Raw genomic sequence first — 130,442 nt, forward strand, 5'->3', positions numbered from 1 at the left:
TGGCGCAGCACGCACTGGCATTCAAATAGTAGCCACTTTTTCCATCATCCCTTGAACTATGTCACGTCATTTATCTTATGCCACATGATGCGTTTCCATTTTCCTCATGGCGAGCTCCCAGCGATTCCCCCCCGGACGTCTTTTCCCATCAGAATGTTCCGCCTCTTGACATACGCTGCTTTATCCCACTGGACATGTTTCCTTTTTTACACTTTGATAACCAAATGTGATTTCCACATGGAACAGTGTACGCACAGAATGTTTTATTCTCCTAGATTTCTTGTTTCTTTACATCTACGTGACACCCCACAATGGCAGGAGCCTCTAGCTTGGGCCACTGCCTTCTGTTAGTCTCTTTCATTGGAAGAGGCACTGACAGAATAAAGAAGAGCTCCTTGAGAGCGGAGTCTCTTATCAGTCTCCAACATCTGGCCAAGACTGATGGGCTCTCGGAATAGCTCTCCAAATATCATTGAGTTTGAGCTGCATAATGCTTGTTTAACTGCATATTTTCTACAATACTAATTCACCCCCTCTCATTATGTGCATCTTGCCAAAGGAACCCATTCCTATGATTGCTGAATTCAGTTTCCCAGCAGGGTAGTGATGTGCCTGTGCACTGAGTTGTAGGAAAAAGAGAGACTTGAAAGTTGTGTCATATGTGAGCAAAGGCACCAACAATATGATGGGACCAGTCCTGCTCAAACAGATACATATTACATTCACAGGCTGTTTTGTAAGGCTTTCACATAAAAAACGAATTTCTCCTGATTGCACTCTTTTTGAAAATGATTCTTGCTAAATTAAAGTAATCAGATTGGAAATGTAAAGCCTTGATGCACGGCAGCCCATTATATTAAAGCTCTGAGGTAATCTGCAGCTGATTTAAGAATGTATTCAAACACCTGGATCTGAATCTGCAAGTCACTGGATGCCAAGCCTGTGATCTTACATAAAAAGGGTCTGAGATGAGAGGTTTGTTCTTGTCTCACTCCATTATGAGTGGTGGGATGAACCAATCAGTTTTGTTAATGTTTCTCTTGATCACAATAGGTATTTTCTTATCTCTGCAACTGTCTTTGTCTTTCTTGTGATCATGGATGAATCATTACATAAACTAATATTATCGTAGATAAAATAGTGAATTAGAATGTGGTTTTGTCGCCTCTATGTCAGGGGTGTCCACATTTTTTTCAGCGAGGGCCACATACAGAAAAAAATATACGAAGGGCTGGACCACTGACGTTTATTACTTCATAAGTTCTGTTATAAGGAAAAGTCAATCCAATGTAGGTAAATTATTCTTACTTGAAAATGCTTTAAGAAAAAAACAGCTCACAGCTCTCCAGATGGGTTCATTTATTGTGTTAGCAGCTCATTCCTTAAAACAGAAGCTTCAGATTGCTTATAATAAGGGGCAATATGAAGGGTGTATTTCAAGGTTGCTATGTAAATGTGTTATTGGGCTTTTTTCTTATCAATTTAGATTTGTGAGAACATATTTTCCACTTGAATTGACTGAATGTCTTTGAAAATTGGGCCTATTAACACATGAATACTGTGTAATATATTTGAACATAATATATTTAAGAAGTAGTTTATTATACTTAAGTAATCCGCGGGCCGCATTTGGCCCCTGGGCCGTAGTTTGAACACACCTGCTCTATGTTTATCTACGTTCGACTTATTATGATTGCGACATCAACTTTTGGCTCAGTTGCACCTGCAGTCCTATTCATCTGCTGATGTTTTTATTTTTATTTATAAGGCCGAATCCCCATGCGCTGCAGAACCTGCTGCGGTAATGCCGACTGCTCTCCTAGGGAGTATAGGAGGGAGGGTTTGGAAGACATCTGTAAAGCAGCTAAAATAAATGTAGTGGAGTAAAAATACCAGGTTAACCTTAAATAAAGACCTCAGGATTATAAAAGACCCCAGCCACAAACTGTTCTGTCTGCTGCAGTCTGGCAGGCGGTACCGCAGCATCCGGACTAAAACCACCAGACACAGAGACAGCTTCATCCCACAGGCTATACGATTATTAAACACCTGAACTTAGAAACAACATCCATAACATTCCTCTGGCTGCTACTTAAAAATTATTTATCTAATATATCATATTCCAATCACTTGTAGACTCTTATTTCACTATTTCACTTTTTTTTCTGTGTAGGCCTATCTGTTTTATTGCGTAGCACTGTTGGAGGAGCCTGTGACCTAAGGGGGGGAGGGGGGAGGACACGTTCGATTCCTGTTTTGAATAGTGTGCCGTCGATGGGTTTCATTCGGTTTCATTCCATTTCAAAGTCCTTTTTGACGCTCTGTGTAAACTTCGCACACTGCCACTCCGACATCCAATCACAGAGGTTGAGGACTGATCACGGGTTTGTCAAGCTAAGCACATGGTGTAGTCCCAAACGATAGCTGAGGATTCTGGGTAGTGTAGTGTCTTCGGCCATCCTAAAACTCCGAAAAAACATTTGTTTCTCCGAATCGAAGGGGGAAAATACAAAAGCATTGTACACAATTCAAACCAATCAATGTTGTGTAATTAACAAGGATAATCTGGTGTTTTTTAGTCGATGAGTAGTGCAGATAGCACTGTAAAATCAATCGACAGTAAGGAGAATACTTACTTCCGGGTGTACAATTCTCCGTTATCCAATGGGAATGGACGCTCGTAATACAATACAGGGGACATGATCATTATCTTTTAAATAACGTTAACTAAAGGGAACAATCTATTTGACACAGCTGAAGCTCTGGCCTTCCTTAAAAACTAAATAATTTAATAAAAATCACCAACCTGATCTCACCAGAATGCACACTATTCAAAACAGGAATCGAACGTGTGTGTGTGTGTGTGTGTGTGTGTGTGTGTGTGTGTGTGTGTGTGTGTGTGTGTGTGTGTGTGTGTGTGTGTGTGTGTGTGTGTGTGTGTGTGTGTGTGTGTGTGTGTGTGTGTGTGTGTGTGTGTGTGTGTGTGTAAGGGTTTAGCCAGCATGCTGATGTTTTTGTTATTGTTCCTGTTCTCATTGTGTTTCTCTCATTTCAGTCTCAGCTTTCCTGCCCTTGATTGAACTCCACCTACTTCCCTTCCCTAATTAGCCTCACCTGTGCCCCATTATCATCTCTCCCTCTGTCTATTTAGTCTGCATCCACAGTCCCTTCAGTGCCAGTTCGTCTTTGTTATTCCTAGCGTTCCAGCAGTGTTTTTCTAGTATCTGATTCCCGTGTACCGAACCTTGGATATAAAGACCTTTTTGCATCCTAATCCTCTGTCTCCGAGTCGTGCTATTGAGTCCTCCACTTGTGTTCATTCAGTCGTTACAGTACGAACTGGCCAGAACCATGGACTCAGCCGACTCTGAGAATTTGCGGTCTGCTATTCGATCCCAGGGGGCTCGTCTTAACCTACAAGATGAACAACTTACCGCTGTCTGCCAGGGAGTACGAGAATTGTCGGATCGGCAGGAGGGTTTCCAGTCATCCATCGGCAGCAAGGTTTGCCAGCTGGCAGATCAGATCCAGCAGCTGGTGGCACATCTCAATCCACAACGCTCTGCTACTCCGCTTCCAGCGTCGGATCCGGCTACAGCTCCCGGTCCTGTTCCTGCCACCATGCCGACACCGCTGCCTTCGGTTCCTCACCTCTCCAGACCAGAGCGTTTTTCCGGAGACTCGGATAACTGTCGTGCGTTCCTGGTCCAGTGTGGGTTGCACTTCGAGCTGCAAGCCGCTTCCTTCCAGTCTGAACGGGCTAAGGTAGCCTACATCGTTTCCCACCTCACCGGCAGAGCGGAGGCGTGGGCTACGGCGGAGTGGGCTCGAGATTCCCCAGTCTGTAATTCCCTGAGAGGTTTTACAGAGACTTTAAGCAAAGTATTTGATCACACAACTCCAGGCAGGGAAGCAGCGAGAGCTCTAATGGATTTACACCAGAGAGGGAGACGTGTCTCCGACTACGCCGTGGAGTTCCGCACTTTGTCTGCAGACAGCGGCTGGAATGATTCATCCCTCTTCGACGCTTTTCGCCATGGACTGTCTGGCCCCATCAAGGACCAGTTGGCTCCTCTAGAGCTTCCCTCTGACCTGGATAGTTTCATTGCTATGGCAATAAGAATTGACACTCGCCTCGTAGAGAGAGAAAGGGAGAAGTCGAGAGCTGTGTTTTCTCCGCCAGGCCAGAGAGGACAGTCTCAGGCCAGTCCTTTTTTCTCCAAGCAGCGTTTCCAGACGACCGACTCTCCAGCGCCGCCTACTGCCCAGGAGGAACCCATGCAGTTGGGAAGAGCAAAGCTGACTCCTGAGGAGCGCCAGCGCCGCCTACGGGAGGGGAGGTGCATTTACTGCTCACAGAGGGGTCACTTTGTAGCCAGATGCCCAGTAAAAGATCAGGCTCATCAGTAAGTAGGAGGGTCCTGGTGAGTCGAACTGTTTCTTTTAGTCCCTCTCGTACTCTCACCTCTGCTCAGCTAATTACTCCTACTCAGACTTTGTCGCATGCTGCTCTAATTGACTCCGGAGCAGATGAGAGTTTCATTGATTGGAGATTAGCCAAGAGACTTGGACTTAATTTTGTTCCCCTGTTGAGGCCTCTTGTAGCAAAGGCTCTGGATGGACGTTTATTGTGCCGAGTCACTCACCGTACTCGGCCCCTTAAACTAATCATCGCTAACGGCCACACTGAATCCCTGAGTTTTCATCTTTTTAACTCTCCTTCACACCCTCTTATTTTGGGCTACCCATGGCTGGTAAAACACAATCCCCACATGGACTGGTCCACCGGGAGAGTTTTGGGTTGGCATAAGGATTGTTTGGCCACATGTTTCCCTTCTGCTCCTGCTCCAGAGAGAGCTCTGCCCTCCACCCATGTGACTGTTGCCCTAACTACTGCTGTCTCTCCCCCTCTCCAAGCTGCAGCAGACTCTGATTTTCCGGATCTTAGCAGGGTGCCCACCTGTTACCGGGACCTGAAGGAGGTTTTCAATAAGACTCGTGCTTCCACCCTGCCTCCCCATCGACCCTATGACTGCTCCATTGACTTGTTCCCTGGGACCTCTCCCTCTAAGGGACATCTCTACTCCTTGTCTGGCCCCGAAAGGGAAACAATGAAGAAATACATTGACTCCTCCCTTGCTGCCGGGATAATTCGGCCTTCCTCCTCTCCGGCTGGAGCAGGCTTCTTCTTCGTCGACAAGAAGGATAAGACTCTTCGTCCATGTGTCGACTACAGAGGGCTAAATGACATTACCATAAAGAACAGGTACCCCCTTCCTCTTATCTCTTCAGCATTTGAACTATTACAGGATGCAAAGATTTTTACTAAACTTGATCTTCGAAATGCTTATCATTTGGTAAGGATAAGGGAGGGGGATGAATGGAAGACTGCTTTCAACACCCCTTGTGGCCATTACGAATACCTCGTAATGCCATTTGGATTAACCAATGCTCCAGCTGTTTTCCAGGCTCTGGTTAATGATGTTCTCCGTGACATGCTCAACCAGTTTGTTTTTGTCTACCTCGACGACATTCTCATCTTTTCTCCGGTTGAGACGACCCACATCCAACATGTCCGCCAGGTGTTGCAGCGTCTCTTGGATAATCTACTCTTTGTGAAGGCAGAGAAGTGCGAGTTCCACGTCTCCACCGTCTCTTTCCTGGGATTTGTCATTTCGGAGAACAGCATTCAGATGGACCCAGCAAAGGTTAGTGCAGTCACTGAGTGGCCTACACCTTCCAATCAGAAACTCATGCAACGATTTTTGGGCTTTGCAAATTTCTACAGACGTTTCATCAGAAACTATAGTTCTGTGGCTGCCCCACTGCATGCTTTAACCTCCCCCAAGGTGAAGTTCCAATGGTCCCCCCTAGCAGAACAGGCTTTTCAGAGGCTTAAGAAGAGCTTCACTTCAGCCCCTATTCTCACACTTCCTGATCCACTTCAGCAGTTTGTGGTCGAAGTGGACGCTTCAGATGTGGGCATTGGGGCAGTCATCTCTCAAAGGTCAAAGAAGGACAACAAGCTCCACCCCTGTGCTTTCCTGTCTCGGAAACTCTCCCCAGCCGAGAGAAACTATGATGTGGGTAACAGGGAGCTGTTGGCAATTAAGGTGGCTTTGGAGGAGTGGCGCCACTGGCTGGAGGGAACTGAGCACCCTTTCCTAGTCTGGACCGATCATAAGAACCTTCAGTACATCAGATCTGCAAGACGCCTCAACTCCAGACAAGCCAGGTGGGCCCTATTCTTTACCCGATTCAACTTCACCCTGTCATACCGTCCCGGTTCTAAGAACGCTAAAGCTGATGCTCTATCCCGCCTGTTTGATTCCGATCCAGCTCCTCGCACTCCCTCACTAATCATTCCCCCCTCTTGTGTAGTGGGGGCAGTCACATGGGACATTGAGGAGAGGGTCAGGCAGGCGAGTGCTAATGTTTTGGTTCCCGACGGTTGCCCACAGAACCGGTTGTTTGTTCCTGACCCTCTTCTCTCACAGGTCATCCACTGGGCACATACTTCCCTCCTCTCCTGCCATCCTGGTGTTCGCCGCACCATGTTCTTCATTAAGCAGCGGTTCTGGTGGCCCTCCATGGAGAGGTCGGTCAAGGAGTACGTGGCAGCCTGTTCAGTTTGTGCCCGGAACAAGACTTCCCGTCAGCCCCCTTCTGGTCTTCTGCGCCCGCTCCCAGTGCCACATCGCCCCTGGTCTGACATCTCGTTGGATTTCGTCACAGGGTTGCCGTCGTCTCAAGGTAACACCACTATTTTGACAATTGTGGATAGATTTTCGAAGATGGTCCACTTTGTCCCGCTGCCTAAATTGCCATCTGCCAGAGAGACAGCAGAGGCAGTGTTGTTCCATATTTTCCGTCTCCATGGTTTCCCTAGGGATGTTGTGTCAGACCGGGGCCCACAGTTTACCTCACAGTTTTGGAAGGCTTTCTGCTCACTCATCGGTGCCACAGTCAGCCTCTCTTCTGGACATCATCCGCAGTCTAACGGCCAGACGGAGCGGCTGAATCAGGAGCTTGAGACCTGTCTACGCTGCCTGGTGTCTCAGAACCCTGCCACGTGGAGCACGCATCTGATTTGGGTGGAGTACGCACACAACACTTTGCCTAGTTCTGCTACTGGTCTCTCACCTTTTCAGTGTGTCAATGGATACCAACCACCATTGTTCCCCGACCTGGAGAAGGAGGTCAGTGTTCCATCTGCACAAGCCCTCATCCGCCGATGTCATCGCACTTGGAGCCGGGCCCGCCAGGTGCTACTACGGAGTTCAGCCCGTTATAAAAGGATGGCCGATCGCCGACGTATCTCTGCTCCTGCCTACCAACCTGGACAAAGTGTGTGGCTCTCTACTCGAGACCTGCCCCTTCGAGTGGAGTCTCGCAAACTGGCTCCTCGTTTTGTGGGTCCCTTCCCGGTATCCAAGGTCATAAATCCTGTGGCAGTACGGCTTCGACTACCTCGATCCTTGAGGGCCTATCCTACATTCCATGTGTCACGCATCAAACCAGTTAAAGTGAGTCCACTGGTCCCCACCTCCAGACCCCCTCCACCCCCCCGGTTTATTGATGGTGGACCTGTATATACTGTGAAACGCCTCTTGGCAGTTCGACCTAGAGGCCGGGGACGTCAGTACCTGGTTGACTGGGAGGGCTACGGTCCTGAGGAGAGGTCATGGGTCTCCACCAGTAATGTCAGTAAGGACCTCATCCAAGACTTTCAACGTCAACATCCTGAACAACCTGGGACGTCAGGTGCCGTCCCTAGAGGGGGGGGTACTGTAAGGGTTTAGCCAGCATGCTGATGTTTTTGTTATTGTTCCTGTTCTCATTGTGTTTCTCTCATTTCAGTCTCAGCTTTCCTGCCCTTGATTGAACTCCACCTGCTTCCCTTCCCTAATTAGCCTCACCTGTGCCCCATTATCATCTCTCCCTCTGTCTATTTAGTCTGCATCCACAGTCCCTTCAGTGCCAGTTCGTCTTTGTTATTCCTAGCGTTCCAGCAGTGTTTTTCTAGTATCTGATTCCCGTGTACCGAACCTTGGATATAAAGACCTTTTTGCATCCTAATCCTCTGTCTCCGAGTCGTGCTATTGAGTCCTCCACTTGTGTTCATTCAGTCGTTACATGTGTGTGTGTGTGTGTGTGTGTGTGTGTGTGTGTGTGTGTGTGTGTGTGTGTGTGTGTGTGTGTGTGTGTGTGTGTGTGTGTGTGTGTGTGTGTGTGTGTGTGTGTGTGTGTGTGTGTGTGTGTGTGTGTGTGTGTGTGTGTGTGTGTGTGGAAAATAATCGTTTCTACGATGCATTGCGATGCGGACGTGGACGATTCGGTCTCGATGCAGTGACGGAAGATAATCGGTTATAGAGTAGCAACGTTGCTTCCTGATTTTCCGGTCGCGGCTTTACTATAACGTTTTTTCTGTCACTTTAATATCAAATCGGTCGGTGACGCAGAGATCAGGGAACAGACGTGACAGCGGCACAGCAACACGGAGCAGTCTGCTTTATCCACCAACACAAGAACACCAGTCCAGAACCCACAGCAGAAGGACCCGCTCCGAATCACTCCGTGTCGCTGCGGCTCAGAGACACAGGGTGTGTCTCTGAGCACGGAGTGTGACAGGGATTTATGTTTTTCAAATATAATCACGTTACAATCATGTCAGGTGTTTGGTGGATTTAATTAAGTCTTGGATTGCAAAGTATGAATGTCCTCTAGCAATTTTCAGACGATATATACGTGTGTAAAGTTTGTGAAGGCAGGAGGAAAAAAGCTTCCGCGATCACCGTCTCCTCTCCGTTCCTCCAAGCCCCGCCCCCTCCCTGAAAATAATGAGTGACAGGCTGATAGTGACCCGCAAGAAACGTTGTTATTCACTTAATCACTGAGATATAATGAAGCTAATTTAATCTCATACATTCATGGGATTTATGTAACAGTAAGACAGAGAATGTAAGTGTGCACCCACATGCACTATTTTTGTTTGTATATGCTGTTGTAAATACTCCTGTTGTCTGCTGTGTTCAGACTCAAATCCTGTGTGTGAGGCCTCATTCAGGACCTTCAGTGTCCTTTCTTTAACAGAAGGCTGTGGCTAGAAGCTGCAGCTAGACTGCAGAAGCATTAGCTTTTTGTTTTTGAGGATGGAACATCTTCACACACGGAGGCTAGACCTATACAATTCATTTATTTTGGTTTATAAATTAATGTCAAGACATTTATGTTATTGATTTCTGAAGCACTTTCTAAATAATAAAAAGAGAGTTCATATGTATTTACTGCATGTATGCATTGATGAAAAATAAGCCATGTGCAGTAATATAGAAAATTGAGGATGCAACGCATTGGTATGAATCGTGATGCACCGTGATGCACCGGGATATCGAACCGAATCGAATCGTTGACAGGACAGTGAAGATGCACAGCCCTAGTGTGTGTGTGTGTGTGTGTGTGTGTGTGTGTGTGTGTGTGTGTGTGTGTGTGTGTGTGTGTCCCCTTAGGTCACAGGCTCCTCCAACAGTGCTACGCAATAAAACAGATAGGCCTACACAGAAAAAAAAGTGAAATAGTGCAATAAGAGTCTACAAGTGATTGGAATATGATATATTAGATACATATTTTTTAAGTAGCAGCCAGATGAATGTTATGGATGTTGTTTCTAAGTTCAGGTGTTTAATAATCGTATAGCCTGTGGGATGAAGCTGTCTCTGTGTCTGGTGGTTTTAGTCCGGATGCTGCGGTGCCGCCTGCCAGACGGCAGCAGACAGAACAGTTTGTGGCTGGGGTGATGGGGTCTTTTATAATCCTGAGGTCTTTCTTTAAGGTTAACCTGGTATTTTTACTCCACTACATTTATTTTAGCTGCTTTACAGATTTGGATTAATGATGTGAAATATAAACAACCCTTAAATCAGACTTTAGTTACACCTGAGTGAAATTCAGTGAAGGTGATTGTCAAGTGAATCAGGCGAGATATTTGATAGTTGGTGCTTGAGAAGACTAAATATTTATCTGCAGATCCGTTTAAAGCATATTCATTACTCGTTATTCTCTAATAGTTCATTAAAGACTGTATATAATTGATATTTTGCACATCCCTTTCAAGATTTCAAGATTTTCTCAGGTTTATTGACATATCATATACACAACAGTGTAGTTATGCAATGAATGAAAAACTTGGGTCACAGGTTCCTCAACAGTGCATTACAAGACATCTATCAATATGTGTATACTTCCACCATTACACTGTCGTATTCTGCACATTTCTTATTCTATCTACATACATAAGATTATAATTAATGTGTATAATATCAGTTGAAATAAGTGCTTCAACATAGTTAACATTGCAGGAAAGTTGATTGTCAAGTTCCAAAACAAACCATGCAATTTAGACTTTGTCAGGCTTAATATTTATCTGTAGATATATAGATACCCCCAAAGCTTTTTTCCTATTTAAAAGAAGACCTTAACCTAAAGTATTATTTAATGTTTAAATAAAGCCTTATTAGTTAGCACATCCTCCTATCAGGCACTAAACTGTTTTATTCTAGATATCATTTGAGTATCTTCTTGATATTTTCTATTCTATATTTATATAATTGACCTTCTACTTTCCCACTATTTTGTATGTACTCTTAATATTTAAATGTTTTCATAAAATATAACACATTCAAAAGTGCTTTACAAAAATAAAAGACATTAAGAAAAAGGCATTTTAAACAGTCGTTAAAAAGCAACACAATCTTCCTGCATTGCAATTACTCTAAACGTGTAATAACGTGCTTTAACCAGTAGGTGGTTTGGGTTAAAAATCTGTAAAGTTTACAGTGTTAATAAAATAAAATATACTGCTGTTTCTGGTTTAGTTTACGACGAATATTATTTTGTTATTGTTTTGATATTTGTAACACAAAAGCGATGGAAAAACCCCACAGCAACACAGAAAAGATGGTCTTAACATGACCCAGCGGTCTAGTAGTTAATAAAAAACAATAATATCAAAACAAAATATGACTACTAACTTTATTGTGAAATTAAAACAGAATGGTAAAATAATAATTTCCAGTCTATTCTGAGCCCGATCTATGTAGATAAATAAAGAACTACGACAGATGTGTAATATTTAATGCAGCCAAACCATTTATTACAATGCATTCATGTGATGACTTTCAAAGAGTAAAGCAAGCACTGCTGAATAAAGTATGATTTATCTTTTACGAAACCTTTTTTATATGGAATGCAGTTGGAGGTCATCCAATCACAGAGCTTGAGGACTGATCACGGGGTTTGTCAAGCAAAGCACATGGTGTAGTCCCAAACGATAGCTGAGGATTCTGGGTAGTGTAGTGTCTTCTGCCATCCAAAAACTCCGAAAAAATCTTTGTTTCTCCGAATTGAAGGGGGAAAATACAAAAGCATTGTACACAATTCAAACTAATCAATGTTGTGTAATTAACAAGGACAATCTGGTGTTTTTTAGTCGATGAGTAGTGCAGATATCACTGTAAAATCAATCGACAGTAAGGGGAATACTTACTTCCGGGTGTAAAATTCTCCGTTATCCAATGAGAATGGACGCTCGTAATACAATACAGGGGACATGATCATTATCTTTTAAATAACGTTAACTAAAGGGAACAATCTATTTGACACAGCTGAAGCTCTGGCCTTCCTTAAAAACTAACTAATTTAATAAAAATCACAGTTGTATATTACACATAATGCACTGTTTTTTGAGAACACAAATTCGTAACTAATGTAATTTTTACATTCTGACGAAAAATTTAAATTATTATGAATACAAATAAAATAAAAGAAGCCTCCCGTGAGTTACTACAAGCTATAAAGTAGATTTAAAAAAACGTTTTATAGAATAAAAGCTCACTGCGGGACGTTGTAGAAATGCGTGTGTGCACCACGACAAAGGAGCGTCATTAACTTTACATTGGGGTTGTTTGCGTGGTGCCGACACGTAAATGTAACAAAGTTCGTGACTCCACCACGCATTGTGGTGTTAAGAAGTCGTGGTGGAGTCACGCGTTCTGGTGAGATCAGGTTGGTTACATCTTAGCAGTAATATGGCCTATATATTCCTTTAGATTCACAACACTGTAATGTTCAATTTCAATTGATGCCTCTGTACATAATGATGGTCCAATTCAGGCTTAAGATGTACTTTTATGACATTTTAAGGAAGTGAAGGACTTTCAACGATTCATTCTCCAGTATTGTTAAACAAAAACATAATTGTATGGCTTTTGCATTTGTTATGCACAATGATTTCTTCAAGAACACAAGCTCCCAAGATAAATCTGAAGTCAAAATACATTTCAAGGAATGAGTAAAAAAGATAAAACCTTTTTTTCTTGAATAATATTGGATACTTTCCCCTCCTTAAGCCGCTAAGGATAATTATTATTATTACCTCCGCCAAGAAGTTATGTTTCGCCTAGTTTGTCTTTGTGTTTGTCAGTCAGCAAGAATTCAAAAAAAGACATCTGGCTCAATTTGAATGAAATTCTGGGGGAAACCATTTTAAAGTTGATCCAAATCACAGGCAGAGAGCAAAACTCAAAACTCATGGTTGTTGTTTTTTTTCATATGACCAAGACATCCTGTAACCATGAGCAGTCAAACCTAAAAATAGTAACACCCTGTAGCCAATAGACCCAAAGAGACAGAGAACGTAATTTTCTTTAAAATAAATGTTATACTTTCTAACCGGTTTGCTCATGTAACCTCAACGAGGCAAATGGGAAGGTTTTATCCTGTTGTGTTAGGAAGAGAAGGCAGGGAGCAAATGAATAATTCTTGCTGGTGACTCTTTCGGTGCTCAAAGCTATAGCCTGTGAATCATCATCATCATCATCATGAGATAAAAGGCAACATCTTTTCATCTATTTTTCAGTCCTTTTCGCTATGCCTGCTCGAGTGCGAGTGTGGCATGTTTTCTCCTGTGAGTGTTTTCTAAACCCTGGAAGGCATATCATATAATTATTTGTTTTCATATAGATCCTATCTGTGATTTTCTACACTTGTAACAAAATTGAATTCCTGCAACGGAAGAGCTTTGAGGATTACGCAGCATGGCCAAAATGTCCTAATTGCAAATAATGCAGCGCACTCATCACCATTTAATATCAATTATATCGAGGCCTTATCTGAAACACTCTGGCTCCCCTTGCAGCGAATAATGTTTTTTTCTTTACCGGTTTAGTTTGAAATAAAGCATGATTAGCTCTATTCACACTGAGTAGCAGCATGCACTGTAAAGGACCAATTAAATAGCTCTTTTGGTATGCTGCCAGTTAATTGTCCTATACAATTTAGCAAAAACAATATCACAGATGGCCTCTGATTATCCACTAAAACAACCATTCTTTGTATGTGATGCAGGTGTGATGTGATTATGAGTTTGTGGATATAGCAGTGCTTCACAGTTTAGCATTGGTCATTATGACTTCAGGCATTAAGGTCAGGCAACAAACGTCCTCCTACACTGACAGGACGGCAGGGAGAGCAGAGAATCAATGTGATGTCATCCAAGATTCATCCCTAGAGAGCCAGGCAGCCGTGGGAACAGAGCTACATTTGACCCTGTATGGATGGGGGGGTCAAGCCATATAATTACTTGATTGGCATCCATTATTAACAGCACACTTTCACAGTTCCCACTTGTGTTATTGATGTAAATGTCAAAATTGATGCAACTCATCATCAGATCTGAAACATATTTTTGGTTCTCTTAAACATATCACAGTTTTTCTTTAGGACCAGGTTTCACACCGTTTTGCTATACATACACAGTTTAAACAGGACACACATAAGTCATGTGTTAAAGCGAACTAAGTGCGTGGCAGTATCAATAGCTGAAGCCTAGCCATTTGCAGTGCAATTAAAAACTCAATTTTCAAAGCTCTTTGCTGAGGGTGATAAACCTCAGCAGTAATCCTTTAATTGTTCTCTCTTTGGCAGAATCACAGGAATGATAGATGTTTCATTCGAGACAGGGTGAAACTGAAAGTAAATAAAATAAGACTGAGAGATATCAGTTGGTTAATGATGGTCAATCATTAGAAGGTTTAATGTATTTCCAATGAGGTATAATCGAAATAAGACAGCAGGTTTATTTTGTCTAGTCACTTTCAGCTTTTCATTATTATTTTCAGGACCACATCTCTGTTGGCTATGCCTATGTCTCTTCAGGCATTGAGTTTATCTCTTAGAATCATTTATTGTTATACCTCTCTCTAACCTAAAACATGTAGATAAACACGGATAGGGTACATTTGCAAAATTAATTGAGAAGCCAGCACATACACTTTCCCACTGTGGCAATAACCGCTGCTCTGCATACTCCTTCGCAGATCGTGGAGATATGCAGCAGCTATCTCAGAGTCATTGGCCACCTGAGATTGCAGTGTTTCTATTGATTCGGCCGAGAGAAGGCTAATATTGACAAGTGCAGCGCTTATTCCAAGCCGTCGTAATCTAGCGGGCTGAGGCTTTTTAATTTAACGTCAGATCAAGTTTGACCAACATTGGCCCGCCGCGAAGGGTCCAATCGGAGTTCAGATCAGCTCCTTCTCCCCCACTAGCCCACCCCTCCTCTCTCTGTCTCCCTCTCGCTCTCTCTGCCTCTCTTAGTTGCAAAAAAATGCTCTGCAGCTGGGCTGCACCTCAATGAACCTAATTGGTGCACTGTGAGCGACCATCATCTATCCACTGGATTTCCATCGCGCCCGGCTTCCATCCAGAACATATGAATTTGCTCAGACAGACCCTTTTAAGGAGTTGAACAGATAGGTCGGAGAAAATGGCACAACGCGCGGTTTTGTTGCTACTGTGGCTCTTTGACCGATCATACGCAGGCTTTCCCAATCAGATTAGTATCGGTAAGTGTCTTTGCTTTGTTGAAACAGCTGCAGTGTGCTTTGTCTTGATAAAGATTACAATGTTACACAGTATAGATGTGCGCGGAGCTCTGCGCAATGTTATGAGAGACTAACTTGATTTTACGTATGCTGCGATGTTAGAGCGTCTGATTCTGTGAAGCTGTGGGTTAAATGTGCATCTTTTGTTGTCTGTGTGTAATCGCTGGCTAAAATAAATAAGTGTATATAAAGAGGAAGACGGGAGACAGTTGCCCCGCTCAATCTGAAGAGTTACAGACAGGCGCACTGGTAAAAAATGCGTGATAGTTATTCTTTCAAATATCCAAGCAGTCTGCTTTCTTTTACAGCGGGACGTATAGAGTTCTTGCTCGCTGACTAAAATGTGGCCCGACACTGACATTACACTGTAAAGACACAGGTCCGTTGTCTGATCTTGGTTTCCATCTCTTTAAAGGGGGACTGTTCATGCGTTCCACGGTGCAGGAGCACAGCGCGTTCAGGTTTGCTGCCCAACTCTACAACACCAACCAAAACACCACTGAAAAGCCTTTCCACCTCCTCTACAATGTCGACAACCTCGAGTCGTCCAACAGCTTTGCAGTCACCCATGCGTGTAAGTGTGCTTCTATTTCAGTCATGTCCAGATTCTTCCCCCACTTATGTCCACAGCAGAGCGTGCAGAATTATTTATGTCAAAGTCATACATGGACTTTATAGAGCCTACATCTCAATCCAGTCAAGTTCATCTCACTTCCCTCTGGGTGGTTACGCCTGACAGGAATGTACAAATAGCCTACAGATTTATATACAGTTGGTTCTTTTCTTATTAATCCTATATTATTTTCCTGGTTTTTACCTCGAAGTGAATACATACTTTTTTTAATATAAATGTACATTTGATTTGACAGAGAATGCAGCTTTGACTGAAATCACACATTAACTCCATTTGTGTCTGTTGAGTCTTACAGAGGTGATGTAATACAAATCCATGATTTCCACACCGTAAAATAAGTTCCTTTGGCATCCTGCTGTACACATGCTGGCCTTGAGAATTCAGCCAATTAAACAATCCCTGTGTGAAGACTCAGCACCAGAGGAGTTCATGAGTTATGGAGCAAAATTGGATGTGGATTGTATAACTGTGATTTATAAATATTTTTATTTTCACCATAAACTTTGGACTATTCAAGAAGAGAGGATTTCCATTGTAGTAGCTATAATATATATAATATAGCTATAATATATGACACGTTTCCCTCTTCATGTGTGCCATTATTTATATTCTATCCCATGGTGCGACTGGTGCAGTGTCTGATCCAACAAACAACCCTTTTGGTTACGTCCCCCATTGGCTGCAGTTTCCTAAAATGGGCCAAAGGGGAAGAAATAGTCGGGCATTCCATTTTGTGATGTCATTTAAAAAGATGAGTTGGGCTGTGTTGAATGGCCGGCTTTAGAGACACACTGACTGGTGCGATTGAGTCTCTCTAACCCCTGTGAGGCACGGTCATAATGGCCCCTCTGACTCTCCATGTGCCCGAGCATCTCCCCCTGCCCGTCCTCTGACTCCCCCTGTGTTACAGAGCATCTCCCCAGCATTGCAGACTCAGCTCATTAGCACCCAGCCCTCATAGCATCTCACAGTGCTGTCATTGGGTGGAAGGGGAAAAAAATCCATAGCTCCCCAACCATCGGCAGCAAATGAGTTGCGCTCAGACCTGCAGAGGAGGTGGGTCTGCGCAGCGAGAGAGATAAAGCACAGCGTCATATCACAGGCAGCAGAGCTGCAAGTGCCCTAACGAAGGCATCCATAAGAAACAATAAGCAAATGAGAGTGAATAAATAATAGATAGTGCAGTGCAATTTCACGCATGTTGAAGAGGAAGGGAAGCATAGTACAAAAAGGCTTGATATCAGAATCTAATTAAATTCAGGGGCAGACAGAGCTTCAGTGTGAGGAAGTAGCTCCTGTGGGAGCCGTGGCCCCGTTTCTTTTTCTCAACTGCCACGTCTTACCATCTCCATCAAGAGCACTGTCTCAGGCCTGCCTTGGACTTCTTATACTAGAACACTGTGAGCTGTGACCAATGCTTAAAAGAAATGCATTGCTCAATGATGCAAAAATAGGAGAGCGATTGTCAAATGGTATTATAATGTTAGGATAGAGCCTCTCTCTTGCTTTGATGTGCATATTAATAATCTGCTCTGCGTGAAATTTCTCCTTAGTTTAACCTTCTACATTATAAAGGAAGAAGTTCTATACTAAAAAAATCCAATTATTCATTGTGAAACAATCAACAAACTCTGAGAGGGACGGTTTCAAAACAGATTTTTGTAATGTATGATCTAAGACTTTTTTTTAAAATAGTGCCAGGAGACTCTCGTCAAGCTGAGCTCCACACCACTGACAGCTCATGCTGCGCTCACAACAGTCCATAAGCACCTCAGATTGTCTCTACCAATGTAGCGAACAAAATAGAGATGACGCTTATTAGATATCACTTATCTGCTGACTTCCAGGCCTTTGAGTCTTTGACTCTGGTGACTGAGGACCTCTTGTGTTCTAAAATGTTTGTTTGTCAGCGTTGTTGTTTGTTCTGCAAACTGTCACAATTATTTAGTGGACATTCAAATCTCCTCTGTCATCAATAGCCCCATGTGTGTGAGTCAGACCTTAGTCAGCAGTAGCGCACGTCTATTTTATGACAGGGCGATCTGAACTTGTGTTTTTTTCAAGAGTGGTGAGTACATCTATTTTGAGGCAAGCCTCATAGTTCAAATTAAGATGAATTCTGGCTGCCTAAGGCCATGCATAGAAGTTGAAATGACGGCATTTGTTTCTCTTCCTGAAGGGGACGTTCTGCTTTAGTGTGCACTCTCCCTTTACTCTGGGATGAACACTGCCAAAGTTCTGCTCTGACTCATCATCTAGATCATTCCCCCTCAATTGCTTTACACCCTCTAAAAGTAATATAATAAGAGGCGGAGAAACAAGAGGATGTGCATACAGTAATTCTAATTAAACTCGCTGCCGTTTATTTCCTTTTTAGAAACAAAACATGGAAATCCTTATGTGTGATGAAGGGACAGTCCCGTGTGAGAAGAATTTCTTTCAAGTCAGCTTAAAAACCATATGCCATTAATTGAATTAGTGGCCGGCAGCAAAACAATGTGTGGCTTCAGTAATCCTTAAGGCTGGGCTTTGTACTGCAGAGGCATGGTGTGTGCTTTGGTGGCATGGCTGTTGTTGCTTTGAAGTGACATCAGAAATTGTGAAATGTGTAATTACCAATGCATAATAGCTGTGGAAACTCGGAGTCAGGTGCACTCACAAAGAAGACAGAAGGAGTTCAAAGCAAAGAGTTCCGGTTTGAAGAAAGCAAAGTAGACAGCATTAATGTTCCTGATGGTCACGGCTAGCCAACTTAATGACACTGCCATCCTTTTCTCTTCTGTTTACCCTTCTTCTTCTTACTTTACCTGAGGCGAAGAAAACATCAAGCCCCCCCTCCGCCTTTCTTAGCCACGCTATGTATTAGATTACTCGCCTTGATTCCTGTTAAAGGCACATTTTGCAATGCTTGGCTTTTGAATCTCATCTCCCTATTCCTCATTGCTCATTCTGTCATTAGGCTAATGGTGTGTGTCCCCTCTGCCAGCCCTATTACATGTGCCTTCCCCTCCTTCATCGAATCCTTCAGGTCTTTAAACCCTGGCAGTTGCAGATGCTTTTTTTGGCCGCACATTTTAGCCACTGTCTCCCACCTTTCTTACAAGGTCCCCTCAAAAAGCATTTTAGTTTGGGGTATTCAAGGTCTAAACATATTTGCAATTGTTGGAAAGTAGGCGTTAAATATAATCTGGTCCAGTATGAATGAACGCGTCTTCAATTTTTCACAGCAATTTACTATTTGTATGCACGTTAAATAGTTAACGTTCACTACGTATTGCTCCTTTTGTCTGTATGAACCACATTTAACTTAGAAAGAAGGCGTTATAACTTGTTAATCTTTAAGCTTTAGAGACGCTTATACAGTAGATATTTTTTGTTACCTCTGGACAGAAAAAGGCTTGCTGTTTCTGCCCGTTTCAAGTCTTTATGCTAAGCTAAGCTAACCTTTTGCTAGCTGAGGCTTCATATTTAAAGGTGGGGTAGGTAATTTTGGAGAAACCAGCTCGAGTGCGCTAGAATTTGAAAATACACAGCCGGAAGAAATCTGCCACTTCCTTACAGAGCCCCTCCTCCAACACACACGAACGCGCACATGACCAATGAGGGCACGAGATAAGTTTGTGCACAGATGGAAGGCTGACAGGCAGGTAGGCCATCCAGTTATTTTAGCTGGGCCGGCTCAGATGATTGGTCGTGCTTTCTACAGTATTACGGCTTCCACAGGTGACATTTTTGTATGGATTTGTTGTCAAAGCACTTAAGATATTCATTGCTATCGGGATTTTAAGAGCATTCCATGGAATATAACAAAAAGTGTATCTCGAGCCGGTTTCTCAAACTTACCTACCCCACCTTTAATGTACAGTTATAAGAATGGCATTAATCTTCCATTCTAACTTTTGTCAACAAAGGGGAATAGTATATTTTCGAAAATTGCATATGTGTCCTTTAACAACTGATGATCTGATGCTAGACATTTCCGCTGCTGTTTTGTCAGTGTGAAACATCGGCCTGAAAAAAAAATCATTATCTCACATACTTTGTGTGCTTAAGAAAAAGTAAACCGTGACAATCTGTGAGCAATGTCAGGACAGAAAAGGTTTGGAGTCCAGGGCGTTTCATTCAACAGTCAGGAAGAATACTCGCTTGTATGTAGACTTGGGAAATCAACTTAATTGACTGGCATTACCATAAGCCCTCAATATTATAGTGCACTCCTTTTTGTCTGGACATAAAACATTCTTGGAGACGTCTTGTTCAATGACCTTTACGCCCACCCTGAGAGTGCTAGCTTTGCACATGTTGCCCAGAAACACCAACAGTCTCTTTGCACCGGCGGCCCACGCTATGACTGGCAAATGGCATATGTTGTGAAGCACAGAGGAAAAGGGCCCTTACCAAATCTTCGGGTGTATTGTTGTGTATAGTTTTGGGGCTGTTGTTGGTGTGTTGGATGGTAAACAAAGCGACAGGCGGGAGTTTTTTGCAGCGCATGGACCTGACAAATAAAGGCTATGGTCGAGAGAAGCTCCTCAGGTGATTGTACTAGTGCCACACTTCTTTCGTCCTTGCAGGCTGTAACTGTGAATGGTGTGATCGGGGTAACAAGTAGTCGGAGGATAGAGAGGAAGAGTGCAGTAAGAGAAAGCAAGAGGTAAAATAATTGGACTAAAGGATGTTTGAGTTTATATATGGAGAGTGTGTGTGTGTACTTAAGTGTGCGAGTGAATGACAGAGAGCCACTTCTCCGGGCTATGGGGGTTGTGCTGGGACATGCCATCTCAGTCCAGCTGTGTTGTGAGACACAGCTGGAGGTTTATTTATCGATGCATAGCCATGTGCACACAAGAGCCACACTCAAACACACTGTAGGCATATGCAGTCACACATGGTATATAGACAGATCCCATCTCCCTCCTTAAAAACAGTTCCGCTTTATATCTGTGTTTTTGTACCAAAGTTCCCATGATACACTTCATCGTTCATCCAAAGTAAAGGTCATGGTAAACAAATGTTGTTCGCTCACCCTGTGTCTTTGTGCAAACGTGATTTGCCATCTTTGAGGCTAGGATTTCTCTGGAATGCCATGAATAAATGAGCGTATTTTGATGAGCACCATGACTGTGCAAAAGCCTCTGAGAGAAACACGAGCTACTGTGGAGTAACGTAATGGTGTGAACTGGAGGCCAGGCGGTCTCGGAGGTCTGTCGAGGTGGGTGTGTGTGGGGCCTCAGATGAGCGCTACAGTAACGGCCCCTGATGAGGTTACATGCTCTGGGACCAGGAAACCCTCTGAGAGAAGCAGGACGTCAGCAGAAGCCAGTGATTGACAGCGTTGCTCAGATTAAAAAAAAAAACAGTACGAGGCAGAGAAAGTCACATGTTCAAATCTGACTCAGGCGGAAAACTGTCTGGCTGAGTTTATATCATATGTTTTTTATAAACACTATTACTTGCTTTTACCAGTGCTAATTGCTACAACATAAGAGCAAAACAGTGCATGTCTTAAAATGAAGTACAGATGAATTCAATTTGTATAATTTTCTTGAAGTCTTGCTGGCATCCCTGCTAGGGCTTGAATTGTTTGTTGTCGTCACATAAGGCAAACACATAAAAGGCTGAACATATTCCGAAAGCCAAACCTTAAAATGGAATATAATGTTGACATCATTTCCTGGCCCTGAGATGCCCTCTGCTGTGTTTTCATTTATTTATTTATTTATAAGTAGGCACACCACTGAAGCAGTAATGAGATTCAGACTAGGAAACATAGAACACTCGGAGGCAGATTCAACACAATGCATTTTTAATCGGAATATCAAAAGATCCTCTTAAACCTTACTTGAGGAGAAGTGTTGCCGTCGGGGTGTTATTTGTCTTGGAATCAATGACGCTGGCAGTCGTTATTTGATAAAACAACAGCTATCCTCCCGCGCTGCTGTGGTGGCTTCAAATCTCCATATATCTTTCACAAACCCTGGGCATTTGGCCACTGCAGCAGCTCCAGAATACCAACAAGGAATCCAGCATAGGGACACATTTTTTTATTTAAAAGATGAGTAAATCACACATATAACCCTGTATTTTTTAAAGATTTCGCCAGCCCTGATAGTTATCAATCGTTTGTGGTGTGTTCAGCCCTATTGTGGGGATGTTGGGGTCTTTGGATTTCCTATTGATTTCCTTTATCTATCTGCTCAATGTGTACAGGCAAGTGTGATGAATTGCATGTAAGAATAGGGATTAAGGTGAAATGATTTTGAATGGACTGCCATGGCACCCTGAAGATATCATCTCCCGGCCTACAACATGCAGTTATTTCAAACAAACAGCCAACATACAATATTGAACAGAGTGTTGTCTTGGCATGATAACTAAGGCTTTCTATGTAATGCACACTTGTTCTGGTACTGCTGGAAATGCTTTACATGTATAAGGGACATCCATGATGGCTCTGAAACCTTCCACACTTAAACAGATTTTGTTGACAATACAATTACCATATCTATAAAAAAAAACAATTCACGCCATAGCTGAGCAATAAAACCCCTGATGTAACCATTAGGCAACCTACCAAGAATAGGTTGAAGAATAATTTGTGCACCACTGACCCACATGTGAGCTTTATGACAAACCCATGAATGCAAAGCGTAGATCAAGCCGTGTTTTTTGTGAGCAGACGGGATGCAACATGACAGCCCATCTATGCTGCGCACATCTGTTCAGCACTGTTCAAATAATAGGGTGGGTTCTGGACTATAAGTCAACAATGACAGGCGAAGTCTGTGTTCCCTTATTGAAGATGATATCAGCGCTGCGTTGTGATGAACAAGAGTAGCTGGCTGGCCATATAAAAAGCAAACGATAAACACTACGAGGGACCGCACAGGAGGAGACACAAAATCTTGGTGGCGCATTAGACACATTTGCTGCCTCGCTCTGTGCGAGGAAAAACTGTTTATGATAAGAAAAAGCCTGCACATGGGGTGCATCTTAAGTAAAAGGAACAGGGGGCAAACTGCCATTGTGATCTATTCATCTCAGGTGCATCAGGCCAGGTCTGCCAGCAGCTCGGCTCCATGTGATGGCTGCTTCCCATTTAGTTTTCTCAATGAACAAAACCTCTCAAGGAGAGTGCAATTTGTTTGTGACAGAGATTTCTTTTTATTTGAAAATGTCATTTACTCTTACGCACCGGTTGTGAATAGGCAGGGATGGAGCAGGTATAGATGAAGAAAAGCTTTTTTATCTCCTGCAGAGATCTCTCACATTGCAGTCAGTGTTTTTTGTACTTTAACTCCCCCTCTCTCTCCTTCTCATTTCTATATTTCTCCCTTTATATATATTTAATCTCTCCCTCAAAGCCCATTACAGCCATGTTCCCGCAGCCGCTGCAGTCACAGTCAGCCAGCTATTGGCCGTTCTCTAGACTCCCCTGCAATACCCGTAATCACTTAATCAGTAATCCCCTACTTGAGCTGGAATAGCACTTCCGCATCGTGCCTCATCGGAAGTTACGGCATTGGCCTGGCTTCACTGGGTGCAAAAGAAAAAGAGGGAATTCTAAGTTCTCCTCAAAAGGAGCTGCTGACTGCATTGTCCTATCCAAGGTCAAACAGCGTATGAAATAAAACACTTTTGAGCCTTTTATCATTGCTGAAGAGCGCAGAGAAAAGCATTAATTGGCACCTATGCTGTCTAATCTTGTCACTTGGACGGCGTTATCAGCTGTTTATTGTCTGGGTTCCCCTCTGTGTGTGTGTGTGGCGGAGAGTGATTTCTGCGCTAAAGACAGGCAAAAATGAAGAGGACATCAGGGCGGCGTTGTGATGAATACAAAACATCAACAGGAAGTGTCACGATGTATTCTCCCAACTAGTAAATATTGGATCACAGTGCGACGGGGCTTCCATCTTCGAGCTCTCCGTCTGCCGACTGAGCAGATTGATCCACACGTTTCTGGCCTGTTTTAAAAGAGGCGGTCGCTAGCAGAGCCCTGCCAAAGCTGCATGTCTGTGCAGAAACAAGGGCTCCATCATGACTGATTGCCTGTGACAGTTCACAGTCGCCGGGCCACTGGAGCATCATAACCTTGTGAAACTAGTGTACGGGCACTCTAGCATACAGGCTGAAGGAGAGAAGCAAGAGAGGAAGTTATTAGCATATTCCTTGGAGTGATAAATTGATGCAAATACGACATGAGGTGCAATGAATAGCCTCTGTGGTTCAAATTAAACACATCTTATGCGATGAGAGACATAATGCAGACCTCCACATCTGAAACTGGGGGGGTTATGGACAATTACGGCATCTGTGATTGCAGTTGCATATTGAAGACCCACGCAATGCCAGAGCCCGATCTGTTGATGTGTCGGAACAAATCATCTGGCAGGCCTGAGGAGCAAACCAAGGCCACTCGAATCACTTATATCTGGGTTGTCACCATAACAAGCGGCCAATATATTCCTTTGATTTACATTGAATGCACAAGATTAACGTAATCTGAATGAGTGTTGTAAAGGGAAGAATCAGAATCACATGTGCGTGGGACTTTTCGGTTGTTGTCTACTTCCAACTTGTTTTTCTTATGTTGCTGTTTGGTCATAAATGAGGTGGTAGCCATTGCTGTCTGTCGGTTTGTCCAACTCGGATTAAGAAGATGTTTGAGTAGGTGTGAGCGAGGAAAATACTTGATTGTGACGCAGTGGTGATATCTTACTTGACTCGCGTCTCACTGCGGGTTCTCCTGTCTTTAGTGCTCACTATCCCCACGAGTGAGAATTAAGTGAACATGATGTGCTCGCTCATCCATGGCCCTCCGCTGTTTCTCCCTCCAATGGTTAATTCGGAGAGTGCTGTTGTGAGGCTCTTGCCATTTCACACATGGCTTCATAAAACCTGTGGGCGTTTGCTCCCAGGCCGATGTCCGCGTTTGTGTGTCCATGCATGACTGTGTGATGAAATATTGAAGTTCTCTATCATCGACCATTGGGTTGCCGCCGGCGCGATTTCTGTCCCTTCATTTCGTTTTTTCCTGTTTCTTTATCTCTGTGCCGTGGTTTTATTTTCCCCGGCGTGGTGTGCAGATCAGGAAGGCAAACCTCATCTGGACCCATGACAGAGCTAATCCATCGCAGCTGCAGAATGAAAAGGCTGTTTGGAGTGAATCCATTCTAAAGGCCTCAATGGAAAGCTTCTCTCAGATGCCGGTGCCCTTTGCAGCCCTGACAGTGCTAGAATATGATGAAAAAGGATTGCGGGAGTTCAGTGGCTTGGCTATGTTTATGAGAGGAGGGAATAGTGGCGGATAGAGGCACAGTGCTGGAGATCGGGGAATGACGTGACCTACCGCTGTGTTTGTGTATGCCTGTGTGTGATGTGCACTGGATTGTAAGTACATACCACCGCAGAAAACCCTTTATCTTTTCTTCTGAGGAGGATTGTTAAGAATATGCTAGTCAAGGGTTTGTGAGTTTCTATGTATACTCCTATGTCGATGAGCTGTATTGAAAAGAAGACCAGCAATGGACAGTGGCCAGAAGTAGCATGATTTCCAGTTCCAAATTAACCGACCATAAAGGAACAGACAATCGGTGTGAATGGTTGAAGCCACATAGCACCCTGCTCTGTCTACTGTTAATGGACTGTTTGAATGACTAGCATACCTTTCCTAAACCAAGGGCACAGAGGCGTCAGTTCTCTTGCTTTCTTCTTCTTTTTTTCTTCTTTGTCCCATGTGTTTTCCTCTTGCCCATTATATTGCCGCTGCTGCTGTACCAAGTGCTATCCCTGAGCTGTAAGGGGATAGACTTTGGGTATTTTATGTACAAAGAAGCTTAAGTTTGGAAATTGCTCTCAAGTGGCCGAAGTTTGTGAAAAATCTGTGAACATTTCACTCCCAATTTCAGGGGTTTGACTCAGAGTTAAGCGTTGTAGCCCTAGGATGCCCTGTACTGTAACTGAATATCATATTTAGGGACAATGAAAGGTTTCTTAATGCACAAGATTTTTTTAGCACAAAATGAATACGAAATAAATGACAGGCTAGTCAGATTTATTTGAAAGAAAGAATGAGGTTCCATCACAGCTCCATCACAGCTCACAGCCCAACTTCCTGCTTGAAGTTTGTCCTAGTGTTCTTGCCATATATGAACTCATAGCTTAACTGTGTGATAGAAGATTATCATCCCCATTACGCTCACTTTTGGTTTTACCTCCAAATAAATGTGTTGGTTGCGCTTTAACAAGTAGATTCTTGTAATAAATCACCTTTTCCTCTGGCTGAAATTAATTTAAATGAAATCTGTTTAAAGTGAGTTTTGAGGCTATCTTGTTTTTTGGTTACCATTTCATTAAAAATATATAAATATTTTTGTGTTGATCTCTTAGAAATTAAATGACTTTGCAGTACGTATTCTTTTCATCAGTAAGCCATTGTGATCCACTTTATGAGTTTTTCTTTTGATCTCATGACACTGTTAAACCTGGAACTTGGTCTGACTGCATTGCAGCACAGTGAACACAGCAGACAAGATATCAGACAGGCCCCAAATTAAACCTAATTTCTTCTTATTGTCGTAAGTGCCCAGCACTTATCCAGACAATGGAAGGTCTACGGAGAATCCATCGTTTCATCAAATGCGAGAAAACTTTTGCTCTTCTCTCCACAAAACTCTATAAAATGTCTCTGAAGTGAAGCCCCTTGCTGAGAATCGTGATTGAGGGGAAATGTACTTTATAAAAGCAAGGTGAGTAAGGGCATATTCAAGGGTTCATATGCCAAGGCCCTGGCGTATATAGGATTACAGCTCAGTCACTGTCAGAGCTCTCTGTTTTCCATCTCTGTCCCTCTCTACTACCTCCGACATTATCATTCAGGGACGGAGCGCCATCTCAGCAAGGGCACTAATAAGATGAAAAGTGGCACTGGACTATACATACTTAACCAAGCGTGGATCAGTCTGAGAAGGAGACGGAATTATTTAAGTGATGTCTTCAAGGTTAACCAACTGGTTCCATCTCCCTTCCTCTTTGACGTATTCTTTTATTCTTCTGGCAAAGAGCTGGGAGAGTCTTGTCCTACCTAGAGAGGCGCTGTTTTAAAATGCAGCTCTATAATCAAGCTATACAATGCAAATCCCTCAATGGCTTGGCTAGATTTGTTTCATCGGTATAGGATATGAAATGTGACTTGTAATTTGATTAGCGACACCGGGGGCAGAGGCTTAGTTTACACGTGCAGTAAGTGGACCATCGTGAGAGTGGCAGATTGTCATCCCCTCTCGGTGGCCCTGTGTGGCACACTCTTGGCTTTGCATGTAAACATACACGAGACATGCAGATCAGAGGTCTCCCCAAAGGACAGAAACAACCAGTCAGGAAGAATTAAACTCAGATGTTTAGCACTCTAACTAGAAAAAATGTTTTCAAGACTCCTCGCTGCTCTGTCTTGCAGATTAGTAAAAGAGAAAACAGAAACTAGTAAGACTGAAGTAGGGCAGGAAAAACAATCCAGTGTTTTGACGGTGATGGAGGAATAAATGTACCCGCCAGACATCCAAAACGGTTGCTTGTTTTTTTCTCAATCATCCGAATAAGAACAGCAAGCACCGAGGTTCTCAATGCCAGGTATTTACCCTGCTGCGTACAATTGGAAACAAAACAAGCCAGTTTGGAGCAGCAGTCTCTATCTGAAATATCACCAAAAACCTCTACCCAAGGGGAATTATTTATATGCATCTTCTGAAAGTATTTCTCCGTGAGATTGCTGACATTTCCTTCTCATGTCGCCTTTCTTTAACGGCATCCCTTCATTGAGTCCTAAAGTGAACTGTTTCCTGTGATCCAGCAGAGCTAATCGTCCTTGTTTGTTGTGAAGGCAGACCCTGACTGCTTCTGACAGCAACAGTTTGAATGTTTGTTCTGGTGGTCCGACATGTTAAACTCTCTCCTTCCCTGGCGTTTCAACTCTCACTTCCAAGACTGATTAAACCTTAAAGGGGACCTATCAGGGGAATGAGAGGTTGGGCCACGGCCGGCCATTGCTGCTCGAAAGCGCTGGAGACGCTGTAGTACATATGCCAGGCCTGTAAGTGGCGCTGTAGTCTGCCACAAAAGCAGCAAGAAGACTTCCCTTGCATGGTTGCCATGGTTGCCCTTCTGTTTATTCTCCGCTGTGGCTCCGTTTCTCCCTCCCCGAGGCAAGCGTTTGCTCCTCCTGCTTTAAAACAAATGAATAATGACTCTATATAATCATCTGTAAGGGATAATGTGCAGTGACGCGGTCATTATGGGGAAAAAAACACCGACAGGCCGATCAGGAGCTCGACGCTAAGCGGAGGGGTCTAGATCGGCATGAAGGCACATTATGCAATGTGCACATTATCCCGCTTATTACATGGCCACATTCTCGACAAAGTAACGACATGACTCCCAATATTAATTTAAAGGCTTTTATGGATTTAGAAAATTATTTTATTGATTTAAAAAATAGTTGTATTGATTTAAATTGACATGCATCCGCTAAGAAAAGTAGTCCGTTGTTACTGTTTGAGCTAACGTAGCAACGGCAGGAACTGCTTTGATAGTGTTTTTGAGGAGCTTTTTGATTACAGATTTGAAAACATCGTTGCTTGCTTTAAAAGTAGCACAATTCATTATGTCAAACCCTGGAAAGTATCTAGATATCCCTGCCCTAATGCCAAAGTAACTGGCAACTGAATATGTGTCGCCGTTTGATGTCTATGTCTGGACCGCTGCGTAAAAAGGAGGGTTTCTGCCCCATTACTTCTCTTCTGACTTCTATAAGAATAAAACACGGAGGACGAAGATCTCTTTTTCTCCCCCTTTTCTCCCCGCTGCAGCCCAGCAGCTGATCTCAGAGCACGCTCCCCTCTCCTGCAGGGTGGCGTGCTCAGCTGCAGCTCACAGAATCAGCCCCCTGCAAAAACAGCGCTGGAAAGAGCAAATCGAGCGAAATGAGGCATGGCTAAAATGCAGGATCTTTTTGGTATTTTGAAAAAATATATATATTTATATACTTTGTATAGGTATTGCCCTACAATATATTGTTCACATATAGCATGATAGGTGTCCTTTTAAGTTAGAGCGCATCGGCCTTCATTGGCTGTCCGTCCTCATGCAGACGTGGCGCAATCCCCACCCCTCTCCATCCACGACCCCCACTTTCCTCCTTGCTTCATGCTCTTTCTCTCTTCCCTTCCTTCATATTCATCTGCGAAAAAGGGCACGCTTTAGGCCCGCAGTGCTGATTGGGAGGATTAGTGGTGTGTGAGGTTTTGTCACCAGCTTTCTTGGAAATCCAATTACGGAATATCATAAGCCTTACATGTTTCATACTCCGCTGAATCCTTCTTAAAATGCGCACAGACACACTCGAACGGTCAGTAACTGTCCTCGCTGTGTACTGTGGTGACATCTTCTCGAAGGTGAGAGGAGTGATCATCTTTGAAAGGATAAGACAAGTCCTGTGGCACTCCTCCAGCCTCTGCATTGCAGCAAATGGTGGACTGCAAGAGCCTGTCGAAGAAGGGATTGTTATTTGTTCAGCGTGATGGGCTGGGGGATCTCTGAGCGCGGCTCTCGAGGTGGAGCGAGGGCCAAGGGTTTGGGTCTGTTATCTGCTCGCATAGATAGCCCTTAATTACATGTGTCAAGGAAATGACATGCGGATGAGGGGAAAGGGAGATTTCTGCATGTATCCGTTGAGTCCTCTCGAACATAGATATTAAGTAAACCCTGCAAGATAACGTTATCTGAACTTTTGAAATGGCCAACGTATTGGACAGACCTACACAGTGAGTGTCAGGTTTGACCCACAGAATGCTTTCAGCCATGTGTGCTGCCATGTGTTCAAACAAAAGAATGATGGTCAGACCTTGAAGGTGAAAATATCTGTCAGAAGGAGCTGGAGTCGAGAGTCATTGACTCCCTGGGGGATTACTCACCAGCCACTCTCACACAAGTACAGGACTATATCATCAAGAATGCAGGTGGAGAGGAGAAGGAGCTGCGGGTTGAAGGGCTGCAGAGAAAAACAAGAGAGCAAAGAGAATATTTGATCACCTGCAGTGAAGGGGAAGGACGTGCTGGTGGACCACATCTGACCTCGGTGACTCTGGTCTGAGGATCAGTTTCTAATCTTCAGTGCACAAAATGCATAGTCATTTGCAGAAGTCAAAGCTTATCCTTATTATGTGCATTATTAGTATTTGGTAAAACGTCATTGCTTTCCTGGGTGACAAACGTCTAAATATGCTTAAAGAAAATATCCCAAAAGCCCGAAAAAAGAAAGTAAGTAAATAAAGAATATAAGTAATAATACAAAATAAATGAAAATACAGCCAGCAAGGACAAAATGCAGCAAACTCAAATTTATATTGCACGTTTACATACCAAGTTTGGTTATACTGGTGACATTTTGCGTATGATAAATACCGCTGGTATAATGGCATTTGGGTTGTATTTCAAATGGAGACGATACGATAAGATAAGAGATTACATTCAAGAGAGACCATCCTAATTGGGAGGACCTATCTACGCCTGATGTTAAACCAATACCATTATACTCTAATCATATTTGCACAGGGTACTCATGTTAGTCAAGCTTTATTAATGACAACACAAAGGTTTTAGAATGCAGAACATGTAATACTGTGAATATTTAACTGTGTATATAGAAGGAAGAACAATTCAATCAGAAAGATTAGTAACATCACGTAAAACTGTTTTGGGACATGGAGACATAATTCAAACACGATATGTATAATGACAAAACACAGTTTTGTTTAACATTACCATTAAATAATCTTCAATAACAGTGTTGAAATCAGATAATAGATACCAGTAGATCAGAGATATTTATGTTATGTTCTTGAGCCATTTTTCTACAGTCTTTTTTTATTTTAATCATCCTATTAAATCTTATCTCAACATTGTTCAAACTATTCTGTTGAATTGTAATACTTTTATGGAAAAAGCTGCACATTCTAGTTTGAATAAGTTATCCTTGTTTTACTTTGGCAAAGATGTGACAGCTCACATAATAATGATGGTATTTCTCTGTCATCCTGCTCACAGACCTGAGGTCCACTCATCTCATTGACTGCGGTTGTAGGTTATATATGAAACCTTCAGGCACAGCAAGCTATGGGATTAGGTTTTTTCTCCTATGGATGCCTTTTAGGCCCAATTCACGAGGCTTCAAAGAGAATGTAAATCATTCTAACCAGAGTCTGAATGTTATGCCTTCACACAGATTTCCATAATGTCCTTCTCAATTGGATATACCACTCTCCATTATGCTCGGAGAGAAAAAAAACCCCAAATGCCTAATGGGTATTTTGTAAAGTTATACTTTCGCAAAAATGTCCATGTATTCCTTCTCACAATATTCAAATATTTACCCGGTAGCTATACGACTCTACAATATATATCAATAGAAATCATGTTCGCAATCAGTTGAACACTAAATAACATTCTAACTTGGTCTAATTTAAACTTGCACCATGCTAATACATGATTAAAACCATGCAGTTATTTTAAACTGGATGACATGTCCATTTGCTTGTTCTCAGAAGTGACGGCTGTCATATTTTCGGTGTCAAGTTCTCTGCTCAGCAGTGGGCTTCATGTGTTAGACTAAAAAAAAATCAGCAGCAGGTGTCAAAAAACAGCTCACACTTACGTTGATGATAAAACATGTCTATATATATTTAGAAAAATATGCTTGTTTTTTTCTCACGTTACATTTGGATCCAAATTGTTTCCAGGATCTTGACAGAAATCTCCGACAAGCGTTTGATCAGATTTCTTCTTATAGTTGACCTGTCCTCCATGTATCCGGGCAGCATTTATATGCTTCTCCTTTGTGCAGAGCCAGCGTTAAAGGAAGCCCTTCAGTCCCCTCTTTGATAGAGACACATTAATTTGAGCCATTAAAGTTACTGGCCACTGTGGCCAGTAACCCTTTTTTGTGACTTTCACTAATGTATCTAGCAGAGAGGGAAATGTCAAACCCCAGTTCTTTATAGATACAATAAAACGTACACATCTATTTTCTGTTATTAAACCTTTGCATGCTGTATTACGGCTTTACGTGGCTACAACGTTATATCTGAATCTTTAATAGGAGTTAATTCAGTTAACCGAAAAAAATCAAAGTTGAAATAATAGAAACAAAACACGATGGGAGGAAAATTGACCCCAGGAGTAGAGGGATTTAGAAACCTGTGTGTGGAGATGCTTATCTCTGGTGGGTAAGCTCCAGGCTCAACAGCGACAAGTGACAGAGCATCCTCAGGCCAGGCTCTTTACCCCCTATCATCCATCATACACTCAGGCAAACATACAAGTACATGCATCAAGTGACACACTCGTCTGAACCCACCGGTGGATTGCTTGTACTTTTTTCAAACCCTAACAGCAGATGAGGTTGTGAGCACAGGGGACTGTGGAGAGAAATGGTCAGAGGTCTCTAAAACAGAGCAGACGTTTTGATATGTTATGGCCTGTAAAACAGATTCAGACCAACTGTAAAAAGGGAACATAGTTTGGTCCTTTGCTCCAGACACGAGGACACCAAACATTTTAAATTGAAAACAAAATAAATATCCAGTGTCACCAATAACTAATTGGGTGAATCCTTGAGGTGTCCCAAACTTTCCTGCTCAAAGTAGGATTTTTCAACATTTTCCTCTCATCTTGTTTACTTATCAGCAGTCTTCTTCTTCCCTGCATTGTGCCCGAGCTTTGCTGTGCTTCTCGGCCCACTTCTGCCACCAGCAATCAGTGTGGAAACAGTGACAGGACTGAGTATGAATGTGCACATGTGCGTGCAAGTGCTATGGTGCAAACTGCTCCATAGCGTACTAAAGCTTAACAGTCCACACAGCCTCTTTAAATCTGCATTTAGTACATTTCCATTTTGTGAAAGTGTGATGTCAACATCGAAAATATGTTGTGTCTATGACAGTTAGGGCTGTTGCAATCAGAGGAAAGGTGGTTTACTACCATTTACAGTTATGGTGGCTGCTTCTGTGGCTTAAGGTTAAGAGGATGATCATGAAACCATACCGGTTGGATTCCTTCAGCAGTCTAATAAAAATGGAATGCCCAGCAAAGGAATTACAGTAACACTGCAATATTAATGTATTAAAGACAATATTTTAACAATATGGAGATAATGTATGACGTATGTAGGCAAAATCACAAAAATATAAAATTGGTATATTGCAATGTTCCATTGTTATGCATTACATCTTAAATAAACATTATATACAGTTTTTTGTCAGTTTTCCAGAAGCATTTTTTATTCACAATAAAATTATTATAAATCGATTTTGTTGCACATCGTAAAAAATAATGTTCAAATATACAGAAGCACTGCTCTAATGTCAAAACACTGAATACATTTACTGTATGTAGTAAATGTGTGTTTTCATTTCACCACAGTGTGTGTACAGTGTTACCCGGCAGGTCATTCAAAGTGTAAACAGACGCTGGATGTTGATGGAGCACGATCACTAACAGCTTCCTTTTAACGTTTCACGGCACCATTGCAGTCGAGTCGTTCTTGAATCTAGGTCTGCCATTTGAGTTAACAGTTTGAAGCACTTCACATCTCCATATGACAAGAGCTGATGCAATCCCCCCGGGCACTTACGAGCTACCTCCCAGTGACAGCATCCCTCCTTCAGAGCAGGACGGGCTGGTCCTGATGTAGGCTGCTGAACACTGGGTAGGGGGAGGGAGCGAGGCAGCGAGCGAGGGGGAGACCAGCAAGAGGATCTCCGGGTACCAGGGGGAGAGCCGGAGCGAGACACAGGCAGGAAATGGAGGGCAAGTGACTGAGAGGAGAAACAACAGAGCCAAGAAGAGAAAGAATGTTGGTTTTGTGAAAGGGACGGGAAAAACGGCTAAAGAGATGCAATCATGGTTGACATTTACTGTTCCCAGCCGCCTTCCCAAGGCAGTGCAAAGCTCTGGCTCATGGGCCACAGAAGAGCATGTCAGTGCAGTGCAAATACTTTGAGTGCATGAAAAGGTTTTCTCGTATGTATTAGCTCGGCACGCCTGCAGGATACCACGCATCCCTCTAAACTAGCATTCCAGGCCAGCCATCCCAGTGATGCGTCAGAAATGTAACATCCCCGTAGCACTGCAGAGTGTCCTGGTTATAGAAGGGAACGAGGGCGGCACACTGTGTGTGTTTGACCAGTGAACTGGAGATGGGATGCATGGTTCCCTGCAGCAGGAGGGGGGAGGAGGAAGAGGAGGAGGAGGCACGGTTAGCTGCAGAGGAAGAAAAAAAAAAAGGGAGAATGGAGAAGAGAAGGAGCAGATAAGACAGAATTATCGTTGTGTTGTTTACCACTCAGCCCTCATGCAAGTCTCTTTTAATGACTTCAAATGCACATGGTTTTCTGAGGACTCATGAGCATTAATTAAATTTGAGATGACACAAGCAGAATCATTGAATTAAATTAACTCATTTGTTTTTTCATCAGTTGTAGAAAGTTCGGCCATCTTATTTCCAGCTACAGAACAATGATTATTTCATTCTTATTTAATCGCCAAGAGTGATGAGGCCAGGGCATTTCTCCACAGCAGCTGTCTCTCGTGACTGTTCCTTGCACTTCATTTTTTTCTTAACCAAAGTCCAACCCGAATCTCTGCACTGCTGATGGAGCGAGGCGATATTACGGGGAAAACAATGTGAGAGGGGAAGGAGGGAGGCACTCAGGTGGAGAGAGATACCGCCACGCTTGAGGAGGGTGTATGCTTTGGGGGATGAGCAGATGGCTGAGGCAAAAGACAGGATACAAAAAGAGAGGTCAAATCGAGTGGTGAGGTTAGAGGAGAGTGGAGAGGGACAGTGAGGCGTTTAAAGAAGGGGAGGGGGGTAATGCATGAAGAGACCTCTCTGGGAGCGTGAGTGAGGGAGAGGAATATGTCCATATACAGAGTATGGCTCTTTCAGGCTGCAAGAGGTTAATCCAGAACTTTTTATACAGCCTGGGGTAACTTTCAGAAACGGTTTGAGTTCTGAGTTCTTCAGAATAAAAACAAATAGGAAACCCAGTATGTAAAGGTTCAGGGATGAAGGTATGAGTTCTTTGTGTCTAAACTTTAAGCTTTTTAACTATTGAGCTGAAATCTCAATGCAATTGACTTTCATTTCCACCGCAAATAAACGTTCAATTCCTTAGTTCGACTTGGTCAATATGTTTCTACTGATTGCTTTTTTTGTTTGCTATTTCATGTTTATAAATGTTTATTTATGTGGTCTGCTCATTTGTTCTGCGGTCTTGTTATTCGCCCTTCACAAAGAAAAATAATTAGAGTTTATTAAAATATAAAAGGGTGAGAAATGTACATGCAGGACACATTAGCGCGGTAGCAAATTGGTGCAGCTTGAAACTAAAATATAGATTAATTAGAAAGTTACAGTACAATGTGAATGATACAAAAAAAATGGATTTTTCTCTCTCCTCACAGGTGATCCAGGCTGTTGTTGATAAGAGCCAACACTTATTTTGGTTTTCTCCCCCAGCACTCGGCAAATTGTTTTCCTATTTATTTTCTCAGAGCAGTTTGTAAAAAAGATGGTTGCAGGCTACCAAGGGAAGGGTCATTTTTACTTGACACATTTGCGTGATCAATCATGATCAACAGCGCCGCTAGCTCCACATGAAGGTTCCTGGAGTTCAGATTTACTATCCCCTACATGCTACAGTATTTAAACCTTATGAACCCAAGAAACCTCAACATGTGGCGCGGCCTCTGACCGCTGAAAGCTGCCAGAAGTGATTAAGTGTGAGAAAACAAGAGGTTCCTGCACAGTGCAGCTCGTGGCTCTCCATTGGAAATAAATGACGCTGCTGCCATTGATTGGAGGTTGGCTCTATTTATGGCAATGCAAGCATGTGGCTGGGAATACCAAGCCTGTTGTTGAGCCACACATGTGAGGGAAGACTCTGAAGAGGGATTTATTGTGGAAGAGAGGAACGTGCATTTCTTGTGACAGGATGCCTCGTGTCTTAGGGGCAGAGCTGCATGATGCTGGCAGATCTGGTGCAGTGAGACTGGATTCTTTGCCCCAGAAACAGAAGAGGTCATTCTCTGTCTAGAACATCCTTGTAAGCCTTTCACCAAGGGGGGAACATACCTGGAGCTCAGATCACTATAGATGCCATGGCTCATGGGATCACCCAACACAACCTTTCCACTTCAATGAGGTGGCAACCCTTGCTAAGGTTGCATCACAAAGACAATGTATGTCTAATGGGAGCAGGAGTGGGGTTACAGGGAGGGTGTGGACATATCTGTTGTTGAAGCTTGGGTTTGCTCAAAGCTCAACCTAATAAGCAGAGGACAGCTGAGCAGAAAGAAAGAGGCAGCCCGATCTGGTCCCCTAGGATAGGTTCTGTGTCAGGACTGGTCCAAATTAAGAGCGAGTGCAGAGAAAACTGGGCTTCGACGAAGGCTGCAGCTCCGACTGGCTCCCATTCAGTCCGGGAGATTGCAGCACTCACCCTGCAGCACTTACCCACAATACTGCTGTCCATCTGTTGATTCACTTAACTGGAGGGTGTGTGTGTGTGTGTGTGTGTGTGTGTGTGTGTGTGTGTGTGTGTGTGTGTGTGTGTGTGTGTGTGTGTGTGTGTGTGTGTGTGTGTGTGTGTGTGTGTGTGTGTGTGTGTGTGTGTGTGTGTGTGTGTGTGTGTGTGTGTGTGTGTGTGTGTGTGTGTGTGTGTGTGTGTGTGTGTGTATTGAGAATGGATGCTTGTACCTTGGGAGAGGTGTCTGTACCAGGACAGATAGGGAGGGAATAGAATTAAAAAGGATGAGGCAAATCCCACCAGCGACTAGATCTCATTCGCACAGCAATTGTGCTTCGGAGCTGAACACATGAGCACTGTCATGTTGTCCTCTTTAGTATGTGTAATGGGTTTGCACGTACTCAAACATGGTTCCTCACAAAGATGGACAGATTTTCTCGGACAGGGGGGAAATGGATTATAACCCCCTCCAAGGAGGTAATGTTTATGCTTCTCTTGGTTTATCTGTTTGTCAGAAGGATTATAGAAAAAATACTGCCTCAATTTTTATGAATCTTGGTGAAGCTCGGGCCAACGAAGAACTACAGTACATACATTTGTCAGTGCATCTGAATCATTGAGCAGATATTAATTGACTTTTTCGCATTTTATATGTAAATATATATATTTTTATACTTTAGTAATACTGTAAAATATGTGAATTTAGCGTAATTGGAGGTCATGGCTCTCGTTCTTGCGATCTCCTCTTTGGTTTCTAAGGTCAAACACACAAAATACAACATTTAATGTAGGTCAGTTTACCATCAATGACCCTAAGAATGCCAAAACAGCTTATTTATTGCATTATTCAAACAAGATCATAAGCTTTGTCTGATGTCTCCAATCATACCTTTTGAATTAATGCCCGTCAGCTATTGATAAGCAAATATTTAACACAGCCATTTAATAAGTTTGAATAGTGCCCTCCATCCCGTCACCCAACCATTGTAGTGGAATATTGAGAGTGTTTACGGATGTTAAGAATGCTTGATTACACAGTGGGAGCACTTGAGAGTCCATCAGAATAAGTGAGCAGCCATTCATGATAGGGTGGGGAAGCAAAACACCTGTAGCTCTGAATGTTAGTTTACACATAAATGGCTTCTGACTGAATGGAAGTCGCTCTTGCCTGACAATTTACGGTGTCCCACTAGAGCGCATGATGAATACACAAACAAATGGAAATGTTTTTTCGCCTTTCAAGAAATGTCATCAGATGCACGCTCTGATAGGAGAAATAAAATGCTTGTATTATTAGGATGTACATTCCCCGAAGTGGTTGTCATAGATTTGTTGAAGTGAAAAGCATTCAAATGTTGGGGTAACTGTTTATATTCTTTTACCTTTTGCTTGCGTCAGATTGTTATTTTACTAAACACAGTCTGGTTTTTGTGCAGCATGTAAATAGGGTTGTTTTGTCCTCAAAGAAGGGGTCAATCCAGTCGTAAAAAAGTGATATTTATAGGTAGGTTTATCTCCTATATTTGCACAGACACCAAGTATGTATCTGTTCCTGACATCTTGGCACCAGCAAACACAAACGCCCCAGGCCATTGAACGGAAAACTGAATTCACTTTTCACTCGAGTCAGAAAGAGTTGTGTTTTTCAGCTCTTTCCGTAGGAGGCACCAGAAGCGGTGACAGGCTGCGGTGGCGCTCACATCTGCTGTGAATGCTGCAGTGAGTCGTTCTCGGTGGGTGAGGGAACAGAGATAACTGGTGGGAGCTGGAGACCCTCAGTTAATGGCGTGACGTTTCAATACATTGGCTGCCACTTTCCAACTTAACCAGAAACACATTCTACCAATGTACAGCCGCAGGATGATTGCTGACCTCCTGTCGCAATGCTGTCACTGACACCAGATCTGTTCACTTTCTGAGTGTGTTTATTGTGTATTAACATGCATTTCTTTATTCAAATTGTTGGTACCAAATGAAAATGGGATTATATGTTGTGATCACTGTGATCAATAATCGTATAGAAGTGTAACAAAAAATGTTTCACAAGCATCTTGGATTATTTGAATGAACTGGCCAGTGATAGTATTGCACTTCCACGGAGTAATGTGACTCAAAATAGACCGACGACTTGGATGTAACTCTAAATACAGTGGATTTTACATCTCTAATAATGCAACTCAATATGGTCTTTCATTTGATTGTTCTTGCCTCCACATCTTTTTAACTTCATCCCCCTTCTTGGTGTCACAGGACTTCTGTTATCATTTATTGTAAAACCGAGATATCATCATTAGGGTTATTTTTTCAGACACGCCAAGGAATTTCCCAATCATCCCAGTTTTCAAATGAAATAAGGAACCATCTGTTTAAGAATAACAAAGAGCAATGATATTGATGAAATAGTCAGACGGTTGTTAGAAAGCTGGTTCATTTCCCCCTTTCAACAAAAAAGAATGACGTAATATGGACTTGATCGTCAAATAAAACAAACAATTTGAATACATCACCCCTTAGGCTTTTAGTAATTATTATAATCATATTATAATTTTTGTTTGCATTTAACAAACAGAATAATGAATGTTCTGACCAAGGAAATCATTCCAAGGTTACCCTACCTCACTGAATCACTGAGAGAAGTGCTGAGGTGAGTGAGCCAGTCTTTTGAGCAAACTCACATGTTGCCGAGTAATGTCTTAACCACCCTGTCCTCTTGTCCTCTGCTGTCCCTGCAGTTTGCTCCCAGTTCTCCCGCGGAGTGTACGCCATCTTCGGATTCTACGACAAGAAGTCCATGAACACCCTGACCTCCTTCTGCGGCGCCCTGCACACCTCCTTCGTCACACCCAGTTACCCCACCGATAATGAGGTGCAGTTTGTCATCCAGATGCGCCCTCCCCTCCGCGGCGCCGTCCTCAGCCTGCTCTCTCACTACAAGTGGCAGAAGTTCGTCTACCTCTACGACACCGACCGAGGTAGGTGACAGCAGGCGCCTGGAGTCAGGCCTTGAAGCTTGAATTACAGTGTGGAACCACAGGAAGTGTTACAGCGGCTCAGAATAGCAGCGGGGTTAGCAGAGGCTAGATGTCCCATGTAATACTTTATGAAAGCCCTGTAAATACTTGAACTGTTAACACTGCACTTACTGTTTTATATAATAGTTTGGTGTTATGTAAATGTGAAATATATTCACCAGCAGCTCGTAACACTTGTAATAACACTCTAAGAAACGCCGTATCTTATGAGCTATAGCCTTTGGATTGGGCTTTTTTTTTTAGAAGTTGTCTGGTTGGCGTCAGTTAATCTTCTGTTTAATCATGTTGTTGATATTGGCTTATCTTTCATCTGAAATGAGGTATGTCACAGCTGCAACTAAAACGTTTCCTGCCGGATTCAGAGTCTCTGTCTGCCTGTGGGGGCTGCTTATTGTGTTCCGTCAATGAGGGTTTTGTGTAGTCCCCAGATTGCATTGCCTTGTTGATAATAGACGTTGGTTTTATGCACCAGCGTGCCGCGCTCGTGTGGTGATGACCTGTCCACATGTCCAAGTGTTCATTTCTGGGTGTTCTAATGTCAAACGAGAACATAAGCTCATTATGTCTCATTAGAGGAAGGCTCCCCTCCTCCTACGGTAACTTCAATTCTGTTCACAGCAACTGGGCAGGGGGGGATGGATGTGTTCAGGATATGACAGACAAAGACACAATATGTCCGCCTTTTTGTGGGGGTGCAAAAAAAAAAAAGGCTGTCTGCATATTTCTTTATTCCTTCATAGCAGTAGAGCTGCAGACACAATCGATTAGTCGGTCGATCATTATTTTGATAATCCACCATTTTATTAAAGCAGAAATGTCCTCAAATTTGGTTTTATATCATATTAAACCGAATATATCTGGGATTTGGGTTGACAACTTGAGAAATGTAAAGACATTGTCTTGGAATGGATGGAAGTTTTTTATTATTATCCATCATTTTATAGACTAAACGATGAACTGATTGATTTAGAAACTAATAAGCAGATTAATCAATATAGCGAACATAATAGTTACTTGCAGCCCTGCTTAACTGTTTGGGATTGCTATGTTTATCTGCTCATTAAAGAAAGATTCTGATCTGCTTCAAGCAAGCAGTCTTTTGCATTGTGTTATCTTCTCTGAGTGGTTATTTTTTCCTAGCCCAGCCTCACGCCCCCACCTCTCCCTGTCTTGCTCCGAGGCAGAATATGAAGTGTGCTTTATCGCAGAGTCCTCTGTCTCTGGGTCTCCAGGCCTGTAGGGTCCACAGCTGAGGGCCTTAATCTTCCACTCTGCCTGCAGATAATATGTGGTTAATTAGGGTCACTCTGACTAGAACACTCATTGGATCTTCCCTGCGGATGCTAGCAACCCACACGTCCTTCAGCGCTACCCATACTGCCCAGATATCCGTCCCCGTCCCTCTGCTGCTCCTCTTCTGTCTGGCAGACTGTCTGGGGCAAAGTTGGATCCATAGCGGAGGTGGGGAAAGGAGTAATACAAAACGCTGTAGAGGATGACACATAGAAGTATACTTTAAAGAGAATACAAAGGGCAACAGAGGGAGGGAAAGTTTCTAAAGGAGGAGGAAACAAAACACCTATCCAATGCAGCAATTAAGCCAACAGGAGGCGCATGTGATTTACAGGCTGTTACCTGTGTACCGTCAATTCCCTGCGTACTGTGTATCCCCGTGCTGAAGCCCATGCCAAACCACTTTTCCCTCTCTTCACTGCCAGTGGTGTAAGGCGATCCCTTATTAGCTGGAGGACATTGGCCCCAGGAGGGGATTAAAGTCGTTTATTGATGCACTCCATCCAGCACTTTGGGGGGCTTTGACACGTGGCTCATCAAGCAGACAGATGTGTCAGAGAGCCTCTACCTCCGCTTATCAGGTAGTGCAGCTACCCAGGCAATATAGACACTGACTGCTGGCTAAACCTGGAGCAGTGACAAGGGAAAATAGCCTTCAAGGGTGTTTGTTTTTCACACTCTGGCTCTAAGGAAAACAGAAACATTTTGAGATAACTTCTACAGTCTGTATTAGTTTATGTTTTCATTTGTTTTGGAGGTTCCCAACATTCTTTTATGACTTACCCCCAAAGTCAGAAGAGGCCAAGTTCCACTCCACTGACCCAGGATGCAGTGTTGGGTGTAACGCGTTACAAAAGTAACGGAGTTACAGTAATGTATTAATTTTTGCTGTAACGAAGTAATGTAACGCATTACTAATGAAATGTGGGTAATATACTACCCGTTACAATTCTCAGTAACGCACAACACATTTCAACCCGAAATGAAATGGTGTTTTGTTTTTTAAGAATTCACTAACATCTCGAGACATTCCGACACCAGAGAAAAATTGTGCGGGTAGATTAGTAAGCCTGGTGTTTACCCTTCGGGCTCATCAAGATCCCCGCGCTTCACGTCGGGTTCCCTGATCAGCAGGCACGTGCACGCATACATTACATGTCACTTGTTAGACGCTTTTATCCAAAGCGACTTACATACTCAATACTGTGGGCAATCCCCACAGGAGCAATTTGGGGTGAAGTGTCTCAGGGACACAACGACATGCTGACTGCAGTGGGGTTTGAACCTGTGACCCCCTGATCCGAACACCAACGCTCAACCCACTGCACCACATAGACATCAAAGTGGGCTTGAGCCCCTGCCCTTTTTCTTCCTCCAGAGAAAGTGCCCTTTTTTGTTTTAAATAAATGAATATATATCTACTGCTGTTTGCGCACAGTTTCCCTTTCGAAAAATATATTGATTGAATACAAAATAAAAATATCAGGTAGGAAGATTACAATGTGAAGTTCCGATGCGCTCTCTCTCTCTCTCTCAAAGACGCACACTTATCACAAATAAAGGGCAAGATAGAAACCACTTTTGAAACATTGTGTGCGTGGCAGCACACACACTGGTAAATCACGAGCAAGGCACACTGGTTAAGGATGGCAGCTTCCTCATCGTTGCACTCGGAGAGAAATAGTAGAGACGGAGACGATGAACTGCTGTTAGTTCTATTATGGCGTTGTGCATGTCGTGAGAGGTGTACGTTGCTGTGTGGGGAATGCTGTCCATTATTTTGGCCAACTCTTTGAGGTAATCTACTATCTTTCCATGAGTAAATACCCTGGGGTATAAGTACCTGGTTGGGTGTCTCTGAGTCTATAAAAGACCATTGTCTTGCAGTCCTTTGTGGTATTGCTCTGCGGTGATTTTATTTTTTATTTTATTTTGTTAGCATTGTATAAAAAAGAGGCCTGGTGTGTTAAAGAAGCCACTAATCTGTAGAGTTAAAGGTTAATCATATTTTCAAAGCAAGTCACAATACAATATGCTTGTTCCTACATACTTCTATTTTTGCTGTAAAAGCAGTGAATAAACAGATGTATCCACATGAAAAATGACCCTCTGCTCATGATACGAACACCAAGCACCTTTTGCGATATGTTATATTTGTTGTATCTTTTGTGTTTGATAAAAGCTAAAACTTGAATCGCAATTATTAACAAAACTCTGCTTTTTGGGAGAGAAATAAAGCGTATTCTTGAGCTGAGGTCTGCCAAGAGGCTTCATTTAGTCAATAGAAAAAATAATTATAGCCCCACTATTCATTTGGCTCCTATATTGGGCTGGCTACAAAGGCTTTTAGACTGTAATGTAGTGCTTTCAGTCGGAGAGTGATGGGCCAGATGTATTGGAGGGAAATTAAGGTAAATGTGCCGATATGAGACATCCGCATGAAAGCAGACGTCATAATAAAGGAAGTGCAGTGGAAGTGAATGTAGCTTCCGTAGGCAGTGTCATACCAGCTTAATGATTGGCTACTCTTCCTTTATCTGATGTAATATATTGAGAGGTTACCTTGGGCGTGTGTGTTAATAGTGTGGGTAGAGAGACACAAATGGTCCAAACAGATATCAGCACTAGTTATTTTGAAAAAGCTCCTAAACATCACATATGGAAGGAAAAGCTGACGATCCCACGGCACTCCTTTTACCAAATCCTCTGTTTTCCCCAATCCACTCTCCATGAGGGAATATTGCATTCTCCGTCCTTTCAGTTTGCATCAGCAGACACAGTTCCCCTTAAAAACCTGGAGCTGTATAGGGTAAGGGGAGGGTAAGGGTAGATGGACCTTGGCCTTTCTGTGGTGGCGGTCAGCTATGGGCAGATAATTGCCAGGTCTGTGCGGCAGAGACAGATGATTACAGGCTTTATTGTCTCTCCCAGGCACAATCAACCCTGATTCAGCAATCTCACCTCTACTTGATTTATGAGTCACTCTCTCTCTGCTTCTCACAACCTTCTATATGCCGTGTCCTCATATACTTTTAGCTTTCTCTCATGACCCTTCTTCCTGAGTGTCATATACCTTTAACGCTGTAAAGGGGTCAAGAAAAGGTGGATTATGAAACAAATTGCAAGTGTGCACTATGTATTTTTCAATGACAGTTACCTCTTACAATTTGAACGATGTTTTCAAACAAGTCAGACAAAGGCAAGGCAAGTTTATTTATATATCACCTCTCAACACAAGGCAATTCAAAGCGCTTTACAACATTGAAAGAGATGAATAAAATGGCATTTAAAAACAATCATTAAAAAGCAAAGATAATAAGATAAACATTACAAATAAATTCATGAATACAAGTTAGTGCAGTGTAAGCTTTAGCTAAAGAAACAGCATATTCAGTTGCTACATATAGGAAAAACATTCAATTTTTTTAAACATAGTCCAGGTTGGCTTCATAAGTTGCATTGCTTCCTGTTTGCAAACACTATATATTCACTTTTTAATTTACAAAAGAAAAGCCTAGGAGGAAGACTAAAATGCTGCAAATATAAAGCCAATAAAGAGTAGCGTATACATACACATCTTATAGTACTCTGATAGCAATCCGGGACCAGCTTCCACTTGGGGGGTAAACACAACATAAGCAATGGAAATGCTAAGCGGGGGGGGGATGGGGAATTGTTCCCGGGAAAATAGAATTGGCCCTAAAACCGATAATCCATTACTTACAATATTCCTCTTGTGTTTTTGTTTCTTAGATGCTAATAAATGATGTCATCAGAGACTCTAAAATATATCTAAATCTAAGCTTGAGAAGCTTGCTGTGCCTAGTCTCATTTTCTAAGCTGTGATTGGACAAGCGCTGTATGGGGGAGGGGTTTAGCAAAGGGTCAATTGTGTTTCTGTCCTTTTTGTCATGGCTGTTGTTTTATTTTTCTCCATCAGTGTCTACATGGCTCCTCTCCCTCTTTGCATACTTTGTATTTGTGTCTGTCTTGAGAGAATCAGGTTCACCTTGAACTGAGCAGCAAGACCAAAAAAAAAACCTGATGTGAATGAAGATGAAAATATGACTGATGGAGTCCTCTGACTGTGAGGAAGCACGTAGATTTCCCATTGACATTTAGCAAATAGCAATCTGAAGAGAATAGCCATAAGTGATATTCTGTGGTAAGCCCTGGAGCTGCCGTCGCTTTGTATCCATGATGGTGTTCTGACACACAGGATTTAGCCCGTCTCACATGCCACATCAAGGTGTTGATGACATATGAATAACAATGTCGGGTCTCATGTCGTAGCTTTCCATCATTTTCTCTACCAATCAATATTCGGAATGTGATATAGTTGGGGGGGGAGGGAAGCAATTCAACACGTAGCTGCTGCAGTGGAAGCACAGAGCTATTTACTTTTATCATTTAACTGCTGACAGTTGAAATAGTGTTCAATGTCATAGCCTCATTATAGCTACAGGAAGTCAAATATTCTTTGAACAAAAACCTGCCAAGTGGAAGCATTCAGTCCAAAAATATCTCCAGGGAACTTCTTTCATTGTCCCTTACAATAGTAAATTCACCAAACTTAACTGTGACATTAAGACGCCTGTAGAGTATTGATCATTAGATTTTGCTGCATTATTTCTAACCACAAATGGAACAGCTTATTGTAAAACATGTAAATATGTGCTAATTCTGACCGACTGCATGACCCATATCCAAAGCGTATGCAGGCATTTCTAAAGAATTTACTGCCACTCACTTGTCAGATGCATTTATTGTTAAAGGTCTTAAAAATGTCAAATATTGAATTGAAATGTTACTTTTTATACCAGAACACAGGCCAGTCCGTACGATGCAAAAATAAATGAAGTACAACCAATCTGTCCTTGAGAGAAATATAATAACTTTCTAAAGAAACGTTTCTGGCTCCTTCATTATCACTCGGCTGTCTCTCAGACGACAGTCGGAACCGTAACCCTTAATCAAACAAGCTCACTTAGGTTTCTCAGAGTGGAAGTCATATTATGCTTCTGTGGGTTTTAAACCAAAGTAAATTGATTAAAACAAATAAAATGATGCAAAGTAGGATGTGCCACTGTACAGTCAAATATATTATTGTGGTAGGTTTTCAGTTCTTTTCAGTATGTGTGCTGCAAAGCTACTCCATTAAAGCAGTGGCAGACAGGACTCCCAATACACTGCAAGCTTTTACACTGAAACATGAGTGTTTTCTTTTAAATGATCCATACATGTATTTAAAAACAGAGAGCATTTTACACATTCTAACCATTTACAATGTGGTGGGAATTCGTTTTGGCTGCCTTAATGTGCTGTTGGAGTAATTGTAAAAACAATGTTCTGATTAGGAAAATACCATACCAATGTGTATGCAATAAAATCAAACACATTTTTTATAGTTTCTATTTTGTGTCCAAATGATGACTTCAAGCTCATAAACACACCAAAGAATGACTTCCCAACTCAGGAATGGGACCATCCAAGGAACACGTTATTGCACTACTGGCATTGGTGACGACTGGGCTCTCTACAGCATGTCTACATCATTCATTATTTTGAAGCATGCTAAAAGAAAAAAGATTATCAGATTGATAACATTCTGGTTCAGCAAATCAAAACCACTTGGCTTTGTAATGAACCCTCATAACTCTCCACTGCCCCTGTTGATCAGCTGTCTAACAGCAAGACAAGAGAACTCTGGCCTGACACAATTGGCAGAGCGATGCGCAAACAGGGCCAAGAGGCTTGTGCATGGGAGAATTGGATGACCGCACATTGTTAGCCTCGATTTTCCGAGCTCCTGCCAAGCTACTGTAGATAGGAAGATAGAAGGACAGATATGAGGGAGGGAGCAATCGGGCAGTGTCAGATACACTGTACTGTAACTAAAGCGAACATTGCTCCCTATTCTTCAGCAATCCCTCTAATTGGCCATCCAGAGACAGTTGCCTTTGTTCCTTTTTAAAAGAGTCATATCATTATTGCCTCCCGCTGCTCTCCTGGATGCCTTTGATGGCAAACCAAATCAAGTCTGTCCTTTTAATTTGATTGTACTCATTTGGCATAGCTCTTACCGTTGTAAACAACATAATAAATCAAGCTATGTGACACACTATCAAAAGCATAGTCCACTCCAAACTCAATGTGATTAAACACATGCAGACAAGCATGACATGGCTATTCCCATGTATTCTACATAATCAGTTCAGAAGGGGTGGAGACATGTTTTCATGTGCAGTGCCATTAGTGTGCAGATGTCTAACAAGCCAGAGCAATATTCTTCTGAGACTAAAAACCATCAGCTGCTTTTTTTCCCTTTCCATTTTGTATACAAGTCATTTGTATTCCACTCTGACACATTTCACACAAATAATGTCTAGTCAAGTGCAATATTGTCACCCACAATTGTTGATTTATACTCTCTGCTCACAATGTGAGATAATAAGTGTGAATGCCATCTCCGACTGCGTCCATGTCTTTATCATAGACTGCCGTTTGTTTCCTTGGCTTTGTGGTTTCATCACAGCCACTATAATGGCACATCAGCCGCACACAGCTGAGACTTCACACACACACACACACACACACACACACACACACACACACACACACACACACACACACACACGCACGCACGCACGCCTCTTGTGCTTTAGTGGCCCTCTCCTTCACGCCGGCTTCATAACAACTAAATTATGCATGCGTCAGGAGAATAAATCAGCTTGGACACGCTGACAAGAAAGGGCACAACAGAGAAGCCATAAAATGCACAAGAAAAATAATATTAAAGAAATATGGATGAAGCTATGCATCAGTGGGATTTTCTATCCCTTTTTATTTTGCACACATAAACTGGTATCACAGCCAAAGTGACATCCCAATATAGATAGCTCCACCTGCCGTAGCAACCTCTGTAATTCAGTAACCCTTTGAGACACTACAAGTCAAGCACCTGTGCTTAAAGAAGACGTGATACGAGAGCCATCGTCGGCACACGATAAACCTCTATGCTCTCTCAGTGTCCTCTTTTGAATGAACCTGGAATAAAGCCACTTTACTACCTACCCACTGCTAGCTTCAGCAGCCATGGAATTACTGCTTCGAGGGTCTTTCATTATAACAAAATGTCCGGCCTTCGCTTCCTGCAGCCATTGTAGAGGTTGATTGCTTTGATGTTACACTATGTCACAGGGCCAATTTGTTTGTATAAACCACACGTAAAAAAACATATGCCATTCTCAAGCTACACGAGTAAAATAATATTCTTGCATGAAAGGTAAATATGTTCCCCACTTTCAGCTGATCAGCTAAAGCTGCCCAGAGAGATGTATGCAGGAATTGATCAATCCCTTCTAACAGACACTCACACACGCAACTGGTGTGTGTTGGCTGCCCTTTGGTGTATGTGTGCTGATACGTCACAGTGTGCCGTGTGAGTGAGATTGAGGGAGACCAGGGAACAAAGACTGGCAGGGAGAGATGGAGAAGCTCTGAAAAGTCTGTGGGTGGATTTCTCCTCCCTCCTGCATGTATGCTCTTCTAAAGATACAGACAGCATGCTGCTTCTGTTTGATTTGACATGCGCTGTCTTTTTGATTAGGACAGCAGTTGGCAGTGAAACTGTTTTTGGTTATAGGCCTACTGTAAACACCACATCAAAGTCTTGGCTACACACTTCCTTCTCCCGTGGGCAGTGGCGAAGAAGGTAGCTCCGGCTATAACATTTCTCTTCTAAATCACATAAGTAGAATGGACCTGTGTTCGAGTCCATATTTTCTTCCTTCTTTAATTGCCACTAGTTAAACACTTTCCTTAAAGGCACCACTATTACCATGTCTCTACAGATGCTAAGAGGTCTTCATCTTCATCACCCATCAGCCACTGATTGCCTGTTTGCCTCTGTATATACTTTGCCGGAGAAGTCAAGAGTACGGGTCATATAATTCCAGCAAACACAGCCTTTTTTTGGTATAAATTGCGGGCCTGTGCCAGATGACTAATGAGAGGAAATATGAAGCTGTCTCCCTATCCCATCCCAAGATGTTGATCTCCAGTACAAACACTGGGGGGATCCTCAGAGCCCTGTGAGCATAGTAAGCCCAGAGGCAGATGCACACCAAGCCCTAAACACTGTTACTATTTATTGTGGCTTCCTCAAAAGACAATGGGGAGAAATTAGCTCTGGGAATATTTCAAAAGTAGAACACACATAGAGATGTAGCTAATGAAGAGTGAGAGTTTGACAGCTGGAGGACTTTTAAGTTGACATTTCAAGTGTGCTTACGGCACAGGGGGTTAAAGGAAACATTGATTAAATGAGCACCCTTCTTGTAATATTCAAAGTTTGAAGGCTACGCTCAAATGTTCACGTTCCGTCCAGAAGATTCCAGAAGTAACATCTCAGGGTCTAATCTCCTAATCCATGTTATGCAATATTGCTGTGACAGCTTTGTTTCTATCTTGCAACTAGTATCTATTTTCTGTCAAGCACACCATTAAGGATTCATATACAGTATAAACATGTTTTTCTGGACACAAGTTATTAGTATATGCGCATATAAACGTAACTTAATCTTGATAAAGAATGTGCAAAAAACAATATATCATTCTTTTTTTGTACTTTGGAGAACAGACCCTTTTAAAACAGATTATATCCATTATCTTTGTGGTTTGAATTCAGATGTTCCTGATGCCATGTGAGACCCTGGACGGTGCTCAGCAGGGCGTTTGAGACTCTCAGAGGCCTGGCCAGTTAGAGGAGAGCGGACACATGTACTGTTGGCTCAACGGCCCTCGCCTCTTTTTCATGCGTGTGCTTTAGATCTTGATCCTTCTGAAATGAGTTCAGACCAGCCCCTCATTTATTACTTGGCTGCTAGAGTCAGCTGCTTTTGGTTCCTATTTTTATTGTGTAATATAGTGTAGTTGATGCTGACTTATTTACTTACATTTCATTATTTGATTAGATCAAGAGATTAGATTTGGGATTGATGTGGATTAGTGTAATACCAGAGATGATGCAGTGTAGCTCCAGCGAGCGGTATAGTCATAGCTCTGAAGCTGAGAGTCGACTGTGGTTAATGCCGAGCTGGATGCTTAGAGAAATGTCTGTGCAATATGGTTTCTCTGATTTGCCTAGTTAGCCCGGATCAGCTGCGAGATATGAGAGGTTGTTGTGAGAGAGGGAGAGAGAGTGAGAGAGAGACGGAGGCCTGTGACACTCTGCACCGTACCCTAATGAGAGGCATGGAACCAAAGGAGCTGGGCAATGAGATTAGATGCAACTCAATTCAATTACCGCTGAGCCGCCACGGGTGACGCTTCAAAACTCATCCTGTTACGATCCGGTTCACAGGCGAAGAAGAGGACCGCAGCTTTCACTCAGCCGCTGAATGCTACACTGCCACAACATCTCATTCGCAACAGCTCTGATTTATAAGCACACAGGGCGTCATTAGGCTCCGTCGGGATTTGGTAGCAGACTCTGCAACGTTCCGATATAGATTCAAAGGAAAACGCAGAAATAATTGAGTTTTCACCCATCGCAGCCATTTGTACACTGCTCCACCAACGGCAGAGTTGTTTCAAGTGTGTGTGTTTGAGATTAAAGGGACATTTAATGCCCTGTTTTGACTTGGAACACTATATATTAAAAAAGGAAAATCACTCGGAACCGGACATTCATCCCTATGGTCCTGCTCTGCTGTTAACCCACAATCACGGACACTCCCACTCTCTACTCTTCCTCCCTGCGAATACTAACTCTGCCTGCTATTCAATTCAGTGAGTCTTGTAAGACTGAAGCAGGAATTACAGAATGCATTAGGGAAGATACACTTTGACATCTCTTCGCACAGAAGCAGTAAAAGGCTGCAAAGCAAACAAAAAAAGTGCAAAACAAAGATCTCCAAATGTACACGTTTGCCTACTTGCAGCCAAAACATATTCAAGCATGTGTTTCCATGCAGGCTTCACTCAGCTCAGGCAGACTTACACGTCAGAGATTACCTCTGTTCAACTTTGACCTGCATCTGACATATCAGCCAATAAAAACACTGATTGATTTTGTCTGTATTTTTTTATTTCGTGTGCAATATAACGCCACCAGACTATAAACTGCAGCATTGCTCTCATGCATCAAATAAAGTCTGTTGGTGGAGATGTGGCCTTGCACAGCAGGAGTATGCAATACAACTCAACGCTATTCATTCCTGACAGAACAGTTTTTGGTCTACAGACTAGTGTTGTCACGATACCAACATTTTGGTTTCGATACCGATACCAAGTCAAGAATTGCGATTCCGATTCTTTTTCGATACTTTTCTTAAAAAAAGGGAAACAGTCTTAAATATAATCAGGGATACAAACTCATCAGGTATGAAAAAGGTGACAAGGATCCGAGCCCCACGGAATATCGGCTTTAAAATTAGGAATAACAGATGATTTTAGCAGTCAGAACAACTAAAGCAGCAGTGTTACTAACAGAAATGCCAAAGAGTCACATCTAATATAAATATATATAAAAGCATTTATTTTAATTGTGTAGCAGTGAGTTTAACATTTTGGCAGTACTGTTGAGCATTTTGAAAATGTATTTTCATGCCTCTGTGCAAGGCTTACTCTTTCTATCTTTATAGCCACTGGTGTAAAGTAACTAAGTTCATAAACTCAAGTACTACTTGGGTACAATTTTGAGATACTTGTACTTTATTTAAGTATTTCAATGTTTCTTTTGCTACTTTGTACTTCTAATCCACTACAGTTCAGAGGTACATGGTGTACTTCTCCTCCACTACATGTATTAATCCCTTTAGTTACTTCACGGATGTGGAGGAATGATGTGAAATATAATCAAGTGTTGAATCAGACTTTAGTTCCACCTGGAGTAAATCCACCAGCTACCCTGCAGTCTACAAAGTCATTCAAACTAGCTGCACCTTTACCAGCTTTGAGAACACTTTCATGATCAATCATTATAAAACATATCATATATATTATTCTGAAATGGACCAATCTGCACAATGACTACTTTTACTGTCGCTACTTTAATACTTTTACTTGAGGAACATTTTGAATGCAGTACTTTTACTGTAACAGAGTATTCCTACAGTTCACTCTGGTGCTTCTAGGACAAGACCTGAGTACTTACTGTCGCTACTTTTACTATATTTTGATGATAATACTTTTGTACTTTTATTTGAGGAACATTTTGATTGCAGGATTGTTCCTACATTCTGGTACTTCTACTTTAACTCAAGTACAAGACCTGGGTACTTCTATTTTTACTCAAGTACAAGATATATACTTATACCACCTCCGTTTATAGCCTATGAAAAAAACTAATAGAAAACGAAGGCTAAAGCTAACGTTAGCAGATTGCTAGTTAAGTTTGCTCAACGATAATATTGCGACAGAAAAACGTTTCAGTGCACATCATGCTCTGTCCTGAACACCTGAACGGCCCGTTCACAGACTTCTGGTGTCTTTTTTGTCAACAAGCCGAGGCGCAGCGGCAGTTGCACTCCCACTTGCAGCCATGCTTTTCGTTTTCTCACATGCTCTGGCAGCTAGCGCGTGGCCGCGTGCACGAGAGAGGGGAGGGACTTAGAGCGTGCTTGAGAGGAGCGGGACTGCAGGCACGGCTGCAGTGCAAGGAGTGGAAGCAGAGCGCTGAACACACACGGCTCTTATTAAAACGGCGCTTTTTCACGGGAGTACTTTTCCCCGTCATTCTTAAAGTACCGATACTAATGAAACGGAGGAATCGTACCGTTTTTAACGGCAGGGTATCGCGGTACCTTTCAAGTATCGGTACACCGTGCAACACTACTACAGACAATTGCTTCTTTTTACTCTGGAAAATGCTAATAATTTTACATTTGCATATAATAGACTGGGATAAAGGTCAATTACATTATAATAAAATACATTTATGCTGGCGTCTTAATGACTCAAACACGTATTTAGTGTTAAGTTACTTAATAAATATTATCCAACCCAATTTCTTTTTCTATGAATTTGCTGCTCAATTTATCAATTAATTGTTTGGTCCATAAAATGTCAGAAAACACTGAAAAATGTGCATTCAAACTTGCCCCAAATAATACTTAAGTCAGTAACTATATGACATTAATTATTTATTTAACTTTTGGTTGACTAATCGATTAATAGTCTCCGTTGACACACAATGATCTGTTTTATCCATGTACTGTGCTATATAGCATCTCTTATATACGAAGGGAAAGTGTAGTAAATTGCAAGGCATACTCTTAAAGCAGCTATAAAATAATAATTCCATTTTTGTTTAATATATACATTTAAAAATATGTCACACAGTAGTTACTCAATAACCGTCAGATACTGTGACAAAAGTGAGGTGTAGGAATGTATACAAACACATAAAGCATGCAAATCAGGAACTGAGGTATGCGCACCAAATGTGAACAAATATTAGTTTACACATTTTACTAGACTACAAATGTCAGAATGTTTTTACATAATGCGTTTGACGACAGCTATTATTCAAGCATGTTAAAACTCTTACTGTCTAGATGGCATGATTGGCTCTGAGGAGCATGATCAGCCGAATCGGCCGCATGCTGCTGCATCATCTGCACAGCGGGGATTTATAGCTGGTGATAAGGAAATCTTGTTGTTGTCTTCCATAATTTATGTAGTTGACTGTATTACATTTTTAGATGCAACACAACTGTAGAGCTCATGAAGACGACTAGGTGAAAGGGATTTATAGCTTTCCTCCATGTTGGAAATAAATATCAAGCATTTATGAGGAGTATGCAGTGCTGGAGCAGCTTCCATTGATTGGCTGGAGCTGAAATGGACTCTGATCCAAGAAGGTTGACTGGCAGTAGTAAATGTATGCAGACAAGCGTGGACTAACACAATTATTTCCTATTTTCTACTTGCTGGGGAGATGAAAAACGAGCTGTCAGTCTCGTTGCTGCTGTCAGATTAAGTTGCGCTCAAAGGATTTTGTTCCCTTTTCGATTTTGTTCCCTTTTCGATTTTGAAGTCTAAATCACAATAAACATAAACTTTTCTGCTGACAGTGGAAAGAAACTGCAGAAAAAGTAATCAATTTCTGGACAGACTATTTACCACCAGAAGATTCCATCTCTTAATTTCCATACAAATGTAAAACAGGCAGGCATGGAATCTCCTGTGAATCTTAAATGAATCCAATTGTTCCAACACACTTCAGGGTTTGCTGGAGGCAGGAGGAGATATGCACAAATCAGCAACTTCAAAATAAAAGCCCTCTGCGATTCTAATCTAATTGACAGAACATTGTTTCCTTCAGTCACATATAGAGTTAGCAAATGCATGTTCTTTTTGCACCTCAGATCTCGGAAAAGAAAATTGGAAAATGCACAGATTTGATAAAGACAGAACACTACGGATACACGTATGAAGCTCGAATTAAGTGTTTAAAATCTTCTGAGACACTTTATTGCGTCTTTCAAGCAGCATAGGAGCAACCAATTACACTGATACTTGAAGCCCTTAAACAAATACTCATCCTATCATTTGAACCTATATGCATGGCATGTCGCACACATGGCATGTGATTACCGTTTGTTAAATTGTTCATTGGCATTTTTACCTTTACCATCTGCATTCTGTGCAGTTTCCAACCCAACAGAGACCATTTTGACCCAGTTAATCGGCATGACATCTCTTAATGTGAGAAGCTTTTATTGCTGGGAAGACTGCCATGCTATCCAGCTGGCTTGTGGTTTGTGAGGTTCTGATCATTTGATTGAGGAAAATGAATAATGCATCCATGTTATTCAAACCTTTGTTCTGTAACTTTTGCTTTAGGTAGGGGCGATGTGAGGAGGTATGCTACATGAGCGACTGCCGCTGCTGAGCTCATGTAAAAATGATGATACTTCAGAAAAGCTTCAGATGTTTTCTATTCCCTCCAAGACTTCTTTCATTTTTCTGAGGGAATTGTGTCCAGGTAAAATAAGAAAAAGTACATTTGAGGCCTTCACAGCACACTAGCTTATTCTTATAGTGCTCGGGTGTTTCATATTCCATGTTCAAGTGTTGCTACTTTAAAGGGGACCTCTCATGCAAAATGCACTTTGTGATGTCTTTTATACATAAATATGTGACCCCGGTGCATCGGGGAACTCACGCAGCGTCAGAAAATAAAACCCTCTCTCTTTTCCTCCGTACCCAAATCTTTTAAAAACGGGGCTACAACGAGCGGATACAGATTCCATCCGAGCTGACGTCAGCCCGGAATAGTGGGCGGGGACGCTCCGCCTACATGGGCAACGCAATCGTTATCAAAAAAGTCTTCCGTCCACACGCAACAGGCACCAGAAACGTGTCCGTTGACACGAGACCGCTCGAAAGCGCTGGAGACGCTGTAGTACATATGCCAGGCCTGTAAGTGGCGCTGTAGTCTGCCACAAAAGCAGCAAAGAAGACTTCCCGTGCATGGTTGCCATGGTTGCCCTTCTGTTTATTCTCCGCTGTTGACGCTCTGGCTCTTTTTCTCCCTCCCCGAGGCAAGCGTTTGCTCCTGCTGTAATTCTCTCCGGTTTGCCACCAGCAGATGAAAAACACCCACCTCTCCGCCTCTTCCAAGGGACAAGGGGACCGTGCGGCAGAGTTTCAGTTCGATTTTTTTCCCGCCGGTCAACATGTCCGTTAAAGTTTAAATCTTCTGGACAAACTTAGAAAAATGCCGGCCAAAGGTCTTCTTTGTTATTTATTGAGCTTTAAAACAAATGAATAATGACTCTATATAATCATATAAGAATAAAACACGGAGGACGGAGCCTTTCTTTTCCTCCCCCTCTTCTGAGAGCCCAGCAGCTGATCTCCCTCTCCTGCAGGGGGGCGTGGTCAGCTGCAGCTCATTTGCATTAAAGCTACGTCACAGAATCAGCCCTTGCAAAAACAGGGCTGGAATAGAGCAAATAGAGCGAAATGAGGCATGGCTAAAATGCATGATCTGTTTGGTATTTTGAAAAAAAAACTTGACAGACATGTTTTATATAGGTATGGCCCTACAATATATTATTCAAATATAGCATGATAGGTCCACTTTAAGTCCACTTTAAACCACCTCCATGACCCAGAAGCCTCAAAGGGACTATATTTGTTGTGCTGCAAGTTACATTCATGAACTATAGGCGGAACTCCACGGAGATGTGACCTGATAACTGAGGATAGGGATGATAACCTTGAGGTCTGGCAGGCTGATGTCTCCAGGCAGCGTGCCCCTGCTCCTTTGGACAGATTACACACTGTGCATCGGTGTCCGCTGCTCGCCGTGCTGCTGGCCTAAAGATCATCTGCTGGAGATGTGGCCTCACGACAGAAGCGAGGCTCACACAGCGCAGCGGTCTCAGTGTATTTACGAGTCAAGAAAAAAAGGCTGCTTGACCTTTCAGACGGAATGGAAAGGAAAGGGAATTGCCAAAGCAGAGAAATTAAGAGTCATAAAGTGCTTTTCTAGCTGTTGTCGTGTCTTTGGTCTCTATGCCGGCTTTGTTGGCAGACTGCAGCCGGTTCATAGAGATAAGGTTGTGCGAGAAATGGCTAGAAATATATGACTGAACAAAGCTGTAAGGACTGTTTTTTTGTTGAGAATTTGCATAATACCCAATCACCTAATATTACTCGTTATATAGGATCTGTATATGTCTGAATGTGTGACAGAATCTGCTGTTGCTGCAAGTTTTATGTCCCTTTACGCTATCTGTTAACCACACAACGGACAATGAAGAAAGAGAGATTGAAAAGAAGCTTATTTGCAACTGCATTGTCCGTGGCTAAATGAAATGCCAGCAGTGTGCTTTATTTTCATTAATAACCTTCATGTTCATTCTCGCCAGTTGAACATTGGTGAAGAGTTAAGCCATTCTTATTTCAGCCTGTGCTACGTGCAATCTATCCCACCAGAAATAGGGCTGCATAATTCATTTTGTGCGATGTGATTTGACCATGGTGTTTCTGAGCGTCCTGTTAAATGAAAATATTTCACGTGTAAATGAATCATTAGCAGGGCTTATTCTCCATTCTCCTGCTACAATAATGATCTCTTTCTAGCGCTGGCCTGGATGAATCTTTCATTGTCTTTATCTTTAAATGAGTTGGCACAGACGTTCAAGGAGACACGGGCCGCGGTGTGTTTCACCACACTGTCAAAGTTAACATGTGGCTGAGCTAAGTGCCATAATTTAATTGATGCCAAGTGCAATAACATCACCCGCTGATCTTTTAATAATATGGAGATTCGTGTCCTTTCACTTCATTATTATATTGCCTTCTCTCAACATGCAAATGAAAATGTACAACCGCTTCCACATTTGCACACAGAGTCTAGACTCTAGACAATATTTCAGGGCTCTTGCAGACTTTGGAATGCTATTTTAGACTGTAATGAGATGGCCTTTAACCTTTGGATTCAAGCTAAAACCTATCTTGAATAAATTAGCGGCCTCTCAGTTATTGCATAACATGGTTACTGTGTGCAGGTCTAATTCTCTGGGTCTCTCCTTCTCTCTCTCCAGGTTTCTCTATTCTGCAGGCCATCATGGAGGCAGCAGTAGCTAACAACTGGCAGGTGACCGCTCGCTCCGTTAGCGGCACAACCGACGCATCAGAGTTCAAGCGCATCATTGAGGAGATGGACAGGAGGCAGGAGAAGCGCTTTGTGATTGACTGCGAGGTGGACAGGATCAACACCATACTGGAACAGGTGAGCCTCGCAGTCACCGTGGGAACGCCTGAACATGATATAACCAAACGCCTACGCTGCTAGCTCTCTTGTTTATTCCTTTTTTAGTCACATACTCACTAAGCATATTTAATGTACACACTGACAAATATCAAATCCACACTCCACTATTGAACAGTTCTGGTGTTCTTGATTTATGTATAACAACAACTGGGTGAGTGGAGTATGAAGACAAGGGCGCTAACGATGCAACGAGGATCTAACAAAAGATGCTACTGAGTTGCATTGTGGGAAATTGTATCCATTATTCTTTTAAAGCTGTTCTAATAATTTTCCCCATAAACAATGGATAAATTGTGTTACTTTCAAAGGTGTAGAATAGATCAGAGTGAAAAAACCCACAAAGAATTAGCACCTTGTGGTTTTAGGGCCAGCAGCTTCATTATTTTGATTCACTTTCACCGCCCTTATTAGCGTTGCTTTTGTCCGTCGAGGCAGCTGTTTTCAGAATCTATAAAACCCTGGTTCTATTTCGTCCCTACTGACCGCCAGAGGCGGTGCTTTAGCACTGGATATGTCCATCGCGCGCATGCGCAGCTCGAGTACCAATAACAACAAAGTCACCTGTGACCCACGTGACACCGGCTACATCAGCCGGTGTCGACAGAGGATCTGTTCCTTTTCATCTTCTCGCTGCGCGAGAGTACCTTGGCTACATTTTTTGTAGCCTACAGCGTTCGTTCGTTCGTTCGTTCGGAACATTTGTTAAGGATTCTCTGCAAACAGCTGGCTGCGTGTAGCTTCGCGACTCATCCAGTCGGGGCCGCGGGATTACCCGTCCTCCAGGAGCTGCGGCTGGCTGCGCAGAGACTTCGTTCGGACAGGTTGGTGTCGGCTTGGTTGGCGACGGCAGTGTTTCTACTCCCTCTCCCAGCCTAGTTGTCCTGATTTCTGTCTGTTTGCTGAGTCTTTTGGTGACGGAGGTGTTTTCGCTCCCTCTCCCAGGAGTATTGCTGTGCTTTTGTACTGTTTTGGCCGCGGCGCTGAGCCAAACGTCATTAGCATTGAGCTAAACCTCATTAGCATTGAGCTAAACTTCATTAGCATTGAGCTAAACTTCATTAGCATTGAGCTAAACTTCATTGGCATTGAGCTGTACTGGCTAGTTAGCAGTAGCGGCTGCAGCCACTCGGCTGACGCCGGGTTGAGCACCGGAGTTTCCCGTGCCGTTCTTTTTTCTTTAGCTACAGCTGGCATTCGCCTTTGATTTAACGCTAAAGTTGCCGTGTTTATCCTGTTAAACAAGTAGCTGGTGGAGTCTGTGTTCCCACACCCGCTCCCGGTTACGCTGCATCTGGCGTTCGTCTTCAGTTTAACCAGTGAAGGCAGTGTTTGCGCCCCCGCTCCTGGTAGGCGCTAAACGGCCTGGTTTTTTCCGTTAAGCAGGTAGCTGGTGAAGGCTGTGCTCCCGCACCCGCTCCCGGTTACGCTGCGTCTGGCATTCGTCTGTAAATTAACCAGTGAAGGCAGTGTTCTCGCCCCCGCTCCTGGTAGACGCTAAACTGCCTGGTGTTTTCTGTTAAGCAGGTAGCTGGTGAAGGCTGTGTTCCCGCACCCGCTCCCGGTTACGCTGCATCTGGCATTTGTCTGTAAATTAACCAGTGAAGGCAGTGTTCTCGCCCCCGCTCCTGGTAGACGCTAAACTGCCTTGTGTTTTCTGTTTAGCAGGTAGCTGGTGAAGGCTGTGTTCCCGCACCCGCTCCCGGTTACGCTGCATCAGGCATTCGTCTGTAAATTAACCAGTGAAGGCAGTGTTCTCGCCCCCGCTCCTGGTAGACGCTAACTGCCTTGTGTTTTGGTTTAAGCAGGTAGCTGGTGAAGGCTGCGTTCCCGCACCCGCTCCCGGTTACGCTGCATCTGGCACTCGCCTCGGCTCAGCCAGTGAAGGGCAGGTAGCTGGTGAAGGCTGTGTTCCCGCACCCGCTCCCGGCTTCTCTGCATCTGGCTACCTACAGAATGGCTCATTCATGTAGCGCCTGTATGGCTTCTCTCGAGCCCGAGGACGGCCACGACCGTTGCCCCTCTTGCCTCGGCCTCGAGCATCTAAGGGAAGCTCTCACAGTAGGGGCCTGCATGAACTGTAGCTGCATGCCCCGGGCACTCAGAGTGGCTAGAATCACTGAGGTGGAACGTCTGGCGGCAGCCAACGGACACCTCTCTTGGTCACATCCTCCCCCAGATCAGTTCGACCGTCCCTGGCGACTTGAGGGAGCGATGGCCATGGGTGCACCCCCCAATAAGAGGACTAGGAACAGGCTGTCCTCTAAAGTGGATCAGCTAGCTACCGACATGGACACGATGAAGTCGCTCCTCGTGGCCCTTCAGCCGGGGCCCGGTATAGGGGCTGCTAGCGGGCCGCCTGCCCCTCCTTCGGTTGCTGCCCCTCCTTCGGTTGCCGCCCCTCCTTCGGTTGCCGCACCTCTGTACGAGGATGCCTTGTCGCTAGCGGCTTCGGCTAACCTCTTCAATGAAGAGACGGAGGACGAGGTCCCGCTCGAGGAGTTTTCCCTCTCCTCTGCTCAGGGGTCTCTGCAGGACGGGGAGGACGGCTCCATGGCGGCCATCATTCGTACAGCCTTGGCGCACCTGCAGATTCCGGTTCCGCAGGCCAACTTGGCTCCGGCTAGTGCCTTCTTCAGGCGTAACCCAGCCCGTGTCCCCCTCACCGTTCCTCCTTCAGAGGAGTACCTGAGGGAGCTCCAGGCATGCTGGAGGGACACCAGGGCCTTTAGCCGCACTGGTTCCGATGCCCGGACCTTGGCTGCCATGCAGGACCCGGCGAGGGCGGGGCTGGGTGGCATGCCACCCATTGAGCCTGCCATCGCCTCCCTGATTCTGGCTCCTGACGAGGCTTTAAGGCCTGAGGTCAGGTGCCCTCAGCCTCAGTGCAGGGTCACGGATGGGCTGCTCTGTAGGGTCTACGACGCAGCGGCACGCATGGGTCGTATCGGGAACTCCCTCTCCCATCTAATGCTGGCCGTCTCCGCCTCGCTGCAGCAGGCTCCGGCCGAGCCTTCTTTGCTGGGCCTCAGCGATGCATCACTGCAGGCCTTTGCCCTAATGACTAGGGAATTGGGACGAGTTATGTCTTTTCTGGTACAGACTCGTCGCCAGGTTTGGCTGGCCCAGTCACCACTGACGGAGACATGTAGGAGAGTCCTACGTAGCGTGCCAGTCGAGCCAGGGGAGCTGTTTGGGTCAGCTGCCCTGGAGACACTGGAGCGCGCTGCCCAAGCGAGGCAGACCAGGCAGCAGCTCTCGGGTCTTCGCAGTCCCGCGGCCGCTCCCGGCAGGCCCAGGGACCACCGGCTTACTGGGGTGGTCGGCAGAGTTCCCAGCGGCCCACTCAACCGGCCAATGACTTTCGTGCCCCAGGTCGCCTGGCTTCCAGGCGGCCTCGCGCTTCAGAGCCTTACCGGCGCCCCCAGAGGGGCTCCAGGGGCCGGGGGGCTAGGCCCTGAAGTCCCGGGGCCGGTCGTCGGCTGTTTTTCCCAGCAGCAGCTCAGCTACTGGGCTGCCTGTATTTCCGACCCCTGGGTGGTTTCCACACTAACCCGGGGCTACGAGTTGCAGTTCCGACGCCGGCCCCTAGCCCTCGGCCGGGTCAGAATGACAGTTGTCAAGGACCCGGCGAAGGCCTTAGCGCTAGCCCAAGAGTTGTCCGTCCTCTTGGCCAAAGGCGCAATCGAGCCAGTGGACCCCCTGCGTCAGAGCGGGGGGTTCTACTCGACGTACTTTCTTGTGAGCAAGAAAGTTGGCGGATTCCGTCCAGTTCTGGACCTCAGAGGAATCAACAGATTCCTGAGGGTACTACCCTTCCATATGCTAACCACAGCAGACACCCTTCGTGTTGTCACACAGGGGGAGTGGTTCACAACCGTGGACTTGAGGGACGCCTACTTCCACGTGCCAATTGCATCCCATCACCGGAGGTTCTTGAGGTTCGCCTTTCAGGGTCGACATTATCAGTTTCGGGTGCTTCCCTTTGGTCTCTCCCTCTCCCCAAGGGTGTTCACCAGGGTTGTTGCGGCAGCACTCGCTCCCCTGCAGGCACAGGGCATGAAGGTCCTGCCATACCTGGACGACTGGCTGGTTTGCGCGCCGTCCCGGGCCCAAGGGGCCCAGGATACGGCGCGCCTCGCATCCCACGTTGCCCGGTTGGGCCTGACAGTGAACACCGGGAAGAGTTGCCTGGACCCTTCCCAGCAGGTCACTTATCTGGGGATGGTCCTAGATTCGGTCACCATGAGGGCCTACTTGACACCTCGTCGTGTGGACGACATTTCCCACCATCTTCGCATCTTCAGACTAGGCAAGAGGGTGCCTTACATACAGTTCCTCCGGCTCTTAGGCAGACTGACAGCTGCCTCAGCCGTCGTGCCCTTGGGCCTGTTGTCACTGCGCCCCATGCAGATGTGGCTGAACAGCCGTCACTTGGACGCCAAGCGGCACAGGCACAAGAGAGTCAGGGTGTCTCAGCGGTGCCTCCACTCTATGTCCCGCTGGAGGGACAGGGCCTATCTCCTGAGGGGTGTGCCCATGGGCACCATCCCATCCCGCCGGGAGACTGTCACTGTGGATGCGTGTCTCTCGGGGTGGGGTGCGGTGTGGCAGGGCAGGACTGTGCAGGGTCAGTGGTCTGCCCAGGAAGGTGCACGCCATATCAATGTGCTGGAGCTTCGAGCGGTGTTGCTCGCACTCATGCACTTTTTACCCCAACTGGCGGGCAGGCATGTGCTCGTTCGTTCGGACAACATGTCCGCAGTTGCCCAAATCAACCACCAGGGGGGCGCCAGGTCCGCACAGCTGCTCCGCGTTTCGCAGAGCCTCTTGCCTTGGGCGCTCCCCCGCCTCACCAGTCTGCGGGCAGTTTTTCTGCCAGGGGACCTGAATCAGGTCGCAGATTCCCTCTCACGGCGCAAGCCTCCACCGGGGGAGTGGAGGCTTCACCCGGAGGTGGTGGAGATAATTTGGAGCCTCTTCGGCAGGGCCGAGGTGGACCTCTTTGCCTAGGAAGAGTCGAGGCACTGCCCCCTCTGGTTCTCCTGATCGGAGGTGACCAGCCCATTGGGTCAGGATGCCCTGGCGCACGACTGGCCGGACACTCTCCTGTATGCCTTCCCGCCGTTGCCTCTGATACTTCAGACGCTTCAGAGGGTCCTTACCCAGGGGCACAGGCTCCTTCTAGTCGCCCCCCGCTGGCCGGGGAGAGTCTGGTTCCCACTGCTACGCAGTCTCTGCGGCAGCCCACCGTGGCGTCTCCCCGACAGGAAGGACCTCCTGTCACAGCTCAAGGGTCAGATCTGGCATCCCGACCCTCGCCGCCTTCAGCTCTGGGTTTGGCCTCTGCAGGGCCCAACCCACTGTTGAGCGGTGTCACGGCATCTGTCAGGGAAACTATCCTGAATGCCAGAGCTCCATCCACTCGGGCACAGTATGAGTGCAAATGGAGGCTCTTCTCCCACTGGTGTGTGAGTAAGGCTGAGAATCCGGGACATTGCTCCGTGGCCACCATTTTAGAGTTTCTGGAGTCCCTTCTGGATAGTGGACGTTCTCACTCCACTTTGAAGGTGTATATGGCTGCTATCTCTGCCCGACATGTCGGAGTCGATGGCGCCACAGTGGGGCGCCACAGGTTGGTGTCCCTCTTTCTAAGAGGGGCTCTACGGCAGCGCCCCCCTAGCACCCCAAGGGCCCCGGCTTGGGACCTGCCCCTAGTGTTGGATGCACTATCATCTCCTCCCTTCGAACCCTTGGCCCAGGTCGGGCTTAAATGGCTGTCCCTGAAGGCAGCATTTCTGCTTGCCATAACCTCAGGGAAGCGAGTCGGAGAGCTTCATGCCCTCTCCGTAAGCAGTACATGCCTGAGGTGGAACTCCGATGGCTCGGGTGTCACCCTCTGGCCGAATGTGGCGTTCTTGCCCAAGGTGCTTCCACTAGCCCACTCCAATCGGCCTATCCAGCTGGCACGCTTTAACATTCCACAGGAGAACGGCACACCTGAGTTGCTGTGCCCTGTGCATGCCCTGAGGGCGTATATTGATGCTACGGCCTGTATACGACAGTCAGAGCAGCTCTTCGTTTGCCATGGCGGCACTAGGAAGGGTCGTGCTCTCTCGAAGCAGCGGCTGTCCCACTGGGTGGTGGATACCATCACATGTGCCTATGGGGCCAGTGGCCGCCCCCCGCCATCAGGGGCCAGATACCACTCTACAAGAGGCGTCTCAACATCATGGGCTGCCCTAAGAGGGGTGCCCCTGGAGACCATCTGCGCCGCGGCGTCATGGGCGTCTTCTGGCACATTCTCCAGGTTCTACCGGGTCAATGTCGCCACTCCTCACCCCCTGGGGGTGGTCTTGTGGCCAAGCTCCGCTGCTTCCAACTAGGTGAGTAAGTGCTTGGATTCTTCATGACATGGTTGGTATAGGTCATCCAGTGCTAAAGCACCGCCTCTGGCGGTCAGTAGGGACGAAATAGAACGATAGTTACGGCTGTAACTACGGTTCTATGAGTCCCGGATGACCGCCAGAGTTTCCTGTCACTCAGAATTCTTGTGTGCTCGCGAGAAGATTCTGGGAACAGATCCTCTGTCGACACCGGCTGATGTAGCCGGTGTCACGTGGGTCACAGGTGACTTTGTTGTTATTGGTACTCGAGCTGCGCATGCGCGCGATGGACATATCCAGTGCTAAAGCACCGCCTCTGGCGGTCATCCGGGACTCATAGAACCGTAGTTACAGCCGTAACTATCATTTACACTACCTGCCCAGCTCAAATTGGCACACTGTCAAAGTTGGTGACTATAGCTGGTGAACATAGTGGAGCGTTTAGCAACTTGAGAGCCACATAATAGCCTCAGGATTTCGTGGTATCAAAAGGATTAACAAAGGGTGTATATATTAGTGAATGAATTTGAATGAATAGTGACTCCAAATAAAGGATAATGTTACACCTCAGCTACACTATGCCATGTTTGCTTTTAAGCTGATAAATGGCAAAAATACAGTCCATACATGTTTTTTACATGTGAGTCCCCTTACTGGAAATGTCTCTTTGATTTAAGAAAACCATTCATCATTTAATAGGTATTTTCACAGCAGACATTTTGACTTAGAAGGACTAGAAACACGTGTGATGGCTCCGTTCTTTTCAAGTTTCTCAGTGAGTGACAGTTAATCAAAGCAGCTAAATGGATGTCAGCCACCATTCATTTGATTATTTAAACCTAATCAGTGGTGTAGTGGGGATTTTTTTACTGGGGAATACTGAAATTATTCGGTACGGGCCCTTCGGTTCGGTTTGTTCACATTGTGTTCAACGCGTCATAGAGCGAGCAAGTCATTTCATTGGACGAGAGGCATACTAAGAGAGCTGGTCACAGGGATGCGTTCAAATGTAGTCAGTCATTTGAGGAACTGTCGAAATTGCGAACGCAGATAAAGTTGAGCTTGAAAATCCTCCAGCATCATTGAAGTCTCCGGTTTGGGAACATTTTGGTTTCACAGTTACATACAAGGATGACAGACAAAGACAGGTGGACCGAACCAAAGCTGTTTGTCGGCATTGTTCAACTAACATTGGTTACGTGGCTGGCAATACATCAAACGTGCACACTCATTTGAAAAGGCATCACCCGAACGTGAATATCACCGGTACCAAAAGAAAAAAGACTGAAGTGCAAACCCAACTCCCATTAGCATGTAAGCCTCCACCACTCGCAAAAAGTTCAGACCGAGCCAAAGCTATTACAAACGCCAAATATCCTTATGTTGCCATGTTAGCAAAGCGCCACCTGGCTGTATCTGCTACCTCTGTCCCTAGCGAGAGGGTGTGTTCTCCACAGCAGGAGACATTTCTAGTGCCAGCAGATCTGCCCTTTCGGCAAGCAATGTGGACAAGTTCATCTTTCTTTAAAAAAAAAAACATGAAAATACAATGACAAACAAGTCATAATGTCAAACTGGCTGCTTAGCTACTAGTACAGTAAAGTTCAAATACAGATTATTTCAGTTCATCGAAATGCTGCACCTTAATGTTAATTTTATTATATTTTGTATTTATTTGAGTGAATACATTATTCACAGTTTAATAATAATTAAAAAAAAATAATTATGTTTTGTGATAATTTTTTCTGCTGTACCGAACCGTGCCCTAAAAACCGAGGTACGTACCGAACCGAAATGTTCGTGAACCGTTACACCCATACAAAACGGGCAGACAGGTCCACAGAAACTACTGATATGCTTAGTCCTACTTTAGTTACTGTACTGCAAAAAGCAGACGGCGCTGCACTCAACACACACACAGACTCAAAACCATGGACACACTGGCACATAAGTTACATAAACAATGTATAGGCCTAAATCGCATAAGCTACAGTATTGCAACTAAGCAGACAGCGCTGCTTCTCTCTCTCTATCTCCACTTTCAAAATCTATTTAAAACTCATAACAAACAAACAAAATTCCCAAAGTTGTCCTGAAATTAACTTATTAAATAAACAAAACGAAAAATATAGCCTACTTATGCAAACAACATTGAATATGGACTTGAAATTATTCTGATTAGGCCTAGCCTACATTGCAAATAAGCAGACAGCGCTGCTTTTCACACACACATACACACACACACACACACACACACACACACACACACACACACTTTGCAGCCCAGTTTCCCACACTGTAGAATGTTTGGCTGTAAAATTACAGTAAATTACTGGCTACTAGTTGCATGGATTTCACAGTAATTTACTATAAATATTTCACAATAATTTACTGTAAATATTTCACAGTAAATTAGAATAAAAGTACAACTAAATACTGTGACTTTACAGTTGCCAAGCCCATGGAATTACTGTGATATAGCAGTACAGAGCTGTGGTATTATGGTACCTTGCTGTACATAAATTACAGTAATTACCTGTATTTTTACACTTTTACTGTAGAAGTAATGCAACACATTAGCCAGTAATTTACTGAAAATATAAAAATGTAAATAATACGATATTATATTGTACATCTGACTAGTTAACTGGGATTTTACCATAACTACATAATTAAATCAGCTCAATCAACAAAGAAAAACAAAGAAAATGCCCATTTTAACTTTGTATTACTCCATTGAAGTGCAAAGTGCATTTCACAGTGTCTTAGACATGTTACAGCCCCAACCTCTACTCCGCGGTAGTGACTCGTGCTGAGACCCGCAACATGAAAGACTACACGCAATAACCGGTACTTGGTAGCGAGCATTTATTGATAATCAGCCGTTTGCTCACACAAGCGAAACGGGAAACAAAAAGAGTTCTGGAGGACTGGCCAAAAGGAACAAACAGAAGGAGAGAACCCGAGCCAGCCACACCACGGGCCGTAGGACCCAGAGCTCCCCCGCCCCCTACCAGAAATCAATTATAAACCCTATGGGAAACAAAATAAAGCCGCGAAAACTGGACTACCAGGTCCTCGCTAAACATAAACACATCTACAAAAATATGGCCTACAGCTCAAAATGGCAAAGAGGTATTCTAAGGAGAGTGTCTCCCGGCGTTAGGATAGGCGAGACATCCTTCTCCTCCAGCTTCTCTTTATATATACACGGCTGAGTGGAATTTGGAACACCTGGGCAGAGGCGGAGCCAGGGGCAGACCAGAGAGGCTTCTCAATACTCAAATGTCCCCTCCTCGACTCCACGGTCCTCCGGTAGTGACCCGGAAATGAATTTCAGCGCCCCATTTTGAAGGACGTCTCATTTCTCTAAATGCACACCGACGACCGAGCATCGAGCGTCGAGGAGGCTCTCTGGAGGAGCTATAACCGAGGATACACTGATAGTTCCTCCACGGCTCCTCCGCGGATGCATTTCCGGGAACGGTAGAGGCGTGACGCACGGCCGGACTTATCTCAGCCAATAGAGGCTTCTCAATACTCAAATTTCCCCTCCTCGACTCCCCTCCTCGACTCCCCTCCTCGAGACTTAGACCCGCCCACAGGAGATGCGAGCGGAGGACCGAGGAGGGGAACCGAGGAGAGAGGAGGGGAAGCAGCAGACGTTTAAAGAAATGAGAACTCCTCTCCTCTGAGCGGTCATATTAAAGCGACGTCCGTTCATTATGACGTGGCAACAGCTGCATCAGCTGTCGAGTGTTTTGTCATATTTTATAATCTCTGTTAGATCAGCTGAACATTGTTCCCCCACATATTTTATTTGAATTCATTGAGAGTGCGGTATAATGAGATAATAACAGGCTACAGATGCGGACACACACACACAAATATATTTATATAAATATATACAATTTAAAGTATGAGAGCACTCTCATAATAACGTAACACAGTCAGAGACTGGATATATCCCCCCCCCCCCCCCCCTCTCTCTCTGGTCGCTGAAATGGGGAATTGAAATTACGGGCCAAAAGTTGTATTTGCAAGTATTAAAAGTAAGGACATCAAACCAACTGAGACCCGTCTGTCCGCGGCATCTGCGCACTGTACAACACACACCTACACACTGTACAACACACACACCTACACACTGTACAACACACGCACCTACACACTGTACAACACACGCACCTACACACTGTACAACACACGCACCTACACACTGTACAACACACTGTACAACACACGCACCTACACACTGTACAACACACACCTACACACTGTACAACACACACCTACACACTGTACAACACACACCTACAGCTGCTAAAGCATAATCAGGCTACAGCCGTTGTGTATTTTATTATGTGAAGCACTAAATGGTTTTAGAAAAATATGGACTCTTTGTAGATATCTACTAAACTAAAGCAAATAAAGAGAGTAGGCCTGTTGTACTGAGTGATATATATTTTACACACTGCTCTGCTTTCTGCAGGACCTCACAGCTGTTCTCACTGTAAACATCGCGTTGCGATGAGAGCAGGTTCTCAAATAATATCCAGGGGATGCATGCAGAGCTGTCATTGGCTGAGATAAGTCCGGCCGTGCGTCACGCCTCCACCGTTCCCGGAAATGCATCCGCGGAGGAGCCGTGGAGGAACCATCAGTGTATCCTCGGTTATAGCTCCTCCAGAGAGCCTCCTCGATGCTCGATCCTCGGTCCTCGGTGTGCATTTAGAGAAATGAGACGTCCTTCAAAATGGCGCGCTGAAATTCATTTCCGGGTCACTACCGGAGGACCGAGGAGTCGAGGAGTCGAGGAGTCGAGGAGGGGAAATTTGAGTATTGAGAAGCCTCTCATGACAGCTCTGCATGCATCCCCTGGATATTATTTTAGAAACTGCTTTCATCGCGTTGTGGTATTTCCAGAGAGAACAGCTGTGAGGTCCGTGCAGAAAGCAGAGCAGTGTGTAGAATGTATATCACTCAGTATAACAGGCCTACTCTCTTCATTTGCTTTAGTTTAGTAGATATCTAACAAAGAGTCGATATTTTTCTAAAACCATTTAGTGCTTCACATAATAAAATACACAACGGCTGTAGCCTGATTATATGCTTTAGGAGCTGTAGGTGTGTGTGGTACAGTGTGTAGGTGTGTGTGTGGTACAGTGTGTGCGTAGATGCGGCGGATAGACGGGTCTCAGTTGGTTTGGTGTCCTTACTTTTAATACTTGTAAATACAACTTTTGGCCCGTAATTTCAATTCCCCATTTCAGCGACCAGAGAGAGGGGGGGGATATATCCAGTCTCTGATTGTGTTACGTTATTATGAGAGTGCTCTCATACTTTAAATTGTATATATTTATATATATATATTTGTGTGTGTGTGTCTGCATCTGTAGCCTGGTATTGTCTCATTATACCGCACTCTCAATTAATTCAAAGTAAATATGTGGGGGAACAATGTTCAGCTGATCTAACAGAGATTATAAAATACAGCGCTATGACAAAACACTCGACAGCTGATGCAGCTGTTGCCACGTAATAATGAACGGACGTCGCTTTAATATGACCGCTCAGAGGAGAGGAGTTCTCATTTCTTTAAACGTCTGCTGCTTCCCCTCCTCGGTCCTCCGCTCGCATCTTCTGTGAGCGGGACTAAGTGTCGAGGAGGGGAGTCGAGGAGGGGAAATTTAAGAATTCAGAAGCCTCTCAGGTGCACCTGGGCAGAGGCGGAGCCAGGGGCAGACCAGATGCACCTGGGCAGCAGGGAGACAGAAAAGAAAACAAGGAGGGGAGCACATGTCTACACAGACATCCACTCAAAGTCAACATTTTTCTGAAGAATGTGCTGACATGGGGGTTTAAATTGCCATGCCTCTTTCTGGCTTTCGAGCCCGTCTCAGGATTAATGCCCAGGAAGCACCTGAAAGCAATAAGCCAAGACAACAATTTCAATTTTACATAGATGTATATGTTGCATTGTTTATTTTAAGGCACATGCTGTGGTGCCCCTTTCAATTTAAGTAAAACCTGCACCAAAGAAAGAAATTAGTATATAAAGCCAAGCAAGAGCGATAAAAGCAAGAAAATCACTTAATTTGTTGTGTTATCACAGAGGATGGTCTGAATACAGTATTTTACTGTGAAATAATACAGTAACATGTTGTGAAATCCTGGTAATCATTGATCCTGTACATTCACAGTAATTAACTGTGCCTGCATTGATTTCACTGTGAAATTCAAAATTACAGTGTTATATTGTGAACATTACAGGTAAAGACTGTAAAGTGGTAAAACAGTTATTTACTGTAAAATATTACAGCTAAATATTGTGCAATCATGGTAATATTTTACAGTGCAGCTTTGCATTCTATCCACGGGTATGCCTCTTGTTTCTCCTCCGTCCATACCTCTGGGAAAGGTGAGCTTGAGCTAGCCAGGGGAACGTTGCTAGCGCAGCTAACGTTAACGTTAGTGCTAGCATTATCCACGTCTTTAGGCGGCTCTTCTGATGATGTAGTACTAGTAGCAGCTTCACTTGTAGCTTCGGTGCTGCTAGCCTCTTTCTTCTTGTGAATTATATTATTTTTAGAAAAGTAAAAAATGTTTGCCTGCCATTATAGAGCTTTTTCGTTAGTGTTCTTGAGGGAAAGAGCTGCCACAAAATCGGCGTGGGTGTGTCACTGACACCCCCAGCTCGCCGCGGGGTCACAAGCGTGATGACGAATCATAATTCTTTAAGGAAATCGTTTTTATTGTTTATTATAATTACTGTGAAATGTATTATGTTTTTGTCATTATTACAACAAATACACACTTGCAACTTATAACACTGGCAATGATTTTATATTTATTAGACCAGTGATTTTCAAACCTTTTTCAATAATGTACCCCCTTTGAAAAAAGATTCAGCCAAGTACCCCCTGATCAGCCCAAAAACTATTTGTTAGGTAAGAAATGCCTATATAAAGAGGTACAGCACAGTGCTGCACCATCAGTGTCTGATTTATTAAAACAACAACATTGTAACTGAGAAACACTTAAATGCTACATTTCAAATGTTTACAATCATCACTAAATTCATGGCAAACCAATTTTAACATCATGCAATAACACTAAGACGACATTAGTTGCATTAAACTGATCTTCTTAATAAGTTGTACTTACAATTTAGTGAGAAATATGGGCTTGTGCTTCACTGAGGATCTTTGTCATTCTGACAGGGAGGCTAATTGCAGTTATTACACTTCGCGTTTTGAAATATGTGTAACTCTGTTAATATAAAACCCACACTGCTCAAACTTCGTTACTCTTCCTAAAATTGGTATTTTTTTCCCATTAACATAAAAATAAATCTCACGTACCCCCTGCAGTACTCCAACGTACCCCTAGGGGTCCGCGTACCCCCATTTGAGAACCACTGTATTAGACTATTAAAAAAAGGATCATGCTCCAAATAAGTGGTCCAACGCCCACTACACCACTGAACCTAATGCTGTAACTTGTCCGTGTTTTTTCTGTAAAAGAGGCCTATTCTATATCTCCTATGGCGTTTCTAATGTCTAGCTTATATTGAATTTTGTTATTTTTGTAGCACATTAAGGCTAAACTGTGTTGAGTTGAATATGACGCACAGCGGTAATCCTATAGCTGTTGGAGAGGCTATGTTAGGTGTTGTGTGTTTGCTAAGGTTGAAGCCGGCTTCTTTAAAAATCAGTGCATGTTGAAGCTTCCCGAGAGCCTGAGGCTGAGAGGTCCGAATGTGAGCAGCCATTTGGAAAGACCACTGGATGATGCATTCTTTGTAATCCTCTTCCAACAGCCCCAAACCCCTCCTTTCCTCCATCACGTCCATTGCCTGAGGAGGAAATGAAAGGTCCACCAGCCCTTGTAGTAGGGGAAAACACAATTACCATGAATAGATGAGTGGCTATTATGCCAGGCATCTCCTCTGTTGGGCTGCCCCGCTCCACCCTGCTCCGCTGTGCTTTCTGCTCATAAGCAATCAGTTCCTGTTTGGATTCTGCTCTTTAACAATCATTTAGATATTTGCTTATTTGTGCCTCGCAATATCCCCTCAATAAGTGTTGGATTTCACTTATCTATCTTGTATGAAGCTAATTTGATCCCAGAGTGGTAGTTTAAAGCAGAATAGCTTTTAGTATTAATTTGCTGTGTCTAATTTAATTGTTGTGCTGCAAATGTCCTACCAGTTACTATTCAGGGACTACAGTATACTGAAATATATTTGCTTTTTGTGTGAAGATGATGCATCGGCTTTTGAGAAAAGCTTTGAATATGAATTACAAATCACATGTGAGGCATATTAATGGGTACGTCTTTAATTGCATTTCCCCTTGTCTTGCAAACAAAATAAGGATGCTCTGCAATAATCCGTTTGATGTTCTTCTGTCTTTTTTCCCATTCATTATTTGTTATTTTTTTCTTCTAGAGGAAGCTCTTTCCCTTCCTTTACCTCAAATCATCACCATCATACTTTCTTTTCATGCCTTAACTTTTTTTTTGCAGGGTTTTTTCCAGCAGCTATCCTTCAAAGCAGCAGTGTGCACAATTTGGCCTCTTGTTTCAGCGACAACCTCAGCGTGGGATTTGTGTTGTTGTTGGAGCTAATTGAAATAATATGGCTAGCTCTGGCAATATGGATGAGTCACATGCATTCATGTGAGCTGCTGGACTCTACTCTGCAGCCGCCCCCCTATTGGGCCGTACCGTTATACATTGAAGCAGGGATTGACTGTCTCCTATGAGGGCAATCACACCAACAATTGCTCCCACTGTCAGCTATGTGGAGACCCGCTGCTTCTGCCTGCTGCTGGGCTTCTATTATCCAATGATTGATGGATGGAGTTTCATATATGGGCAGAAGTGAGGGTTTGAACAGAACCTGTGTGCAGAGGCCAGTGTCTGTGTGTCGCAATGTCGATGTGTCACTTCAATCTGTCAAGGTCACTGCTGTTGAGAGAGGATCATGAGGCAGGACAGATCCAGCCAGATGATTGCTGGGGGAAATGGGGAATCAGCTCAGTGGTTTAGTTTTATGATTTCAGTCGGAGTAATCCAAATACCGAATGAATGTCTTTATACCAGGCAATGAAGTTCATGGAGTGTAGAGCTATCTTGAATGGGCGAATGTCGAGGCTCCACAATTTGGTTCAATTGTTGCACACAAAGCAAACCGTGCTGCTCTTCATTAGCACCACTTTTGATCCAGCGGCTGCTAATGCTTTAGTCCTGCTCGACCTTTGATGCTCTACGACAGTTGTTAACCGCACCGTTAGTGTTTCAACATTTCTACGATGTACCTACATATTTAAAGGGACAACCAGTGGTAGTAGTATATAATTAAGCAATAGCTCACGACAGGCCGTGGTATATGCTCATTATATCACAGCAAAGGGGCGTGGTTCGGCCCGACGGCAGTTTGCTTTTCAGCCCAACGGTATACTGTTTTTCTCAGACGCGGAGGGATACTGACTTGTTGTGAAAAGTAACTTACAATTCTACCCGTGGTATACGCTCAGTATATCACGGCTAAGAACCAATCAGATTGCTTGATTTGACTAGTCCGTTTTATAAACACAATTCTACACTCGAGAAAAGAAAATGCTGCAAACAAATGGTTGTTTTCATTGTCGTCAAGTCTATTGCTTATTTTGGTTGTTTGGTTTATAAAATGTCAGAAATTAGTGACAAATGTTGATCAGAGTTTCCTAAAGCCCTTCCTAAAGTGTTGTTTTGTCTTCAACTCAAAGATATTTGGATTACTGTAAAATATACAAATTGAGAAGCTGGAAACAATTTTAATTGTTTTAACCTTAAAAATGTACTCAAACTGATGTCCTATATATATATATATATATATATATGTATTGATTATTAAACAACAACAAAAAAACAACAAAATACAGATATTTATAAGATATTTAAAGCAGTTCGATATCACTCCACTGCAACCTAGTAAATCATTCAAAGCAGATTATATTTTGATACTTGTATACGTATTAATTGACTTTGTCTCACTAGTATAGTATTAGTATATACATTTAGTAATTTTACACTGTAATACTTTGATGTAAGAAATCATCTGAGTTCTTCTGTAGAGTTTTATCATGGGGGATTAATAATATAAGGAGATTTACGTCTAAGCCAGGGGTGTCAAACTCAAGGCCCGGGGGCCAAATCCGGCCCGCGACTTCATTTTATGTGGCCCGCAAGAGCTTGCAAGGAATATAATACGTTTATTATACGGTTACATGCTACTTTACAGTATATCTATATGTTCATTTTAATTGATTTCTTATTTTATAGTTATTTATCTTTTTGTTATCTTTGATTTATCCTTAATTTTATTAATCTGTGTGAATCTGTGCTCTCCTGTTTTTCAATCTTACCCTGTTGCTGTTAAACCACTGAATTTCCCCAATGGGATTAATAAAATTCCATTTTTATCTTATCTTATTTTACAGAAGCATGTTGCCCTTAAACTATATGTCCCACAATGCATCTCATGTTGTGACATGCGCACTGAAGAGACTTGCAATTATTTGCCCTAGACTTCTGCTTTCAGACGTAGTTAATTATGAAGTTATTACCCTATCCAATAATAATCCAATGCAGAGGCAATACTATAATATAATACATTATTTCATGTATATTATGTATTTATATATGTATATTTATATAGTTACAACCGGCCCTTTTGAGTGCAACTATAATGCTAATGTGGCCCACGATGAAATTGAGTTTGACACCCCTGGTCTAAGCCATCCCCAAGTGGCCGTTTGAGGAACTGCAGTTGTTGGCACCTCCATGTCATCTTCATTTGTCAGCCTCAGTGGTTGCTGCTTTATTAACACACATAATCACTGGATGCACCTCCTCTACAATCCCAGGCACACTCAGCTGAATGTCACTTTTATTAGCTTCATTTATCACCTGACCTGATGTAGAAACATGGTCAGGAATGTATTTGCATACTGCTGCATCAGGTGCAGTGTTGTTTGCTCGTATAAGAGCAGAGTGTGTCTCCCTACACATTTATTTTGGGGTGCTGAGGAGAATGCTACACCCGCGCTATTATCATTTCATGCTGTAACAACCACTCAGGATTTATCACCCATAGGACTTTTCCATCAATATACTGCACTGCAGATAAATTAACCCAATAGCAATCCTTCCCTTACGACAAAAACGGGAGAGCCTCTGCCAGCTCTTGTCACTGAATCATATCCAACGCATGTGTTTCATTCGAACAAGCTAGGTTTATGATATTAAATGCTGAGAAAACTAAAACTACAGTATGACAAATAAGATAATGATCTTAGTATTACTTCCACTTGTTGTAATGACAATTTTCCAGGGTGAGTGTATGTCGATTTGTTGAGTGCCTGCATGTGTGTTTAACAGTACATATGCTCATGACTAATCTGATCCATCTATGAGATTTCACATATAGCATGATATCTGCCTTTCCGCACCTTCCTGGCTCTCTTCCCTTTGGGGATTTCTTTGCTGGAGTCTGCTCAGAGGCAACAACCTGCTCATCACTAGTGTAAAGAGAGGCAGGCGAAGGGAAAAAAAGATGGCGTCTGGGACAGGCCCAGGGCACGCAAGCTGTTCAAAGACAGTCAGGCAGTGAGCGCTCTGCCAGACGAGGAGCTGCATTTTCATGGAGGAAAAAGAAAAACAACTGAGAATGACTCAGAGAGAATACATCTGGGGATTTGTTAGGACAACATTCTGCCGCCCGCAGAGGCATGAAGGGTGGCCATATTGCCTCCCCATGGAGAATTGGAGTTTCTCCATATTCCTGTTTCTCTTGAATGGAAAAGTGGGAGAAAACCCACCCTTATGTATTTTATAATGTAAAGTCTTTATGTTTTATTAACTTGGAATAAGAAGGAAATCTGACCACTGTAGAAGTCATGGGAGAGTATAGGACTCCAGCAGCAGATTATAATGACAGCAATATGTCGGATGATGCTTAATCATTGACATGATACAGAAAAAAGGGCGAAATAACGGTTAAGTCAAGGGAAAAGTTGTATACTCATGTAACATATTGGCAAACGAGTAAAGAAAGATATAAATACAAAATGTGCCACATAAAAACCCTCACAGGAATTCAAACCTCCTTCAGACATGGACTCTGCTCTCTCGTAACACTTACTGGCATGTGTCACGATTTGACACAGAGAGATTTGCCAGTAGAGAGGCAAGAAAGTGAGATTTACGTCTTATATGTCCCACGTATATGAAAGGTGCTCCTGATTTCAACATCCTCTTATTGTCGGTGGGCTACTGAGTCAAGTGGCTCACAGATAAATATCCAAAACCCTTCTGCTTTACGCAAAGCTGCAGAATTGCAGTGCTTTTAGTCCTTGGTACCGACCTTGGCTGTTGAGGGCCATTTACTAACTGCGAGTATCGAATTAAATGGAATTAAAGTGTTATCATTAAACACAAAGTGACCTTCTGACTCCACAACTGAATGAGATGCTGAGAGCAATGTGCTGTGGCTCTGACATTTTGCACCTATATTTATAACTGTATCACTAACACAGTCTTATAAAAATACTCTCCGGAAACGTTTATCTATCTTGCAAAATGAGCCAGATCATTTTCAGTGAAAAGGGAGTAGGACATGTTGCTGTTTCAGGGCCAATTTTTGACTCACAGGTATGATGGCCTCCCAGCTGCAGTATCAGGGATTCCCAAGGTATCAAGTCTCACATAGTTCCTGTATCTAGACGTTATCATTTGAATATGAGTAAGATGTTTCGGAAATCTACAGCGGATGTGGGAAAGCGAACCCTGCATCTTCCCCTCCTATCTTTAGGCATACAGTATCGTGACTGCCAAGAAAAGCATCTTAGCCTCAGTCACTACTGGCTGTTAATTAGAAAGCGCTCCAGCAAGAGCCCTTCTACCAAAAGCCTTGAAGCAGAACTGGAGAAAGGAAGGTCTTTACTGTATGTGTCAAAGTATATGGTTCACTTTAAATAGCCCCATCCTGTGTGAAGTGGAACCCTTTGGTATCACCGTTCATGCTAATATGATTATTAATGTTCTGTACATTTTGAGCCATAATCATAAAATGTGCCATCACTTAAGCTTTGATCAGGGCTTGTAGTAGGCTTAGGTATAGCAAACTTGACTAATAGTGTTCATGGTGATGGAGAAACAGCTAGCTTGCATTACCTGTCACATATGTTACTGCAGTCAACGACGGCGGACGATTTAGAGCTAACACTAGCTAAATAATAAATAGCTTATGGAATTCCTCAGTTATACTGATGTATATTATCATCAAGTTATGTACTAATTAGATTGTCCAGACTGAGAAGCAGCTTTTCCTGTCAGTCTTTGAAAGTGCTGTTGTGTTCTGATATACTCCTGCCAATAGGGGGCGCCGTGTAACCAGAGTAACCTACAATGTGGAGAGAATAAGTGTATGCCCGGGAGTTGATGCTGTGGCGGAAAAAAGAAGCATGAACAACAGTAAAGAGCTTAGTACCCGTATCCTCTGTCCCTTGCTTCATTAATTTATTTTTACTAATACACAACAAATTGGTAACGAGGATGGCCGTGGCTTCTACTCCTTTACCTGTGTCCGGGAGAACCTACTATGCCATTTGAAACATGGCTAAAAATGTTCGAAAACTACCTGCTATGCGGCTTTCACACCAGCGCTTTTCCCTTTCTAGCTCCGAGCTAGAGCTTTTCTGGTTCAGCTCCGGTTTCCCTTTTCTGCTCCCGCTCTGTTCACACCGCCCAGAGCCCGACTGGTGCTGCCGCTGCTGCGTCATGACGTCACCGTTTACATTGCTGATTTGCTCCCCAACGGCGTTACGGCGCTCACAACAACAACAACAACAACGGGGAACTGCGTCGGGTCAATGATCGTGTTGCTTTTAATCACACGAAGCCAGATTAAATTAGATAACGACTTCTCCAACCTTATGCTTTTCTCCAGAGTGCCGTGGTTCATTGTTTATTAATGTGTTTCTGCGGCATTTACCGACCGCTGCAGTGCTGGCTGCTCTTCCACGGGAGTTTATTCTCCCGTTAGCTCCCGGTTAGCTCACACGGCTCTAAAGTATTCACTGTGTGACTCACACAAGCAGCTGATAAATATCCCCAGTTCCCCTTAAGTGAATGTGTGTCAGTCTGAATTGACGCTGTTTGGCATCACAACGCTGTTATGAAAGTTTCTCTGGTATAAAATGGGTGATGTTAGCATAGCAACCGAAGCTAAACTGACTACTTGCTATTGCTATCCTATTGTGGCATAAACCGTTTTCTACAGGCACATTTTACCGGCGTATTTGTATTATGATTCTACTTGTGATAGTCGGACACGACAACCTGTGCAGCCCATGTATTGATTCCATCTGATAGCTGCTATAATACAAAACAAAACGTCTGCCTCTCTCCACAATGATCATTAGGCCTAACAGTGAACGGATGGTCAAAGTAAGGTACAAATAAACAGAATCACTCGAAGCCTGGTTAGTGTTGCCTGACTTTATAAAGTGTGTTTATAGGCACTACTGCTTGTAGGCAGGCATGACAGTCGACCCATGTTCAGGGGAGGTGGGTTTAGTTTCCTGCACGCCTCGATGTAAGCGACGCCACCTCTTAGCTCCGAAGCTCTTGCCTCTAGACTGACAATTTTTTGGAGCTGGAAGTGAACCGGATTCCGGAGCTAAGAGGCGGCGCCGCTGCGGTGTGAACAGGAAAAACCGGCACTTTTCAGGCTCCAGCTCCGAGCCGGAGCTGAAAACGCGTTGGTGTGAAAGGGGCACTAGTGATCGACGTGGAAGGAGCCAAGTGGTCGGATACCCGTATACGTGCTACGCTGCTACACAGCGTCGGAACCGAAGCACAGAGGATTTTCTACACATTGACTGAAACGGGAACTTCATACAACCATGCCGTGACTGCACTACGGGCGCATTTCGTGGTAAACGTAATTGTGGCACAAGTTCCGCCAAAGAGCCCAGAGACATGATGAAACAATTGCACAGTACGTCTCTGCGCTACCTGAAATTATCGTTTTGTGTGAATTTGGAAATTCAGAACAGGATATGCTGCGTGATCAGATTGTGGAAAAAGCCTACAGTGGATGCATACGTGAACGCTTGCTGCTAGAAGACAAACTGACACTGGATAAAGCCATTCAGATTGCAAATCAGGTGGAAACGGCGGTGCGCAACGTGGCCGAGTTCTCCAACAGTGAAGTGCCTGTGAGAGAGATCAGGGCGCCAAAATGGGAACAAAAACTTCCCGCTGCAAGTAAACAAAGGAAAGGTGAGAGAAAGTCTGAGCAAGCACGAAGATTAGAGATGTCCCGATCCGATCGGCTCCGATCCCCGATCACGTGATTTTCAAAAGATCGGAATCGGGAGAAAAAGATCGGGGATCAAGATTTATTTATCTTTTTTTTTAAATTAATGTTACAAAACAAAAATGACCATGTTCACATCTTAAAGTCATCCTGAGGCCTTAGTTTTGGTTTAAAATTACACAACATCATGTATGTGTTGCTTTCTTTGGGCTTGTTTTCAGACCTGGTTGCTTATTTCTCTCAAATCTGGCAACAGAGTGGGCGCAGTGTCTAATAGTAGCAGTAAGCTAACGAGAGGCTACGTTCAGCTGGTGACTCGGGAGTCGGGACAGAGAAAATGTCAGGAGTTTGGAAGTATTCTAAAATTGAAAGCGAAGGCAGCCAGAAGCAATGTTTGCAAGGCAGAGGTTCCGCGTGGTGGAAAGAACAGAGCTACGTTCAACACGACCAATCTAATACGCCACCTGAGAAACAAACACCAACAACAACACGACGAGTACACAGCGGCCACTCAGGTAACGGCACTGAAACAACCAACACTTTCAGAGACTTTTAAAAGGAAAGAGAAACTGCCCCAGAACAGTGAAAAGGCCAACACAATAACAGCCAAGATAGCTGAATTCATCGCGTTGGATGACCAGCCGTTATCTGATACCTTTTTTTTCTCTTAATGCATTGCATAAAGATCGGATCGTGAAAAATCGGTATCGGCAGATTGTCAAAATCAAATGATCGGAATCGGATCGGGAGCAAAAAAAGGTGATCGGGACATCCCTAACGAAGATGTTACAGATGTGATTCAGATAAACATATGGCCAATTCCACACAATGCCCTGCTACAAACAAAATATGAAAATCCTGTGGAAAAACTGGGCATTTTGCCAAAGTGTGTCGTTCAGAACAAAAACGTGAAGTGAGGGAGGTCGTTATTCCAGAACTGACTGTTTTATTGCTGAATAATACTGCTCCAAAAGAGAAGAAAATAATGTGCACTGTAGATTTGGGACTTTCTCCTGCTAACCAGTCATTTGAGATGATAGAAGATACTGGTTCTTCAGTGTCACTGCTGCCTGCTCATGTGTACGAGACCTACTTCAGTCACATACCACTGAAACCTACAAAGGTTCCTCTAGTCACATACTCAAGACAGAGAATCCCAGTACTAGGGAAACTGCATTTACGTGCATTCCATGACGGAAATACTGCCTCAGCTACCCTTTTCATTGTAAAGTCAGGTTCAATACCGCTGGGCCTGGACCTGTTTGAGGCACTGGAAATGGTCATCATGAGAAACAGAGTGGTACTGACGTCAGAGCAGACAGTCAGAGAGATAACAACCCCACCTGCAACTCCTACTACACCGACACCTACTTCATCTGCACCTGTTAATAGAGCTTTACCTATGGGCTGTGTTAGGAACGTTGTACACAAAGTAAAAGTGAAAGATGATGTGAAGCCTGTGCAGCAGAAATTGAGAAGGCTTCCGTTCTCAGTCAGAGATGCTGTTTCTGCAGAGTTAAAGCGCCTTCTTCATGCTGACATCATTGAAAAAATAGATGCCTCTCCCTGGATATCACCCATCGTTGTGATTCAACGAAAGAACTCATCTAAAATAAGGATGTGTACAGACCTCAGGGAGCCTAACAAGGCCGTCATAATGGATTGCTACCCCATTCCACACATGGAGGAGCTCTTCTCAGAACTCAGAGGAGCTACCATATTCTCAACCCTCGACCTGGCTAATGCATACTACCAGCTTCCACTGCATGAGGACAGCGGAGATCTGACTGCTTTCATTACTCACGAGGGACTCTTCAGGTACAAGCGAGTTTGCTATGGGCTAGCATCAGCACCCTCAGCATTTCAGAAGATGATGTCCATGGTGCTGAAAGATTTACCTGGAGTGCAGGCATATCTGGATGATATCATCGTTTACTCCTCATGCCGTGCTGAGCATGAAACCCGCCTGAAAGCAGTACTGTACCGACTGCAGGAAGCTGGACTAAGTCTCAACTTCTACCAAATTCTACCAGGACAAACTAACGTATCTAGGACACAGCATAAGCAAGGAAGGTCTGCTGCCAAACGATGACCACATTGCAGCTATTCGGGATGCTCCATCACCCAGTGATCCAGTGACTCTTAGGTCTTTTCTTGGCCTAACATCGTGGTACTCCAAGTTCATACAGAACTATGCAACTGTGGTGGAACCAATGAGAGATGTGCTACGCAGAGCTACATTCACATGGACTGATGAGGCACAGAGTAGTTTTCAGCAGGTTGAACTACTCATCACAGACAGTTCATCCCTTGCTCTTTTTGACCCGTCACTGCCCACCATAGTGTCTACAGATGCCTCAGACAATGGCATAGGTTGGGTGCTGACACAGATACATCCTGACAACACTGAAAGAACAGTGGCATTTGCTTCCCGCTCTCTTAGTGCTGCAGAGAGAAAGTACTCTGTGGTAGTAAAAGAAGCTTTGGCCTGTGTATGGGCTGCAGAGCGTTGGAGAACCTACTTGTGGGGAACAAAGTTCACCCTAAGGACTGATCACCAAGCTTTGACCACACTCTTGGCTACAAAAGGCATGGGAAGAGCTGGAATGAGAGTAGCACGCTGGTCTGCCAGGCTACTCTGCTTCAACTATGATATTGTCTACAGACCCGGTGCTCAGAACCATGCAGCAGATTGCCTTTCCCGCCTGCCACTGCCACACGGACAGGACTGCACCTCAGACACGGAACCAGAGACTGTTGCTGCTGTCTCTGCCCTGCTGACTGCTGTTCCCTCGTCTGACTTCACAGATGCCTGCACTTCCTGTCCAGAGTTACGTCAGCTACGCAACTACATGGCAGACGGGTGGCCAGCTTCATCCAAAGGCCTGCCTGCTAACATGTTGCCGTACTACCAGGTGAGAAATGAACTTTCTGTACATGAACAACTCATTCTGAGAGGGAGTCACAGGTTAGTTGTTCCAGTAAAGCTACACTCACACATGGTGTCCTTAGCACACGAGCGCCACCAAGGCATTGTACGCACAAAACAGAGACTCAGAGACTTGTATTGGTGGCCTAAAATGGATGCACTGGTACAGTCGGTTATCGCCGCCTGTGTGTCCTGCCAGATGAATGATAAGACAGCTAAAACTAACCCTGCACCTATGACACCAGTCCCTCTGCCTCAGGGGCCATGGCAAAAGCTTGCACTCGACATCGTGGGCCCATTTGAGACTGGCCCGGTGGACTGTAAGTTTGCTATTACTATGACTGACTACTATTCAAAATGGCCAGAAGTGTGTTTTGCCCCAAGATGCACTACTGCAACAGTGATCACCTTCATGAGATCAGTGTTCTGCCAAAAAGGGAACCCCGTCTCTGTGGTGACAGATAACGGTCCACAATTCACATCCTCAGAACTCATCTTTTTCCTAGAAGAAAGAGACACCCAACACATCGGGAATACAATCTACCATCCAGAAGGAGATGGAGCTGTGGAGAGGCTAAATAGAGTGCTGAAGGAAAGCATTCTCACTGCACAGAGAGAGAACGCTCCGTGGAAAGCTCACGTTGCTGAGTTTCTTCAGATCTACAGAGCTACACCTCACGCCACTACAGGGACATCTCCTTTCCAGCTCATGTATGGAAGAAAAATGCGAACCAAACTCTCAATCCTACCACAGCTTACTGATACTCAGGATCAGGAACTGAGAGACAGAGTGGAAAAGAAACAGTGGCACATGAAAACATACACCGACGCCAAAAGAAATGCCAAGATTCCCAAAATACATCCGGGAAGCCTGGTGCGTGTGAGAAACCCGCTGCATGTCAAAAAGGGAAAGCCAAAGTTCAGTGAGCCTCTGAAAGTGACCCAGCAGAAAGGACCTCACAGTTACACGCTTGATAATGGAAAAACCTGGGATGCTTCACCTGTCGGTGCTTCCAGAAACATTCACTCCTCCATCAGAAGAAGTCTGCTGAGCCAGCTACAGTGCATGGTGCTCAGAGCAGGAACCAACGAATCAGAAAGCAGCCTGCTTGGATTAAGGACTATGTCACTTAAACTGTGGTTGAATTAATGTTTGAAAATGTTCTGCATATTGTGATATGTGAAGTTGTTGTTGTTATTATTATTACAGATGGTTACTACAGAAGTGTCTGTTTAAAATGCTAATGTTATGTGTACTGTTCAAGTGGAGAAGTAACTATTTTAAGAAGGGGGGAAATGTTGTGTTCTGATATACTCCTGCCAATAGGGGGCGCCGTGTAACCAGAGTAACCTACAATGTGGAGAGAATAAGTGTATGCCCGGGAGTTGATGCTGTGGTGGAAAAAAGAAGCATGAACAACAGTCAAGAGCTTAGTACCTGTATCCTCTGTCCCTTGCTTCATTAATGTATGTTTACTAATACACAACAAGTGCTACGCTACCTTATATAATGTTAGCTTAGATATCTAATATCTATGACTGATTGTCAGAAGTGACTTACTGTAGCAGCAGTTTTTATTGTTACCATGGTCATAAGTAATTCCAAATGAAAGTTGTCTGTCTAATATAATGTCTATAATCAATTATTTATAGCACTTGTGTACCATTTTCAGTGTATTGTTCATCACCTCCCAATGGATGTAGCACTGATCCCCCTAGAACTTGTTGGCCAATGATTAACTCCTGGTCAATAAGGCCTTTAATGCTGATTATCTTCACAGTCATCGAAGTACACGATTAATGGTATACTCAATCTTAATTGAATAAATGATTCATTTTAGTCAAAGGAAAAATTAGAACATATAAAAAAAGAACCAAAGAAAAGTGCTATTCCAATGTGATGGATTTCTTTATTTTATATTATTGAAGATTAGTATGTTTGAGTCATGGAGCATAGGTGGGACAGAACAATCTTTATAACCCATCTCCTCCGGCTTTACAATTGTGAACGTTGTTGATTTCGTGGTCTGTTTATTTCTTTTAGGTAGAATCTAAAAGCAATTGCATGATTATTTGCTTATAAGCCTCAGTGAATGGTATGATATTTAAAAACCCTGGGGAACCAATCATTTTCAGTCCGCTCTTCCTGTATCTCGGCAAACTCCACAGTGGAAAGGTCGAACTGTCTGGCGTTTATTGGAAATATGTAGTTGTAGTTTTACGTTTAGGTCTCTGTCTGGCGGGGAGCGAGTCACTGCGACTCTGTATGAGGGTGAAATCAAGGTCACACTAGTTGTCTGTCCCCATCAGGCTTTAAAGAAAATTCTAGTCTAAGAAATACTGTCTTTCCTTTAGCAGAAGAACAAAAGGTGGTGCAGCCAGTTGGTGGATCGATGTGTAAGAGGCTACACTGTTTGAAATAGGAGAGGGGAATGGCATTATTGAAGGGATAGGAAAGTAAACACATTTCTTCTCGTCAGTGTCACTGGGAAACAGAATAATTGGTTTGTGGCCTTGTGTTTGTATGTATGGGCTCTAAAGGCAATAAACAGCAACAGAAATCAATTCAAATCAAATGGCTAGCAAAAAATAGAGGGTGATGAAAGCAGTTTTTTAAAGATAGTGCCAAATACCCCGGTCTGTGTTTATGCCAATGTCAATTCTAAACTGAAGATGATCAGCAAAACCATAAAAGCATTGTTAATGAGAAATGTAATGTTTTTACACATGTTGATGATTAGCCTAGCTTAACATAAATACAGAAGGCAAGGGGGGAAACCACTAATGTACCATTTCCTCTAAAGCGCATTCATTTACAAATTGCAACTCCTTTTTTTAATCCATCTACAAACACTGTTCTTTTGTGGATTCTTTTTCTTTTCTTTAAGCTGTTCCCCCTGTCTTTATGCTTAATTTAGCTAATCAGGTTGTGACTCCAGCTACAGATTGGCATCATTGCTCCTTTTTAACAATCACAATCTGGCAGTCCGACTTCTTTGCACATTTAAATTATGTAATTTAAATAGAAATCAATATTGTGAGTCTTAAAATCTGGAAATAACAAGTCAGTTGTTTAACGTGTATGTTGTTAGAGGCAGGGGCGGACTGGGAGAAAAAAGTGGCCCGGGGATTAATTGACAGATAGGCCCACTTAATGCGCGGCATGTATCGGCCCGCCGGCGACGAAAGTATGTTACTTAACAAAAAACCCTATGCATTTAATGTTATTTTGGACCATTATTCATATAGTAATCACATTACCTGAGCCCTTGCGTTGCCTAGAGCAAAAATAGCATCCCTCTCCTCGGTCATCATCCTTTTGGACCTGTCTGCTGCATTCGACACGGTGAACCATCAGATCCTCCTTCGCACTCTCCAAGAACTTGGAGTTTCAGGCTCTGCACTTTCCCTCCTCACCTCATACCTCAAAGACCGTACCTACAGGGTAACTTGGAGAGGGTCCGAGTCCGACCCTTGTCAATTAACTACAGGGGTCCCTCAGGGCTCTGTTCTTGGTCCCCTCCTCTTCTCCCTGTACACAAACTCACTTGGATCTGTCATTAGCCCGCATGGTTTTTCATACCACTGCTACGCTGACGACACCCAATTAATTCTGCCCTTTCCCCGCTCAGAGACCCAGGTCGTCGCACGCATCTCTGCTTGTTTAGCCGACATCTCTCAGTGGATGTTCGCTCATCACCTCAAGCTCAACCTTGACAAGACTGAACTGCTTTTCCTTCCGGGAAAAGATTGTCCCACTCTTGACCTGACTGTCAACATCGGCACCTCTGTTGTTTCCCCAACTCAGACTGCAAGGAATCTGGGTGTGATCCTGGATAACAACCTGTCCTTCACTGCAAACATCGCTGCTACAACCCGCTGCTGCAGTTACACGCTTTACAACATCAGGAAGATACGTCCCCAGCTGACCCAGAAAGCCACGCAGGTTCTGGTCCAGGCTTTCGTCACCTCACGCCTAGACTACTGCAACTCCCTCCTGGCTGGTCTACCTGCATGTGCCATCCGACCTCTGCAGCTCATCCAGAATGCAGCGGCTCGTCTGGTCTTCAACCTTCCAACATTTTCCCACACCACTCCGCTCCTCCGCTCCCTTCACTGGCTTCCGGTAACTGCTAGAATACTCTTCAAGACACTGGTACTTGCGTACCATGCTGCGAATGGATCTGGCCCTTCCTACATCCAGGACATGGTTAAACTGTACACCCCAGCACGTGCACTCCGCTCTGCATCAGCCAAACGACTCGCTGCACCCTCGCTGCGAGGGGGACCCAAGTTCCCATCAGCAAAAACACGTGGGTTTGCTATCCTGGCTCCAAAATGGTGGAATGAGCTCCCATTGACATCAGGACAGCAGAAAGCTTACACACCTTCCGGCGCAGACTGAAAACTCATCTCTTTCGACTCCACCTTGAGCGATAGAATTACTAACAAAGAACTGCTAACAGAGCACTTATATACTAATAAAGGACTGGCTTATCTAAAGCCAGTTGAGTAGCACTTGAAATGCTTGGCTCTATGAAACCTGATGTACTTATATGATTCTGTTTTCTTCAAGGTTGTGTCTTCCTGGTCGAATGTACTTATTGTAAGTCGCTTTGGATAAAAGCGTCAGCTAAATGCAATGTAATAATAATAGTTACAGCATATATTTATTCATTTTAATGTTAACAGATCATTGATGCAATAACATTTGGACCCAATTTTCCTGACTTGACGCATGCAATAAAACATGGGCGTAGGAAGCATCCTCAATGTGGGTGAGACAATTTAACAGGAGGTGTGGGCAGGTGGTGGACCTCACCTCCTCCAGGGGGGTCCGGGGGCAAGCTCCCTTGGGAAGATTTTTTTTTAAATGTTGAAGTTAAATGCATCAATCTGGTGCACTTTGAGAGGAAAATTAGGGACTAAATCTATGGATACATCTCTCAACACCCATATGAAACAGAACTGTAAACAAATTTACTTTTTCTTTCAACATGTATTTGAACAGCAAGTGGAGGCAAAAGTGACTGCACCCAAAACAATAAACCTAGTAACAGAATGTGGGCAACACGTTCTTCTCCACAGCCGCGCGACCTCTGAGTCAGACGTCACTTCCCCCTTTTCTATCCTACGGGTACAGCCACTCCCCCTGAACCCTGTTTCCCTGCCAACCCCCCCCCCCCCCTCCCCTATGCAAGCCCCTCCTTCTTAACCCAGGGCTCGCTACAATACTGTATACACAAACTATACAAAAACGCCTTTACGCTTTGGAGCTTGTTTATCCATCTGTAAGCAACTGCCAGCTAGGTCTCTCAGTCACTCACTCCTGATCGTTCACTGTGCACACTGTGCACTGTTCCGGCCACACCCCTCCAGGGAGTGGCCGGAACACTTACAAATGTGGGCCGGTAGGATGTAGGCAAAAAAAAAAAAAAATGTAATTTCAATTTTTTATTATTATTTTTGTATTTAAATGTTGGCCCTCCGGCCCACGCACAGCACCGGCCCACCGGGAAAACTCCCGGTATTCCCAATGGCCAGTCCGCCCCTGGTTAGAGGCCTGAAATAGTTGTAAAAGAAGCCTAAGAGAATTTCACGTTTTGATCTCCAACATAAAATATGTCAGTAAATGTCCGAAGCTTCTTTGTGTCATTAAAATGGCGGTTGTTAAGTGACTAAAGGAGACTACAAAACGTCATCACAGCAAAACAAGCCCGCCTTTAGCTTAGCGGTGGTGATGTGCGGCCATGCAGCCATGTTGTGGTTTGTTTAAAGCCTGGTGTTAGCTTTTGACTTCTGGCGATTTAATTAATGCTTCAAAATTCACAAAGTGGTGTTATTAGGTGGAGATTATCCTACTTAAGAAACGTGTTCAGTATCATGAATGTTTGTTTATTTTCTGCAATTTACCGAAATCCAATGGTAAAATGCAATTTCTTTATGTCGAGGGACCCTTTTGTAAAGCTAACTTCCGGGCGGCCTAAATAAATGAGTCATCACTGCAACACTCTAAAACCAGCTTTGAAGAGCAGCCGTATTTTTCCTTTTTTGTCCCCTTAAGCCATAATACTACCTTTTTTTCTGTTTGTATGCAGAATAAACAATATCCACACTAGACACAATATCTTACTAAGTGATGTTTAGTTGTTGGTCATTGTATTTTTAAACTATAAACAGAACCACATGAAGCTCTTCCCCTGTGTTTATAGTCTTTATGCATGATATACATCCGATTAGCCTACTCTGAGAAAATGAGTTTCCCAAAACCATGCCTTCTTAGGTCTGTAACTTAACAGTATTTTGCACTGCCGCTCAATTGTATACACCAGTGAGCTAAGAAAATATCTACTTCTGTCTTATCTGAGCAAATATTGTTTTCCATAATGGTGTGTTATTGCTCAAATAGTTTTGGATTAACATGGAAATACAAGAGAATCTTTTCTTATCAACATCATTAAAAGGCAGTTATCACCATCTGCAGTACCGGAGGGATTTGGGGCAATCAGCGGAGTACACAACAAGTTACAATGAGATCTCTCCGTCTCAACTGGAGTCGGGTCTTGCGGTCTGACTAATTAAAGGGCTGAGGGGAGAGGTTGGCGGAGGTTGTGTGTCATCAGTGTCTCGCTGTGCTTGCTCCATTCCAAGGTTGCTGCTTGTAGCCATTGCCAGGCTGACTGTGAGCTGCAGGCGGGAGGTGAGGCCTTTCTCTGCCCAGTTCCAACGCAGGTGTGAGGAGACTTACCTCCAGGGTCAAGGTTAGCACCGGGTGAAGCAGTGTGAAGCTTTGGGGTTTGTCCAAGAAAATGCAGCAGAGCTAAAAGTCTTGAAAGCTCGACTTTGGGATAATTACATCCATCTAGCTGCGCTATCAGAGGCATTCTGCAGAGATTTGTTTTATGGAGCTGTCTGTCATTTTCTCATTAGACTCAGATTGATGGATTCTAAACGCCAACACCTGCTATTTCTGCATTATAAGCAGCTCATTTCCTCTCTGTTTCTATTTCTCTTTCTTGGTGTGTTCCTCTCTGTCTGACACCCCACAGCGTTGGAGGTTTAAAACCATAATAATGGTGAAGCTGTCATAGAAAGCTGACCCACTCAAGCAGCTTTATAGCATGGCGAAAGGCTTTGAGTACAAACTCCCTCGTGCGCTGAAAACTACACATTTCCCTTTTTCAAGATCAACCTTCAGATTTCCGAGAAAGAGGTGCTCAATCACAGCGAGGATTATTGTTTGGCGCTACTGTATACTAGTGCACCCAGTTCAGTTCAAGTTCACAATGGATCAATTAAAAGCTGTAATTCTAACTGGTGAAACTGGAAACGTCCTTTAAAGATCTGTGTTTTGCCTCGGATGTAAAGACACACGTTTGCTTTTCATCACTCTCCCCTACTCAGCGGGAGAGTCGTAAATGATCCAGGGTAACAAATATCCAACATTCCCAGCCTAACACGCACACACACACAAACAGATGATAAACTGACAGTTTGTTTTTGTGACCGAGCCAGAACATGTGCAAACATGCTGATTTTGCTGTAAACTTGTGTCACTCTGTTTGTAGAACGCAGATGAAAACCGAGACATGGTTGACAGGTTTCTGCATGGCAGCCACTCAGAAGTCCATCCACGGCAGACGGCAAACTCATAAATAACAGACCTCCCGCAGCCCAGTCAAAAACCTTGTCCAGCATGTAATGAGAAAAAAGACAATTTAGGGACTCACTATTTGATTTATCTGTAGGCCGAGAACAAAAGGAAGAAGAAAATCTGGAATAAAAAGCAGCATATGGTCTAAAGTGATGGAATGGCTTAGAACACCACTTACTATTTTCAGTCTGGCTGCGTGGGTTGAAACATGCTGTTATGCTCCGAAGGTGTGATGTTTTCAAAGCAGAGCGAGATCTACATCTCACTGTCTCCCCGCAAATTCCTTTGAAATGTTTTTTTTTCCCTATTTCTACCTTCTGTCCAACATTTGCTGGGGACTCATGTCTCTGCACCCTGAATCACATCAAAGTAAGCAGAATAGTGAAGGGTTTTCCACGTTGTTCCTGTTCCTCTCTCATTATCATCTCCTCCTTACGAACATTTCTTGTTATAATGCAGATGCCGGCTTTTCTTTGTTTCACCTACAGTTGGCATCCTGCATGCTCAAAGGCATTTACAGAGATTGTTGTAGCCACTTATACAAGTCGTGGCTCTTAGCTCTCTTCTTATGGGTGGTTTACTGTATCCATGTTTTTCTCCCCCATAGGTTGTGACCCTGGGGAAGAACAGCCGTGGTTACCACTACATTCTGGCCAATCTTGTGAGTAATAACCGAGCCGCTCCCCTGGGAGGAAGTGGAACCTGCTTTTGCTGCGTGTGATGCGACTAAGTCTCAGCCATGAGCACTAATGTGCCTGCACAATAAGTGGATTATAGGCTTTTGTATGAAATCAGGAAAAAACAGGCGTGTATATATTGTGCTTCTTTCTTTCTACTGTATATATTTGTCTTATTATATTTATTACTCATGTTTAATCAATCACAATCTAGCATCAGACTCCATATTTACCATAACTGAATATGCCCATATGTTGTTATAGTTTAATGTCTACAAATAAACAGCATTTAACCTTTTTTGCCATTCTTGGAGGGCAGCCATCTTTTGCTCCCACTAAATGTTCATTTAGCCTTGACATTAGCATGAGAGGTTTTTTTTTTTTAGAGGGGGCCGGCCCCGTTTCTCACTGGCTGATCCCCTGCTGCTTTTTCACCGACTTTAGAAGTTGTGATTATGCAGGCAAATGCATGTCTCCATGACCCAATGCCACTCTTGAAGACGACTATTTGACCATAAAAATAAGTAGCTCCATGTTATAGCTCTGGGTTCAAGTAGGACATTTATAGTCAGCTGGAGCAGTGGAGGATTTAGAAAATGCTTCAGAAAATGTTATTTTTTTGGTTTCCTTAAATAAAACTAGGCCAGGTTTAGTCCAATGTTACTGTTTTGTCTTTCATGAACAGACACAAACAGAATGTCTAACGGTAGGTTGTTTTTCAGCACATGAACTCAGGTTGCAGCAGAAAAACATTTACCTCGATGTAATGGTAAACACATGTCGCTCTTTTATAGCTGCTAACATGTTGTGGTGCTTTCCCCCAGCTTTTATTATATAAAAAAAACATGTGACATGAATCCCCTCCTCTCCTTTTGTCTCAACTCAGGGATTTACTAATGTGAGCTTGGACAAAGTCTTCGCTGGTGGAGCCAACATTTCTGGGTTTCAGATCGTCAACCCTGAGAACCCGATAGTGCAGCAGTTTATGCAGCGCTGGGAGCGGCTAGATGAAAGAGAATTCCCAGAAGCCCGAAGCACTCCTCTGAAGGTACTTTGCTTGCAAGGCCTTTCATTTCGCATGCAGAATACACCGATCAGCCCTTCTGAAGTGCTCTCCATCGGTTCCTCTCATCCTCAGTTTGCCTTTGTCATTCTGCCTTTCCTCCCACCCCTTGCTTCCTCCTCTTTGCTTCCCTTCAAGCAATCAATATATCGATAGGCGGTGCGAGGCAAGGTTATACTGCAGTTTCAATTTACATCTAATTAAACAATGATCAAGGAAGAAATGGATTTTGAATGGCATTTAATTAGATTTGGTCATGGTGCTGTGGTCAACAAGCAAGTGGCTCAACCCTCAGTGGTGAAAAGGTCAGGCGAAGTTTGAGGGGAAGTGCGTGGGAGACAAAATCACACACAAGTGCTCTGTTCACTTCTCAACTCTCCACTAAAGTTTTGAAAGAGGTGCTGACCGTCAGACGAGTCTTGGCTTCTCTAATGAAATCTGTCTAATGAAGCTATTTTATCATAAGCAAGGCGTCAGAGCTTGACCTGACCTGGGGGAACTGAAATCAACACATGGACTGCACCAACTTCCACTGGGTCTCAATTGACTTATAATCCAGACCTTGAAGGTTATATAAAAACTACAAAAACGGTAATCTTATCTCATCGTCTGCCTCTCACCATGTGCACTGCTCTCTTTTTTACTTTGTTCAGTACACTTCAGCTCTGACCCATGATGCAATCCTGGTGATAGCAGAGGCCTTCAGGTACCTGCGGCGCCAACGTGTGGACGTGTCTCGCCGGGGCAGCGCTGGAGACTGCCTAGCCAATCCTGCCGTACCTTGGAGCCAAGGCATCGACATCGAGAGAGCTCTCAAAACGGTAGGGGGTGGCGGGAGAAGAAAAACAGAAAGGAAAGAGAGGAAGAGTGGCATGCTGATAACTAAAGAAGAGGCTAGAAGAAGTGAAGCAGAGATAGGGAGCGAGAGTGTGATAAAGATGGAAAGTGACAGAGAGAAGGGAAGAGCGCTGAGCTGTTCTCCTCCCTCCGCCTGCAGATATCTCTGCACAGAGCTCACTCAAATCCAGGCTCTCATTACCATAAAACTACATCTTTTATTAAAGCGTATCCAGTTCATCATTTGATTAACAGACTGCGCACACTCTAGTAGCTCCATGGACACAGGCATCTTAATACCAGCTATATATGCAAAGTGATGGCTATTACACATTCCCCTGTGAATGTCTGTGTGTCTGTCTGTGTGTGTGTGTCTTTCTGTGTGTCTGTGTGTGTGTCTGTCCCTCGTGGTAGGTTCAAGTGAATGGTATGACTGGGAAGATCCAGTTTGACAACTACGGCCGCAGGACCAACTTCACCATAGACGTTTATGAGATGAAAACAGGTGGGCCGAGGAAGGTAAGTTGAAACAGAGACCTCTATCAACTCCATTCCATCCACTGTCCTTTTAGCATACACAGTGGACAGCTTGCTCACGTCAAGGTTTATCATCTCCGGGCGCCGTTCATAATGGCAGCCCACTGCTCCTAACACTAGGATGGGCCAAATGCAGAGAAACCGTTTCGTTACATAGTACCTGTACTACGTAATGACAATAAGTTGAATCTTCTTCTTCTTCATCATCATTACTTCGACATTTTTGGAATTTGGCCATCATGTAATTTGAAATGTTCCGGTAGATAACAAGAACTAAACTCAATGAATGTTGGACAGGGATGCTAAAACGTTGCCCTAAACCAGGGGTGTCAAACTCAATTTCATCACGGGCCACATTAACATTATGGTTGCACTCAAAGGGCCGGTTGTAACTATATAAATATACATATATAATGTATGATATTACATAATTGCCTCTGAATTGGATTATTGTCAGATAGGATAATACACACGTCTGAAAAGCAGAATTCCAGGGCAAATAATTGCAAGTCTCTTCAGTGCGCATGTCACAAAACAAAATGCATTGTGGGACATGTAGTTTAAGGGCAACCTGCTTCTGTAAAGTGGCATGTAACCGTATAATAAACATATTATATTCGTTGCAAGCTCTTGCAGGGCCACATAAAATGAAGTCGCGGGCCAGATTTGGCCCCCGGGCCTTGAGTTTGACACCCCTGCCCTAAACTATTCTGAGGGAACTGATTGTGTGAAACTAGAACAATTGAAACGCGCCAATACCTCAGTTTATTATACTGAGGGCTCTTGCAGTCATGTGGGAGCAGCAGGGCTTACAGGACAGTGCAGAGTAACGCTAATGGCCTTTCTCTACCTCTGTAAGGTGGCAGCACTGATGAGGCAGCGCAAGACACACAAATCACACACAGCCTGCGATCGCATGGCTCAAACTGCCCTATCAAAGGAGTGATTTAAGACTATTTCCCTGCCATGTGATAGCGTAGATATGATTTTTGGTCCTCTCCTGACAGTAATTACCATTCAGATAACCAATTACTATAAAGGGGATCCAAGAATCCCTTCTGGCTCCTCTTCAAAATGGTAATTCCCAGCGGTACGTTCGCATTATAACCGGAACCATATGATGACCCCTGGTTTTATTTCCTAACCTAGAGTTCCAAGCGACATCTGGGAATTTCTCGTTAGCTGGATAAGTGTTGGCTCAGTCTGATATGACGTGTGATTACGCTGCTTGCCTCCTAGGCCTCTTAAGCCCACACTTCAGTTAGCATCGCACAGCCTGCCAAACATGGAGGAAGAAGAGAGAGAGAGGGTGGGAGATAAGAGGTCAGGGGGAGAGAGTGAGGAAGATGAGACAAGTGGGGCAGCAGTTTGTCAGGACCTCGAGCCCTAGTCACCCCTTTGACAGTTTAAGGATGAAGGTTCTTAGCTGTGGCTGTCAGCAGTGATGTATGGCCTGATATCTGTCCCAGCTGCTCAGACTGAGATCAGGACTTAGCCTCCGGAGCAGAACTCCGTGACACGGCTTCACAACAGCCTCGTCCCCCGAGCATAACTTCTCAAATATCGCTGTCGGACTAGAGTGGCGGAATAAACATTTAAAAGCTTTCTCTGCTCTGGCAAGTGCACTAACTAAAGCCATAGCTGTAATCACCATTTGTAAAGCTGAAGTTTTAGCGCCTCCACTTGGTGTTTAAAAACTCTGCACTGTTGTACACCTGTCTGGCCCAAACATTTAAAAGATCTGAGGGGAAAAAAATGTGGACCAGATGTGACGGGGGAGAACTTTGCCAGCAACAGTTAGACTATTGGCAGCAACATATGCAACACGTTTCATCGTGAGCCAGAGCAGCCATTATTTCAGATGGGCAAACAAACACTTGACATTGGTTTGACTTAAGCATCTGTACAGCAGCATACAGAGAAACTACAGAGGCAGGACTGTGCAAAAGAGACTGTGCAGCCACTGGAATATTGTGCTTAATTATTAAACGTGTATGCAGTTCACAGGCCTTAATATCAATTATTTACCATAAAACCTGCGAAACTGAAGGTGGGGGGGCTTGGAGCTGTCTGCCGTATGCTCATGCAGATAATTCCATGCACATTGAGCTGTTTGAACTGATGTCGATCGTAAAAACCAATAGTAGATTCTCATAATATCTTTGATCATGACACCAACTGCATGTTGAATATAGAAATATCAATTGCTTTTCCCATTCTTACATTCCTTGGCCATTTATGCCATTTAAACATTCTGCTCATTTGTTGCTATTTTGGTCGTACTATGGGCAGAGGGAGCAGGCCTCTGGGAAATGCCATGTTTTTTTTTTTAATGAGCCCTGCATCATAGCAGTGCCGTGTAAAATGTCGAGATGTTGTTTGTCGAGATGCTCATTTACATACCAACGTGTGTGTGTTGGAATGCTTCACTTACCGCTGTTTTCTCTTCGCAGATTGGGTACTGGAACGAGTACGCACGATTTGTAAATATTATGGACGCGCAGGTCACCAACGACTCAGTGGAAAACCGAACGATTGTGGTCACTACTATTATGGTACACTTTCCACGCAGTTTTAAATGTTTCACGTATTCTGCCACTCAAGGTCATGGTGTTGATTCCAATGAGTGATACATTCTGTCCTGGGCGGGTAGAACCACATCTTTTTTGTGTTGCTTTCCATCCACTCACTACATGTTGAAACAGTCGGTCCGTAACGGGGGAGTGTTTCAACTGTATCCGTGTGGGTGTCAAAGCATTTTGATTTTCCATACTTCAGTGGCCTGTCGTAGCAGTGACATCACAATAATGGTATAAATGATTATGGTTGACTCCATCAATTACAAAAAGCATACAAACGCATACGTAAGTAAACCTGTCTGTCCTCATCAAGTAAATGTTCAATGACACCTGGGATAGACTGGCCGAAGAATGACTAGAGGATGAAACTGCAATGGTTTCTCAAGCCGGGCAAAGCAAAATAAACAGTATTGGAGGAGGGATACGCAGGTTTGGTATTTCTCCTTGTTATCGCCTCTCCAATCTATTTTGTATTGCTCCTACACATGTTCTGTGTTGAAGTATAACTTCCTGTCAGTGATTTAGAAGGGGATATTCCCAGATCAAAGCAAGATAAACAAGCAAAATATCTTAGATGTATTTACATCAAACTGTATTTACTCAACTAAATGTTCCAGGTTTATTGGATAGCTTTGTCTGCAAATGCATTTAGTGACTCTAATCGCAACATAATCACCTGAAGCAGTACCTCAATTGCTGCAGACAAACACTTTAAGAGGATTAAGAAAGGATGTTCAGAAAGCGATAATTATCTGTGGTATTTATGCAAAGTTAGGTCATCTGTATTCCAAGGTGTTACTCTGTAGCGAGAGGAAACATTTAACAACTGTTGGTGAAGAATACAGTCAGGAGGTAAACATGTGTTAACTCGAGGAGGAACACTCAATGGATTCAAGGTGAGGGGATACGTTCAGCACAGAACAAACAAACCATTGCTCTCCTACTTGCACTCTAATTGTTTGTGGCTGTAATGACAATGCCTGCTCTCCTGAGCAGTCCTTTTGTTTGATAATGACGATGTGCTCAGTAAGAGAAAAGACGATCTGCACCAGCGTTTTGAAAAGGAGAGGGAAACTAGCACGCTCCTGCTCTCCTGATGTAATTATTTTTTTTATGGGGTCTTTTTTTTTGCATTTCTTTAGAACAGCTCTTTTTTTCCTTTTCTTTCCTTTCCTTTGGGAATGATCAGCATTTAACTTCGCATTGGTGCTTGAATATGTTGAGATACTATGGGCACTCTGATCCCTCTCCTGTCACTGGCATTTACTTATGAAACCCATCCCCATTCCCATCCCCACCCACCTCTGAGCTGACCCACACCTTGCCTACCAATGACTCCCAGCCGTATACAAACTCATTTTGGCCTTCTGTATTCTCCTACGCTAAATAAATAAACTCCCCTCCGTTAACCCTCCTTTATTATGCCATGTATGCCACCCTTGGGCGCAAAAATGGGCTGGGTGCATTGGGCTTGGTGTCTGCTGGCTGCCACGGCTTGATGAAAGCAGTGTGACCACAACATCACACTGCGGTTATCACAGTATAGTTGTGCATTTGCGGGGCATCATCTATATATGCATGACTGCATGGATGTGGTCATAGCAGCTTATTAATATTCAATCTGTGTGTGTGTGGGTGTGAGTGCACGTATGAGGGCATGTATGCATATTTCTGTATAACTGACGTGTGAGCCAGGGCATGGGAGTGAATAAACCAGCGTGTGTTTGAATCAACAGGAAGCTCCTTATGTGATGTACAAGAAAAATTATATGCATCTGGATGGGAATGACAGATATGAAGGCTACTGCGTCGATTTAGCATCAGAGATTGCCAAACATGTTGGAATTAAGTACAAACTGTCTATAGTAATGGATGGGAAGTATGGAGCCCGAGACCCCGAGACCAAGACGTGGAACGGGATGGTTGGCGAACTGGTCTATGGGGTGAGTACTGGGAGCCTCGGTTTTCGCTGATTACATGACAGTTTGCAAGGAACTTCAACATGAGAGGAGATCTCATTTTTCTGTCTCAAGGTCATCACCAACTCGTTGTGAACTCGTCAGCTCTTGCCCAGTTCAAAAGTCTAATGCTGTCTCAGGAAGCTAAGCTGTGAGTGAATTTGTCAAACGCAGCCTCTAGCATTGGGGAGTTGGTGATAATCTTGAGACGGAGAAAATGAAATCATTTCTCAGTGCTGTTCATTGCTATTAATCCCTCTTGCTTAGCATAGAAAGTACACTCTCACAGTCACATACAGAGGTAGGTACATGAACACGGAGAGTCCATATGGCAAACACACTGTAATCACTTTGATGAATGAAAGAGTGTATGCCTTTGAAGTGATTGTGTAATTACGTTCAATGTTTGATGTGTATGATGAATATGCCACATTGTAAATTCACAGCTGAGAAAATCTGCTGCAGAATCAACATCTAAATGGTGGTTTGCGGTTTGAAACAACAAGATCCATATGTGTTGTGCTCCATTAAGGTCGACCCGCTCGCATTAGGGAAGGGTCACGCCGTGTTTTACATCTGACAGAGGAGCGCTCGGGCTCTCGCAACACCTCAGGCATTCCAAAATTACCCCTGAACCCCCAGCACCCCCCCCCCCCCCCCACTCCGTTTTCTAGCTGTTCTCTGAGGCCACAGTAGTTGAACAGGTGCCAGATACAAAATGCATGAGGGTTAGGCTTCCTCATCTGTTCAATTTCCCAACTATCAGCCCGAGAGATTGCTTGGTTTGATGTGCTTTCGCCACCAAATGATCTTTCAAATGGGAAAAGTCCACTCCCTGCAGATGGAGAGTGAAAAAAATATCCCACTTACGTCGCTGTCAAGTTTTTCCACGCCTGTGATTTTTAAGCAATAATAATAGTTTTGTACATTTTGACATTTTGACCAGTAAATTAATTTGATTTTAGTTGTCTTTTAAAGGTTAGGCCCGAGGCTACTCTTTATTGCTTTGCTTCCCTCAACATTGATTGAGTGTTGCTTACGCCTGCTCGAGATTAAACGGTTATAGCGCCTTCACAACGCTGTGTTGACAGGGCAAAGAAAACAGCCGTGTTTATTGGCCCTATTTGTGTTGCTCCTAGTTTGACCTTGTAAAAGACTTGTGCTGCTTCAATCCAATGTTTTCTCAGTTTCTATATAAAAAGACAATACGGCACAATACAAAGACTTATCCTCCTTTGAAGAGTTATTTAATTAATCACACACGCACACTGACTGCAGTTACACTGTCTAATGTGATTAATTATTTTCTTCTTCTTTTACAAAGAAACCCATTGTGATTTTCTAAAAAGGCAGCACCACCTCCCTGGATGTGTTTTGATAACATAGTGTGATTGAAGCTGCAGAGCAAAGGAGGAAGAGAAAGAGAAACAGCTTGGATACAAAATAAAGCCAGAATTAGCCATGTTTGGGAAACCCAGCCCGCTGAATGGCATTTGATGAAGAGTACACAGCCTGGGCTTGCAGGTTTTTGTTGTATGCAGAAACCCTTTTTACCTAATACTCCTCTGTTTAAATTAAAGGTTATTCCACTTGCTCTTAAGACATCAGAAAGCTCACTACTTATTAAATATTCAATTTTAATTTAGATCATTCAATTATTGAAACAGCGAGTCTCGTAGCAGGAAATTGTTTGTTTTATAGCACAATTGAAAGTTTCCCTCCTTCAGTATGTCCTTGGGTCCTGATTAAGGACTCAAACTCCCATCTGTCTCTGTGGATTTTGTCCAAGCTGTCTCTCTGAAAATCTTGTAGGGCCGTGGTGTGCTTTTTCTACTAATGTGGCAAAATGTCGGTAAAGAACCAGATTAAATGTAAACATTTGAATCGCAGATGTATTAGCTAATACCCCAGGTTGGAACATTGTGCAAATACCACTTTGTTTTCGTGTGTGTGTGTGTGTGTGTGTGTGTGTGTGTGTGTGTGTGTGTGTGTGTGTGTGTGTGTGTGTGTGTGTGTGTGTGTGTGTGTGTGTGTGTGTGTGTGTGTGTGTGTGTGTGTGTGTGTGTGTGTGTGTGTGTGTGTCTTTGTGTGTTTGTGTGTGTGTCTTTGTGTGTGTGTCTTTGTTTGTGTGTCTTTTCTTCCAGACTCGCTTGAAGCGTCACGGCTCGTGGCTTATTTTTTGTAAAATATGATAACAATATTGTTTTGTTTTCTTTCTCCAGCTCCAGTCATTCACATTCATACAGTTAATTTAAATTGATCAGTTTCTTTATGCAGGCCTTGACTAATGCTTACTGTGCATGTCCCTGTTTCCAGAGAGCAGATATAGCTGTTGCACCTCTCACCATTACTCTGGTTCGAGAGGAGGTGATAGACTTTTCCAAGCCCTTTATGAGCTTGGGGATCTCCATTATGATAAAGAAGCCCCAAAAGTCCAAGCCTGGCGTGTTCTCCTTCCTGGACCCGCTGGCCTATGAGATCTGGATGTGTATAGTGTTTGCCTATATTGGGGTGAGCGTGGTCCTGTTCCTGGTCAGTCGGTTCAGTCCTTATGAGTGGAACCTCGATGAACAAGACGAGACCAAAGACCCCCAGACGCCCCCAGATCCGCCAAATGACTTTGGTATCTTCAACTCCCTCTGGTTCTCTCTGGGCGCCTTCATGCAGCAGGGCTGTGACATCTCCCCCAGGTGGGTACGCTTTGATAGACACAGGGGCAGCAGAGAACTTTAGAGCACAGTACTCAGTGGTGGGCGGAACAAAGGATATTTATCTCAAAACTGCACTTTTGAGTTTCTGTGCTTTACTTCGTTTTGTTTTTTTTGTTAAAATGATTACAATACAATTTATTCCACTTCCATATTTCCATTAAGGTTCCCACTACTCGTTATTTTGAAGCATAGATTTGAAGTTGGCATATGTTTTCTTTTCTTGAATATAATTGGCTGTTCACGGTTTATGACGACAACTTGGAACCAGCAGTTCATATCCTGTCGATGTTTGACATTTTAAAATCAAGAAAGATTGAAAAAATGTGTTTCTTTCTAAAGGCTTTGTTTCTACACATTCTACAATTCAGTAGGTTGAATGAGATTCATTCGTTTTTGCAACTGCACTGAGGCAAAATTCAACAATACGTTAACATTAAAAAAGAAATGTGCCTTGAATTCTCAAGTATTTTTAAAAGAAAGTACTCCAGTTCTTAAACTAAAGTAAACATGTAACTGATCAACTTTCATTTGAAAGTATTTAACCACGAGTATCTAAACTCAAGCATCTTCATTTCCTGTCCTTTATTTTAGGCGTCCATTATTTGAAGGTAAACTGATTTCACATTTATTGCAGCTAATATATGTCTACCTGAATGTGTCAGTTTGTAAGCTGAATTTCTCATTATCAAAATGGTTTCATCAATACTGTCTTAAGGGTATGAAGCTGAACTTTGACCCTGTTTTATTTTCCACAGCCAATTCAATCCTTTTGTTATTTTAGCCAGTGTGCTACTTTTCCTGAAAATGTGCTGTTTTTAGAGTGCTGCTGACGCAGGTTTCTTTTCAAGTAAATTCTGATTACCGTTGCAATTAGGTACATTAAACACAAACTGTTAGCATCTTCACAGGTGGATGGGCGCCACATGTCACCGTGTAATTACATTCTGTCTTTCCCTGCCATCAACCTCCCTCTCGCAGATCTCTGTCAGGCCGCATCGTCGGTGGTGTGTGGTGGTTCTTCACCCTCATCATCATCTCCTCCTACACAGCCAACCTGGCTGCCTTCTTGACAGTGGAGAGGATGGTCTCTCCTATAGAAAGTGCCGAAGATTTAGCTAAGCAGACAGAGATAGCGTATGGCACTCTGGACTCAGGCTCCACAAAAGAATTTTTTAGGGTGAGTAGAAGCAGAAAAGTACACGCGCACGCGCACACACACACACACACACACACACACACACACACACACACACAGCAACTTACTAAACAGACAGTGCTTTTCGAAGTCTTCCTATTTGCACTCAGGCTTGTTGCATCGTGAGGACCATTTTGTGTAATGTCCCTAATAAACTCATCCTTGCAGCTTTTCCATTTTGTACCTCTCGTACAGCACTTTTGACCCGCACAAGATTGCCCCAAATGAGGCATGTTGACAGAGTCAGTTCTTGAACTTTTATGACATCAACGTTACATTTATTCGGCACAACTGCAGTGTGCAACCTTGAGGCACTGGGGCTGTCAGCAGAAAGTGTGATAACAACGTGGAAGACTCCGAGGTGATAAAAACAGGAGGCTAATCAAAGCACCCACATCAGGCTCAAACTCAGAAGGGTCAGCTCATGAAATATAATTAGCTAGCTAGCCATGGCTGGCAAATTGGACCTGATGAAGAAGAGCCCTGTAGGTCAAACCGAGCAGTCTGAAAGACGGTTCAGTTGGAATAAGCAATATGTCCGTCGGCATGAGGGACTGGCCGAGCAATTAAGTCATACATTAAGTAAAATCTGAGGCGAAGGTATATAAGACTCTGAAAGCCAACCACATGCTCCCTATGCAGGAGTTAAGGTACGCATCTCGAAGGCGATCAACCTTCCGCTGTGAAATCCGTAGATGTTTCAGTCTGTGGCGTGGCTGCGTCGGCAGTCCAATCCTTTGCATTTTCAGAACAATCAGTTAAAAATAATTAATGAAACAGCACTGTGATGACAAAAGGCAATATGACAGTCTTTTATCCTGCACTCCCTCATTACTCATCAGCAGGAGATAGAACAAATCATGTTTCACAGCTGCAGCTGTTGGCAGAAAGAGCAATTTATTTGTATTACCCCTGGGTTGAATTGCCCGGAACAAGGAAATGCAAAATCAAATCCATGTTGTTGTTTTTTCTGACAAAAAAGGACACGATAATGTCAACAGAGTTTGATATGTAAAGGGGTGTGTCTGAGGAGCTGGCTGTAAAACGATGCAAAGGTAATATATCTTGGGAAACATGGCACATGACAAGCGTGACAGCAGCACTCTATTCTCCATACAGCACTTTACAAAGGCTGTCATAACTCTTCCCTTCATCCGACATGCGCAGGTGTATACTGTATGAGGGATATGTCTTTGCACCACAGACAGATAGATGCCAATTACAGATTAGGTTTCAGGCTTGACAATCAATCCACCACGGGTCTGATGGTAGAAAGATCTGAGTGGTGGTCAGAGAGTCTCAGTTTCCCTGTGTTCTGCATAACGAGTGTCCTAGTTACATCCCCATGTCTTCAAATAGCAAATGACATGTGTGGACTGATACTCCAAGGGACTTTTAATTAAAGCTGTAGAAGGCTGACACGCAAAAAGAAACCCCACACTAATTAATAAGAGTTAAAGTTCTATTTCAGATCTGTTTTTCAGGGAAATACATTCAGGCTTAATTAGACACATACGGCATCAGCCAGCTGGACGTTTTAAGTCAAGTCCAATGTTTCAAACGAGACATATGTCATCATCTCTGAACCCCCCCTCCGGGCATTAATGTTTGATGATTTCACCTGGTTTAGTTCCCAAAAACTGCTTGACAAGTAGCACACAAACACAGTAATGTAGGAAAGAAGGAAATAAAAGAATAAATCAGCTCCATTTTTAAGCAGAAAAATGCAGTCACTTGAAAATGGCTTGCAATAATGAGCAATAAAAATCTTGTTTTGATTATTCATGTTTTTCAAATCAGGTAATTTATCACTTTTGGTCTTCTGTGGTAATTCCTCCAAGACTGTAGCTCCTGAGAAATTGACAGTTTGGACGTAGGGCTCGTTGCCTCACTCTGTCCTTACTCACAGTATTTGGTGGAGAAGAATCGGAGGAGTTTTCAAAGGAAGAGGTATTCGAGTAGAGCCCCTAGAAAGCCCCTAATTCTGCCGATCACAACCAAGTAGGACAGCTGGCCTGGGAGCCGGTTGACGTGCCCAGTGGAAGCCTGAAGTGCTAAGGCGCCTGGCAGGGCGGCTCTACTTTCTTGGCTCCTCTTCCCCAGACTGCCCTCCATGTTTGGGCACCAGCTTCTCCTCTGTCTCCAGCCTTTGCCTTGAAGCAATGTGGGATAGCTCCAAGCTTTGCGGTGTTCTTCCTCAAAGTAGCAGCTGTCATGCGCCGCCGCACCACTGTGTTTTGTTTCATCATTATAATTCTTATCAAGGATCTCTTCATTCAGTCAGTCGGATATTTGTGTTTCGGTGGGTGATTAGAAAATGATGAGTTGTACCAGCGAGGCCATGTGTATCCTCTTGATGAGGTGTTCTGCCATCAAAAGGCTTACATTCTGAATTGTATGTTGAAAGAGAAGCTGGGTTGTAATAATGGCTGCGATGATAAAATGGGCTGATATGGCTGTTTAATTACGTGTAAAGACCGGGGTGAGAGCATCAAAGACAACCACACTGCTGTCCCATCATGCACCTCATTTAACAGCGTAACAATGAAAGAATGATAAGTGCGCAGAGAAATGGGACCGCAGCATTGTTTTCTGCTCCCCCTCAAAAGACTATACTTCACCCAAAGCCTCAACAGCAAACATCATGCATCTTACTGATCTGCAGGTGTGCGGGGGAGGGGAAACAACAGCTTGAGTGCAGTCACCAATGCATTTTACTAAGCATGAAAATCTATTTCACTTCTCAGCTATCGTGGCACAGACACTAAAGCTTCTGCATGGCTCAACACAGTGTTTAATAAGTTGCTTGTTTATGCACAGCAGACCCGCATTAAGTCAGAGTTGCATGAAGAGTCACTGGCAGGGAGATGTGTACAAGAAAGCCGAAGGTTGCCCTGCAATCATATGCAGTCCATTGTAGCAGAATTCCCCAAGCTCTTGTCACACTGTGTTTCAATGCAGTGCTGAGTGAAGGGGAGGCTCCTCTAAAGATTAGAGCCTGTTTGCATAAAAGGAAAAGCTGACACAAGTGATGATAAAGTAGTGCGAGATAGGCATAACCTCAGAGGGAATGTGCCGCCCTCAGAGGGCCTTCTCCAACTTCAGATGAGAAGCAGACAGCAGGCGCTAGAGGAGCTATTGGAGTCCAGCAACAAGCATCAAAAGCGAGCAATTGGTATTCAGAGCGTAGCGTTTGGCACTTCAATGACAAAGTACACCGCCAGAGACTCAACTTTCATTTCTGCATGCTTGAGATACAGGTAGTCCTAGGCATACAGGATATTGGGGGGGGAGTGGTAATGTCTACAAACAAAATGGAAGTGAAGTAGAAGGAAATGTAGTGGTGGGTGTTCGGAGATGGAATTCAGATGCATGAGCAGTGGAGCGTTTGTCGGAGCAAGCATTATGAAAGCAGCCTGCGACGCCAAAGGGAGAATAGAAAGCACTTCGAAGGGTAGTGGACTGAGGTCTGGAGACGCCGCATAACTGAGAATCAATACAGATTAACAGCTCATTTACAATGGAGAGGGCAATTGCTTTGACTTTGGTTTTTAACCACTTGTCCCTTTTCGGACATATAATGACATTTTTGGGGGGGATTTCAATCTCATGTGTAGATTTACTAATGATCTCTCAAAAAGCTCTTTGATGCAAATCTCTCTGTCTTTATTCCTGTCAGTTCTGTCTTTCGGTGTATCACAGAAAACTTTACAGACTAACATTTTTCTGTCCAGTAAGCTTTTTATCTCTAGACTGCGAAGAGATAACCACAGGGTAGTCTGTTGCATCATCTAAGGCAGTGGAAGGCCTATAGTGACATGTGGGCAAAAGTGTTTGGGGTGAAAATCAAATCATTTAACTGTACTGTAAATAACAATTTCAAAACAGAGGTCACCAATCTCTGTAAACCTTACCTAAAAAGAATCCACTTATTTTCATTCAGGGCCCTTTGGATTACTGCACTGTTTTAATTCCATGGGTTTAGCAGATTTGCATTTTACAATAACAGCTTCTGTTTATTGCATGCGGGAAAACTACCAAGTAGAACTCACAGACCGTTAGCATATGAGTCATGCATTATTTAAGTCCTTCAGTTTTGATGGGGAAATATAAATCTACCCTGAATACCTAATCCTAAAACTGGTCTTTTTAATTGTTTCTCATATTGTCATTTTCAACTTCTCCGGACAGCATACAGTCAAATGAGCTGCTGGATGATCATAATAGGGGAGCATTTGCAATAACAAAAAGGGAAAAGTGTGTGGAAATGTTACTCCTGTTGCTAGGTATGTAAACAGTTGCTATAAAAGTACGCAATATAACATTTAAAGCCTGTTCTGCTGCCCCCTAGTGGCCCAAAAATATCTTGGTTTAAAAAAAGAGATATAAGGAAAAATATCAATGGCCTGCCCCTCCAACACTTAACTGAATATGAAACTAAAGTGATTTCCTTGTAAAAAGAAAAAAGCAAGAAATAACTTTCCGATGCTTTTATGTAATTGCCGACAACTGCTCTAAGTAAACCTTCATTTGTATGTGCATGCATTAGTCAGCATGAGTGCCTGAGCCTTCATATCGGCAGGTGATTTGGACATGGTGATTCAAAAGACTTCTGCCCAGAAGAATAATAAGCACCCACCAGTTCCCCTCCGGCTTCCCTCTAACCTTGTCTCGCTGACAGCAAGTCATGCTCTCCCTGCTGCTTGTCTTAGGACACCAGGCTGGAATAACAGACATGAGTTTGTCTTTATGACTATTGCAAGACGGAAGGAGGCTCAGCTTCAGACAGATTTGCAGGAGTAACGCCTACACAGATGATGTAAGTCTGTCTCCTAGGTAGGAGGGTTGGCTGAGATCCACTATTAAGGTACTTCATTATAGGCAGATCGACATTACGATGTGCCACATGTGCAAAGCTGTATTTATGGCAGTCTGTAATTACTTAACAATGTTCTGTTCATTGATGATGGACTTTTGCACTCATTATTCTCTAATTAAATTATAAATGACCGCCGTGGGAATGATTGCATTCAAAAGGCAATGGGATTAGACTTCCTATGCATTGTATTCATGTTTGTGTGCTCGCAGTCAATAATCAAAGATCTCTTCTCCTTGGGTATCTCACTGTATATTTGTTTGTCTTTTTCTCTCTATATTAGAATCTGTGTTAAACTTCTCGCTGGTGGTGACTTTAGTTGGAGGCGAATCTGCCTATTTCGGTTGTAGTCGCACTTGGTCCCCGCTCTGATATTGATGAATTGACTTCATAAAGCACTGAGGCAGCACACTCTGTCGTCAGTAATCAATGCCCAGATCCATTCTTTTCTCTTCATTCGAGGAGGCGTCAGGGAGCTTTCCCGCTGCCGAGCAGATGAGCCCGGGGTCTTTGGGGAAATTGTCCTCTAAACCAGTGTCCTTTCCATGATGTCTCACACTTGCAAATTGCATACATTTGACAAGATTGTCAACAAAAACATCACATCCAACTGTGACTGCCGCACCTATTCGTTGCATTAAAGTAGAACGGCAATCACCCCAAATTGAAGGCTCTTTCATCCGAGCAGAGGACATTCATCATGTAGACTTTTTAATTTGTGTTATGTTGCTGTCTCATCTCATCCTCACCCTTGGCCTGATGCTCTGTGACAGATGCCTGCAAACAAATCATATATGATTACATAAAGCCAGTAAAGCACTTTAGTTAGGTCAAGGTTAATGCTTTTGTTTATTAATAGAAATCCATTAGAGATGGATATGCTCTTGTTAATGGGGCTTTTACCAATTGAGGACAGTGAAGGGTCTGTGTACTGATCAGTGTGTTTGGACAGTATCCAGTTATGTAGCTGCACTTATCTTCAACTTTCAGTAATACATTTCCACTACACATCATGTTTACTGTTATTTTAGCATTCCTAATTTCCTGAATAACATTATATGTGTTATGACTAACCATTGCTGACATCATTGATTAACCTGTGGATATATGTTCAATCAAGCACATCTCTGTGTCAAGTGTCCTACACAGTTAGAAATGACCATTACAATCTTGACATTTCCGAGCTGAGTATTTCGTAAAAGAAACAGTCCAATTTTGTAACAGAAACATTTGAGAAAGGGCATCACCCACATGTTCCCTATTTAGCTACACGAGCTTAAAATGCCAGTGACTTTAATAAAAAGCCCCATTATCATGTAGTACTTTAACAGCGCTAATGTCATTCTTAGATGAGGAACATTATACAAAATGACTGCTTGAAAAACACCAGCATTGTTCTTTTGAGCATATTAGCATGCTAATGTAAGCATTAAGCTCCATCATCGCTGTGCCCCACAGTCAATCAACTAATGAATTCATTGACCTATCATTTAACATGTTTACAAAACGGGGGACTTGTGGCCTTGTCAGGTTTAGCATACTGGAGGGGAGTATCTCTGGTATATCCACAGCTTGTCCATAGTACATACACAAAGACAGTAGATCTTTTGATTCAGCCATTCCTTAAAAACCATCCAACCCTTCGTCTTTCTCTAGCCTTAATAAAAGGAAGCACATTTGAAATGGGGGATCCACTGAGGAACACACTGTGCCAATCGGGAACTGGCTCATCTCTGCTTGGACCAGGATCTGTTCAAAGTGTGAAATGCCAATGCCAAAATAAATCCAGCGGCATTGAATAATTTAATTGATTCTTATTATAGATAGCGCTCAACTCCCACAGATTTTACAGGCTCGCTAAGCTGACCCCAGGCGCCGGGGAAAGGCTCATCTGTGTCACTTTGATGGGTTGCCTTGTGCCTGTGTAATGCTTTCTTGTTCACTTCTCTTACTTCGTATTGGTTGCCTCTGAGTCACAGCTGAAATGTTACATTAAGGACGCTGTTTTGAAAATAAATGACTTTAATAAGTTCTACAAGTTACATTAAGGCTATAAACCGAGGCTCAAATTCACCAAGAGACCTTTGCTAGTTTCCATATAAATCATCATTATCCACACTTCACTGACACAAAAGCTTAATAATTGAAGATATTGTTGCATAGCCAAGTGCAAACATCCCAGTATTTCGACTAAAACCCAATTTGCATGACATTATGTACAATACAGGTGACGTGTGGTGAATGTGAGCCTCAAGCTGCAGCATAATATTTGAAGAGCACGTTTATGCTGATGAAGATAAATGGATTTTGAACATTTTTGTACTTCATGATCTCGTACAAGTCCATGAGCTGTATTTTTTATAGAAGTATTTAAAGATATCACACTGCCTTTTTTACAAGATGTCTATAAATACTTCAAAATGCCAGTTTAAAGAAAGAGATCATTAAGCACAACAATCCTAAGAAGTCCATTACATGTATATTAATTTTTGGGATGTTTCTAAATGACTTTTCTCTTTGTCTTCTCCCCGCACAGCGATCCAAAATAGCAGTGTATGAGAAGATGTGGTCATACATGAAATCCGCTGAACCCTCAGTGTTTGTTAAGACCACACCCGATGGCGTAGCCCGGGTACGAAAGTCAAAAGGCAAGTTCGCCTTCCTCCTCGAGTCCACCATGAACGAGTACATCGAGCAGCGGAAGCCCTGTGACACCATGAAAGTGGGCGGCAACCTCGACTCGAAAGGATACGGTGTGGCGACGCCCAAAGGCTCAGCATTAGGGTGGGTGGAATAATATAACAATATCCTCCCTGTTGTTATAGTATTCCACCTACCCTGATGTCCCCTTGTTTTCATTCTCTTGTTGTTTTTTCATGGACACAGAGGTAACGGTAGTATGCTTTTTAATGCACTTGGATACTAAGGTTTAATGATAAGAAATGTATGTTCTATATATTTTATAGATGTGATAAGAGTTGCTAATTTATAGTCAAGTAATTCAATCCAGGTGATAAGGCTAAAGCTAAGAATCATTTCACATGTATGTCTCTCTTACTGTTGCTTTCTCTCTCCTTCGATCTCTCCTTCTGTCCTGTGCTGTCCTACCTGACTGTTGTGTTGTCACTTTTAATTTAACAGTTCAATGGTTTTTCAATTTAGCCTTTTAAAAGCTGCGCTGTCACTTGTGACGACTGTTAATTGCATGATGTTTGTTGTTACTTTTTCTTCTCAATGACAAGTGTCCCCATCCCGCACACTTCAGTTCTAAACTACGTAACCCTTCATGCCACCTTTTCCAAGATTTAACACTGTCTTTACCTTTTATAATGAGCCTTTCTTATCTCTCCATATTCCTTAAATTCTTAAACAATTTGTCCTTTCCTAGACCATTCTGATTTACAGATTCTGTGCATAAGCCCCTGCTTTCATATTGGTAGTATCACTACCATTTCTTATAATTATTATTATCATGATGCTTAGTACAATTATTACTTTGCATTAGATTTCTCACGGACCTGTGCATTTTCTTACAAGTTATGTTTTATCGTTTCAAGAAATGCTGTTAACCTGGCAGTTTTAAAACTGAATGAGCAAGGCCTCTTGGACAAATTGAAAAACAAATGGTGGTACGACAAGGGAGAGTGCGGCAGCGGGGGAGGTGACTCCAAGGTCAGCCTCGATGTCACCACAATCGGGTACTATAGTGCAGAGTAATCGGCAAGGCTTTTACGACAACCCAACCATTACCATAGCAAACGTTCCCCCCAGCCAACCTCCTGCTGCCCCGCGGCACATCACCAACTGTACTCATCCTCTGACCGGCAAGATCAGATCAAACTCAGGAGCATTTGTTTAGCAGACAGAAAATCACATGTGTTGTTATCGGACAGTTATGTTTCTAGAATACAAATGATGGAGTTTGCTTTGAAGCTAGTGGAATTTCTAAAAAAGGGAGACGATCCGGTGAATGCGGTTGCCCTGTGGTTGTGAAAGGTGGGCTTGTTCAACCTTCCACATGTGCAGGGCAGATCGCTTAGTGGCAGATTGAACCACTTGTCTAGGTAGGTTTGACAGTAGGACCAGTTGAAGTCACACGCGAGAAGAGGCCTCCTACTTAGCTTGTGACAGAATATTTGACATTGAAAAAGGCAGAACCGTCCAGTCTTCACTCCTGAAGGTGAAGTTGGCTAATCCTCCAAAATACATAGCTTCGCAGTACTCCAACCGCACAGCTGCTTCGCACCCATGACACTGTCCCAGGGCCCTTGAGCTTTAAAGCCATCGAGATAAATTCTCCTTAAAACCTCAAAATGGCTGCTCAGCTGAGGCCGACAGGGAAGCAAGGGGAACAGCGGCGTCTTGAGGGGAATAAGCATTACGGGCAAACGTGAGAATTCTAATTAAACAAAAAGACCTATGGTTCCTTTTTAATGAGTCATGTCATGAACCGCCTTTGGTTTGCTTCCTCTGAATGCAGCTCCTACCCCACTCAGTAATAACCCAGCTGTGACCCTTTTGACCACCAGATCCCTCCCCTTTTCTTCTGTGGTTAAATGATGAATTATGTTCTCCTTTGTGGTAGCTAATGAAGCTAATTCTGAAACCCCACTCCACCATGACAACTTAATATAATGTTGCTTAAATTATGTGCCATGAAGAATTGTGATATTTTCACAAAATTACTTGTATAGCAGTAGCATTATATACAATACAATCCAGGTAAATGTAGTGACAAATGATGCTGTCAGCACAAATGTGATGATATAGATCAGGTAATTGGTTAGATTACAGACAAGCCGCGAAGTCCGTGGACTGCAGATTGTGTCATTACACTCTTAATATCATTTGTCATGGATTGGCCGAGAGCACAATGAACAGTTAAGCTGCAGCCGGTCAACTCTGAAAGAGCATCACCACAAGAGGCTGCATGAGGCATGGATCAAATAATGTCTTGCTAAATGCCCGTGGAAAGGAATTTGTACATCACCTTTTTCAATGTTTGCATTGCTAACATTGCTATGTTCTGTAGTCACTGAGCCGAGGAGGCCGCCCTGTGCTACTGATGCTCAGGAGCCATTTCAAAGCATCTGTCTCTTGCGCCGTCATCAGTGATTTATCATGCACAGGTATGTACAGTCTGTTTCCTGGCTTATTTTGGCTCCCCAGGACTCAGCGGAAAGGCCTGATTGGGTGGAATAAAGCGGCCCGGAGCGCTCTGCTCCAAACGGGGTATCGCTTCACCCCGTCCCGCTCACAGCTCGGTGTTCCGACAGACATCCGGAGATGCACATAATCACGCACACAGCTGCAAGCGCACACAGTAACCACTGCTCTCTCCTGCCCTCAGGCCCAGCACAGTGCAGCCTAGATTGCGTTTCAGACACAGCTTACGGGGTAATTGCATTGTTAATCAATGTCTCTCCGAGGCAAGACCTGGTCTGGTCCTCACAGTCCGTTCCTCCTGATCGGCTATATACAGTGGTGTTATGTTCTCCCAGTGCATTATGCATTGCATGTGGGACATTGTTCCAAGGGACAACAGGTCACTCCTTTATCGATGCACTGTTTTTCTTTGCTTCTTTTTCCCACTTTCACACAGAGGGATTGACCTAAACCACAAACGATCCACTGTTATATTACCACTACAAAGTCTGTATCCAGCTCTTTCCCCCTAGAGTAATCCAGCGCAATAGAACATTATGATAATTTATGATTACACCGAGTAGTTTGACGTCCTATAAATATCAAACGGCACAAAACAGCTGTGTCAGACATCAGATTATGCAGCTACAGGCAAATATGAGAGGAATTATTCCACTGATACTTCTGAGCTTAGTCCTGCAGCTCAGTGCGGTTTGGTTGGGACACACTCATCTGACACTAATCTGGAGTAATTGGGAGATACATTTTTCTTAGCGATGTGACGGGATAGAAGACGTAAGAATTAATTAAGCTTTTTACTTTTGGGCATAGCTGCTTGAATGAGAAATTGGTCGTGATACCTGCAGAAGTGATTGTTGTCATGCCGGCGACAGTAGGATTTAGCTGATATTGTGGAGGTAGAAAAGTAGATCTGTCATTTCTCTGTTTGTTAAACCAAGCTCCTGTTTGACTGATCTTGTAAAAGCTGTTCAGAAAGCCCCTGTAATCCGTTACCTGCCCCCAACAATGTACCCCGATATTGGTATTCATAGACCTGCAGATTGTACTTGCGGTACCTGCTCGTCGCCCTGGTAACAGCGTCTGCCGATTACTCAAAGCGATATGGGTAGGTCCTGGCTTTAGCATAGGGGTTATAAAGGTAATAGTTAGAATGCCTGCTCTCTGTGATGTTGAACAGCCAGGTGTCCTGCCTTATCGCTTTGTAAAGTATGTAGTAGTTTAAAAGTTGAATAACATAAAATAACATAATATAATGTTATTTATGTTATTTCCCACGTGAAGAACTCCTGTAAACCTTGCAGTATTGAAACTCAGTGAACAAGGCATCTTAGACAAGCTGAAAAACAAATGGTGGTACGATAAGGGTGAATGTGGAACCAAGGACTCTGGAAGTAAGGTCAGTCGCTGCAGGTCTTTTGTACTGATTCCAAATTGCATTTTGACGTACTGTTCATATGCAAGACAAGACTTCTCTGACATCTATAGTGTACATTTTGTTTATTTGCTACACATACTTTTTTCTTTTTTTATATAGCTCAGTTTTTCTGCCACAAACTGTAACACAGTTCACATGTGGCTTTAACACAAGGCACTGTTTTCCCAAATCCATATTTTCTCTTGTTTTGCCATAGAAATGAGACATTCTTTGATGCAATATAAAACATAGAAACTCTTTTTTAGTGGAAAGTGTAATGATAATAATGTGGGGAAAGTGCCTTTCAGAAACACTATTTCAATTGAATCACAGCAGTTAATCGTTGTTGATAAATGCTATTTTTGCTCATTTTCACTCTTGACATTCATGATATTTGACCATTATGCTGCTGTTCCTATTTACCAAACTGTTAATGAAAATTTGATTTATATGTGTTGTTACTAGTTTGCATCGAGATGTGTCTATTAGATTCTTTGGCCTCCTGTGGTGCGATGAACAAGCAAAGCCTCTTATTGTGATGACTTACTGAAATTCAACTTCTCTCAGCGGCGAGAGCGCCGTAGGGTGTCCTCTAATTCTTGTGGCTGCCTGGAGTTGAAGTTAGAGGCTGTTTGCACATTATAAGAGGTTTCGGGAATGTAATAAACCCACTATTTAACCCTCTGAGATACAGTCAGGGATTCCAGGTAGCTTTACGATGCCTTCACACTCATAGGGTTAAACTGCAAATAGTAAAACTCTGATGATCACATTTTTAATGATTATGTTTGGTAGGTAAGCAGCAGCAAAATGGTTTGATCTTTAGTGTTTTTTTTAAACTTTAATTGAGCTATCATTCATCTATTATGAATTTGACTGTACTGTATGACAATGTTGCCATGAGAGTTATACGTACATGTCGCCAAGAGAATTTAAAAAAAGATAGGGATTTTCAGAGCCGTCGACCTATGCGATACTGACCAGCTTCCTTACATGGTCAAGAGCAGAAGCCACTTTACTTTCATGCAGTGTAGGGAAGGCAAAGCTCTACATTCACCAGCAGATAGAGCACTACGAGTTGGCTTCTTTCTCCTCAGTGGAGAATGGTTTGACTATGGCAGTCGGAAGTTTCTCTGCAACTTTGTGACAGTCATAGGAGAATCAGTTCAGTCAAAAATTCTAGCCTTAGCACCTCATTACATCTTCAATTTGTTGGTTGCTTGTAGCTGTTAGTGTCCATAATCTGCCATATGTAGCCCCAGTAAGATGGAGTATGATGATGTTGTACCAGAGCAGTTTAAGCCAAGGCTATGTGAGGATAAGTTTGAAAGATATAGGCTGTATTTTTCTGCTGCCCATGTTCCACTGCAAAACTCTTAACTGTGTTATTCACTTTCCTCCAGGACAAGACAAGTGCTCTCAGCCTAAGCAATGTGGCTGGTGTCTTCTATATTCTGGTTGGAGGGCTGGGGCTGGCCATGATGGTGGCTCTGATAGAGTTCTGTTATAAATCACGGCAAGAAACCAAACGGCTGAAATTGGCCAAGAATGCCCAGAATTTTAAGCCGGCTCCCCCGACCAACACCCAGAACTTTGCCACATACAGAGAAGGCTACAACGTATACGGAACCGAGAGCGTTAAGATCTAGAGGTACGTCTGCTCACTGTCCCCGAGCGTTGTGGCAGATGAATCATTTAGCTTCCTGTCATATCAGTGAGAGTGAATAATACATTTGTTTGTGTTGTTTCTGCTTGTGAAATTGTTTATGGTTGTCATGTTTGGTTCAACAAAACACACATGCCCACTTAAATACAAAACTCTGAGATATTGCTTATGCTTTGTAGCGTATAGCGGCATGAGTAGTGCCTCGGGCTAACTGAAGGTTGCGACACACAACCTTAGCAAGATGTCCGATACACAACCTCGTGTATACAATCGAGATGGTCTTTTATTCTGTGTTTATAATCAGATGCTTAAGTGTCAGTTTAATCCCAAAATACATTTTTAAAAAAACAAATGTTCTCACTTACTTTATCAGTGGTGTTCACAGCTTTAAAAAAACATTTTAGGTGGTATTGTTTGATATATTTCCAATGTTTGCTCTACAACAAGTTGTTTATGACTTTAAAAAGTTTAGAAGGCAACATAATATGGACTATAACTCAAATATTCAGTCTGGTTTGGTGTCCATCACTTTCTGAGGGAAATATCTGTCTTTTTATCTGCTACGTACTTATATATTGTTACCAGCTGGTCACTGACTGTATCTGTCATTCAGTGCTGGGCAGGCAGCGTGAAGTGATTTGTTAGAACTTAAAATCAAAAAGCTGGAAGTTAAATCTAAACATTTTTGAGTGCGGTAAAAGTGAATCAAAACAGAAAAGCTGTGAGTCAGAAAACCAAAACAATGTGTGGTGCTTAGTGGATCTGAAGAGTTAAAATAGTCATTTAGTTATATATGTGTGTAGAGTTACCCATTGTTCATTTAAGTCATTAAAACACTATTAGTCCAGACATACAGTGTCCCTGTTTCTCTTACTGCAATAAACCACAGGGCACTGTGAAAAGCTAAGTGTGACTATTTCTTCAGTAAAAACTTAAGATGCAATAAAAGCTCACTTGCACTTTAATACCACTCGGAGTAAGTTGGAATTTAATAACAACATTTGTTTACAGCAGTTCTACAGCACTTAACTTAAAAAGGGCCCTGTTGAGTTTCACTGTTAAATAAATAGTTAGTTTTGCATTTGATTCGACTGATGGCATGTGTGTGTTCTGTAAACACACACATGCACATGTAAACCTGTGTTTACAGAAGTACACCAAGTACACCAGAGCAACGAAATGTGAAGCGTCGGATACCATATTTTAGATTGTTTACATGAGAGACTTCTGCATTTGTGCTTTTTGTCTGCGTTTAGCTGGATTGTTGTTTTATGTTGCCGTGCTGTCAATCAAATATGATCAAACCCCAGACACAAGCTTCTAATATACTGAGTTTTTCAGGGTTAAACTTTTGTAACGTATATGAATTTGATTTAATATTTAATTGTTGCTTATTTAGTCGCATATATTTGCTGTTATTGGGATAAACGAAACATTTCAAACCGAGTTTCAAGGGGCTTTAAAGAATAAAAAAAGTACCTTGTTTCATTTGCATGAGAAGTCTTTCAACTTAGATCAAAGCAGATAACATTTGTATTCTTTAATGGATTAAGCTGAAATGTTGAACACTCATACGCTGCTTTTCAGCCAACATTAGTCACAAACAAAAGTTTGTTCCTGCCAATAATGATACACTTCAACTTTTCCCGTGTTTGCTTCTGCCCTTTGTGTCGACGCAGGTTTAGAAAACATTTCCATTGTCCCTTACAACTGTGACTGAACATCTACGAAAGGACAGGAACACGGGGATTGAGCTCCAAGCCAAATCCTCGGGGCGTACACGGCACGATAATCTGCAATGACGACACGACTGGACTGGTCACGGGAAGAGCCGAAACGGTTCCCTCCTCTCAGTGCCTTATGGAACTCTGAGTCCAATCAATGCAACTCATTCGCAATGATATTGCTTTTTGCTTGAAACTCATACAAAACAGAAGAATGGTGCAGTGATCGAAATAAATATATAGATAGATATATATATATAATACATTTGACATGTTACAATGAATGAGAGAACTAAAGCCATCCTTTGCAACCCTAAGCACACTTTGAAGTGCCAGAAAGACGACTAATCTTATATGACAAGTGTCTAATTGGTTTCTTGTAATCAATATGATCAGATTACTCTTCATCCTTCTGCTGCCAGATTTTCACTGGTTATATGTGTTAAAATAATTTTATTAGATCTATTCAGTGCACTGTACGACACTGGTTATAAGACAATAGCTTTTATACTGCTGTAAGTCACTGATCGTGACCTTGTACTTGTTTTAAAAGACAGATTGATCTTCTGGAGCGAAATGCCATTCAGCGCAAAACAATTCCTGAGTGTGTTGTTTGTCCTCTCAACTCTGGTGCTGCTGCCACTGTCTTCTGAACGTTTCCTGGGACTCATGAAGAAGAGAAAATGATCTGGTTTGGCTTTTACGCACCACAGAACCAGGTCATAATTCGCACTTCCAATACTGCCAAGAGTGTGTTTTGTATGACAGAGTGTGTAAAGCAAAGGAAAAAAAAGAAAATCTGATCTACAGTTTGTAAAGTATCAAATTAGCGCTGACTCGCAGCTCCACACAGTCTTTCCCTGAAGTCTAGAATCCTTCAAGTCTCTTGTACATGAAAGTAAAACCAAACAGAAAGGGTAATTCAATTGTAGATTAACTGCAATCCAATTAAAGGATAACAGTAATGGCTTTTAAACTGTCGTGTGTTTGGATTACCTGACCATTTTCTTTAACAATTGCACATTTTACAACAAGCTGTGGTTTGCTTTTAATTTGATTTCCTTTAATGAACATTACAGTGTTTGGTGATTTCACTTAATAAATGGAAAATATATGAATACAATGGAAAATAGATTTGTACAAGGTTAAACCAGGGAGAGCCCTGAAGCTTAGCACATTTCCATATTGCTGTGATCATTTCCCTTCTTTCAAAAAGACTGTGATTCCATAGGATTTAGGAAGATAGCTATCTAATCAACTATTGGCAGATAATTTTATATAAGAAACCGATAATGTGAATAAAAAAATAAGGAACGATTTGAGAAAGATGTGTACATTTAGATAAATGAGAACTATTTATACAACACGATTGAAGATTGGATTCACTGTTTTTCTTTTTGTTTCTAAGAAATTGCATGTGTGAATTCAGTGATGCTTGACGAGCTCTGCTGCTCACAACCCGACCTTAGGTTAACGTTAGATATCCAGCCCTGGTTATTCTTTTGCAAATCAGTTAAATCCTTTTATTTTTATTTCATTTACGCCTCACCTTCTGCAACGGAAAAAGAAAAAAAAACTCAAATCACCAGGCATAGTAGTGGGTACAAAAGAGCAAGCGATGCATGCATATTTTGCTGAACCTCATTAGTGAGGCGCTGTACAAAGAATTTTAATACATTTTGTAAATAAAATGTACAGAAGTGCTCCTGTGTCTGAGTCAATGTCCTTTCACAACACTATTTGAACCTGGATATGTCTGTGGCCAGCAGGTCTTGGCTAACTCTGCATACTTACAATTAAACAAAGAAAGGAGTTTTTTCTGTAATAGGTCCAATATTGAGCCGTTAGTCAGGGGAAGTGTGTGTGCATGTTTTGGATCAATAGCTAGCACCATCTGCTTCAAACTCGCTCCCCTGATTGAGGGCTCCATTGACAGCTTTATCTGGCATGTGATCTTTCTCTCTTCCTCTCTATAAGATGTGACACAATCAATAAAGTAATATTATAACCGCCAACTGCTTACAAAACATACTGCACACGGATGTGACGCGTATCATTCCAGCACAAGTATTGAGAATTTAAAAAATACATTTAAGGGAGGACGCTTTCTTTACTGATAGTAAATACAGCAGAGGGGACGGTTAATCATTTAAACCCTGCTTATTCCCACAGAGTAAATTCCCACAGTTAATAAGCACACTGCTAAATACATTGTCCAGACAGTCGGTGCCATTTGACTGGTCTCTGGGTCTGTATTGTGTGGCAAAATGAATTCCAGAGATCCAGCCTGCCACAGCTCAAATAACAAATCCAACAAACATGGCAACAGACCAGTGTTTCTTTCTGGTATTCGGGATGTGTTGCTGCACCAGTGTGGAACAGACTGGCTGTATGAAATGCTACTGTACGATCCAAACAACCCATTCCTGACAAAGCATGAAAGGACATTGCTTTTTTGTTCTTCCTTTGCTCCACTGCCTCTCCTTTTGTTTTGTCGTCGTTATGCCTGGTCTGCTTTCAAACAGGAACAAGAACACATGGGGGAGTAGTACGTGAGGATGGCACTGCACTGCAGTCCGTGATGCTCATGAGACTATTCTGAATTAGTTTACTCACCTATCAAACAGTGGCAGCATTTGTCCTGCAAGACAAAACAAGAGGCAATTAGGGTGAGGCCTTCCAGTCAGTAAGTGAGACAAAGAAAGGAAGTGATAATCTTATCCCAGGAGCAGGTGAGCACACTTCCTCCCACCAGAGGACTAATCATCCCCCGCTGTGTGGTCGCACTCTTCTTCCTCCACGTGTCAAACTATTGGCTGGCTTCTGGAGCTCGATGCCTCTGCAGGCCTGTGGCTGTGAAAGCTAATCTGATCCAACATGGGCTCTGTCACGGAGGGGAGGGTGGCTGTATGAGAGGAAAATAAAGAATGAACGTGAGAGAGAGAAAGAGTACACTCAAAAGCCTGATAGAGGACATGGGGAGGATACTTTGATTACCGCCACACTAAAAAAAACAAGGCTTTCTGGTTCACTAGCTCCCTCACTTAGCTCACTTGGCAACACACTGCAGTCTCTCCCTCTCTTTTTCTTCCCAAGGACGCAATGAATAAATCAGATTCCAACCCAGTCGTTCCATTCCTCTCTTTTATCCACTTTAGCTCTCCAGCTATCTTCAAGTGCACCTGAAGAGACCTGCGCTTGACATTCACTTTCGGTCGGCATTGATCAGCTTGGTCTCCGTGCACCCTGTTTCGTCAAATGATAGTTTGAAGGCATTATCAGACTTTTCTTTTTGATCGAGTTTTGTCATGAGCAGTTTATCACATTTATAGCTTTTTAATCTGCTGATGACTTCCCACGTCGGCTTATTTTCAATGTTCTTTTGCTCTTTGAAGCTCTTTTTAATGACTGCACTGATAACAATGTAAAGAGATGACACATGGAGTTCATGTGTGAAGCCTTTCGGGCATGACTGAAACAATAATATATGGAAAGGAAAACAAATATTAGCGCAAAACCCTCATTAGAATTCTGCTCTGAATAAAATATATAACACTACACGAACTGGTTCATTCTTAAACATCACAACTGTTACATAAAATATGTACATTTGCCGTGTTTTGTCTCCCTTTCAGGCCTAACCCGTGCACGTCTCCACACGGTGACTAATGCAGGTGTGACTCAGAGAGCGTGCCGATAACAAGATGAGATCCTGTTGCCGTTTGACTAAACCCAAATAGGCAGGACTCGTGATTCCACTTTGAAGAGGCTGTGCCAAATCCAGCATCTGCAGAGACAGCTGTCCTCGTGGGAGTTTGGTGCACCAGAGATTCGCGGTCTCCACTTAATAGAGAATGAATGCTGCAGTGCAGGAAACACACACACACGCACGCACACACACGTGAACGCAGTCCTGACACCAAAAAACGAGCACGGTCAGATGAGAGTGGGATCGCTGATAGGCAGACGCAGACCACATGTAGCTGAAGGCACCAAGGAATCCTGTTATGTTGCTACATGCCCACACAACACAAACTGTGCATCGTTGTTGTGCAGTTGGACTCTTTCAGTGCAGTATTTGTCAGACAAAGCTGTAAACACAGTATTCAGATATTTTATTTAAGTGAAAGTGTGATTAAAATAAAAGTATGTTTATTGAGAGATCCTGAGAAAAGTAGACTCAATGCAGGAAAAATCCGCCTGTGACTATTTTACCATAAGGTTATGATTTATATTTTATAATTGGCATGGCTTCTTGTAAAAGCATCTGATAACTGCTATAGTTGGTCAAGGTGGTTTACCGCAACAAAGTATTATCATACATTTTTAATCTGCTGATTATGTCTACATTTATTGACCGTTTGGTTTGTGACAAATAGTGCATAATAATTATCCACAGCCCAAAGGACATTTTCAACATTGTGTTTTCACAAAAGTATTAATGTCTGTCAATTAAATAATGAATGTATTCACTAACAGTTTTAAATATTGTTTTATGACAACACTCCTATACTCTAAGCTCCTTGCATGCTTTATGAACAAAATCTTAAATTGTTACCAAATCAGATACATTTAGATTTCCCTTTTAATTATGGCATCGCATAACAAGAAAATACTTCCGTTAATACCTTACATTTGATTTAATGATTAAGTAAAAGCACTTTGGGGTGAGGTTACACATCACAAAGCTTTCCAATTTCACAAACACAGCCACAGATGAAAGAACAAGTCCACTTCAGAGACTCCAGCTCGATAACATTTTGTTTCGTTTTTTAACTACATGTCCTCCTGCCTGACTGATACCCCGGGTCATCCTTTACTACATTTCTCTCATTTCCACTCCCACCCCCCCTCCCCCCCCCCCCCCCCCCCACCCCCCAAAAAAAGAAATAAAGTAAAAGTAGTGTTCAGGGAGCTTTAGAGAAGATGTTAAACCTCTTGCTCAAAACCCAAAATATATTGCGGCTGCATTACATTATTGATTGTTTGTGCTCTGGGGAGGAATCGGTACGTCTTCCTCTGCAGCGATGATTTCTCTCAGCATTCGCACTGCTGCAAAAAGCTGTAATGTAGGAAGCCTTTGCTCTTTCATTCTGAGGCACGGTGAAACCTGATGGTTAAACTATGCTGCCACTGCAGGCCATAGTGGCTGTGCTGTGAGGTCATTTACGTTGTATACTTTTTACCTTAAAAGAACTTGGGTAACACGAGCATATACAAGCCGTTATAATAGAAAACACACTATAATGCGGTCCTTATTAGGAAGAAGGGCATTTTGAAATGTGTTGTCAAGTAATATAAAACATCTGTAATGTTTTGTACAGTAAAAGTGTATAACTATGTATCCTATAGCTTGTCCACTTACATATTGTATTACAAATAAAAGAAACATCTTCTTATGTAGGGAGCATTAGCTATTGGGCTACCTATCCCCCCTGGTTCCAGTCTTTGTGCTAAGCTAAGCTGATCATCTACTGCTACTATAGCTACATATTTAATTTTTCGATTTTAGTATCAAACTTGTCATCAAACTATCTGCTGGGAAATACACAAGTATATTTCCCAAATGCTTAACTAGTACTTTCAATTAAAACGGATACAAAATACTAAGAGTGGAATTCCTGAATCGACTCCAATGGCTCTGAGACCTCAAAGCGGACATATGAAAACGTCTGCTCAAACGGAATACAGGTTTTCACACTATGATTAAAAGGTATTAGTTGAGCATTAAAGGTAATGTTCTAGTGGGAACCCAAAATACATGTATAAACCTAGAAATGAGCATATTGAGCACCCTTTGGGATGAGAGGGGAAAGAGATGTTCATAACATGGAGGATGATATCTGTAGGTAATTCAGCACAGACTTTGTTCCAGCTGCTCTGGAATAACACAAGTCTAAGTCCCAGGTATTCTCAGGTATTAAACTGATTAATATATTTCGTTTTGCACTTTTACTAAGCATGTGGAGGACAGGGGACGCCACTGAAGGGAATTACAGAGTTGGATCTAAAAGAAATGAATAAAAAGTAGCAGGGGTTGGTGTCCTGCTGAGCTTCATTAATACGCCCCATTAGAAGTGAAAAGCAGCTCAGTGTGACTTCACATCTGGACATTGCACTTCTCCATTATAGCTCAGGGCAGCAGGCTTTTATACAGTTAGATTCAACATACAGCTGACTGCTTTCAAAACAAATGTGTGTTGACCCAAATATAATGCACAGTTCAGTCTACATTTATGAAATGAAGTGATCATCAGTTCTGAGGAAGCTGCCACTCTGCTGCGAATGGTTTTATGTTTCACAAAAGGGAAATTGTTTTTGTGTGTGTGTGTGTGTGTGTGTGTTGTGTGTGTGTGTGTGTGTGTGTGTGTGTTGTGTGTGTGTGTGTGTGTGTGTGTGTGTGTGTGTGTGTGTGTGTGTGTGTGTGTGTGTGGTGCTGGTCACTGGTCTTTAGCTGTTGCTTTCACAGTCCAATGTGTAATCCTGACAACATAACAGATGGTCTCTGTTGTTATAATTGCTCTTCATGATAACAAAAGGGGAAATGAGTCAGCTGTGCACGGTCCATCCCTCCAGAAACCACTGATTGGCTTTTGATGAAAATGCAGTTCTATGTTATTACACAACTGTGGCATTTTCAAAATCTTACCGTTTGTCCTAGTGAGGGGGAAATTACGAAATTATTTTGTACACATCTATTGTGTTATCACATTCTCAATAAACAAACTATCCCATAAAAAGGTTGCTGAAGAATTTGTTGACTCAGCCGTGAATCATTGATAACTATGTCTGAGAACGATCCGGGCCATGTTGCCCAAAAGCATCGCGAAGCTAAGACGATTGCACACATGACTTGCATTTAAAGATGATATGAGCCTTGAAGGAATAGTTTGACATTTTGGAAGATTCACTTATTCTTTTTACTGCCGCTAGTAAAACGCCCTTTAAAAAGCCCTTTGTAAAGCCCTTTAAAAAGCCCTTTAAAAAGCAACTTGGTTGTTGCCTTCAGCCAATTGACTGGACAATTAAAGTTGATGTAAGCATTGTAATGTGATCTTCTTGCTGTCTGGTTGATACATCTTGTTGAAATAACAGGCAGGCATTGCTGTTACAGTTTTGATCTCAAACCAAGCACAAATTATTTTGATGAAGTTTGTATTTGAAGACCTTAAGCAGAGGTGGGAAGTAACGGAGTACATTTACTCAAGTACTTAATTGTGTAGAGACTTGCACTTTGCTTGAGTATTTTAATTGTTCTGCTACTTTGTACTTTTACTCAACTACATTTATTTTGTACCTTTAGTGACTTTGCAGATTTGGATTGATGATGTGAAATATAATTAACACTTAAATAAGACTTTAGTTACACCTGGAGTAAATTCACAAACTAAACAGCAGAATACAAAGTAATTAAAACTAGCTGCAGCTTTATCAGTACTTTTCCTTTTGGTACTTTAACTATTTTGTAATGCTAATACTTTTATACTTTTACTTGAGTAACATTTTGAATGCAGGACTTAACTTGAAACACAGTGTTCCTACTCTCTGGTACTTCTACTTTTACTTTAGTACAAGATCTGAGTACTTCTCCCACCTCCTGGTTTATGGAAATTGCGGAGGAAGTTGGTGATCAGGCAGGTTGGCATGATGACATAGGAGACAAACAGATATCAAACCAAGGGTTAAACACAATAAACATACAGCATAACTAAGAGTTTAGTTAGCCAGGGATCACTATCACGATGGCAGCAACAAACCATCTGGATGCGCCAAGAGCTGCGGTTCAAACACTGGAGAGCGATGAGCTGATTGATTGCAGGAGTGTGGCTGGCAGCAGGTGGATCCACTTTGCAATCAGGGAGCCATGAGGGAGAAGCCCCGCCCCCAAAACACAGACACAAACAAACCTGGAAGCACAGAAGACACAAGGGAAAGGAAAAACTGGTTCACATGGAAAGTGGCTGTGAGAACTGCAGTAAATGTGAGTACTTTTAACGTTGAATTATTGTGGTATACTTACTTTGTAGCATGCTCAATTAAAAAAGGCTTTATAAGAGGAGATTGATAGTCAGAGGTGAGTAAAAGTAGATGTACCAGAGTGTAGGAATACTCTGTTACAAGTAAAAGTCCTGCATTCAAAATGTTACTCAAATAAAAGTACAAAAGTATTGGCATCAAAATATACTTAAATAACAAAAGTAAAAGTATTAACGATGCAGATTGGTCCATTTCAGAATCATATACAGTATGTTATATCCTCCTGGGACCCAGCCCATTGAAAATGTCTACTGTTGTGGACATTTTGTTAACATGCATCTCCTTTTACTCTTTTGAGCTACTCTATCAATCCCTGATGTGCTGTACAGAGGACATCCTGGTATTTCCAGTGATATGTCATTGGTTAAAATTGCATGCTGGGAAGTTCCTCTTTCTTTTCATCCAAAATGGCTGGCATACGAAAAACTAAATTGTATAGAAGCAGGAGGAGAAGTCAAATATTGTTGAATAATTGTCATTTTTACCATGAAAATCATATATGTTCTTGTTTATTAACATGTGAGGAACTATATAATTAGTTCTGAAAGCAATTAAATAATTCAAGTTTTCAAATAACAGCCCTTTTATAAATGTCCATTCTAGTGGACGTCAGGACCATCTTCATGACTCAATATTGTTGCAGGAGACGGAACTGAAGCAGACATTTTCTGTACCAGAAAGTTCAGGGAGATTCAGATGTTGAGCTCTCAGATGATGAGAGAGAGGCTTTCACACCTGGGATAGAAGAGGGTCAAGAAGAAGGGGGGAAAGATGCAGGAGGCTCCATGAGCGCACAGATAGATACAGATAGGGACGAGCGGGGAAGACATGGCCCCCTGTGGGCCAAGAGTAGCACGTATGTCTTATTGTTGTTTTTATTTTAAGTGGAGCCATGGCAAATGAGAATTGCCTCAGGAATGCAAGCTTTGTTTCTATGAGCAGGTCAAATGGAGACCACATCCATAAAACTAGTCAAGATGACCCTACAGCCCGTGCTGACTGGAGTCAATGAGGTACTTTCCCACTACATTGACTACGAAGTCTTTGAAGATCTGGAAAGATTCACCAAAAAACAAGCTAGTTTTGTATTGACCAAATAAACAGCAATGTTCAGATCAATTACTTATTCATGTTTTAAATAAAGGTGAATGTATTATTGTATTAATATCACTCTATAACCATAATACGTTACATAGTCCATCTATTAATTTTGGCTGTCTTTTCAAACTAATATGGTCCCGACGTCCTCTACAGTGGACATACTGTAACATTTTAAAATAAAAAAAAGTCTAAATTGCAAGATGTTTTTTTTTAACCCTAAATAGGTAGGAAATCTAAAAAAAAAAGGAGATTGGAAGACACTTTTTTTCCTCGGGTCCCAGGAGGGTATGTCTTGATTATTACATTGTTATCAAAGCTGGTAAAGGTGCAGCTATTCTAATTACTTTGTATACTGCAGGCCAGGGTAGCTTGTGAATGTTACTCCAGGTGTAACTAAAGTCTTATTTAAGGGTTGATTATATTTCACATCACTAATCCAAATCAAAGGTACGAAACAAATGCAGTGGAGTAGAAGTACAAAGTAGCATAAAATGGAAATACTCAAGTAAAGTACAAGTATCTCAAAATTGTTAGTGTAAAGTACTTGAGTGAATGTACTTAGTTACTTCCCACCTCTGTTGATAGTACTCTCGTGGCTGTGGGTTTAATATGGAGGTGGAGCCAAGAGGGAGTTAGCCTAGCCTAGCATACAGAATGAAACAAAGCTGAAGAAATAAAAAAATGACAACACCTCTAATGCTCCCAATTGAGCATCGGTTAGGCTGGTTAGGGGTGCTAATAACTGAACTGTGACAGGACAGGTCAGTTTGTAGTCCGAGTGGCTAAACTAAACTATGCTAGCTTCAGATTTAGCAGACTTGCGAGTGGTTTCTCTTCTTAGCTAGGTCTTGGCTATAAAGGAAAAAAGTGTATCTAAATAAATATCTAACTTTTCCTTTTATGATTTACCAAATCAATGTGTAGAAAAGGCTGCATACTAACATTTAACCTTCCCCAACCTTTCACCTAAAATCAAGATAGGAACACCATCTTATTGTTGTTTTGCTTTTATTTAAATGAGATTACATTAAATGCCATTGTTTACAGTGTACTCCTGAGACATTGTGATCATTAGAGCTATTTTTTAAATCTTGCAATATGGTTTCTGCATGAAAAAGTACTTGTACAGTATTATGTTAGTAAGACCTCACATTTTTGCAAACTTTGACTTGATCTCCTCTGATCGAGTTGTGCCAGTCCATTGGAAGCTTAGTTTATCAAAAGCAAAATGTTCTGACGGTACATGAAGTCCCCTCATTGCTTTATAATACTAGGCTTCGTACAACTCGAGCAACACAGTTGAATAAGGTGCAGGCCGAGACATTGCTTTAAGAACAAGGAAGAGAGTCTGAGAGTTAATTGAATTCCTTCACTGAAGCATCAGAAGACTTGTGTGTATGAGTGTGAGTCGAAGAGGAAAGAATGCAGTACTGTTATATTCATAATTGAAAGCAGTAACAAGAAAACGACAGTGCTTCTTACGTTTTACAAGCCTTTGAACAAATAAATAAGTTGAAGCATCTGAAGGTGAGCGTGTAAAAAAACGAAACCAGCATGAGAGAAACAGAAAGCTCATTACTACACGAGAGGGAGATACTGTAGATGTGCACAGTAGAAGAGCGACACAGTCCACGTCTTTGAATAGGAAGTGAAGTCCCTGTCGCAGCCGACTTTCTTGAACCTAATTACTACAATAAAGGAAGAGCGGCTTTTTCTCGTGGTACAGGTGTGGATGCGCACCAAGCTTCAATTAAAATTGCTATTCTACTCTTCTTTTTAATGACATAGACTACGTTAACATAGATGAGATGCAAACGCCATGTGTTTAGCATACAAAACAGTCTCTAATTGCAAGCACACGCACGAAAAAGGCTCTTTTACAAAGATTGTTAACAAAGTCTGGTTTGCCTCTATTACACAAATGACCTTGCAAGATATGAGCAGTCTTTTAATGAGACACTTTAGCCTCTACTACAGCAATGTTGCATAATGCTAAAATGCTTTTTTGATTTTGTACAGGAAATTAATTGTTCTGTTTTTTTATTTGTTAGCAATTGAGAGGTGTTAAGTGGCTTTTAACCCTTAATAGAAGTTTATAATCTTGGCCTTAAGATCAGGGTTTGCCGTAAAATGTGCATGAATGACTTTCACGCAGCCTCAGAATGAGTTCAGTTTGTATATTTCATGTTTCTGAAACAAGAACATTATGTTGTACTATAGAATGTTTACATCCAGACGTTTGTGTACGTTGTGCCAAGGACAGGCAGAAAACAAAATGAAATCCAGCATTGCGGTAGTGTGGTCTCGGACCCATATTGTACCCATTGACCTGGACCATATGATCTCACATGCATTTCCAATGTGAAAGCCCTGCCCACAACATGGGAACCCTGTGATGGAGCCCGGGTGAATCTGATGTGTGTGTGTGTGTGGCGGTTTGTGATGGAAACACTACCTCGTCTAAATTCAGAGGAATTGCTGTTTCAAGTGGAGTCATCAGCATATTTTCAAATTCACTGTCATTTCCTTCATTGACTGTAACAGCAAAAACACTTAATCGGCTCCGCAGGGGCTATTCAACAAGGACATGCTGAATGGAAGCGCCGAGCCTGCAAGAAGGCCCCGTCCAATCACAGGGCGCGGACAGGCGTACCAGGATGAGAAAGAGACAGCCATAGCAGCGGGAGAGATACTGTTGTTCAGAAATTGCATTACAGGAATATGTGAAATATGAATAATGTCTGGCCAATGTGTTCATTCTTGGTTAACTCGTGCAAAGCCCAGAGTTTTTAAAGAAGGATGTAGCTGGTACACAAGTTGAAAAGAGAACGACCACCACTGCTTACCCTTACGGTGGAGAGAGAGTTGCAATCTTTTTCCCCAACACAAAACATTTTCTGCACTCCGAAGGTAATGAAGATAGAGGGGGAAAAAAACTTCAAAGAAGGATTCCTTCAGGAAAAATGTTAACAATTTTATGGGGTTTTTCAATTGTTTGCACATAACACCCATGTCCTGTGTTGGACGCTATATTTGAGCCATCTCCCACAGCAATAGCTCAATTTAATAGAACAGTAACGCGATACTAGCCTGGAACACTGTTCAATTTGATTATGCAGTTCATGGGGACCGCAGACTTTGATAAAGGATTGATTTATTTTGCAGTGAGCTTGAAATAATAATCCTCTGCTAAACCTTCATGGCCTCCAGGCTCAACCTTTTAATAACGTTATGAGAGAGATGAGAATAGTGCATCACTCTGGGCCTGCTGCGGCTCTGCTCAGCCGTCCTGTACAATATGCTCTTCCTGTAGCTGTGGCTGCCTCTACATGATGGGTTGTTTGTTTTTGTATGTTGGTAGACTTCTAAGCTATCCAGCAATGTGCCCTTGGGTTTATCTTAAAAGTCGTACGTGCACTTAAATAACCTGCACCATGAATCATAGTGGTGAGTGTTTACAAAGAGTGTAAAGGCTACACAATCCCTGTAATAGTTGTGGAGCTTGTTATTAAAAACAAGAAGAGAACATGGAGGTTATAGGCTTGCAACCAAATGCAAAATTAAGAAAGGCTGGGTTAGGGGCACTAATGGTGTTGGAACCATGCTGAAACTGCCACTGGGGGCTCATAAACACTGAATGGATGCTGCGCTTTGTGTGAATTATTCAAATCTGTGGAGCAAAGACCATACAGATGCTGCATTCTCAATGAGCATGTGCGAACCTCAAAATGACCAGTTGAATCCTAAGGTGGTATAAAGATTCAAATATGTTTAGATATTTATTAGTTCAAACTTACTATAACTTGTTTTCTAGTAACACTCACACATTTACTATATCTTAAAAGACAAACCCACTCGTATCATTATGTTCCGTTGGAACACGATTCACACCAACATATGTCCTTTTTCAAAATGTTTGGTAATAGCTATTTTGCTAACTGATAAGCAGATTGATACTACATCATGTCTGTATGGTAAATGCAATGCTTATCTTAGCTTGGCATTCAAAACTGAATATATGATTTATTTTAATGGTCATATATGTTTTTAATATAATTAGCTTAGAGATGCTACTGCGGAGTTGGGCAATCATTTTCTGTGTGTTCACCATAAGGAGTAATCCCTTTCTCCTTACACGGTTATTTTATCCACTGTTTATATTAAACTATTGATAAGGGCCACTTTAAGAAAATGTGCTCCTACAATGAGAGGGCCTGTTAAATGAAAGAATCGCTGTCTCCATACAAAAGGCATTAGTGTACTAAACTATGAGATACTGTATGCCCACACATCATATCATTAGGTTGGGATGAGATGGGTGTCTGGCCTTATATTCGCTATTGTCAGAATAAGATGTTATTATTTTACCGGCCGGCGCCCGTCTCCCACGACCACAAAAGCTCATTACGATTGATAACTGATAGCATCGCTTAATCATGACTGGACAAATGCCACGGCCATCCAAACAAGTCCCTCAATTGAATTAATGATATTCATTAGGCCCCAATGAGAGCCTTTACAGATGCCGCGACCTTATCCTACCACTTCATCTTCTTCGAGATTGACTGAGGTAAAATACAAGTTCAGGGAGGGAAAGGGGGGGAGAGATTGAGATTAGGAGCAGATGAGAGAATGAGCCCCCAGAGAAGGGAGAAAGGGAGGGGTGTAAAGTACTGTACGAGAGGTGTTCATTTCAGTCCTGGTAGATTGACACGTTCCCACTGGGGGAACGGTTCCAGCACAGATTGTCCCAGACCAGATTACCATCAGCTATGCAGTGACTTGAGCATGGCAGGACTAATGGCCCTCCAATGCCACATTTCATCAAAACTCTCCTGAAACATATGTGAACAACATTACAGAGAGGGAGGGGGAATCCCCTCCTCCTCATTAATAGGGCTAACCTGAGGCGTAATATCCACTCAGGGACCCCAGACCTTGAGTTAGACGACATCATTCAGCAGCTGCTTTAAAATCAGCACTCTCTTGAACGTGCCTGCCTGTACTATATGAATCATTTACAGCCGTGCTTGCTAACATGCTGCTGTGCTCTCAGAGTCCCCCAAGCAATCCCGAACCAGCGGCTCAGGAATACACAACGATTCTGACCCCAGAGGTCCATGCAGAGAGGCGGTGTGGTGTAGTTAAGGCAGCATCGCACTCTGTTCGCCGCATTGGGAGGGCTTGGTGCCGGCTGACTGCACTGTTCTCCTACTGATGGCGATTTAGACTGGGTTTAGGATCATCTGGGAAGCACAGACTAACAGCAAAGCCTGCGGTGGTCTTG

General features: G+C 43.0%; 1 protein-coding gene across 2 annotated transcripts; it reads left to right on the forward strand.

Annotated features, from left to right (window-relative positions):
• The first annotated feature begins 14,656 nt into the window (after window positions 1-14,656).
• Window positions 14,657-117,720, forward strand: LOC117453591 (glutamate receptor 3). 2 transcript variants are annotated; one of them, XM_034092454.2, is made up of 16 exons: window positions 14,657-14,903; window positions 15,358-15,516; window positions 38,891-39,130; window positions 57,049-57,236; window positions 90,222-90,275; window positions 91,178-91,339; window positions 92,008-92,175; window positions 92,606-92,710; window positions 95,182-95,283; window positions 97,044-97,250; window positions 99,582-99,955; window positions 100,955-101,153; window positions 108,584-108,831; window positions 109,605-109,719; window positions 114,031-114,278; window positions 115,973-117,720. In XM_034092454.2, exons 1-15 carry the CDS (start codon window positions 14,825-14,827, stop codon window positions 114,274-114,276), a joined length of 2,646 nt encoding a protein of 881 aa, XP_033948345.1. In that variant the 5' UTR covers window positions 14,657-14,824; the 3' UTR covers window positions 114,277-114,278; window positions 115,973-117,720. The 2 variants fall into 2 exon arrangements, with proteins under 2 accessions (XP_033948345.1, XP_033948344.1); XM_034092453.2 differs by lacking the exon at window positions 109,605-109,719 and adding an exon at window positions 112,495-112,609.
• The last annotated feature ends 12,722 nt before the right edge of the window (window positions 117,721-130,442 follow it).

Source organism: Pseudochaenichthys georgianus, chromosome 10, assembly GCF_902827115.2.
Source record: "Pseudochaenichthys georgianus chromosome 10, fPseGeo1.2, whole genome shotgun sequence".
NCBI classification, from domain to species: Eukaryota; Metazoa; Chordata; class Actinopteri; order Perciformes; family Channichthyidae; genus Pseudochaenichthys; species Pseudochaenichthys georgianus.

What these genes read in the sequence shown, in the direction of transcription:
- LOC117453591 (XM_034092454.2), top strand. Translation starts at nt 14,825, where the DNA reads ATGGCACAACGCGCGGTTTTGTTGCTACTGTGGCTCTTTGACCGATCA. An exon ending in CCACAAAAGAATTTTTTAGG is followed by an intron (nt 101,154 to 108,583) that starts GTGAGTAGAAGC and finishes CTCCCCGCACAG; the next exon opens with CGATCCAAAATAGCAGTGTA. An exon ending in CCCAAAGGCTCAGCATTAGG is followed by an intron (nt 108,832 to 109,604) that starts GTGGGTGGAATA and finishes TATCGTTTCAAG; the next exon opens with AAATGCTGTTAACCTGGCAG.